At 37.8% G+C, this 120,327-nt stretch overlaps 6 protein-coding genes across 8 annotated transcripts; all 6 read right to left on the bottom strand.

The window, feature by feature from the left end:
- Positions 1-21,121: 21,121 nt before the first annotated feature.
- LOC106903419 (ras-related protein Rap-1A) lies at positions 21,122-42,319 on the bottom strand. Of its 3 annotated transcripts, none has more exons than XM_014967199.2 (8): positions 42,185-42,319; positions 33,430-33,518; positions 32,731-32,799; positions 32,453-32,509; positions 31,464-31,604; positions 27,830-27,973; positions 26,448-26,572; positions 21,122-22,041 (listed from the first exon to the last, which is right to left on the bottom strand). In XM_014967199.2, exons 2-7 carry the CDS (start codon positions 33,484-33,486, stop codon positions 26,483-26,485), a joined length of 558 nt encoding a protein of 185 aa, XP_014822685.1. In that variant the 5' UTR covers positions 33,487-33,518; positions 42,185-42,319; the 3' UTR covers positions 21,122-22,041; positions 26,448-26,482. The 3 variants fall into 3 exon arrangements, with proteins under 3 accessions (XP_014822685.1, XP_014822686.1, XP_087861870.1); XM_014967200.2 differs by lacking the exon at positions 42,185-42,319 and adding an exon at positions 41,970-42,125; XM_088005744.1 differs by lacking the exon at positions 42,185-42,319 and adding an exon at positions 38,577-38,599.
- Positions 42,320-44,116: 1,797 nt separating this feature from the next.
- On the bottom strand, positions 44,117-48,879 carry timm17a (translocase of inner mitochondrial membrane 17 homolog A (yeast)). The gene is made up of 6 exons (XM_014967202.2): positions 48,788-48,879; positions 47,066-47,165; positions 46,731-46,794; positions 46,370-46,498; positions 46,126-46,236; positions 44,117-44,940 (listed from the first exon to the last, which is right to left on the bottom strand). Exons 1-6 carry the CDS (start codon positions 48,811-48,813, stop codon positions 44,864-44,866), a joined length of 507 nt encoding a protein of 168 aa, XP_014822688.1. The 5' UTR covers positions 48,814-48,879; the 3' UTR covers positions 44,117-44,863.
- A 2,945-nt stretch (positions 48,880-51,824) lies between these two features.
- On the bottom strand, positions 51,825-57,773 carry lmod1b (leiomodin 1b (smooth muscle)). The gene is made up of 3 exons (XM_014967194.2): positions 57,279-57,773; positions 53,231-54,901; positions 51,825-53,158 (listed from the first exon to the last, which is right to left on the bottom strand). The coding sequence occupies exons 1-3, from the start codon at positions 57,546-57,548 to the stop codon at positions 53,132-53,134; spliced, it is 1,968 nt and encodes a 655-aa protein (XP_014822680.1). The 5' UTR covers positions 57,549-57,773; the 3' UTR covers positions 51,825-53,131.
- A 591-nt stretch (positions 57,774-58,364) lies between these two features.
- On the bottom strand, positions 58,365-67,113 carry shisa4 (shisa family member 4). The gene is made up of 5 exons (XM_014967198.2): positions 66,551-67,113; positions 64,113-64,290; positions 62,547-62,683; positions 62,263-62,454; positions 58,365-60,911 (listed from the first exon to the last, which is right to left on the bottom strand). Exons 1-5 carry the CDS (start codon positions 66,633-66,635, stop codon positions 60,871-60,873), a joined length of 633 nt encoding a protein of 210 aa, XP_014822684.2. The 5' UTR covers positions 66,636-67,113; the 3' UTR covers positions 58,365-60,870.
- A 195-nt stretch (positions 67,114-67,308) lies between these two features.
- Positions 67,309-81,126, bottom strand: ipo9 (importin 9). The gene is made up of 24 exons (XM_088005742.1): positions 80,848-81,126; positions 77,086-77,147; positions 76,852-76,938; positions 76,522-76,723; positions 76,095-76,183; positions 75,840-75,926; positions 74,990-75,109; positions 74,784-74,884; positions 74,575-74,633; positions 74,319-74,470; positions 74,138-74,236; positions 73,108-73,214; positions 72,831-72,970; positions 72,401-72,563; positions 71,942-72,168; positions 71,647-71,795; positions 71,404-71,532; positions 70,564-70,839; positions 69,989-70,155; positions 69,742-69,875; positions 69,482-69,601; positions 69,256-69,366; positions 69,108-69,184; positions 67,309-68,249 (listed from the first exon to the last, which is right to left on the bottom strand). Exons 1-24 carry the CDS (start codon positions 81,005-81,007, stop codon positions 68,139-68,141), a joined length of 3,129 nt encoding a protein of 1,042 aa, XP_087861868.1. The 5' UTR covers positions 81,008-81,126; the 3' UTR covers positions 67,309-68,138.
- Positions 81,127-83,883: 2,757 nt separating this feature from the next.
- LOC106903417 (guanine nucleotide-binding protein G(s) subunit alpha-like) lies at positions 83,884-117,359 on the bottom strand. The gene is made up of 13 exons (XM_088005743.1): positions 117,157-117,359; positions 115,780-117,080; positions 114,159-114,231; positions 110,823-110,877; positions 110,590-110,709; positions 104,219-104,316; positions 88,836-88,890; positions 87,826-87,899; positions 87,604-87,662; positions 87,284-87,404; positions 86,962-87,092; positions 86,673-86,740; positions 83,884-85,908 (listed from the first exon to the last, which is right to left on the bottom strand). The coding sequence occupies exons 2-13, from the start codon at positions 115,916-115,918 to the stop codon at positions 85,762-85,764; spliced, it is 1,140 nt and encodes a 379-aa protein (XP_087861869.1). The 5' UTR covers positions 115,919-117,080; positions 117,157-117,359; the 3' UTR covers positions 83,884-85,761.
- Positions 117,360-120,327: the final 2,968 nt, after the last annotated feature.

Raw genomic sequence — 120,327 nt, 5'->3', positions numbered from 1 at the left:
TTAAGATTGCATGCTGCTGCTCAACACAAGTCATCTGCAGCAGTCAGTTTATCTGGGTTATGTTAATATAAATGAGTTTTACATGCATATAATAACATATGCATGTAAATCTAATTTAAAGCTTACATACTCAGATGTGCTCTTTTAGCCATTTTGTTTTAATTTCATCTCATCTGTTTGACATTTCAATCAGTCCCAGTGAACTTAGCCAACCAGACTGTCCTTGCTGTCTCTCCACATCCACATCTGTCACCTTCCTCCAGGCAGTTTTTAAAGAAAGTAGTGGGACGAAGAGAAGCCGGATGTCAAACATTGCTCCTCCAGTTAATGTGTTTCCCATCTGAAGGTCTGAGGAAGACGGAAAGTCATTTCCTTTGGTGCATCCAAAATAGGAAACTGCTGCATGGTTTTATTATTGGAGCTTAAACTTTGCAGGAGAAAAAATTGGTTTAAAAAAAATAAATGAATTACCAATTCTACATTCTTCCAAACACTCTACGACCTATAGTGTAAACTTGAAAATAATATAAACACACAGAAAGCTGCTGTGCAGCAGTCGGCTAATGCCTCTACAGCCTGGATAGAACTTTTCATTGTCTTTGTAATAAACTGCAGCAAAAGCTACAGTTTTTTTTGCTCCAGTTAAGGACATCATGGATTTAAGGAAGTCCTTAAATGGGGCCCAAGGGGTTTAAATCCTGACCTTGAGACTCTTACTGCTCCTCTCTTTATTTCCTGTCTAATTACACTAAATAAAGTCCATCAGTCCCACACAATCATAGAAATGCTTAAACTATACGAGTGATTTCTGTATAAAAAAAAAAGAAAAAGCTGTTACTTCAAAGTTTCCTAATTATTTTTTCTTTCATGGCTGCTTATTTCTATCTGTTACTGCTGCCATGTTCAATCCTTTATATGAAGATTATTGCACAAAATTCAGACATTTCCTCTCATAACATAACCCATGCCACAGTATTAATAAAACATAAAGTGTAATGAGCGAAAGTCAAATTGCTGCAGCAGCACATGATATAAATGTTTTAAGACATTAATCTGCATTTCAGCACAAATTGCATTCGGGAAGGTTTAAAATAAACTACCTCAGGTTTTTTATTGCCTTGTTCTCTTTGTGCTTTTAAGGAAGAAACTCACTGAACTCATGTCTGTTTCTGTCAAGTTTCATTTCTGCAAATTTTCAGTCCAGAAGATACTTCCTCCACACTGGAGCTGGAACATTGGGATTTCATGCATGAATTTTCTGCCAGCTTTCTGAAAGGAAAACCAGTATTATTTTTCCTCAAAGCATTTGGAGTTTGAAAATGAAATATGTTTTTGACAGGGACATCAACTAACTGCAGTGTGTAAATCTAGTGTGAGCTACCGTGGTAAGAGTGACTCAGCACTTTCACTCACAGTGACCCAGATTCATGCAGCCTCCTGCATCAGAATCTGCCATCTACTACAGATGTGATTTCAATAAATAATAGAAGGAAAAAACTTTTGACTTATAAATGAGCAAAGGAGGAAAGGATTTCCGTACTTTTACAGGACCATTAAACAAACTTCTCCACTACTAATGTGTCCTTTTCCTCTCTGCTCTGTCACTGACCCGCTGCCTCACAGTCTCTCCATCCATCTTCTTTCCATCTCTACCTGACTCTCTCTTCCTTTGAATGCTCTTTACCTTTCTGTGTCTGTTTTCTCAGATCATTCTGTCCACGCAGTCGCCTCAAGTCGAAACAAAACACTCAGAATATCTCTGCAGAAGCCTGATGGGCTCTGGTAGTTACGGCTGAAATGTCACAGCTAGTCCCGTCAACTAACTCTCAGCACATCTATTCCTTTTGACTTTGAACAGAAAATAAGATAAGACTCAAGGCAAAAACAAAAGTGCAGAGTGAAATGTGACTTAAGTGATGTATCCAAATGTTTTATAGGGAAAAATTTACCAAATCAGGGTAGGATAGAAGAAACATAAAAGCATAAATACATGTTTTTATCTTCTAAACAGGTACAACATAATGCCACTTTTAAATCTCTCTCTCTTTCGCTCTCTCTCCACTCTGCATTGTAATATTAAAATGTAATGCAATACACTCTTTCAGGGAAGTGGCTATAAATAATCCATGATTCTATAAATACACTTGTATGGGAAATGCAACTGAATTTTTTATTTACTTGTTTTAGCTTTTTAAAGTTTGATCTTCCTCTTGCGAGATGGATGAAGATGCAGGTTGAAAGGGGGTCACAGTTTAGCAGATCTGTAGACATCCATTAAGCAGTCACTAAGCAACATTCATCCTCCAAAAAGTAAAGAAAACTTGTGAAGATTCTGTTTTTTTAACCATCATTTCTTCATTTTTTTGCTATTTTATAGTACATGGGAATGTTTGAGGTTTTTATCTTTATCAGAAATGCCACTTTACTAAAAGTCCTACTAAGGGAAACAAAGAGTTGAGGAATCTTGCTTTCAGTTTTGCTTTTATGCCTTAGTTGAGTTATGGCAAAAACAAAAAAGAAAAAGTGACCAATAAAAAGTAAGTTGGATTATAGAACTACTTCAAACATGCCAAGTTGTGGCCTTCAAAGCAAGGAGAGCATTGCTAAGAGAATCAATCGAGAAGCCAATGACTACTGTGGAGGAGCTGCAGAGATCAACAGAGGAAAGGACAGCTGTTACGTTTGCAGTCCAAAATCCTGCAGCAGGGACAGAGTTGTTTGGTAAATGGAGGAAGTTAAGTATAGGATGATCCTGAAGGAAAACCTGTTAGAGGAAGAAAAAGGCTGCAGGCTAACGTATGAGAAAAATAACCTTAAACGTCAGAGCTGTTTTGCAGAGAAGAATGGGTTGTTCTACAAAGCATGTACTTAGTGGGAATACCTTAGTCAGATTATTATTTAAACATAAATTAAAAGAATAGCTCTTTTTATCATTTGCAAGGCCCTGTGTAACACTGCTTTATTTTCCTAAATCATTAAGACAATGTGCTTATTCATTCATTTCCCAGCAGTTTCTATGTACGTGAGACCTGCTGCATTATGTTTGTTTGTCTAAGCTCTCTGTCCTCAGTGATTCAAAATAAAGCCGTCCTTGCAGACAGAAGCAGCAGACAGTCAGGCTGAGGCGATATCGCTAATTCGAGCTTTGTGTTGCATCACTAGAGAACATGCAAAATCGTCTGAAATGTTTTAACTTCCCTAAAAATGAAGGAGTTGACAGAGTGCTGCCTTCAGATTTTGACTCCTTTTGCCCACAGAAGTCTGCTTAGCTTAAGAGGAATTTGCAAGCAGACGGAGGAGGACAGGAAGGGAAGAATCAGGAGCGTATCTGCCCTTTATATTAGCCTGAATGTGAGGAAGAAGAGGAGGGAGCAAAGGGAGAAAGGGGTGATGGAATGAGATGAGACGTTTACTACAATCCCTGGGGAGGAGCAGCAGGACACAGAAGCATGATGAGTATAGTGTGACTGTAACTTTACGCCATTTTAAATATTCTAATGACTTTATTAACTCAAATTCAGACACTACATCTAGAACCAAAGACAGTTTTTTGGGGGGGAAGAATCTGCATGTTTTCACACACAACCGCAACATGTTCATCGTGCATAAAAATGGCCTTTACATGACCTTTTCCAGACTCTGTAATTAGTTCCCCATCGTATAGTTTAAATTAAAGATGCAAGTTTCAACTTCAACCCTTGGGAAGCAGCTCAGCATGGCTCCCTTTGCCCAAAGTCGGAGCAGATTTTGCGGTCTGGCAATTAGAGAGCGCCAAGCGCGGTGAACCGGAAACTAGGATCAGAACCGGCTGCAGCTGGAGAGGACCCTCAAAATACCACTGTGGTCCAGCCGCCCTGCTGACTGGTCTAGCAAATTCAAAATAGGGTTACGGCTGAAGCTCTCCAGGGGTGGATCAGTTCCACTCTATCATGTGGTCAAAATGTGGTGAAAAGGCAGGAAATTCTTTTAGAAAGTGTTTTTGGCTTCTTTTGACAAATCTGGGAGAATTTGTTTGAAGTGGTAAATAAAAGGACAAGTAGCAGCCTTTTAATAAAAAAAAAATGTATGTAAAATGATTACTAACCTGATTCAGGATTTTGTTTCGCATATTTTTGAGTGATTACAGTTAAAAAAAAAAAGTTAAAAATCAGAAAGGAGGAAGATAATTATGAATCTTCAAAATTCTGTTTCGTTCTTGGGAACAATTTCCAAATACCTGAAGATGTCATCTGTTCAAACTGTTGTGTGAACAGCATATATATATATATATATATATATATATATATATATATATATATATATATATATATATATATATATATGTATATATATATATATATATATATATATATATATATATATATATATATATATATATATATATATATATATATATACATACACACACACATGGATTGCTATAAAAAAGATCCAATGACTATTTTGTTCAACAGTAACGATTGTAAAATATTTTGCTCTTATTCTTTCATATAGTTCTCATAATTTCTTCATCAAATCCACATCTATGTCCACATTAAGAGATTGGACTTTATGTAATTCTTCATGTTTTTTGAATAAATTTTTCCTTTGCTCTTCCTGAAACTTTATGTAAATAGCAAAGTAATTTTAATATGATTATTCTTAAACAACAACAAAATGTACCACAGAATTTGTTAAATGCATGCGGATAATTATCAGACATTTACTTAATAACTTTGAGGTACACTTAAAGTACTTTGAGTAGTTTAAATGTGTTTGTATGTATTATTTTTTGCCGCTTCACTTTTGGACAGCAAAGTTCCCTGGTTACATTAAAAAATAAATGTTCAACATTTGTACAGAGTTGCATCTCTGTTTTAAATGTTTGATGTACCTCATGCACAACTAGCTGCCAACACAATCCTCCACAAATCAAGAAAACATGAATAAAGTGGAATGTGAACCTAATGCAGAGGGATTGCAGTTATTGGATTATATATTTACATTGTCTTTAACACAAAACTGCAACTCCTGCATCTGTCATAGGAATAGGAACAAGTACTGTCATGCATAGATTCTCAATCTTCACTAGTGCTGTTCATATCAGAAACTAGAACCAGTGCCAACCAAAACTGAGAGAAAAAAGCTTTCCACCCTCAGCATTCATCACAGAGCTTAGACACAGACTCTCAACTTTGCATAATTATCTTTATACAGCCAATTTACCTAATCACTCTAACTAGAGCATTGCAAATACACAGAGTATTTAAAAACTCCACAGTTATTAAAATACATCCAAAATAGTTCTTTCAGTCTGTTTTTTCACATTATATGAATTATGTACAAATATTTCTAACGCTTTTGTTTGTTTAAAAAATCTTTTCAAGCTTAAAAAAGTCCTCCCATGAATACTTTTCATTGGCAGTTGTGACTTTAAGCTCCATCCTGAAAGTTCACCACAGCTGCACCTATCAAACATTAATCCTTCTACTACTTCTGTTTGCTCGCCACAACAAAATCCTCTTCCCTCAGCACATGAATATGCAGGAAGACCTCAGCCATTCATGAGGAATGTGAAGGCAAACCGGGGCACGTAGCTGTGCTGGCTTAAAGCCGCTGTTGTGTAGACTTACATCACATCAGCTCTGGGTGCAGAAAGGCACACTAACCCTTTAGGCTCCAATCTCTGTAGTATTTTTTTTTTATATAATTATATTTTTTTCTGTGTCACAGCTTACTCTTCTGTGTCATGGCAGTGGTTCCCAGATGGGTCGATGGGTGAGTGTGTGTTTGAGAGCAGAGATGTTACTCTGCCTAACAGCGGAGGAGCTGCTTGATATCTAACACTGCGTAACAGTGACAGGACTTTTCAAAACAACTTCCCAAACATAGTAAATAAGGCTGACCTTCTCATGCGTTTATTCTCATTGAACATTATCAGCTCCCAAAAGAATAAGATCACAATATACATTGTACAATTTAGATCATTTTTATTGTTATTAATATTTTTAAACAAGTAATAAGTGCCTGAGTATGTGTAAGAACAAGTATCTACACTCAGGCTGATGGCTTTGTGAGGCTGAGTTACAGCAGAAAGGCATTTTAGCTGTAAGTAAATGCTGGCATTTTAACATTAAGGCATAAACAGGCTTCAGTAGCCAACTCTGGCGTGTTCATTATTCAATTTTGGGAGTGGAGACAAGTCCAGACTTCTGCTGGTGTACAATCTACCCACGAGAGCATTGTCCAAAAAAAAAAATACAAACAGAAAACTCCTCTTAAAATATGTCACTAAAACAAAACATTCTTCACCATAAAATACTCAAGAGCTACTCAGTGAGAGTTGGCAATAAACTGAAATGAGAGGAAAAATATGTAATCACGCATCAAATAGAAAATTAAGGTCAGTTAGGAGCCCTGCACAAAGGGAGCGTCCCTGTAGCATCACAGGGCTCTAATGCTGCGTGACTGGCTCACAGGAAAAATGTTACTCATTTATTTTCTGCTTTGCTTTTGCCTGTTAGTATTTATATCTCGGTCACAAACGTGCTTTTTTTAATCAGCTGTAGGTCTCTTCTGCCCTTTTGAGCAAGAAAATCGGTCAGGCAGTCTGTGTTGTTGCTCATGGCCAGATTTACAATGTTTCCTGCTTTTGTTGTTGCCACCAGGAACATAAGACAGTTTCTCAGAACCTCAGATTAATAAGTTTAAATTTCAAAGTTTAACATGTACTGGAGAGGCAGTAACGTTGATGATTTAGTTAGTTAATGGCATAATAATATCAAATTCAGGAAACTATAGTCATAATATTAAGTTGTCATGTTTAATTGCAGTTTATTTGTTCATGCAATTCACAGTCCTTTGAAATCTAACTACTTACCAGCTTAGTTTACCTCTACTAGCAAAGTAAATATTGAGCTGTCAAAATTGCATAATTTTGGCATTTGAAAGCTTACAGAAGTTGTGGTGTAAATATGTTTATATTTATTATTTATTCATTCAAAACGCATCTGAAGCTGAACATGAGATCAAATTCTCTATGGGCAAATACAAATTGGTGAAATAGTCCTTTAGCCCACAAAGGTATGTGTTAATTTTTTTTCCTTGAGGTTTAGATTTTGTTTTATTTACACTCTAACAAAAGTAGTATCTTATTACTTTTAAAATAGGTAAGAAATAATAGATAACTTAGTAAATTTTTAAACATTGCACATATAAAGAGAAGCGTCAAGATTTTTGGGAGCACCTGTCATTATGTCTGATTAGCATAAAGCCATGTTTTGACATTTAGAAAACATGACTTCATGTTTAGTTTTCTTGAACATGAAGTATTTGATGTAACAAATGAACAAACTTAAAATGATCTCCTTTTACCATTTTATCGCCATAAATTTAAAGAGATGCAAATAAAGCTCTAGATATACACATCTCCAATCCACCTGTAGCAGCACATTTTAACAAATGTGCAGGAAAGTGTGTGTTTGTGTATAACACGGCTGACCTCAAGCCTTCGCCGGTTCAAATCATTTGTTCAAAAAATTTGTTTGAAATTAATGAAGCGTTTTAAAATTTGGGCTTTTTTCAGATTAATTTCTCTTGAAGTTTATTTTTTGTTACAGTGTGTCATTTTTGTTTTCATGAGAAAAACTGAATAAGCCGTCGGAGCCCTTTAGCTGTCATGCCGGCTCATGGTAGCATATGATTACTAAATTCCACACCTGAGCACAAAAACAGCCCAATCTGACAGTAAATTTGCACCACTGAAGCTGTGTAAACATCTTCTGAGGGGTTGTATGGGGAAAAGCATAAATATTTGTGCTCCTCAAGCCTGAGTGAATTCAGCAGCAGATAAAAAAAAAAAAAAACACGTTAAGAGGAAGTGCTTTTTAAACTCTTTCCTGCGAACCTTTGAATTATTTTCAACTCACTGTGAAAACTGTCGACAGATCTAAACGCATCCAGCACTGATATCATCCTATGTTCATTGCAGACACACTCATCATTATTACTAAACAATATAATTTCTACAGCTTAATATTTTGTACATTTTGTGCACAAGCTGAGAGTTGATGTGTCCTTTGTTTTTCTTCTTGTCTGTTATATTTAGATGTGTTGGCAGATGGAGCGCTCCAGCTCATGTCTGGTCTTCTCTAACCCCAGAGAATAAATCTGAGGAGACTGCAGCACAAGGTGCACAGAGGACATGTGACAGCCTGTAAAAAAAATAGAAAAAGGTGCTATGGATGCTCCCATCCCCCCTCTGCGCTCCTCTAACCCTGACTGTCTGAATTAAATGGGCCTTGTCGCCTCCTCGCAGCTGCAGCTGAGCTGTGACGCTGTTTAATGAATGACAGATGTACATACGATCCCAAACTGAGTGTCCAGAGTGGCACACACTCTTAGAAAAATGTGCCATATTTACCCAGTTTCAGGCCCTAAACAGTTACATGGCAAAAAAATAAAAAATAAAAAAGTGAAAAAATATAATTTGTTACCTGGAACTTGGCAGAAAACTTTACAGTCTCTTCTGAAGAGTTATCTGCAATGCCTCTGTTCAGGATTTCACTAAATATGCTGCAAGAAAACCAACAAACACGACCAGACAGAAAAGAAATAACAGTCCTTTGGACTCAAACATCTTGGCACACAGGTCATCAATTGGATTCAGAAAATGTCCCAAACTCTTTTCACTGCTTGCAAGTTCCTCTTCCATTAAACTCACTGAACATTTTCCCATCTGTGAGGTAAAAGCCGAGCCGGGCCTGTTTGTGTTTATTTACGAAGCAGACACTCAGACCATAAATGCTAAACCCAGAGGCTCAGAGAAAATGATGAGGTCTCTGTGTACCTCTTTGTTTTTCATCCAAACCTCTTTCATGTTCACTCAAGTTATTCTTTAACGAGGCGAGTGCCAAATGACCGTGGTTATTCTGGCAAAGATTCAACATTTTTCAAGAATCGGATGGTGCATCGCTCTATTTCAAGGACTGGGGTTAGGCTCTGTTAGTAATGATGCTCCCAGCAGTGATTCTTTTTTTTTTTTTTTTTTTTTTTTTGTGCTGTGCTGATTTTAAGAGATGACGGAGTTTTAAACACCAGAACATCTTCAACAGACAGATGTGCACTCACGGAAAGGTGAGTTCAAATGCACAAATAGCCCAAGAATAGAAATAAAATAATCTTTTATGGTTATCACAGTTAATTTTTGTCTTCCTAAGCATGAAGAAAATGCTGAGCACAAAATGCTCAGGTTTTCCCTAATTTTGCTTTCACATGATTTGCTTTCCAAAAAGATTCCTAATAACTTACACACCACAATAGTAACCAGCTAAAACTTTGAAAAAAAATATCCTGGAAGGAAAATACCGCTGCCCTAAACCGTTCTCATGAAGACTCAGGCAAATACAGACAGAACTGGAACCAACAAAATATTTAGCTTGATCAAGTCAACGGGAACCCTGACCAACATGTAGAGATTTAGCTGCATAAACTGTTTTGTTTCAATTGTTCAATTTGCTATGCATCTTACTTATCTGGGGTAAAATTTCTGCATCCAGTGCCAAGTCTGAAGGGACAAGCCCTCAAGACATCTAACCAACTCACCAGATCTGAGAGTCTCCCAGTCTGGACACACAGAACCACTGATGAGGCAGAAAAGTCAACTTCCCTCCACCCAAGAAAGACAGAAGTAGCTCTCTTTTCCTGTTCTGCCATGGTGGATGTGGTTAAGCAGACAGATGAAAGGTAGTTCTGAAACTTTTACTTCCTCCTCTTTTTTCTATTTTTTTCTCTTCAGATTTAGAAGATCTGATTATTTAATATTAAGTCACAAGTCCCTTTCTTTAAACACCCGAATAACCTGCAAACATTTGATAAAAATCTCTTTGCTTGCTTAAGTTTTTTGATACAGATCATATCAAACCCTGACCCTGATTCAGAATGCTAAACATTGTTTTCTTATATAAATAATGTTTAGCGTGTCTAATCAGTTGTGTTTATGAAAATAATATTAATGGTCATTATTAATGTAAAAATGATTCGATGTGATTGTGAATGCATTACTTTGAAAATGGCTGTTGGTAAATATTCAAAAATTAGCAAGACCCACTTATTTACCTCTGGCCATTTTTTGGCTGTAAAAATCGCCACAGATTGCTTATTAATCAGTCGCTAAGCACTCTGTGTCCTTCTGTCAAAATTAATTTCCGTTCCAACCATTTACAGCTTTTCAAACATACAAAACATCACAGTTAACCATCGGTGGAGGCCGGTGAAACGAGACCAAAACACACTGACTATGGATGAGTTCAGGTCTCTGGCTGTGTGTGAGTGCAGTCAGATGGAATAAATGAATACATTAGATTAGCCACAACCAGCACAGGTCCAAGAACTCATCATTATAGGATAAAGATGTGATAGGTGCAGACAGATTGACAGCAACCCCTGCAGCTCAAATCAGCCTCTGTCAACTTTCAAGTAACCCAAAATAAGCAGCAAGCTTACCTGAAGCTCCCACACACACACACACACAGACACACACACACACACACACACACACACACACACCCCCACACACATTCGCACACACTCATGCATCACAGCAGGGATCTCTAGAGTTGTTATATGCCCAGTGAGGGGCTCTGATGTCAGTAGGTTGGCTCCGTGAAAGCAGATTTATTGTGCTTCACTGCAGTGTGTCCAAGTGTTCAGATTGCATGCTGGGCTCTAACATCAAAGCTGGACGTTGAACATTAGGTGAGAAATGCAGAGGGACAGTTGCTTCCAGTAACACCATAATCAGTGTTATGCAACCTCTGGCGCTAGCACTGCGTCAGGCTTTTCTGTAAATCTAAGTGATATAAGTTTAACTGTTATGTAAACACTGTAGTCTTGTTCATCTTAAAAACACTCGACTCTCTATTTTGACTTTCTCTACAGTTTTCTAACTGGGCATAATCACTTAACTGAGAGAATTTCATGTTTTAAGATTTTGGCTACATAACTGTTAGTTCAGGAAATGAGGAATAGTGGCTACAGATTCCCTAGTGGTTATTGAACATAGCAGCAATGTATTTTCTAATGAGCTGAGTGCTAAATACAACAAAGCACAAAAAATAACTAAAATATAACCCCATAGCTTATCATCATGAGAACAAAACAGCACATGTTAGGGTTGTAGTACAGCTAATGGCTATAGAATGTTAGAAAAGTATCATTTCGGAGTGAATTTTCATTGTCTTAGATCTAAGACATGTTCAATTTCAACATGAACTCTTGATTCCAACTTCAAAATGTAGAAAACAAAATTTAGACCATGACTTATGAAGAGAATTTTATCAACCTCTTTCTTGTTTTTTGTCTTAGTGGAAAGCAAAAAAGCCACCAATAATTATAAATAATGTGGTCAGTCCTCAGTTTTGGCGTTGTAGAGTATGCACTCATGGGAATATTCATCATGCTGCCCGCTGACAGTGTAGCACAGCCTTGCAGCACGAAGGTCCCATGTTTCAGTCCCAGCTTAGGGTCTTTCTGCGTGGAGTTTGAATTTTTGGGTTTTCTCCTGGAACTTCAGCTTCCTCCTTCAGACCAAAACATGACTGTACCCTCATCACCCTCTAGTCAGAGTTTGTGTGCATACTTGTGTTGCCTGTGTTTTTGTTGGCTGAACTGGCCTTTGGGCCAATGACCAGTTGAAATAGGAACCTCCAATCCCCCTAATTGGGCCTTATAAAGGTAAATGCCGTTGAAAACATATCTGACAGGTGTGCCTGCCAGTCCTGCTAGTTTATTAGCCCTGAGCTAGAAAACTAAAGTCATTTTAATTAGCATTTTCTTCTCACGTAGATGAATATTCCAAAAGTAAAACAGCATGTTTTTCCCCGTGCAGGAAACAACCATATGGGTTTGAATCTTTGTTTCTCCTATACTTTTGATTTTTATAAAAAACACCAGGACACAATGACCTGCTAGTTACTGCTACGAATACGTGCTAAAGAAAAGGCGTAATGCACTTATGATGATCAAGTCTGGAAAAATCTCACCGATTTAAGGTCAGTACAAATTAAAGTGTGTTTGCTGTTGAGGAAATACCCTCAGCTGGCAGTTGCAATATTCTCAGATTTTTGCTCTTATTTCACCAAAAGTGCAGTGTATCTAATAGGAAACTGCAAGTCTGTGTGTGTCAGCAGTTACAGCTCAAAATTATTTCTCACTGAGAGCAGACTGTGAAACCCAGCCAGAACACCATAAGCACATTTTGCAAAAGCAGTGAATTTCGTCACAAAGTACAGGCTAGAAGAAGAAAATGAAAAAAAAAAAAAAAAAAAAAAAACAATCAAATCATCCAGCTCAAATAGACTACCTTATGTAAAGCTGGATCTGAATTTAGAGCAGCCCAGGGAAGCCTCCCTCAATCCAGAGAAGATATTCATTACAGCAACAAACTCCCATGTCAGCAGAACAGCTACAAAGAGAAGGCGGCAATCTCTGGTGGATCTGATTTCATGCTTCAAGTTGCATTTCCCAGCTTGGAAAATCCATTTTATCCCAGCCCCCCACTCTTATTTTTCCCATTGTCCCACACAGCTTTCCCCCATCTCAAATAAACCCAAAACGTGACTGTGTGAAGTTGGTAACTCACAGGTGGATGGACATCTGCTCTATTAGATACTAAGAGAGAGGATATTGAGTTTCATTTTCAGACGAGAGCTGGCTTCTCCAGAGAGAGGATCCCCTTAATGTGTGTTCATTCTCAGGAAAAATACCCAGCCCTGAAAAACGAGGGTTGTACTCCAGTGTCAGAGAGCTGTGCAGCTGTGACTCTAGTTTGAGGTGGATAATAGCAAGTTAATGAGCATGAGGAGCCGCAGACCTGCAGGATGCAGCCTTTATATTCTCTGTCACTTCAATTTCCCCAGTGTTATTTTAAGGCCATTTTGTGTTGGTTGCTTCAGGATCCTTTAAGGGTTATTATTGTTGAATTCCTTGAGCGCACGCTACAGCTGCTTGTAATACTCCATACCTGTAGACTGACTTTTGACATGAATTTAATTATCTTTATTTTAAAGCATATTCCATCCAACCATTTCCACTTTCAATATTATGTGCAGCAATAAAACATGCCATTCAAAACTGCAATGAAAAAAAAATAAATCATCCCTTAGTTTTCCATTGTGTCACAGCAGCTGAGAGCAACAAGACAAAGAAAATCATGGAGTCAGGCCTTTGGAGCAAATTGAAAATAAAATATCACTATCCTCTTTCTAATGAGCGGTCACATAGGCATAAAGCATCAAAGCACCTGCACACATGCACAAATTATACTGCAGACATGTGGGAGACAGTGACCAGAAGGGAGAATGAGGTAATGGTGAAAAAGCTTTGAGTGAGGAACGGCTCCTCTAACGAGAGCTATTGACGTTCTCTGATGATGAGAGACAGGAGACGCAGCTGGGCAAGTAAGAGAATGATGATTGTTATTAAAAGTTAAAATTTAATATTATGGTACAAAATTGGACAGCTTGGACAAGGGGGAAAGTAGAAGTTTATCATACAAAAATAGAAAATGATCACATTTCACAATGAAGACAAAAGCTGGTGGTCAGACTGTGAGAATTCAATTATAGAGCAATCAATAAAATAGAAACAACTACAGAGATGGGAAATCTCTGAGAAAATGAGAGGGACGGGACAGAGCGCATGGATTGCAGCGAATCAATTTTATTTAATTACAAAAGTATTACTGCTTATCAAAACTTAATGTACACACTGGGGCTTATTTTTTCCTAAATCTAATGTTTTTTGAAGCTATCAGTCTCATTGTGGCTTTGTGTTGCTGTGTTCTGTCAGTTCAGACTGAAATTTCACTTCTAATTCCTTTAATTACACATAACATTACTACCAAATGTCAGACTCGTACTGAACTTTATATTACAGAGTCCGCAAGGATTTGGTGAAGCAGTGAAAAGTGCACATGGAAAACCTTTATCCACAGCATGCTTTATTAAGGGTATGTTTTTTACATGCATACTACCAGCCTCACATCTGAGCGCTAGGAGACTGGTTTTAAAGAAATTACTATACATATAGTTACTCTTATGCCAGTTTTCAGAGAATGAAGAATAAACAGAAATTTTGTACTTAAAGATGAATAGAGGAGTTTATTTCCAATAAACCAGGAAGTAAAAACAAGCAAATGAACCCTCGGGGGCACTCGGCATGTTTGATGTTGAAATCTCAGTTTCTTCCTATTTATTTTGCAGGAGAGCATGGCATGGCAATATAAACACGGGACTTTCTGGGGATGTCAAAAAAGACAACAGAGAAAAAAGGCATTCTCAGCATTAAGGCATTTACTTGCCGTAATCTATAATTTGTGGAACTGAAAGGACTTTTCACTGTTGAAGCTCTGTTGGGAGCTGTCACAATTCACAGCTTGATAGACGTACATCTGTTTGCAACCCGAGAGAGACGAAAATCCTCCACTTCTGCATTGCTTACTAAAATATTACACTTAAAAAGGTATACTTTTACCTTTGACAAAAACTTTATCTGATCTTGATCAGGTAATGACACCCTGTCATGAAGGTTGATCCTGCCTGAGTCATTTTTCATGAAGTGTCGCTCCGGAGCCGTGATCCATCAGCTCACTCCGTCTCAGTCCGACACGCAGAGCTGCTGAAACCAAAGAGTAATTGACTGGAACTCAAGCCAACAGATGCAGGACGGTCCCTGAAGATCGGCTGCCAGTCAGGCTTTTAAACACATTACCATTGATTTTTCAGCCTGCTGTTGTCATCACATACTGTACAGGCTAAACGTCAGAGAGCTACACTGAATGGAGCTACTTTACCCTGAACTTAAGCAGTTGTTTCATGTAAGATTAGAAAGAGCATTCATTTGAAAGCAATGCCTGTGTCTTGAAGTCAAATAAATAAATTATGGTGCTTTAAATATCAGTAAATAGTTGATTTCTGTGGTTGGGATTTCTTTATGTGTGAAACAGGAAATCAGATTTTTCCATTCAGTTTCATCTGCTTTGTCCATTTGGACACAACCCCGTTTATTACGACTAAATGCAACCATTTTTTAATTTTGATGGATTATTTCCAGCTAGCTTGCTCACTTCAGAGACATATACTGAATGTTTCCTTTAAAGCCACTGATATAATTTACTCTTGGAAACACAAGTGAAGCAACATGTTAAAGTCCTATATGTCCTGAACTTCATTTTAGATACTCATTACTCACTAGAAAGGCAATAAGCTTCAGCAGCTCCGCATAAATATCCATTAAATAGCCACTCCAGCCCTTTCAAAAGATCTATAAGAGGAACTTACCTCTCTTTTATATCTGGCTTTTTTCTACCTTGAAGTACTGATTTTTCAATGATAAACTGGAAATTTGGATTAAATACACTATGCAGATGAGAATGAAAGGCACTGATATGAAATGTACTTCAGTGGAGAAAGGCTGAAGGGTTGGGCCTTTTCTTCCAATGTTTCAACATTTTTCCAACATAATGCTGAGAATCAGCTGAAAGAAACAGTGTCATATTGTTGCTTAATGCTGTTGCCATGAAAATCAAGAATCTTAAACAAGTAAAAGATGTTTGATCCCCTTGAGCTTTTATTGCACCAAACAGCCCAGATTGCACTGACTCCCATTCGAGCCATTTTTAACAACAATAATTATCTGAAATAATCTTTGTAGATGGTAAATATCAATAATGGAATCATAAGCAGTCCTTCAAACTTTTGAAACAGTTCAATTAAGATATAAAGTGTTACTTTTCTAAATTCCTATAGCAGTTAGCTCTGCTGCAGTGTTAATGCTAGCTTGTACCCCAATAAAACAAAACACATTTGATTATTAGCTCTGCTGTTTTTCCTCTAACTCTGCCACTGAGAGCTTTTGTTTTCTGAAGATATGTAATGCTATTTTGATGATTGTCTGAATTGGTGATGAGCCACATTGCTATTCGCGTTCGATACCCAAAGGGTAAGCTGTAACCATGAAGGGTCCTTATTTCCTGGGGTAATGCTAATAAAAAGATTGAATTATCCATTTCTAGTTTAAGAAGGTTGGTAGCTGTGAAGAAGCTAGAAACAGAATAAGCATCTTGTGGTTTGATACACTAAAACCACAAAAGGGATTATCTTCAGATGTGGCCAAATTCATATTTACAAATAATATGGATATTTGTGGGAAATGAAATATCCTAAATATTGTGTGTTTGTTTCAAATCTATATATTTTTTTGCATTTTCGTGATTAAAACGTTTTCAAAGAAGCTCTGTAAACTCTCCGCAGTTTGTGTGTAATTCATTCCCACTGTCAGTCAGCAGCGTTGGCCCAAACAGAGATGCACCTGCATAAACAAAGCTCCATGCAGACAGTGAGAACACCACAGGGTGTCTTTATACTGCCTCAAATGACGGGCTCTGAACTAAACTTAGAAGCACACTTGTGGCCAAACAAAAGGGACATATAAATAGAAAAACTGCGTGTCCCTGTGTGTAAATAAAGAAAGAGACTGGGCAGCTTGGCTTCCTGTAGAAATCCAGATGGAGTTTGGTTTGAAAAATAGCTTCTTGCTGCTATGCAAATTTAAAGTAAAGCTACAGAGAAAAGTATCCAGTTGATGAGGGAACAAAACAAAGAAGACACGATGTACATAAAGGTAATATTACAACAATGCAACCACACAATACCAAGTCCAGCTCCAGCTTCTGAGTCCAAGTCCAGCTCCAAAGTGTCTGTTTTTTTTAAATGTTGTAAAATAATTAAATAAGTGAAAATCAATACAGCATCAGAGCACGTCATGAAAATAAATAAATTACAGGCAGGAAATGGCACAGGATGATTCCTCAGAGGGAAGCCGTAACTTTGCACTCCAACCTGTCAATATTCCCCCGACAATGGAGATCATGTTCACTCCCTCTCCACAAAATCCATTAGACACAGACCTTATCCCAGTCAATCATTTCCCCACACAGCACCAGTCTGTTAATTGATCTGGCAAAGGGAAAAGTAAAGCGTGTGTGTTCAGGAGTTATGGCGTGCATAACGGAATGACAGTCCTGAAGAAATATTTAATCTCTTATAATGTGTTTGCAAACCGGCAGTGAGTGAGTGCTCGCTGTTGTTTGCAGTCCTGTAAGATGCTGTCTAAAACCACTTAGAGGTTTGACTCATTGACTTATTTATCTTTTTGTGTAGCTTTAAGATGTGTGACATGTTTATTTTGTCACATTAAAACCAGAAAGTTTAACATATTATGTTTAAATTTCATATGATAGACCAACACGAAGGAATGCTAAATTGTAAAACGAAATGAAAATGACATAAATGTGGCAAGCATTAGTTGTCAGCCGTACTTAGCAAGTCTGTCTCTGTGAGCTTCGCACATCTACAGTCTGAAATGTTCACCTGTTCCTCTTGTGTAAAATTATTCAGGCTCTGTCAAGTTTATTGCTGAGCACCGGCAAACATAAATTTTCTAGTCAAACAGGTTTATCCTCCTCTATTTAGCTCCATCCATCTTCCTATCAACTCTTATGAGCTTGCAAATACCCACTAAAGAAAAGTATCCCTGCAGCCACAGTCATTTATCACTGTTCAGTCGGCACGTCCACGGTGGATTCATCAGTTTTTCTCCACTTGCAGCTTCTCTCATGATCTCATCTGAACAAAACACCTTTTCTTCTTTCTCTATGCCAAACATTAAACAGAATTTCTTATTATTTTTCTTTCAGCTGTAGTTTTTAGTTGTTGTTTTTTTGCCAGTCTAGCAGATTTTGCCACCTGAGCTGTGAAGATCAGCAGTTCCTCCAGAGCTACCATGGTTACTGAAGCTGCTACTGAGATTAACACATAGGTGGATTTCTGTTTACATTTTTTACTATTGCAGGTTATTGGCTGCACTGGATTTTAATAAGAGATGTCAAAGTAGAAGGGGAAGAAAACAAAAGTGTGAAGTTTGTGATTGCAAGAAAATGGTAAAGCAATTAACGGTGGTAATTAGTTGTAATTGTAATTTTGCAAGGCACAATGGAGCAATGTCTCACTCCTAATCACCAACAACTACCTTGCTTCCTTTCAGTTTTAATTCAAGTTATTTGACACCAAATTCAGAAAAAAATATTTTATTTTTAACCCAACACTACACTACACAATTGTTCAAGATGCTGTGTGCTCAGAGCATAGTTAGCAAAACCATAGTATCTAAACTCCCAAATATTTTTTATAATCAACCTTTATCACACTTTAAACAATTTTAATACAAGGTTTGCTGCAAAATGTTCTTTTACACTTCCACCATCCAACAGCAATGCTGGACAAAAGTCTGTTATTTTTAGAGGCATAAAAATAATGGAACGAATGATTTTAAAAGAGTCCTTTGATTAATTTATCATATAAACTGTTGTACATTTATAAATTAGTTAATATGTTACATTACTAATGATACATTAAGTCTGTTTTTGTATTAAATGATTTTTTTTTTTTTTTTTTTTGCATAATGTGGACTCCAGTAAGAGTAGCCACTGTCATGGCGATGGTTAATGGGGATCCTAATAAACAAACGATACAGCCTGCGGTCATGTCAAACGCCAGGCTTGGCAAGAAAAGAGAAAACCCTCGATCAAGACCACTTTAAAGCTGTAGCTGCAAAGAAGTGTGGCTCTGCACAGTACATAGAGAAAATGGTCACACTTCACAAATCCCAAAGAAAACACTTTGATCCAAATCCAGCAGGTACAAACAGCCATCCTACGTTTCCAAGGGGACCTGGAGAAGCTGAAGAAACCTCAGGAGGATGACAGCAGGGATTTCTTTTTTTTTTTTTGTCACCAGGAGGTAAATGAAAGCAGAGGTGATTTTTGTATTGCTCTGCTTCTCATCCACTAAAGGGATTACGGGACTGATCAAGGCTGCAGTGTATGTGATAAGAGTCAAAAACAAGAAGAAAAATATGAGTCACACTCTCTAATCTCTTCCCCTCCATCCTCACCCGTGGAGTTTAAGCCTCCTTCTTTGCTTTTACACACATGTCCCCCTCAAAGAAATAAGGAGCTTAAATGATGCAGCACTTTCTTCCCGTTCCTAAGTGCCTGTGCCTCTGGCCTGCAGGCTGCTTTTTTGTACATTTCTTTGTTTATAAGATATTTATGTGGCAGGATCAAAGTAAGGGTCCAAGCCAGGAGCTTGTATCAAATATAAATAAAAAGGACACAATGATTTATGCGCGATATTTCATATCAATTCCTAATTAAGACTGAGAAAAGTTATTGACTCTTCATAAATTGATGCTCCTTTACCTTTGATGCTGACAGATTTGGAGCAGCATTCCCTGAGCCTCTCATTAGCATGAACATTTGAAAAGCAAAAGCATCCCTAAGAAATTTTAAGATGTAAAAAAATGGAAAAAAAACAAAGTTCCAAACACATTGAAGGATTGCAAGAACAAATGCTACAACACCAACATGCTACTATGTAGCAAAACTATTTTAAAGGGGGAAAAAAATCACAGATAATCAAATGTTGAATGGCTAAGATTCTTGAAATAAAATATACCCATGAACCCTTCTGATAATCATGTTTTAACCAATTCCTTTTGGCTGGCTGAATGGGAGTGAAAGTACTGAAGTGGCCAATATGACTAAGAAAGTACGAAATAACTTCAGTCGACAGTGAGTACACTAACTTTATATGTATCCTACATATTTTATATAATACTCTAGCAAAAAGTAATTTAAAATGTTGAAGATGGAAAAGCGATTCATGGTTTTCTTTTTTTTTTTTTTTTTTTTTACAAATATAATTCTGAAGTCTGGCATTCATTTCCATTCAGTCCTCTTTCCTCAGATATCCTTACATAAATTGTAGTGAGATAAACTACGTTTTAAATATCACCCAAAATTCATCATTTGGAAATGGAAAATGTCATGCACAAATGCAAGCCAAGACACTGGCCTCCATGTAGTGTTGAGACTCCAACCAGGCAAGAAAAACAATCAGTCAAGAGGCTCCAAAAGACCATGAGAGAGCTGCAGTGACAACACATATTTTTGTTGCTTATATGGAAAAAAAACTACATGTGAGGTTGAAAACTGACCGTGCACACCAATAAAAGTATGAACCATGGTGATGGCAGAATCATGCTGTGGGGATCATCTTCTATTAGGACAAGTTCAAAGACACAGTCAGAGCTATAGTAAAATGTACATCAAATAATATTCATGAATTAGTCAAAGTCCAAATTAATGTGCATAGATGCTCTCCATCCAATTTGACTGAACTTGAGCTATTTCACAAAAAAGAATGGAAAAAACTTCCCCCCTCCAGATGAGCAAAGCTACTAAACCTATAACCCAAAACTACCTGCAGCTCTAACTGCAGCTAAAGGTTGAACATTTCCTGTTCCAATGCCAGAAAAGAAATCAAAAAGAATCTATATGGTTAGAAATACTTGGAGACTTTATATGCTAACGTTCAAGTAAAAAAATAGACTTAAAGAAACGACAAACTCCAGGTTTGCCATGTTTAAGATGCTTTTCACCTCAGTAATACCTGCAGGTTGAGGTTTGATGAGATTTTCTTCTCTAAAAAGAAGAAAATCCCCTTCATGTCAAACATCTCATTTATACTTATTGAGGCAACCGTCGATTAAACTTGGAGATTTTGCATTATTTTGAATTAGTCCACTGATTCCTGTATTGCAGGCTTAATTTCCTTCCTTTTCTTATAAAGACATTTAAATCCTTTTTAGATGCCTTTTAAAATCTATAAGTTCCTTCCCCGATATAAAAGCACATTTATGTTGAGATACTGACACCTAGTGGCCACTTTAATAAATTAAATACAGGGTTTTTATTCTGCCAATTACTTAATTTCAGTTTCCTGTGTTCAGTCAATACAGTAATTTACTAAAACCTACAAAGAACCCTCATATTCCACCCATCTCTTCTGGCCAACTTCAGACACACCTAATCCCACTTCTCTTAAATAAATCAAATAGTCTTGGCATAAAAGTTTAATTCACAAAAATACATTGACCAGTATAATGAAAATGTACTAAAATGTATTTTAATAATCCATAAAAGCTGGAACATTGTCGACAGAAAAACACAGAAGCATTAGAGTTGGTTTAGTATAATATATTTCAGCTTCAAGAGACATAGAAATCAATTCTTATTTTTCCCCATATTTCTTCTATAAAAGACCCATTTTTCTGGCGCATTATTATGCAAAAAAAATGGCATCAGAATATATTATGGGAGCTATGAAATCCCAGTGACCGAGTATAAAATTAAGTCACATCAGAGAGAGATATTTGCAGAAGAGAAGTCCATGAACAACAGGGCGAACAAAGAAAAAAAATTATAATATTAAAAAATAATAATACATATTATGGACCTTGATCTAGTATCACCAACATGACAGGCATGGAGAATAGGTGTATGGCTATAAAAAAATTCTCACTTTTCCACTTGATTTCACTTGAACATCTACACGTAATAACTGATGCATTTTTTTTCATGCTTGTTTCTGAAGAATATTTATAATCATACAACTAAAGAGATCATCTTCCATGTCTTTCAAATACAATATTGATATTGAAAATAAGATGAAAAATACTGAATCCAAGTACTAACTTTGACTTCCTTCTCAACAACTGTCATTGTCAGAAATGAAAATAAGGGGCTCATGGACACTTTGCTTTTTTTTTTTCTTTTTTTTTCCATTAACTTTCAGAGGTTCTGCTGCGTTTTTTACATCATCAGTTTGTGGCGCTGTTTGATGCAGAAGTGGAGGCTGTCCATTCAGGGTTCACACCGAGACACAAAGGGACGTCCTCACAGTCGAGAGACAAGAGTCTTCTTTCTTCTCTCCCCCTCTCTGTCTTTTTCTTTACTCTCTTGTAGGTCATCCTTGGCTTTGATAGGAGCAGTTCAGTCAACTGATTCACCGTTTATGGCTGATGGAGGGAGGGGGACTGGGGCGGGGCTGTTGGAATGCTGGCACGTTCCAATCAGGGCAACAGTTCTTCATTACAGCATTTCTGCAAGACAGCATCAGTCATGAATGACAACAAAAACTCCAACCTGATGGTGCCCTCTGATGGCTGTTAAATGACATTACATCTACAAGCACAATCATCTATTTAGTAGGAGTGTTGGACATGATGTACATTTTGATACAAGATGAGAATTTTCCCTTCAATTTCAATGTTCAAGTCTGAATTTTAGCACCATTTTTCAGAAAAAATATTTTCTAAACCCAAAATGTTGCTACGATAAAGAAATCAGTTATTTGGACCCAAACATGGTGTCACTGAATATTTGCTCCTTATTTCTGACTGCAGCATCCCATCTAGCCAGAGGTGATCAAATAAACAATGGCGTACACAAGGAAATCCATCAACTGCATTATGTAACTTTTACAAAATATCTTTTTATTGCATATTTTTCAAAACTGTCACTATGTCATGTAATATGAGACGTAATCGAGCACCTCTGTCTCCTTGCTGTGGTCCGACTGCCATCTGCAGAAATATACCCCTCGGTCACAAACAATCAATCAGAGGCAGGAGGAGTGTCTTAACACAGTTAGTCACACTTGTGTATACGCTGCTCATACCCTCTCCTTTCTCTCTGCTACAGCTTGTTCCTCACCAGAGCCTGTTATAAGTGCTCAGGCTAGCTAGCATAGCCACCAGTATCGACAAAAGCAGTTTTCCTGCAACAATAAGTTGCTTCTCTGCCATTAACATATTTAGCAGCACATATACAAGGCTGATTGACTGCACTAAGACCTTCCTCCAGGTTCTGATTGGTTGTTTATGACCAGAAGCGCTGCATTTCTTCAGATGACAAACTCCAGATGCACTACTTTGTAATGCAATAGGAAGCAAGAAGAAACAGTTTTTATTCTGTTTTTAAACTTTTGACCAGCTGCTGAGGTTTAAATCTAAAGGGGAAACCAGTTGATATTTAGATGCTGGACTAGAACTTTTATTGGGAGATACTCCTGTTCTGGCATTCATTTTCTTACAATATAAAAAAATAGTCTCAAAATTACCTACATCCTTTGAAGTGTGTCTCTGGTGGGGTAGTTTATTCAAAACATCTCAGTGTGTAAAAAAAAACAATAACAAAAGACTAGATAGTAAATGCAAGCTTTAACTCAAGCCTTTTCAGCTTTTTTTTTACTCAAAACCACAAAACAGGCACCAGAGTGTTAAAAAAAAAAAATTGGCAAATAACTCTTAGATATTAAAATTAGCCTAAAGAAAAATCGTTTCCTCTCAGAAAGATTAAGGGTATGTCCAGATTTGCAAGATATGCAGTTTTAGCGAAGCAAAAGTCCAACTAGCACCACTGAAAGAAGTAAATCAATTTACCACCGAGTTTCTCAGTGAATGCGACTCGCAGTTCAGAGCAAATAAAGTCAGCAGGGCCACAGAAGTGAAAAGTTTCATTAACTCTGCTTTTTTTTCTGCGGCTGCCACTGTAACCTCTCTATCGATCGCACTGCATTGTGAAGAGTGGAACGGCGAACCTAAAATCCCATTAGTGCTGGTTCACTGGGCTGGCCAGCATGCGAGCCGCGCCGGATGGGGGTGCAGACATCGCCCGGGGGGGAAACCGACTGAGGCCCCATTCTCAAACACTGTGGACTTCCAACTGACCAAAACAGATGGACGCAGACGAGGAACTCAGTGGGTGGTGCAGTGTCCCCGATGTCTGGGGTCCCCGATGTCTGGGGTGACTACAACGATGGCTGTCCTTTTAAAAAAAAACATCCAGTTTTAAACAGAGATGCTAAAGATTTACTCCCACATTCTGAAAGCTAACGGTAGCTGGAGAAAGCAGATGTAAAACCAGTCGGCTGAGGTCTGTTGGTCTGCCAACATTGAGGTTTTCCTCTGACAACACTGAGCTAACTGTGTAAACAGATTATAAAACTCCCCAAGGGGGTTCACATGCAGAACAGTGAAAAAAGTCCTGTGTTCTTGGAAGCACAAAACAAAACCTGTAATATCTAACAAAAAGCCATCACACTGAAACTAAACACTTTTCACAGCTTCTATTTGAATGTTTTCACAATAATCAAATCAAATTCCACAAAAAACATGTCACTCTGTAAATATAGTACATAAGGAGAAAGTTGGAACTGGATATTTCTGCTCTATTAAAACCAGATTTGTCATTTTCTCCTACTCTAATGATATTGTACATCTGTCTGGTGTCATTTTGATAGATATGCAGCTGTAATTTAATAATGTTTAAGTGGTAGTCCACCATAACAGGTAAAGGAGATGGGGTTTGGGGTGGGCAGCACAGGTATGTTTAGCTTAAAAACAGAGAAAACTCTAGACACTCCAGAACTTTCTCTGGCATCTTAGTAAGATGAGTTTAAACCAAAAACGTTCCCATGCCATTTAGACGGGTACAAAAGCTTTTTTTCCGACAAATATCTGTGACAAGTTAAGATGTAGTTTAAAAGCAGTTTTACGCCCTGAACTTGTTGCTCTCATTAAAGTGAACACTTTGGTGCCAAGAGAGCAGAAATCTCAAAGGGTCTCAGTATAAACTACAAACATAAGTTAAGAAGCATCAAAACAAAAAAAAAATGTTACTTTCAACTTCACAACCTAAGCCTAACCAACTCACTCAAATATCACCTAAAAAGGCATGTTCGTTCACGTTAACGCCTCCATTTGTGTTCCTTAAATCTGACACCGTGATGCTATTGGCTAAAGACTACAATTTAAAAAAGAAATGTTTAAGCCATGAACAAAGATTTAAATGAAACAACATTCAACCTAATTTGTTCTAAGAATGTTGAACCCATCATGCTTCACTGCCACCAGTATTTGCAACCACTGAGGCCCCAACTCTGTTACATCCAAATGAGGCTGGTCCACATCAAACCACATAAGATTCCTTCAAAAGATTAAAGCCAACAGCTCTGGCTGAAGAAAACCTTCTACACTGGAGTGGAAACATTCCTACTGCGACTTACAAAATAGCAACTAATGACTTTTATTGAGAACTTGTTGGTTAAATTTAAAAGTAAACATGGAAAACATATTCTTTTTTATGTTTTCCCACACAACCTAGAACTAAAAAAATCTAAACCATTTCTTAAAAATTACAAAGCACGCATTCAAATCATGATAAAAATATCCAAGACAAAATAAGTAGGTTAGATTTTATGATGTGTTGATTCCAATTTAGGTCTAAACTAGTCACCGTTTCTGGATTTTAAAAGGCAAAACAAGCAGATATTTCATTGGCATTATTAGTAATGCAAAGATTGAGCATTTACTGATTGAAGACCTTTATTTGCAAGTTATCAAATACAGAAGAAAATCCTTTTTATGCAAGTATACTTTAATAAAAATGTTTCATATCACTTACAGATGTAGAGGCCTTAAAATATGCAGAACAACTTCTGTTTTTTGTATGTGGAATGAAAGTTTCATTATAAAAACAACAAAAGCGATAAACGAAAGTAAGCAGGCTGATTAATTCATGCTGCTTATTTTTTTACTTCCACATTTAACCACATCCAGCCAGACAGAAAAAGAAAAATCTGCTAGTCAATCTGGTTCATATTTTCTGGGAAATGACATGATGACTGATGAGGATTTCCTTTAACATGACCGGCTGCTGCAGTCTGCTGAGGTTTGCATTATAAAAAAAGCAAACTTACTCTGACTCAATGTTTCAACAGAAAAGCAAATGCTAATGAAAGCGTTTTGTATTTTTTACACATTTCAAAAGGAATGACCCAAGGTTTGAAAATATTTACTGAGAAACTGCAGCGTGAGAAATGCAAACGTTTAAAGGCAAACGCGTCAGAGAATTAATCACTGAGGATTAGCCGTTTTGTCAGAAAAAAACTGTTCTGTTCAGAGGACAACTATTATTAAACCACATTTTATCACAAAACAAGTTCATAACTATGAGAAGGCTGCTCGAAAAACAAATCACCAAGGAGTCAAAGAACAGGTGCTGTTGACAACTCATCTGTTCATTTGCATCTGTTGATTTTGTTTTTTAGAAAATCATATACATTTGCCACATTAAGCCTTTGTTGTACTCTCTGCTACCAACAGGAGGCGATCCCTCTATGATCTCTATTAAATTTGTGGCCAAACATCGAGAAGGAGCGGTTGCCGTTTACACAACTCATCTGTGCAATTCAAATAAATTTAAATTGAGTTAGTTGCAGCACAGAAACCTCAAAAGACAGAATGATAAATGATTAACTAGAACCGATGCAATCAGCTTCATCATGTGATAGCAGAGGATGATCTGAACCATGGAACTATATTTAACCTCACATATTTCACTATGAATCACAACATCGTTGAGATTTTAAGTGAAAAAAGGCATCTTCTGATTGTGTGTACACACACACACACACACGCACACGCGCACACACACAAACACTCACCTGGCTCAGAGCTGCTGCAGGGGCCATGGGGGGCTTTAAAGCAGGACACAGTTGGATTTCTTTTTTGCCTTCTTCTTTTCCACTGGTGTTTTCCTATTTATCTGTCTGACCAGGTCATAGAAGATCTAAACAAAAATATAAAAAATACAAATAAAAATAAGCTTGGTTCCACCGGTAAACATTTCCATCAGTCAGAGCAGCCCTGGGAAACCGCTGTACATTTAAGGCATGACATGAAGCTTCATTATTAAAACATAAAATGAAATAATCATTGAAGCTTTGTTAAGATCAGAAACATTGAGTCAGATTTTAAAATCATGGGTGCTTGTGACGACAAAATAAAACCTTCAGCATCTTTCTGATGTTGGACAGAAAAACCTATACAATGTGCATATTCTACAGATCTCAACACAACTACAGCAATAAAGGAATTGTTGTGCTAATGCTGCCACACTGTTGTCTGAACAGAACAGAAAGTCCACAACTAGCCGTCAGCCCACACAGCAGCTGTCCAAACTGATTCCTTCACAAACAGCTCTTTAACTGCTGAAGTCAAGGTACGCTTTCTTTAGATGACCGTTTATTGTAAAATGAGACAAGCAAAGCAAATATTTGATTGCAAGGTCTTGATCTGTGTTTTAATATTTAGAACAATGACTTATATTATCCCTAAATCCATCAAAGACAACCCTTACAGGTGCATCACTATAAAGTCCATGCTTTGTGAATCAGCTTCAAACCATGCAAGGTTGTCACCACTTTTTTTTGTAGTACACTTTTCCTTCCACTCAACTTTCTACCAGTATTTTTAACCCAACTCCCAGCTGCTTTATTAATGACCTTTTGTAGCTTGCCCTCTTTGTGGGGGGAGCCAATAACTGTCTGCTCAACAACTGACAAGTCAGCAGTCTGACCACATGGGCCATGACATGACCTTGCTTTCTAATCGCTTGAAGTATACAAGCTGTAATATGATGAATGTCACTTTTTTAATTTAATCACTAACAGATTTTGGTATAAATAAAGTAACCTAACTAAAACAAAAAGGTAAATTGTTGATATTCTTGATTTATTGAGGTACAATTGTAATAGTTTCTCATAACAAAAATAGAGAATACAAGCAAAGACTTTTTTTAGCCAAGATTAATTTACATCACAGACGTTTGAGTGCATGTATGAGTAAACATAGAACTTAGTCTGAAGTCAAACAGGGACCTTTCAAATTGAAATTGGTTTATTTCTGGAGAACAGCTACAGCGATAAAATCTGCAAGCATTGACAATATTTTTTGCTAATCCTTAAGCAACAACTACAACATTTTGGAAAATGTGTGCCACTAGGAAATGTTTGCAGTGCTCCGTTCTTTGTTTGTGTGTACTCACATCAAGGACGTTGATCTTTGACTTAGCAGAGGACTCTAAAAAGGCACAGTTGTTCCACTGTCTGGCCAGGTTCTGGCCCTGTTCCTTCCCCACAACGCGTTCGTCTTCCAAGTCGCACTTGTTCCCTACAAGAATCATCGGCACCTAGGAGAGAGACGGCGATGCCCATTAAATTGTGTTAGAGATTTTACGCTACGTTATTCTTAACATCTCATTCTGTCTGGAGAGCTGCTTGTTATTCTCCATTTCAAGTCCGTCCTTCAACAGCCCGGTTTGAGATTTATTGACAATATGTATGCATTTTTAATGACAATCTTTTGATCTGAAAATATGACCCAAGGTTCTTGTTCTGCAAGGACAACTGCACTACATAATGAATGATATAAATTCACTCACATCATAGCTTTATTTATAAATGCAGCTTGGGGGAAGAAAAAGTTCAATACAGGATCCAAAACGGAAAGATGTGCTTTACAAGACTCAAAGCCCGTTAGAACACAACTTGATAAGGTCGATATGAAGGCCGACCACAAATATATCTGCAATGCTTCGCTAGTATTAGTTCTAATTGAGTGGGAAGCCTTTTGTCACTACTGAAAAAAGAGCAAAAGCAGCAGAAAGTCATTATTATTATTTGAAACTGATGGTTTTCTTTATCAGCTGAACTACACAAATTAGTGGCTGTATGAGAGGCCGCTTAGCAACGGGTGGGGGAGGGGAGCAATGCATAAAGCTGGAGAAGACTGCTGTTTTTGGCATGTTCCTTGCTCTTATTAAAATAAACTGTGGAAATTGTATTATGGAAAGTTTTTGGAAGCCTCTAATATGGATGTTGACAAGTATATTTATATATATATAAAAAAAACTATGACAGAAATATAAATTTTACATTTTAACAACTTTTCCTCTGATTTAGAAACAAGTAAAGAGGAAGCCAATAAACCAATAGTGAAAGCAAAAACCCAGCAACTTCATAAAGTTCCCAAACTTTTTTTAGGCTACTGTAATAGCTTTTAGTTTTGTTTCTTTGAGGATTTCTGAACCTAAAAATGCAAACCAAGAAATTCAGCTGAATCTGGAATCTCCCAGATGCGCAGCCTTTCTTCCTTTTTGCATTTAAATGTGCTAGCAAGAACTAAAAAAAAAAAAAGGTTTGAGAGGAAGCGCAAACATTACAGGCAGATATTGGGAACAGTGCGGGAGTCGGGATGCGTCTCATCCTGCCTGATGTTTCCTGACTGGCTATCTAGGGAGCACGCAGGCCCGGAGGAAGCCGAGGCAGCCCCGCCCAGCAGGGATAACATCGCTTTCCTTCCTGAATGTTTTCGAACACTTCAGCTGGATTCCATGCTCCAGCTGCTCTCTGGAATTATGGGACAGTGTAGGAATATTTCGTCTGATGTTTTTCCTACATTAAGCTTTGATTAAAGCACCAATGGTACCATTGTGTGAGCAGAAAAGCGTTAATCCTTTGGGTTAGGAGAAGACATCAGCTTCTGTTACACAGTTCACAGGATATTTCTGTTTGTGCTCCAGCTTCGCAAACAATCAGCAGCACATGAGGTGCCAATAAAATCAGCTGAGGAAATCTATTTCTGGTTGATGAATAGAAAAAATTAATCAGCCTGGGAAATCCTGCCATGACTACCTTCTTCTGGTGTAGAAATAGCACACAGAAATGTTTGGAGGAGATTTATAAAACAACAGGTTAGCATGTTAACATGAAGTTGAGACTTTTTCCTAATTTTTACAGCGAGATGCATCACATGACAACATAAAATTAGGCAATGAATTTATACTCCTCCTTTCTAACTATTCTGAGCAGGCGACAGGAAGCCTAGATGTTTAGATTAACCGTGCAGAGGTTGCTGCTTGATGTTTGATATCCAAACAAGCCCTCACGCCGGACTGCTGAGTGGCATTTCCCCCAGGGGTCCTGAGAGAACCAGAGGTATGCCCTCCCAAGCGGGGTTAAAACGAAACTGCGTGGAAGGGATGGAGGTTTGCAGAAAAGGGGACAGAAAATGTTTAGCATCAGCAGAACAGAAGCCCTCATTAGACTAATTGAAGAATTCACAAAAGCCACAGAAAATCTGTTCAGATGCCGTCAACATGTTACAGACAGGTCCTGTCTAACAGAACGGCATGCTAAACACTGGGCTGCAATGAGTCACAAGCATTGAGTTAGCAGTCACACAAGCAGAGCTGGAGATGACCTGGAGAAGTCATAAGACCTCTCTTACATAACAGCTGTGAAAGGAAGTAGAAAGAAGCCAGCTTTTATCACGCTGGTGACCGCTCACTTCATTTTTCACTTCTGTTGAATTAGCTCTGCTACGGAGGAGGAATGCGACCTCGCTTTGTTCAAGGCACGTTTGCAAAAAGCTCCTACTTGAGCTTGGCAATAAACGTATGTGTACATTTTTGCCATCTTTGAAGTAAATGGTGCGTGGCGGAGCTGAAAATAAGAACAGCTGCTGCAGCAACCACATACTTTGCCTTCACTCTGCAACAGAGTAGAAGCTTTGTCCAAATGAGAAAAATCCTGACTTTATGGGGGTGATTACAAGAAAAATATGCTGAACATTTCCTTTGGTCATGCATTCCTGACTGGTGATAAACAGATGTCACAGCTATCATAGGTAAATGCTTAAATCACCTTTGATATGAGTGGCCAAAACACTTAGATAAGTCTGAAACTGGAGGAGTTTATATTACTAGAAATAAGATGTAGAACTGGTTTCCTGCGAGTTGAGGAGCCACCAATCCTGCGATCCATCTGTTAGCCCGAGGCTAGCCTTCTTTCCAAAACCACAAACTACTAATGAAGCACCACAGCCTCACAATCCTGTGTGATTCTGATGAGATGGGGCTTTCTCTGCACATCATCTCTAACAATTCAATCACCCAGAGTGCCAAACCACAGTATGACCACAGGAAAAAGGGGGAGGGAGAATACCAAGTAATAGGCTAAAGGGAGAATGTAGAAAATTAAAATTAAATGTGAAAACACAAAGAACACTGGCAGAGATGTAGAGGAGAAAGGAGCAACAAAAGGTGCAAAGCTTGGGCTATAGATGGCTCAAGGGAGACGGATAGAGAGAAGGGGGAGAGAGCAAGAAAGAGGGTTATGGTAACATTCGTTCCCTCCAGAGATCGCCAAAAAAGGGCATCTTAGATCCTGCTGACGCATTATCTGTTCCACCAGAAAGGGGACGGAGGGCTTACTCACTGCAACCGCCTCAAAATTTGCCAGAGATACTGAGAGATGGAAATGTTCTGCTGACAAATAAAAAAATTGGAAAATAATGACATGACACGTCTTTGTTTTGTTTTTTTTCTCCTCTCGGTTACACACCCAAGCTATGGGGCAGACTTAAAAGCAAATGAGCACACACTATGTGTCAACGTGAGGAGGAAGAATCGCTATGGGAGACAGAAATAAACTTTTTCAGGACTTTTCCTTTAGTGACCATCAGCATTTTTGCTCTTTGTTAAACACTGTCCAACTCATCCAACTATAAATAGAACAGTCTGTGCAGCCGACCCTGGGGACCTGGTACACTTGAGATGTAACATTAGAGAAAGTGGGAGAGTTCATGTAAGAATCAGTGCAAGTTTGCGATAAACTCACATCCTCTGTGTCCTTTACTCGTAGAATTTGTTCTCTCAGGTCTTGGAGGTCATTGAAGGTAGACTGTGCTGTGATGGAGTATACCAGAGCGAAGCCTTGGCCGTTTTTCATGTACAAGTCCCTCATTGCTGTGAACTGTTCCTGTATAAAAGCAAAGGAAGAAAGGCCATGAGCTCAAAAACACAAAATTTATCAGGAGTCACTCGAAATATAGTTCACATGTGTTAACATTTTCCTGACAAGAACAAAGTCAGATTTGAATGACCTGCTCTGGACCTTTACACAAAATGTAATTCTCTGCCAGTTCCATTTTATGCACATTTAAAAACAGAAAAAAACTAAACTAAACATTTCTTAATTGAACAGATGTGCCTAGTTTAAAAGTTTTGTAATAAATGAAATCTCTGGTTTATGGACTGTTTGTCAGATTAAAGAATATGCTATTTTAAAGTTCTCAGTTTTCAATAGTCAAAAGAATTTGTAGAAACTTTTCTGCTATTCCACATTAACTACTGCCATTTTAATATCTAACCTTTCACATACAATAACATTTCAGTCAAGATTAAGCATCAAGAGCAAAATGTAAGAACTCCCAAACCAGAGGAGATCTAAAAGAGAGAACAATTTCTTGGTTCTTGTTGAGCAAATATAGGCTTCAAAACAGAAACCACGCAGCCAGATGTTCATCTTCAGAACAGTCCGGTATCTGTACACACCATCCATAAGATTTATTGGACTATTAGAAGTTGAGGGTTGTTTGCCTAAAACAGTCCAACAACCATTTGTATTCTAGACCTTCATTAAAATATCTCACATAATGTTCTCTGGTCTAGCATTTTTTTACATATCCACACAGTCTAGTAAAACCTTCCTTTCAAATTAAAGTTCCCTATTAATTTATCTTCCTAATAACTTTCAGTGACATGCTCAATAAATTGATTCAGCACTTAAAGCAGAGATGGTTGTTGATTGGAAGGAAGTCAACTTACTGTGCCGGCTGTGTCGAGAATTTCAAGCATACATTGCTGCCCGTCTACCTCCACTTGCTGTGGTAACAGAAAACATAGCAACAGTGTAAGCTTCATTTGGGGTCACTTAGTGCATTCACTGTTTAAACATGCATACAGTTCATCAACTCAAAGGGGGCTGAAAACATGCATGCACGAAACGCCAGCAAAGAAACAGAGGAAGCATCACATCATGGTGATGTGAACCTGCAGAACAGCTGGAAACAATCAGCCCAACCGAAGCTCCTCAGGAGACTCACCTTTCTGTACGAGTCTTCTATTGTAGGGTCATATTTTTCCACAAAGATTCCCTGTACAAACTGAACTGTCTGTAAGAGATGACACACAAAATCAAAGTCAAATCAGTGCGCAACGTTATCACAACTCCACAGGATGGCTGGAAGGAGCTCCTGAATGTGGGGGTTGTTCGAATCGTGATATTTTCAGAGAAACTATCAAATTAGAGGTGTGTTAGCTATACCAACATGTATATATAAAGACTAAACGTGGTCCCTTGAGGAAGGTTGACATCCTCGGGTTGACCAGGTTCACCTGTTAGCATCCTAATCCAGGCAGTTCAGAGGATTAACCCGACTGACACCTGGTTAAAACTAGCTAAGCAGGGCACACGCTATTTTACAGACATGGATGTTCTCAAAGAAACGCCTTAGTGGAGGGAAAATGTGTTCAGTTAACATTATGTAGATCCAAATAAAGTTAAGGCTAGCCTAGCTGTTTTATTTCAACCAAGAAGACACTTAAATATATGCAAATAAAGTCAGAAAGCAAGAAAGAAAAGCTAAATGTAATTTTCCTTCTAGCTATACAGGATCTCCACTACACTCTTTTAAAAGCGAGTCAAAATATCTTGCTGTTTTATTAGCGAGTCTTTAAGGAAGCACCCTGCAGGGGAGTTAGAGGCTGCATAGACAGGAAGGAGACCAGGAGGACACACTTACCAAAGCGGACTTGCCCACACCTCCAGAGCCTAAAACCACTAGCTTGTATTCACGCATGGCGGGATTGCTTCACTGGTGAGCCCAACAGTCTGCAGTTGAGAAGCAAAAATGGAACACAAAAAAAGAAGAAAATGTTAAATCTGGAGAAAACTAAACAAAGGAAGAAGGTTTATACAGACACAACATAAAAGATCTGTTCTGTGAGTTTTTCTATTCCCGAGAGCAGAGATTCTAGTCATTCCTGGAAGTTATGGACAAAAAGAAACAAAACAATGGAGGGAACACCCAAAAGTGGAGCTGCATCGGGGTGGAGGAGGTGAAGACTATGTGATCCTTCCCTAACACAAACCAGGTGTGGTGAATATGAGTTAAAGTGGGTGGGGGGTAGGGTTCCTTGGACGAGATGACACACACAGATCAGGCAGATATTCCTCTAAATGACACAATCATCTGGCGCTCACATACTGAAACACACCCTGCTATCAGAAATGTTAGTCGTCTACACATTTCTGGGGTGACAGGATAATATGGCGTCTGTCTCCCGCGTGCGTTGAAAGAAACCAGCTGAGGGAAGTGGAATCTAAGATTGGAGGAAATTGTGAAATCACCAAAATACCCCTGTAAGGGACGGACTGGCTTGATGTCACTGGCTCACAGCAGAGTGAGAAACAGCCAACTAGGTCAGCACAAGTCTGGTTACAGAGAGGCTGAGCTCTAGTTCAGTAACTGGGCGAAGCCGGGATTTCTGATTCCTCATCTCTGCTGTGGCTGTAGATTAAAAAAAGAAAAAATATAGTAGTATAAAGTATAGTTCCAACACATAATCTTTTACAAAATTTTAAACTTTTGAATTATTACAAAAATCTAAAATTGTTGGGGATACACTATACTGCATTGTGAAAAAGTATTTGCTCCTTTAAAGATTTTTTCTTATTGCTTTTTTGTCACATTTCAATTAAGACTGTTTTTAATAAATCAGACAAACATGAGTAAAACTAGAAAGTGCAGTTTTCAAAACTGTTTTTACTTATTTTAGTTTATATTGAAACACCTATCCTAAGCAGTCTTTGTGATAAGTGACGATGAGCCTTCACAATGCTGTGGAAGAGTTTTAGAGCACCGTTTGAGAAGATGTTTTGATTTGGCCAAACAGCAGGGTTTTCAAGCAAGAACGGTCTGTTTAATGGTCAGACTTAAGTCTAACCTTTGACTAGACTTATATTCTGGGCATATATTCTGGGTTTTTTGAGCCATTAAGATGCGGATTTGCTGACATGACATTCTCATTCTTCTGTAAGGAAGTGAATGAATGGTTTGAACCATTAAGGCAAGTCGCCCAGGTCCTGGACCAGAAGGGCAGCCCCATCCATCACACTACCATCATGTTTGACTGTTTGACTATAGGTGTAGTACTTTATTTAACCACTGTGTTAACGTTAAGCAGGACTTAACATGACACAAACCTGACTTTGTTTCATCTATTCTTGAATGTATGTAGATCAAAATTAAAGAGATAAGTTCTTGCTTGATGTCACTGGCTCATAGCAGAGTGAGCATGTAATTTTTCATATGCCGTCACTGGTTTGGACAACTTTTTCCTTTTTTCTTTATCAAATTATCAGTTGCAGACTGCACTTGGTGGTTTTTCCTCTTTCACAACACTAGACATTCTCAGTGTTTTATTGTACAAATTTAGACCATCTTTGTTCTAAATGCATAATAATTGGGGACATATTTGAATTGGAATATACAATGGATTATATAATTAACAGTTTATAGTTTTTGTTTACTGCTAAAAAGACATGTTTTTGCTATTTTTTTATACAAATCATTGAGATTAAAAATCCTAGGACCAGTTTAAAACCCTGATCCAATAGGACCTTGAGACCAAAAACAGATTGCTTTTACGAATGTGCATTTATCTCTGGTCAATAAGTCAGACAAGCTTCAATGCTGTCTGACAAAAGTCGTCATCCAAATATAAACCAATATAAACTGCCCTTCATTTCAAACAAATTATTTGAGATCATAAGAAAATAGAGAAAACATATTTCCCATTCTAATATTTACTTTCTGTTGCCTGAACTTTGAAAACAATGAACTCAAATTCCATATCTTCCGAAACTTTAAGACTCCACAAGAATCTAGCCATTTAAAACAATGTATTAGCTGAATACTCAATAAGATAGCAAGGAAAAACTCTCTCGTTACAGATAAGAAGGACAGTACTGAAAATCCAGAACTGTTATCTCATGTGGAGACAAACCTCAGTTCTTAAAGCAAACCCGGTCGGGTCATCTGCATTAAAACCTGCTATGAAAATCAGAAAGTAGCTTGTGTTAAAAATCCAGCTTCAAAAACAGCCACATTTCAACAGTTTATAATCAATGTCTTTTTGCATCAAAAGCTAATCATAACCCATTCTGGAGCAAAGATCATCCCCTCCTACACCGTTCCTACTGCAGCAAACTCCATCTGAATTCCCAGCGGGGGGCAAAAACGACTAAGGACCTCCATCTTCAATCACAAGCAGTGACCATGTGGGACATGAAGCTGGAACTGTGAATAATTCATATTCTCTAATCCTCAACGCATAAAGAGAAGTTCTCCTCGAACGACGAAGGAGGAGCGGCTGGACGGAGAAACAGAGCAGACGCACACACTGCTGCTCTTTGAAGTAAACTCTCCCGCTCAGAGTCAAGTGTGTGCACAGCGTCACATTTACAAATGTCATAAAGGCAATGTCACTCTGAGATTTAGGCTATGATTCACTTGTCAGTTATCTGCATGTCACGGTTCTTGTTTTAAGGCTGCAGACTGACCCTTGTTAAGACAGATGATGTCAGGGGTCTCCTTGGTGACGGATTATAATGCGACAACGTCAGAGGCTGTCAGGGAGGATGCCTGCTCCCCACAGGAGTGCACCTAAACTCCACATGTTATTTTATTTAAATATCCTTGACATTGAAACTAAAGAGAAGTCTAATGTTTGCATGGACTTGGTTTGCAAACTGTGAATGTGCTTAAATGGAAACAACTATTTGGCCTGAGCGATCGGTCGTACGTGGTGCTCGACACCACAGGACTATATTTCTGAGATGTGAGAATCTATTTAAAAGGAGACCATTTTCTACTAATTCAGGCTGCGACAATAGAGAGCGAGCCTTTAACAGGTAGAGGTCATTTCGCTACACCGCCTTTCGTTTCTGGATATGAAAAGCAGCTTCAGCAAATCATTTGGTTGATTTGGTGAAAAAAAACATTTCCCAAGTGCCGACTGAAGTAGATAACAGGATGTCTTAAATTATAGCAAAGCTGTTCTGCTTTCTTTGGAGCTTTTAACCCCTCTCTACTATGCAGTATGCAAGATCTGGAAATGCTTGCATGTTTTAGGAATCTCAGAGTTGAGGTAGGCATCTACGTTCTTTTGGGACGACACAAGAAGACTTAGCAAAGCTAACTATGCTAATTTTAAATGAAACGGTTTAAAATCCATCATCCTTAAAAGGTTGCATCTTAAGTGGGAGGCAGGTTAATAATCTGGCACAGAAGCACACCATGCAAACCCATTCAGTTTGAAATAAAATATTACTACTGAGATCATTTGTGTGGGGGGCGGAAAGGGGAGTTTATTCGGAAAACCCCTTATTTTAACATCTGCTCCATCATACACAGGATGCAACACAGGTAGAGAACCAACAGATGCACCAATCATCATGCCAGAGATCGCAATCATCACATTTTGCCTGATGAGGTCAAATGCAGATAAAATCTTAATTTCCTGTTCTATAAATTTATCAAAATAAGGAGTTCTTTTTCCATTTTTGGTTTATGAATACATTATCCAAGAGCATACATAACCTTTGATGAAACGACTCAAATTCAGCATAATCACACAAATGTTTAGGTGATGATGAAAAAAATATTTTTTCTATTTCCAATCAAAAATCAGCCAAAAATCAGACCTCAGGTAAAACCTCAAATCAGTATTGACCATAAAAAGGTTATAAGCCTGATTGGTACTTTGTCCACTCCCTATATAAATATTTAACAACCTCATGGCAGCGAGGCTAAAAATAAATATTTTGAATGCCGTTAATTATATTAAAAGATAAACAAAATGGGCTAAAAAAATATATTGGTAAGTCAGAGCTTCACAAAAACTGAAAACTGACCACCAACTCCTGATTAATCCATGTTCTTCTAATATAGAGAGGTAATTTGACTCCTGTCTATTCCATTTTATTTCAGTCTTGGGATTACTTTTGATCTTGACTCAAACTGAAATAATTCCCAATGTAAAAATGTCGCTCAATATTTGTTTTAGATAACGGCGAGTAACCTCGGGTCAAGCAGATTAATCTCTATGAACTTAAATCTCACAGTCTGAAGTTGCTCTTTACTCTGGTTTGTAGAGTAAAGAGCTCCCTTTTAAATGTTAAGTCAATATTTTTGAAAGAACTGATTGATGTGACCATTCCTTATACATCATTTTATGCTTACTCCAGCAAAAAATACAACAAAAAAAAGAAAAATTGTAACCCAGGTGTCAGATTCAAAAGCCACTTCTTCTTGTTACTACTCTCTTTGTGTTAAGACAGTTTACAGAGAAACCAAGGATACATCTCGACTTTTGATCTGAACATGATTATGCAGCTTAGGAAGTGAAATTAATCTGAGAGGAAAAGATCATGAAGTAGGAAAAACGTTCAAGTAGCTGAGCTTGAACTGTGATGCGATACCTTAACTCAACTTCATATTCATCTAGCTTTTCTCTAGAGACCACCTAAGTTAAATATGTCCTTCAACACAGAGAAACAAAGCCAGTGGAGAGCTCTTCTTCTGAAGCTTCATCTGCATAAAAACATTCATACCATGAAAACCGTCACACAAAACGTTCAACTCTTTCATCTGCCTGCTCAGACGGTCTCACCACACACAAACACACACGGAGCCATTTAAGGACAACAGCCTTTCAAACCAAATCTCTCTCTTCAGTAACCTCAATGACACACTGTCATCTCCAACAAAACAAACACAGTAGAGCCGTTCCTCCGCTCTAGTAGTAACCCCAGCAAATAAGGAGCGAGGGAAAGCCGCGTGTCATAGAAAATGCTCTCCACCGAGACGTCACTGCATCAACTCACCAGGCTGGAGCTAAAGGTATGTGTCCATCTAGGGTTTGAAACTGGATTAGGTGGCGCTGGTAGCAGGAGTCTCGACAACATTTAGGAGGAGACTCCGCGGCTTAACTCTTAACATTCAGGAACAGCTATTTCCGGGTGCGCTGAGGCCCATCAGACCGTAAGGAAGCTGTCAGTGCGACTGACTCAGCAGGATGGGATGAGTGGCAGCTGTCCTCTGCATCTCCTCCACAGAGCTGATGGTGGAAATGCAGGCATCCGCTGCAGACAACTCCTGTGTGAAAATGCTAACCTGGTAACCCACATGCCACAACAAGGGGCATAGCCGATGAGAAAAAAAGTATTTTCAGGGTTGACTTAGTAGCTGCAGCTGTAGAGAAGAGCGTAGTTACTTGCTACTACCACAAAGACCCCAGTTCACAACGCTGGTTCAAACAGAGCTAAAAACACTAAATTAATTGGATTAAACAGAACAAAAACGATCAATTACTGAATTATGATTAAGCCGTCAGAACACTGACATATAAATTTTCAGCAATCTAAGAATGTAGTGTTGTTTCAAACATCACTTTAAAATATTAGTCTTTTTTTCCTATGGATCTACTCTAACACATTTTTCTGTTTTTTGCACTATAATACTTGGAAGAAATATGGGAATTGGTGAAAATAACAGTGAGAAGAAGAATGAAATCTCTGCATCTCTACAAGTGCTCAAAGTACAACCCACCATCCTTGGTGGATTGTAGATTGAGGAAATATCATTAGTACAATGTGAGTGTGTGCAGTATTTATATCACAAGACAGTGAAGTGAAAAAAACTGTTGGCCAATATTCAAGTGTTGTGAACTTGCATTTTGCATGACAAAGTAATATTTAGTTAGTTGGATGAAGTCCCACAGCAACAGATGCCGACACCGGACACAAACGACATTTCCCAAAATGCTAAAGGTCGCAGAATGATGGAAGAACAGGAGAAAAAGAGGAAGGGTGAAAATAGGAATATCTCACCTCATGTCGTCGCAATATTTACCAATGCAATCACCACAGCAATATTTTCTAATACTATTCAGCTCTATTGAATATAGGGCTATACATTATACTAGTTAGTCCATAACTAACTGAGCCTTTTAATTGGAAATAAAGCAAATTAACTCAACTCCATGTCTAATTTACTCTAATTACTTGCATTGTTCTTTCTTATAAAAATCCCCAGGAAGGAGAGAATTTACAAGCCAATAAAATACACCATTACCACCAGAGGTAAAGCAGCTCTGAAAGAATAAATGCTGTGCTTTCAAAATAGCGGCAAATTCAGATAGATTATCTTTGTACGTAGAACATCCAAATTCAGGAAACGCAGGCATCTGACTAACAATGTGTTTCTGATCTCCCCCTAAAACTAAAGGACTAAATTGCTCATTCTGCACATGCATTTAAAATATTGTGATAAGGCAGCTTGTGTTTTTCCTTCAGATTCACTATGTAAAAATGACTCAGAGCAAAACAGCACCTAGTCACCAGAGAACTTTGCTGTGGCTTGAATATGACAAAGGCTTGTAACCGTCAACTGAATGCATCTCAGTGTCTGGGGCACTGACCTGTAACCACATCCTCTTTCCAAAGCACAAGAAGTTTCATGTTGAAAGGATGGAAAAGGAGTAGCAATCAGCTAAAATAACTCCCAGTCACTGTTCCTGTGCAAGACCAAGACGGCAGGTTCAAGAAGGGAGATGGATGATATATACTTTAGTGTAAAAGATATGAGATACAGAATGTAGCGAAATTAAGATTTTGAATCAGAAAGTTTACACTTTCTCTCACAAAAGTTTTACACCAAAGTCATCTTGGATCTTGTTTCAACTCCAGCCCAACAGGCTGCTTCTCAGAGAGATCTGCTTTACAGGCTATTATGCGATACAGCTGACATGCCTGTGTGCTTACAATTTCACAGTAACGTGCACACCTTTCCTGTTTCACATTACTGTCGCTGCTGCTAAGACAGCCTAGCAACAGGCTGACACAAACCGTGGGGTCGGACAAGAGAAAGCCGCTGCAGCGCTCGAGTTATCTCATTGTGACTCTACCTAATTTGCTTACGGCTGTGCGGCATATGCTTATCACTCCAGGTCATGCTAAATCCCTGCAATCTGTGGCTCTGACAACACCACAGAGCGGCAGCCAACACAACGACAACACATGATTAGTAGAGGTGGACCAACATCACTAGAGCCAACTTACGGTGCTGCTCTCATGCCAGGTTCGTCTTGAAAAAGAGACTGCAGATCCCATCTGGTTCCTTTCTATTAGGTTATTATCATTAGGAAGATTTGTGTCTCTTTTTAAAACAATAATTAGTCACCACCTCACTTGAGCACAGTGAACAAATTAAAAGCCAGGCACATCTGTGGACAGCTAAATGTTGTTTTGCCTACTGGGGGGCTTTGATCTACCAAAAAGGAAGTTAACCCTAATATTATGCAAACCTTTAAAGAAACCTGTGAAACAGTAAGACCATAATTCTTAACTGTAATAACCTTTCATATTAAGAAATGAAGCAGAATATGTTTCTTTTAAAGGAAAAAGTGTAAAAGTCGTATTATTTTGGGTGTCCACAGCATCCAAATTTGCTGATTCTGCAGATCAGACCCGCCTTATGGAATTCAATCAAATAATAATTTCACCACTTACAGATTAGATTCATCTGAAAAGCTGCTTAAGTTTGCTTTTCTACATCAAAGAAAAAACTAGATTTCTATAATTTAATTTTGAGTGTCCAAATTGGTATATTTGCTTTATAACTTCATTATATTTTGGGAAATCTACGTGATACAGGTACCATTGTGAAAGTATTTTTTCTGCCTTTATACCAGTGATGCTAGTCAATTAGATGTTGGCTGACATCAAACAAATATGCTTTGTAAATCCCTCAAGCTCGGCGTCATTGGCCGCCGAAAAAACACCAATCGGTCGATTTTTGTAACCATAAAATTAATCAAATTCTGTTTCACTCGTAAGCCTGCTTACAGCTAAATCCTACCCAACACTAAAATCTTCAATCTAGGTAATTAAGGACAACATCTGTTTACGGGAAATCTAGATTGAGGCAAGCAATCAGCCTAAGTCCCGTTATGAAGCTTGTTAGCGAAATGCCGCTAACTAGCCAGCTTAACTGGCTGCTGCTCACACCGTTAGCTGCGGCTCGTTAGCAGCCGAGCTAACCAGCCGACACATTCCTTTCCTCTGAGTGTTACCAAAACACAGCCAAGCCTGTCAGAAATGTCCGGCGCCCGAGCTCGTTTAATAATTCAAACGCCAACCAAACATAGCAGGTTGTTAATCAAACCGAAATGCTCTACATTTCCCCAGAAAATGACATAAACCGATAGCTAACGTTACCTGTCCTTCCGCTTGGCCTTGACTAAAATGGGGAGTGCTCACTCCGGTTTTTACTTGAAGACAATTCTTCTCTCTTAGCCCTCGACAAAATGAAACACGCGCAGCGCACTTCGCTTTAACGCGTCCGCTCCTGCAAGCGTCCTCGCCGCGCTCTCCGTCGCGACTTATTTGACCGCTTATTTGACCACGTAGTAAAGTTTGGCAGCGCAACTCACCGTCTCTGGCTCGCTGTCTCTCGCCGCTCCGCAAGTGTCAGTTCGTGAGTTCTCCTCCAGCGGCGGCGGCGTCTGAGAGCTCAGGCAGCGGACGTCACCCGGACCGTTTCTCGTTTTTCTTAAAAGGGCATGACACATGACACGAAAACACACAATAACTCAGTCATTTTCAGGAACATGTGAACACGTTAAATGTGCATGACCCCTCTTTTACTTTTGTTTAGTGTGCACAGATCAGCCCTGTTTAGAAAACAGGATAGGATTATTTACTTTATTATTATTATTATTATTATTATTATTATTATTATTACCTACCTAATAATTAACTAGTCAGGTATGTGTAGTGTGGTCTGAATAATATTTGTGAACAACTCTAGTAAGCATGAAAAAAACATGGAACTCCAACTGTCAAACACATGGGTGGCAGTGTCATGCTAAGGGGTATAAAGCAGACAGAGTTATGTAAGACAAACCTTCATGTTTTGTGTAGCTAATCTCTATAGAATTTGCTGAGAACTGAATTTAATGTTTTAAAAAACCGCCAAGCAAATAAAAAATATATATATGCCAATTGCATAGTGGTGGCAGGATCATGATGAAGCTATGTTTCTCTGACAGTGATACTGGTGAATTATCCAAAGCAGATGGAAATTTTAACCCTATTGGGTGTTCCCACTGGACAATGGCCCGAAATATACACCAAACTGGTTTCGGAAGGGATCTGCGTAAAAAATTGTTTAAACTCGCTGAGGTTTCAATCAATGAAAACAAAAAAAAAAAAAAAGAATAAAGTCTAAAAAAAAATCCAATGGTAAAATGTTATTAATTACATTTAATGAAGCCAAATCCTCTGTTGTGGATATATACTTTAAGCTAAGCAGGATTTTTTTTTTTTTTTTTTTGCAGAAGCTATGTCCTTAAAATATATTTACATCACATTATTTGGTTTATTTTTAGTTGTGGGAAATACCAATAAACATTTTCCAGAACTAGTGTGAACCGATGTTAGGTTATCCAGTTGAAATACAGCAAGTATCAGCAGTCTCAGGTCTTCTCTTTTCGGTAAACATTTACTTTTTCTAAGCAGAAAGTGTGTTTTGAAAATATTTATAGCCCTAAAACTGCTTACATTTTCTCAAATTATAACCACAAACCTCAATATAGATTTCTGTGATTTTTTTTCCCTCATAAACCAACACACATAATTATAAAAAGGGCAAATGACACATTTTTTCACAGTTATAAATAATATTCTGGGAAGTGTGTCATGCACACTTTAGTGTATAATTGTGCTTCCACTTCCCTGTAACACAGTTTATGTTGGTCTATCATTGACAATACATCAAAATTAATGGATTTAAAGAGACAAAATATCAAGAAGTTCAAGCTATATTTGTATTTTTGCTTGGCACTGTACTTGTACTCTTCGCTATGCTGTTATTAGGCAAAACTAATGTCCATTTATATTGCAAAAAATAATTTAGAAGATATTTTGATTCAAAATTTCTTGATTCTGGATATGTTTTTAAATGCCATCAAACACATTGTGGTTTTCATTGCTTAATGGACGTGCTCCCTTTAATCATGAGCTAGTTTATCTTATGACAGAACTTTATCTTCTACAAGTAAAAATTTGCACAACAAATTCACAATAAGGTATTTTTGTTTTTGATGATTCAGACACAAACCAAGTTTAATAATGGTTAGTGTCTGAATCATCATAAAAATGTCAGTAAAGTGCTCCCTCATGTGTCACTTGTACAACTTTAACGAGAAAGCTGCCCAGTTGGGGACAAAAAGAGAGATTTTGGTCTTGGAGCTTTCAGGAAGAGTTCCCTCTAGTGGATAAACTGAAACCTGCTTAGGCAGCAGGCCAAACTATTAAAATGTTACAACTGAATCTTGACCCAAAACTGAATGGTACAGCAAACATTTAACAATTAATATCTTTATTGTACCATAGTACAATCTGTTATACAGATTTAATACATCACACATCAATCCCTTGCTTCAGTTGCTCTCTTGAAATGAACTGCCGGTGCCATTCTTTACCCTTAGCAGTATTCTTCACACTGTGTTGAATGGAAAAATTACTATCACAGAAAACAGAACAATTTGATACAACTCTTTACAATCTAAAAATAAATAATTCACCCAAAAACAAACTATTTCAGGAATGGATCTGTTTCTGAAAGAAGTTTCCCTATTTTACTGAATCAAAGAGGAAGGCCAGCACAGATTTGCCGGCCAACTCAAGCATGTGACAAAAAAATAAAAACTGACATAAATGAATACAAGCCAAACTTCTTTTATGTTTCATGCGTGATGTGTTTTTTCTGAGATTCAACACCATCACAGCTCGTCTGTAAGGATATGTACATCACACCAAAGCAGAAAGTGCATCTCATCGTCCCAAATAAACAACTTTCACCCCAACGCTGTTCCGAGCAACACAGATGCACGCGAAAAGGCTGAGAATGGCAAAAGGCAGATCTGTACATCTCATAAAAGAAGAAAAATGATGATGAGTTCCGTCCTTCGCTCCCCCCGTAACAGATCATGAGGTCATGACAGCGGGTGTAGTTTTTAACAGAAAAACAAGATGACAGTCTGCACCTTCATCTCTTCAGCAAGGAATTTAAAAAGATCTAGTGGCTAAAAGAGGGGAGTGTGGCCCTCTCACTGATATTGTCTATAGTCCCCGAAGGGAGAGGTGGGAATGGGAGCGGGGGAAGGTTCCTCGGCAAACTGGGGTCCTGAGGAGGAAAAACAAACATAAATGTGAGAGCAATGTGGGAGCCGGTGGGAAGTTTGAAACAAAAAACATCTAATCAGACGTTTGAGCACATTGCATGTCAAAACCGTTCATCGAGTCACTATCGCATGATTGTTTCACTCTGTACTCTGGATATTGGAAATTAAAAAAAGAAAAAGGAATTGACCTAAACTGAATATCTTTAGGCATTTCTTTTTCAAATTCTAAATAAAGTACATTTAATTTCTCATTTTCAAAATGTCAAAATCGCTGTTATTTAAAATATATGTGTATATCATTACTGCGAAATGATACTCACCGATTTTGGAAACATGCTACAGCTATAATCAATATTTAACTAATGACACAGTTGCTTTATTTATTTTTAAAGTTGGTATAAAAAAAGAGGCTGTAAAATCAAAATGTTAAACTTACAGACCCTTTTACTAACAAAAAAAAAAATCACTTTCTTTAATCCAGAGCTGTAATTCTTCTTTTAGAAAATTTATTCAGAAAGAAAATGTTATTTTTAAACACACGGTGATTGTATCTATCACTATCAACAATAACCCAGACCTTTTTAAAATGTTCTTAGTGAAAATTTGTCAAAGAGGTTAACTCATGTTTTGTCTCCCCTCCACTTTCTAATACTGTCATAACCTTATATTATTGCTAATAATAATTTAACCTTAATTTTCGGAGGGCTTATCAACTCCTACAGTGTTATCAATGTTTTAACCCCCATCAAATAAATCAAATATTTAGTTGGCCGGCATTTTATTTCCCTGGATTAAATTAGAACACTGGACATAATTCTAATAATAAACCTGTTGTTAATAACATCTGTTTCCATTTGCCTGGAGACGAGAGACTGTTTTGTTTGAACAATATCAGCAGGAAGGGAGGTTACTAACTCTGTTACAGTAAAGTAAACATACACGTCAGGTGATGAGTAACCAGCAGTAAAGCTGGTTTACAGCCAACATTTTTTCCATCCTTCATATTTAGCTCAAGCAAGCTGAAGTGATTCTAAAGTTCACATCAAAATAATCTTCCAGAAGGGCATTTTAGTTAGAATACAGATGCTTATACTCAGATATTTTTATATTTAAAACTTGATTTTACACACAATGTTAAACAATGGTGGAGAGTTTAATGAAAAAAGCACTCTGAACGTTTTACTCACCAGTTGGGAACTGTGCAGAAGCAAACCTTGTAAGCAAGATCCCAGCACCTTCTATCAAAGCCAGCAGAATACCGCCCATCGCTGCTGAGCCCACCATGGCTACTGGTCCATCTGTGGACACAAGAAGCAGCTTTAATACGAGAAACTTGTAGTTCAGAATGCATAAAAAATAATTGGATATAAAATAAATAGCAAAATAAAAAAAATCTGACATTTTTTAAAAATGTCCGCTTAATGTACTCACTTCTGGCAGCGAGGATCGCACCTGTCATGGCCCCACTTGTTATTGAATTCCAGGGATCCTCTTTGCCTCGCACTTTTACTAAACCACAGTCAATCATGGAGAAGAGGCCTCCCCACACTGCAAAGCTACCTGAAAAACACAGACGCACAAAAGAATAGAGAGAAAACTGAAGGCCTTGACTGACTGTTTACATGATTGCAACTGATTGCAACAAATAGCAAAACCTTAAAGTAGTTTAGATAACAGGAAAATGACGTCAGTTAAGAAAAGCTGAGCTGTGTATGTGTTAGTGATCAAAAGGAAACTAGATTGCAGACAATGTTTATAAAAGAACAACTTGTTTTTGGGTATTTATTCTTACCTCCTAGCTGTGGAGCTCTGGTCTTGATGGAAGTTAAGCTTCCCCTCATTCTGTGGCTCATCCCCTGCAAACAAGAGCAACAATAACACTGATTAGTGGAAATCAGTACTCAGCTCTTATTGGTAAAAACTAAAAGATGGAAAAAACAAATCTTTACAAGTGGAAATGACCGTGTTTCAACTCAAATAAACACAGACCAAGGCCCCATCCATAAATCACAGTATCCTTGAGCAAGCCTCAGAGCCACAAGGCCAGTGTGCTTGATGCCAGCGCTGGCTTTTTGAAAGTGTGTGATTAAGAAGAAGTCTGAAACACACTGTGGCCTGGTAACTTACCGAAGGTGCATTTCTGAAACCTTTCACTGCCTGAAATATTCCTCCTCCAATGGCTCCCATGGTGAAAGCTCCACCACAGTCGTCCACAATCCTCCAGGGGCTGAAAGACGGAAAGAAAGTAAGCAATATAATAAATATAAAATATCCTGAGTCTGAATTTGTATTTAAAAAATATCTGAGATGCTGTTTGTGTGTCAGTTACATGAGGACACTCTGGTGAATATGATTAAAAAATAACATCCAAGATGACTACAATAACACTGGCTAAATACAGACAACAGCGACTGCTGCACAATAATAGGAAATTACGCTACAGCAATTTTATTGGTAAATACAATTGTTTAACAATAATAACAAAATGGCAATAATGTGCAAAAACCATGAGTCCAATATTTGCTCTTCCACTTTCTAAAACAATCTTAAAAGCAAAAGTCCTTCAAAATTGCTTCAAATTGCTTGATTTAATTTCAATCCACAGAGAATAGAAAGATCAACCTCGGGAAGATGCATTCTGTATTGTATTTTTCTTTATAGCATATATGCATTTTGTTATATTTAAATCATTTTTAAAAACTTGTCATACCTCCCTCAAATTAAAAAACCCACTACACATATTACAGATAAATCTTTCCTAAATGATCATGTCCTTTTTAAGTAAATTCATAAATAACCCTAAGCCACAAAGCCCAGAGGCTACAAGCAGCCATTAGTTCAGTCAAAAGATGACATATAATCAGGAGCCTAACTATTTAGAGCTGTGTAGGTGATGCCCTTAGTGGTTTGGTTTAAAGAACAATAAAAAAGTAAATAAAATTGGGGGGGGGGGGGAATTCTGTGCTATTGTTTGGTTGGAGCATTTTCTTTTACCAGTAGAATATAACATATTTATTGATTCACAATAAATAACACAGGCAGCTGATTATAAATGCCAATATCCCCTCAAGGTGATATAAGTGTCAATCTAACTCGAACATTTAATGTTACATTAAGCTTTTTAAATCTAAACTAGTAGCTATAAACTGTAACCACAGTGGAAGAATAAGCATAAAATTCAAAATGATCGTTTTCATTTTAAACGCTTAAGATGATAAACCTTTATCTCATCAGACATACTAGTTATGACATAGTTTTGTCACAACTATGATTACATTTCTCTACACAAAGGTGATCTAAAACTCTGCGACGCCAAATCCGGATTTAAACCTCCCTTTACACGTACATTCAAGTCAAGTATAAACCGAAAAATAAAACTGTTATATTGTGTAATCATGGATAGTTAGCATGGAGATGGCTAGCTAACTGGTCTAACAGCTAATCAACAATAACTGAAATATTTAAATCAAACAGCAACTTTTATATTAGCAGTAACAGGAAAAAGCAAATGATGTGCAGTTTATTGTTCACATTCCGTCACTCTTTAGTCACTGAATGTTTTACAGTGACATGTGGGCGAAAAAGCCGACAAGGTCACTAACAACGTGATTCTAGGCATGAAACCTGATGTTAGCACACTCATCCTATTCATTTGCTATGGGGCGTTAGCATTACAGCTAATGTTAGCCAGCTTACCGATGCTGATTAGGTGTTTCATATGCCCTACAGACGGTAACATTGTCAACAACGATAAACACAGAATAAGATCCTTATTCAAATTTAAGCAACTACCGTGGTTTTTTTTAGCTGATGTCATTAAAACAGTGTTTTTGTTGTTTTAAAACTCACCATGGTTCTCTAGCATACTCCTCCATTTTGTTCTATCGATGTTCCCCCCTGACGTAAGTTCTCCTTCGTCTTTTTTCTATTTTGATTAGCTAATGGTTAACCAACTTTGAAATTGAATACTGCCCTCTATCGAGTAAATGTGTGTACAGTCAGGTTTACTCTGCAGTTTACAACTCGGAAAAATGGAAAATCGTGCAAGTTAATGTTTTTTGAGCTGATTTCAGAAAGTCTATCTCAGTAATACAGATTCACTAAACACAGTTAATTCAATTCAAAAATTATTTATTTATCCCAACGGGAAATTCGTATCATATACCATACCATACCAACTTTATTTATAAAGCACTTTAAAACAACCACAGCTGATACAAAGTGCTGTACATTAAAACACAACATAATAATAATAATAATAATAATAATAATAATAATAATAATAATAATAATAATAATAATAATAAAAACTATGCCTCATATCATCTCAATATCTTCAAAGAGTTCTAGATTGTGAAGTTTTTCAGCAACATGATACTGTCAGAGTTGACACCTATTAAACACAGCACATAACACAGGAAAGACAAGAGAAAGTTAGATTCTTAATACTCGCGAGGAGAACAGACAGAGATGTGCTTTCAGTTACAAATCTCCAACTGCTCTGAAGCACATTTGCCTGCCCCTCTCTTTTTATTGTCTTTAGGAGCCCTAATCACAGAGAGCGCTGTAACTCTAGAGGGAGGGGGAAAGCACTTCATCACACAGTCACAGTGCCAAGATTATCACTAACTAACAACACAATCAATCTAACACTAGCTTATCCAGTTCCTGACCCAGGATCAAGCAGGACAAGTTGTGAATCTTCACGGCGATGGTTTTATAGCTATCTAAGAGGTCAAAGCAGGCCGTTCTGTGAAGAGCTGCTGTCACTGCTCTTCTTCAGAAAGGCCTCCTCTGAGGAAGGAAACAAAGTGGTTAATAATCATAGAACATATGATTAGACTAGAATAAGTAAGACTACATAATCTAAGAACAATCTAAGAACATAGTAAAGATATAACAAATAGTTGATAATAATACAATTTACCTAACAGATACATAATTTAATGGAAACATCAGATATATGCTATTTTTCACCAAATAGCATATCTTTGAAATTAGTGAATATTTTTGTTCATTTGTAAAAACTGTTGGAGCCTTTTCTATACAAGATTTTTAAAGGAATGCACACATGGTGTGTTTTTATTACTGACTACAAGTCAGAAAGTGACTCAAGAGCTGTTTTAAAATAGGATCTTTGTTATATCTTTACTTTGCATATGAATTATTTACAGATGAGATTTCGATTGAAAGAATGTGAACAAAAATATTCATCACTTTAAAAGATTTTTATTTCAACTGGTTTCCATTGGTCCATAAAATAAGCATAAATAAATTCTGGCATCTGCTTACCTTGGCAATCATATCTATTGTCAGGATTTATACTGCTGAAAGTAATTCAAAACATTTTAAAAAGAAACACTGCAGGGGTGAGAAGGTTCAGATGTATTCTCACAGCATCAGTTTGAAAAGCTACTCTATCCGATCCAGCAAGCAAATCATCAATGCTTTCATGCATCTCCTGTTTGTTTGTTTTTTGTTTTTTTTTTAACTCATTTTAGCAGCGGAGAAGGTCAGTTAGATAAGCACAATGCATGATTTTACACATAATCAGCAATTTGTTTATTGTTCATATAAATTTTCAAGTGTTTCACAAAGCATAAATGTGATTTGCAAAGTCGAACCTCAATTAGTTACATCTATATAGCATTGTGGTTATAGCTAAGATTTTTCCACCCCTTTTAAATGACGACTATATTTTCTGGAACCCCCTCTGCTGGCTCTGAGTCAGTAAGCTCAACATTTTCATTCCTTCCCCTTTTTTTCTCCATCCGATATGAGCGTTGCTGGTCAGAGGAGCAGCCACAGCCCAGACACACAGCTGGCCTGGTGCCCACTATTAGAAAGGGGGAAAGGAATGACTCTAAGGAGCGAGCCCTCATTGAGAAATGACCAAATACGGTCAATTCGTGGATACAGAGGCTGAGGCAGGGTTTGGAGAGATAAACTGAGCTGTTGTTGCTGCTGTTCCCCTCGTCTCCTCCAAGCCCTCCGGATGACGGTCACCATTTCAGACAATTCAGATAGAAAATAATTCATGCTGTTTGCATGACAGGTACAATCAGCAAGATAAGGAGCAAATGTCATGTATTAGTGTTTGGCAATTTACAGATGATCTGAAGTGTTACAGACACGTTGTAAATATTTTTTAAAGACCAGTACTGCAGACTGTGTGTTTGCTTTATTTAAAGAGGGGGGGAAAGAGATTGATTTTGTTCTGCTACCAGCTTTTAAAACAATTCAATAAATTTAAAGAGTTGTGAAGTCATTTTAAGTACACAGCGATAACATTTATGCTATCACCCTCAAGGTCGTAGCTCTGCATTTCACACTTGTGGAAAAAAAACTGGTCTCCAAACAATGAATATGTGGAACAAGGTGGCCATCATACAGTGTTGATGAGAACATGGTTTGAGCTAAATACTGGTCAATCCTGGAAGGAAACATTTCAGAGGATCCATATGACTTCAGAATAACAACAGTAGCTCATAAAGCCAGTTACAATGGAATGGCTGAGATAAACATGTGTTATAATGGTCTATTCAAAGTCCAGGCCCAAATCCAATTGAGAATGTGTGGGAAGACTTAAAATGTGATATTCAACTATTTTTCTAACAAATCCAACTTAGAATGTGTTCAAACTGTAGTCTCCAGTTCCCCAAAGATACAATGGACTCTCAAACATATTCACTTAGATGTTTGAATATAAAGAAATGCCATGCTTTTTTTCCTTTATGAAAAAAAGTAATTTGACTTATCAATCTAGCACTAATTTGAGTTGCTCTGTCTCCTAATTTAATGTAGCATCAAAGTCTGCTCCTGTTGTGACGGTTTTGCAATATGGATTCATGCAGACTAAAAAAAACAGCTCAAATGTATCAAAGACTTAACACAAAATTCATTCATATTTATTTCATACATCAGGCAGACATGATTTGACACTCACAAACATACCAGAATCTTTTTAATAAAGGCATACAGGCTCTGTCAGAGACACATGTGTAAAGAGACGCGTGTGTTTATCTTCAGATAGCTCTGATTTTAGCTCACCACATAGTGTCAAGTTCTGCTTAGGCTGATATTTAGATTAAAGTTTAAACCAGTAAAAGGTTAAGACATGAAGCAGTATTAAAAGAAAGTTAAGTAGGATAACAAAACAGCCAGGCTAGAATGATTCTCTATAAAATATGTCAGACACTATAGGACCATTCACTCTGTCTGATAAATGGCAATACGTAATTATCTCCATTGCAAAAATCCCTCGTTATGTTTCAGGATTTCTCTGGACTGTCTGAGATGTTTAATAAAAAAAGACGACACATAAAGTAAAAAGGTGTTCATGATCTTGTTTTGTTTGGTTTGGTTTGGTTTCGGTACTCATATTTGCTGAAGTTTGGTTCTGTGTTTGTTAATTCCCTGATATTTCCACCCAGTTGAACACACCTACAGCTGTGGGTCCTCCACTAATAAATAAGGGGTCAAATTAATGTTCAGTACATCAGTGATAAACTTTTGTTTAAGTAATACATTTATAGTTATTTGAAACTAAACACATCCCATGCTCCCACCTCACTCAACTTAACTCATATACAGAGGACCAAATAGAGGTTTACACAGCCCTCTTAAAATACGCTGGATTTATTTTTAAGAAAGAGACCATGATGGATCAGTTCAAAATATTTACTACCTTAAATGTGACATGTTACCGTAGGGAGTGCATTTGCTAGACATCTATAAACGTGATCCATATTCTGTCCAAAGTTTGTTTTCATTTTATTTGTAAAGGTTATGTCACAGTAAAAGTGGGAAACAATATGAAATGATTTCTCATTGTTTTCTTATTTTTCCACAAAAAAGATACAATTTTAACAAGGCTGTGTAAACCTGTGATATCCACTGCACACACCAACATGTTATATGATCAGTTTCATATTATATAGTGCAAAAAAAAAAGCATCAATATGAACTGAAGAGGCAACATTTCATGGCACTCTCTGAAGAGACCTGCATCACTTGTTCTCCATAGAGTCCCTTTGGTCCAGTGTTTGGGGGGAGAAATCTCAAAGAGGGCAAAAATGCTCACATTTCCCCCTCCTTCCTGATGCACTGTTCCTCATCAAGGACGTTTATCTCCTCTGGTGAGATGTGTGTTCTCCCTTTCTTTATGTCCGCTGAATTTTCCGTCAGGAAGTGTTACTGCAGCCATTTTGGTACTGGCACCTGTGGGGAGAATAAGATGTGAGTCTATCTGATTGAGCTGATCTATCTATAAATACGTCATACTGCTCCTACCTTCTTTAGCTGCTTGATGTTGCTTCCTCTGATCGAGGCTAGCAGTTGGTCCCTTGAGTTCTTGCCACCAGAGGAGCGGTCTCCATCCATCATGGGAGGTGGAGGAGGAGGCGGTCCACCACCTGGAGGAGGAGGAGGTGGTGGAGGAGCAGAACCTCCAGCTCGTTTTTTCAGAGTCAGCTTAGGGGAAGGCATGGGCGAAGGAATCGGAGAGGGTTTTGGGGAAGACTTTGGCGAACTCTTCAAAGACCCTCCACCTCCTGTTTTGGGTACCTCTAGGGTCCCTTTTTTCTCACCGTTGGCCTGGGCCTGCTTCTGCTCCTGCAGGCGCCTCTGTCTCTGTCTGTCCATGTTGCGACTCAGGATGTTGGTGGTGGTCATCCTCGGCCCCGCCAACTCAAAGTGGTAGCCCAGTTTGAGCAGTGTGGTGTTGTCCTTCAGGATCTTGATCATCTCCATCTCAGTCTTCCCGCCGCATATGTGGCGCTGGTTCTGAAATCGAAGCTCCGTCAGCGTGGCGTTGTACTGCAGCGACTGGATCAGAGATAGGATGCCCTTGCCGGTGAGATGGTTGGAGTCCAGGTTGATGCTGGTGATGGCCTTGTTGCTACGCAGCATGGCGGCGATGGCGTAAGCCACGTGGTCGTCTGCTCGACAGTTGGCCAACGCAAACGTCTTCACGTGGGTGTTGCTGTGCAAGCCCTGTGCAAACTCGATGAGTGTTTTTGCCTTGATGACCTCTGAGTTGTTGACGTTGAGTTCAGTGAGGGAGGGGTCGTTGCTGCAGACTTGCTCCATCAGCTCATCGAACATGCTTGAGTCTTCATCTTCCTCTTCCTCTTGCTTGGTCTTACTGCTTGGGCTGTTTTTGGCCACACAGTTTCCAAGTTTTGGTTTTTCCTCTGCGTTAATAAGACTTTCTTTAGTGTCATCTTTTTCTTTTTTCTCCTCGGCTTTCATATCAGTGCTGATCTTTCTGTATTTTTCTTTCACGTGGTCACTGTGGTTAACCAGCTCTTCCCTGTCTGTTCTGATTTCTGCCTTGTTCTGTTTCACCTGCTCCTCAGATTTGTCGGCTAGCTTGTTGGCTTCAGGCTTGCTTTTGTCTTCTGCTGTTTTAGACTCTTGGGGTTGGCTCTCGGGTGCTTTGGCCTGTTTCTCAACCATTTTGGAGACAAGCCCCTGTGTCCGGATGTTCTCGGATTTTCGTTCCCTTTCCTTTCCCACTTCCTTCTCGCTCTTTTCACGCAGCCTTGAGATGATGTCTTTGGTTTTACTATCATCTCTTTTCCTGCAATCCTCTCTCTTTTCCTTCTCTTTGTTCTCATCTTTTTTTTCTTGTAATTTGGAGATCATCTCCTTGGTCTTGCTTCCTGTGCTTTCTCTGTTTTCCCTCCTGTCTTTTGACCTGTAATCCTCACATTTCTCTTTCTCATTCAGATCCTCCTTTGCATCACTTTCGACCTTCCTGCTGTATCTATTCGAACGCCAGCTTTGCTCTTCCTTCACACTTTCAGATCCTTTGCTGTTTCTGTCCTCCATCTTGGCATCTCTGTCAGTCGTCACACTAGACTGTCTTCGTACTCCTACTTTCGTATCATCGTCGCCCTCCTGGCTGAGGCCCATCTTCCTCAGGTATTCCTGCTTCCGGCTCTCTTTCTTTGGTTCCCCCTGCAGAAGGATGAACAGAGAGTGCAAAGGAAATAATTCCATAAATATGTCACTGATTTAGAGTTTGAGGTTGCATTTGCAGTTCCTAGTAAATTAATTTAAACAAATAAAAGTCTGGAACAAGTAGCATGAATATGCATTGAGCCAATACTTTTTGAAGAACGTATCAGGTTTTCTTATAGAACTGTCTTGTATTTAGCTCCTATCATCTTCCTTGCAGAAGGAAAGAACACTCATAACATAATGCTAACGCCACCTTTTGTCACCATGGTGACGGTGTGTTCAGGTTTCTGTATCTGGTCAGTTTTTCTCCACACACGGTATGGCAGAAAGTTAAATTATGGTCTAATCCAGATGGACCTCTTCTGATTTCTTGCATTTACCCCTGAGATCTGGGTAAATGCAAACAGGATTTCTTAAACCGTCCTTCAAACAGTAACTTTGTCACATAAAGTAGAATTATTATTATTATTAATAGAATAGTGTGTCTCTGCAGTCAGAGTTACTGCCAGCCTCTTGGCTGCTTCTCAGGTCATGGCCTGAGCGTCAGTTTAAGTGGATGTTGATATCTTTGCAACTTTACAGTTTTTGCCCATTTTTCTTTTCCATTTCACAACTTTTCTTGACAGATATGTCCCTTATTCTTAATGATGATGTTTGGTGATGTTTGTTCTTCGAGAAACCTTTGAGACATTCAGAGAACACATGAATTTATACAATTATTTGACACAAATTAGCACCACTTATCAATTAGGTCATGTCTTAAGATTGAAGTGGAATTAGCTTAGGGGTATCAGAGTATGGAGAAACAATAGCTCAAGCATGGGATATTTTATCATGTTATCTAAAAAAATATAAAGAACTTGAGACCTACAGTACAACTAATACAGGATAGTCTACAAGTCAGGTGGGGAACACACAACGTACATTTGGAAGGAAATGCTCTGCTTCACCTGCTCTTCCAATTTCTCGACTCCTCACATAAAGTACCTAGATGCAAAACAATGTATTTAGAGTAAGGATGCACTGATTGCAGTTTTCTGGCCGATCACCAATTACCGATCTATAAAAAGCCTAAACCTGCCGAATCATTCGCTGATACTAATTTTGAAATGTTGCTAAATGTAGCAAGAAAGTCACTGAATTGGTAGCAGTGAGGTGATTATTGTTAACTGCAAATGTGCAGACATGACCTGGTTGGTGGGTTTGTCTGTCAACCCTCTCTCAAGGGAGAGCAAAAGAGGACAATGGTTGATTTTTAGACCTTTGCCAAGGAAGATAAGATCGGTGGATAAGACAGGCTTCACATGTAAGTATCGGCCGATCACCAATCTCCCAAAATGAAGGAAATCAAGTCTGATTTATTGATGCACCACTAATTTGGAGGTAACCTCACCCTGCATATTGAAGCATGGTGGTGGCAGCGTCACTTTTCTCAACTGGGTCAGAGAATCTGATAAGAGTTGTTGGGAAGATGGATGATGATGGTAAATACACAGGAAAAATGGAAGAAACTGAGGATTTGAAACTGGGGATTTTCCTTTCAATGACCCTAAACATAAAACCAGTGGTTTATCACAATTATGCACCACCTTGTGTTGATTCTTCACATACAATCCCAATAAAAACTCTGAAGTATTTGGTTGAAATGCAACAAAATGCAAAAAGGTTCATGGAGTATACATTTGTCAGGCACTGTTTCCCACTCAGTGCACACACTTTGCAAGATGGTCAGTTGTGGATCGCTTTTAAAGCTGCTCTCCATCCACACACTCCTTCAAACCCATGGGGATGTGTTTCAACTCAGCAAAAGAACAGGGAAGCAATTTTTTTACAGTGCAGGAACATGTTTGAAGCGAGTAGCTTGCTAAGTGTTTGATTTGTGAGCCTCCAACTGCTTTGCTGCGTGCGGCCGCGGCCCTGGCAGACGTGTCCTTAAAAGGCAGCGAGCGTAGGAGCAATCAAGCGAGGAATTCCATCAGGCTGGGATTAGGAAGCTCCACAGTGTCACAGACTGGAAAGCTTCTTCTCTAAATACACAGACTGACAGTAATGCTGCTCCTCAACCTTCTGTAGCTGTCAGGAAAAGTACTTTCTCAGGGTCTGCTCTTTTGGTCATGGTTATGATAAAGGAGCACGGTGTGGATGCAAACGAGCCTCAGAGGAGGAAACAGTTTTTCCTGGCACACAGGTCACCTTGGGGAGATCACTATTTTTGAGTTGATGGACTCAGGACACACAAGGCCCAGCTGCCTCAAGATTAGTGACCACTGGAGCACCATCTTACTGTAAACATTGCTTAAATGAAACCAATCTACCTTGAAATTTAAATCTAAATTCACGTTGGAGCATTTGAAAGTTTTCACTTCCCTCCTACCTCAAATGACTGCTCTCTCTGACCGAGCCTCCCTCTGGGGTCGCTTCGTCTCGCCGAGTCCTGGACGTTATTGCTCAGAGCTGGGTGGCTTTCCCCCTGGGTGACGATGATCTTCCCGTCTTCTGGTCTGATGTCTGGAACACTCATCAGGTCCTTGTCCAGCTCCTCCATCTCCTCAGGGGAGAGAGTGGACAGCAGGTTGTCCAGATCTGGGTCCTCACTGACCTGCCGACCTGTCCGGGTCAGTCCCCTCACTTTTCGCCTGGACATCTTTGGGCTGGAGTTCTCCAGAATAAGTTAATGCACCAGAGGGTAAATCCTTTTATCTTCAGTCAGGATGGTGCTCTTCTACTATATCCCAATGTGTCCTGCTGGAATCCTGATTACCAAAAAGCCAGCAAAGGCATCAATCCTGCACTCACAGTGCTGCAGTGAGGGGTACCAGTGATGGACTGCAAGAGGCTCCCATCATCAATGCAGACTGTGAGGCTGGGACATTCTTCGAAATCCAGTTAAAGTGCATGTCCATATTTAGTTCAGGGTACACTCTCCTTTAAAGGTAATGGGAAGGGCTGGAGTTTACAGAGCAGACTCTCAGACTTCCTATTACACACTTTCTGTTTACACAGCAGAACAGTCACTGTATATTTAAGTTGATTTTAACATTAATTTCATAGTTTCATTTGGTCCATTTTTCTAAAACCGATACTGGATGTGTATGTATGTAATGTAATGTATGTTTTTATTCCAGCAACATCAAACTTTAGGATTGGTTCTCAACCTTTTAACTTTATTGACTTTATTTTAACTTTATTCCCAAAAATTAAACTGAGCATACGCTTTTCAGCGACTTCTGTCCATAAACTGGCATTAAAACAATTAAAATTGTATTCAAAATCAAGGGGCTCCAGAGATTTAAAGCAGGTGTGTATTTATAGGAGTTATATGCTCAGAATTGGCCATCTTGTTTGACTGGAGGGCAACATGGACACCTACTGGCCAATCGTGTGTCATTACACAATAATCCTGTTTTCAGGTCTCGTATAAAAGCAAGTTCAGCCAACAAAATGCCACAACACACTGTCATGTTTTACAATCCAAAGTTAAAGTTTTTATTAATAGAAATAATTTCTTTTCATTTCATTTATGTTACAGTGTCATACTGTCCATACCATGGCAAGAGACAAATGCCATAGACATGTCATTTCTCCATCTACATATCAGTTTCATTAAAACACACTCATGGAGTTGGTTTAGAAGCAGAAACAAACATTAACATTATTGAGCAAAACTTTTATTAAACCACTTATGAAAGGAACAGAGAAAATCCCAGTGTTCTCAAGTTTCAACAAATCTGTACAGTTGGACACAGGAGTTGGTAATTCACACTAAAAAGAGTACCGATGGGTTTTTCTCCAGTTCACAGAGAAGATCAACACTGAGATAAGATACAGAATAAATCTCAGACGGTCATCTAATTTGATCAGCAGTGTTTTCTAAATGCATTTACTACAAATCTAACTAAATGTAGCCAGGGAGTCATCTGCAGGGGAAACGGGAAGCTTAACGTTAAAAAGTCTGAACATAACTAATGAACAGCTTGGCATTTTAGTAAATCTCTTGTTAAATCCAGACGTGAGAAGTCAAATCATTTTAGGAGGAAAAACGTATTTATTAACTCAAAGTATTGCATATCCTTTGCTGTTGATTTAATTAACATGTAATTGCAAGAGATGAGTCGACGTCATTGGCCTGTTTTCCTCTCAGCTTTTCATAATTCTGCAAAACAGCTGCAGTAAATGTATCCGTGTCTCAATTATATCTCTGCTTCGTGATAGAAATAAAATTTAAATTGTCATGTGTTACTACTTAGCAGCAGTTAGCCATCATCCTATTTTCAGTTTTGTTGAATTCATCACTACACAATAAAATAGAATATATAGCAAAAAAAAAAGCCAGTTTTTGTGTGTAAAACCCAACTTTGAATTGAATATTTTTTAGATAATTTCCTAAACTTCTTAAATTTTACTTTCCCTCAGATAATTTCGGGGTCTCATTTGTTTCTATTACTAAAGAGTTTTTAAATAAATCTTCGAATTTGAACTTGGGAAGAATTAAAATATTACAAGCACATGAACAGGATTTCCAAAAATACCAAGATATCCCTTTCAAGTATAAATGCACCAATCAGTCGATCAGATTTCCTTTAATGGACTCTGATTGGAGGTAGTGGATCACATATTCACTAGAACAAAGATCTCCTACCATGTTAAAGGCATGGACAGACATAATCTCACCTCCTTCATTTTATGACGAATTCTAAAGTTCTAATTCTATCAAGAAACCTGCAGTACATCTATTTTCAAATTATGTATTGTAGTCCTTACAAAACAAAAGGAACCCAATAAAATTTGAAATCAGCAGGTTAGACCTCAAAGAAAAGCAGAGATCAGTTCTGCGCAGAAAAAGCCTGATCGATGCATCTCTACTTGGAAGAACTTTATTTTGGTTCTGTAGTCGAGTCCAGATGGAACGGAGTCATTCACAGTAAGAGGTAACCTCAGTAATGACAGACACTCAACAAGAGTCCTCTGTTACAACACTACACTGTTTTAAAACAACTTGTTACAATATTAAACCAAGGAACAGTTTTACAAAATATGTAAAGAATATTCTCTCTTTTTCTTCTTCATGTTTTATTAACGTGAAGTGTAGACTGTTTAAATCAAGCAGTAGAACTCCCGTAACTACATAATTTACAGGAAATAAAAATGCAACATTTGCAGTTTTCTTGCCTGGCAGTGTGTCTAATATTAAAGTTTATTTTAAACCATTAAAAAAAAAACAGCTGAGGAGGAAAGCTAATCCTAACCGAGGAAGCACAATGATGCTAAGATGGCATCACTTATAACATGTCCAGAAATATTTGCACGACTCGTATATCAAAACAGATCAGGTTGAGTTTGAACTAACAGGTGAAAGAATTTTTTTTTTTTTTTCAAATAAAATTTATAATCAAAACATGCATCTCATTTGCTTTTTTTTTTTTTTTTGTACCTCAGCCTCAGGTGCAGTGAGACATAAACACAAATGGAAAGATGCTAAACTTCAGGATCTGGATAAAACACTTGTTAAGCAGAATCACAGCAGTTTCTTTAAATTTAACAAACATGAGAAAAGTTACACATTTTTTTCCCTTCAACACTTAAAAGAGTGCATCACAGGTCAGGTTCAACTTTGGTTTTCTGTAAGCCAGGGAGAACTGTCTTCTAGTGACACATAGAGCAAAACTCAAAATTTCTCGACAGATTCTCCACCTGTATGACGTGTGAAAAAAAAAAAAAAATCACCAAAAGGAAATATGAATTCAGGTTGCGGAACCGAATACGACTTACATTACTACTTTGGAAACGTAGGACGACGCTGCAAACAAACAGTAAACAAAGTAAAGATTAAAGTGCCTCCTTTCCTCCTCCGCATTGAAACCACTCCCTGTTGAGCTGTAGGTTTATTTTAATGGGTGTGTTAGGCTGCCTTCTCCTTTCCAAACAGTCATTTCTCTCAGCTGCGTTTTTGTGTGAAGATGAGCCCGTCAGCGACCAGGATACTGAGGTGGAGAGTAAGGTGGCGGGGCTGAAAAGATAAGAAAATCATACGAGTAAACAGCAAAAACAACACAGCACTTAGTCGACAGTTTTAGTTGTTTTTAGTCTTTGAAGAAAAACGGAAAGGGACTTGAGTCGGGAAGAACGACAGATCAGTCTCAGTAAAAAGGTGAAAGGTCGCCATGTAAGGAAGACAAACCTGAACACAGGTTAGAATCTGAGCCATCAAACAGACAATTTTTTAAGACGGAAACAATTTCATTACATTTTCGAACACAGACTTTTTAACTTGTGAACCCGACACTGCTGCTGAACTAACAGTCATTACGACTATATGTTGAGGACTTTGTCAATGAAGCTGAGTTCTGGAAAAAACATGCTTAGGGATGTCACAATATATTTTGCTGGCTGATAAATTGTCTCAGCAATTCTAGCAATAAACAATAATATTGTTCTGAGACCATTTTCAAGTAATATATTGATAATGGCATATTATTTGCCCTCTCAAAAATCAATAAACTTAAATTTTATGAAGACACTTAACACTGGAAATGGAAGATATTTTAAATATTCAAAATAAAACAAGTAAAAATAATAAATAAAATAGAAATAAAAAAAACACACACAAAATTATGATATCTCTATAAACAAAATTGCTATTCAATACATGTTAAACATCAGAATGGAAATTATTGAGCTCTTTTTAATTCATCATTGCTTTTGCAACAGGCTTTAAGACGCTCTGTGAAAATGTCACATATTTAACCCATTTTCAACAAATGTTGAAAATGGACCAGCGCATTGACCAGGGACCCGGCTGTCAAGCACGCAAAAACATTTTCAAAATATTTTTCTCATCAGTGAATGCATCACACCAAATGTTACCAGGCTGCAATGTCAACCACACTTTGTTGCGTGGGTTGTTACTGGCTGAAGAAGACTCAATCTTACTGTTCTTTTGAACAATCAACCCTTCTCTTCACTGGTCAAATTAGATTTGAAAATGTTGGACATCTCAGAGTTACTGATTTACATTCTGAAGAATATTCCCACAGAATCCGATGCTCCTGTTTTGCTAGCCTTGCTTAAGCTAAACAACAGAAAGATTGATCTTTTTTTTTTGCTTGCTAAGCTGAATAAACAAATTGCAAAATGCAGCCTTCAAGAGTTAGAACATTAGATTTCTTTTGCCATTGTCCAAATGCTGGCTCATTGATTTTTGATATAGGATGTTTGGATTGACAAACAATGGTATCTCCACTAAAACAATGAACCAAAAACATTCACATTTTTGAGCACCGTTAATTACACAAAATTTAAAAGCCTTTGATTTAAAAGAACTTAAAAGTTGTGGACAGAAATGTTTGGATGCGTTTTACCTTGGCTGTATGCCGGATCTATTGATTGTGATGGGTAAGGTCCCGGATGCATCATTGGGTAATGAACAGGCATGCCAGGATACTGAGGCGCCATAGGGTAGCCTGCATGTCGATACTCTGAAGGCCCAAGAGGTTTTCCGAACGCGTCGTGCATCGGCTCCACGGGGTAGCTGGCCATGGGGATGTGTTGGACTGGGGGGCAAAAATGAAAAAAAATAAATAAATAAAAATCCCAGTTATTAAATAAAATTTCCTCACATGGAGGCAAATATTGAAGGTCTTACCATCATATGGTGTCCTGCCTCTCTGCTGCCTCCTCTGGTAGAGGTAACAACAGGAGCACATGAAGCAGCAAACCATGGTGGCAATGATGGCCACGAACAGCAGAATGGACGACGCGATGCCGATTAAAGTGCTGGGACTGAGGAGAAAGGAGGAAAAACAGCAGGGAGCTTAAGTTTCAAAGTGCTCCACTTCTCACTTTGATCACCCAGTCCTCATGATGTTCCTGATCTGCTGCCTGTCTGAGGAGATTAAAGGAGAGATGACAGGCGCCTTCATTCACACACACACAGCCGTCACCTACAACTGCCCCCGACTTCACGGATCAGTAAACGACGTAAACCGCCCCGCATTTCATCTCAGCCTCCGACGCTCACTGATCTGATTCCCAGCAGGATGAAAACTGCAGGTTGTGATGGAACGGTTCCAGAAGTGAGCAGGAAAGCTGCTGTGCTGCAGCCGCTCAGGTACACAGCGGATCAATCCGGCGTTACCACAATCCCTCACATGGGACTGTAGTAGTGAACGTACAAAAAGGCCTGTCACAATAGTACATTTTACTGTAAGATAAATTGTCCCATAAGTTATTGCGATAAATGATAATGTCGTTGTTTTGAGATCACTTACAAGTAATGCACTGATAGAGGCGTTATAATGCAAGTTCGCCTTTTCAACGACCAACAAACTAAGTTTGTACAGTAACACTACACTGTTTTAAAACAACTTATTACAATGTTAAGTACTGGGACTGGAAGACAGCTTAAATATCCAAAATAAAACACAACAAACAAAAACAATTCAAAATTATTGTTCATAAAATGGATTATGAAGTCTGTAAAAAATTTACCCATCAAAAGATATTAATCATATTATTTAATTTCTAAATTATTTGCTGTGGGGCCCAAAATACCTTGAAAGCACTTCTGGGCTACTACAATGATAAAAAAAACGATATGTATCAAAAATAAAATTTCTTGAAACCGTTTTTTTATTTTTATCTCCTCAAAAACAAACTAAACATATTTTACTGATCTGGGTTCTGATTTCATAACCCAAACCTGCATGTGAGTAAAAGTTGCTTGATGTTTGTGGTTCGATTTACTGCAAAATTAATATGAATGCATGAGTCTTGTTGTTTGAGTCGTTTTCCGCCTAAATTTGTCTCTTTCAACACAATTTTACTTGTAAAATGTTTCAAGTAAATCTGCAGGCCGCACTTTGTACACCAGTGAACTGAAGAAAAGATACTGCAGCTGTTTAATGTCATTTGTCTAAATACAAATAGGGCTTCAGAGTTAATGGAATAATTTTTTTATTAGTATCACAACTGTCATTGCTTTGCAGATGCTGTTTATTTTCTGCAAACACAAGAAAAAAAAATGGTACATCTTTCAGGGAAGGTCATTTTTGTTAAAACATCAAAACAAAATAAATACCTGCTTCCTTACAGGGAATTACAAAAGTAAAAAAAAAAAAAGTTCCTGCAAACAACAACAAATAGACCATGGTGTTGACTAAATTATTAATACGTAATTAAATTACAACCCTGCTGCAGCAGGCGTCCCCACCTGAACTGGAACAGCATGCAGCGCTTCTGTTCCCTCTCCGTGATCATCTTGAAGGGATCCATGCAGCAGTAGCGCCGGTGGCAGTTGCCACAGCAGGATGAGATGGCAGGACAGTCGAAGCCGTTGTGCCAGGTGCCATTTTTATCCACGTACCACAGACAGTCCTCGTTCCCGCTGACTGCCAAACGACAGCAAACAGCGAGGCAATGAGGCGAAATGACACAACACGCAGTTTGTTCCAATCACAGAGGGGGATCTCCGATGTGCATTTTACAGAATTCATTTTTTATTCAGCCTCCAAAACCAAAAGAAATAAATGTTTTAAACAACAGTCCCTCTTGCTTTTATTAGCAGGAGCTGCAGTGCATTATTCAACACTTTCCCTTTGGCGGGGTCTGAAATCTGACTCAGGCTTAAGTAACTTAAGTTATCTAGAATGCAGCAAACGAAACTGTTTAAAAAATAAATTTCAAAATTGTTCTCCCCTAGAAAGTAGCTGGATTAGGTTTGGTCAGACAAATATCATTTAAAGACCAGAAAGGATATTATTGTAGTACAAAAATATGTCTTTTGCATTCCTTGTTCATACGAGTAATTTTATACTTCTATCAAGTTATGAATAAATAAATAAATAAAGATTGAGATTTTGGCATTTTCCATGGAAAAAAAATATCTAAGTATTGAGTATAAATGAATGTATGATTAAATAAAAAACTTTATGTGGCAGTCAATTAATTTATCATGCATTAATTATCAAATTCCACATAAAGCTACATGATTATCTCTAGACTCAACACATTACTTTATCAATAGCGAATGAAAATTGATCCTATAGACCTTTTAAAGACATCAACCAGACATCTCTTAAACAAAATTTAAGGCACAATTCAATCCCAGCATGTCGCAGCAGTCGTAGATCCTCAGTGCTTTATATAGTTACTTTCATGTTACTCAAGTAACGCTGGGAGAAAACAGGAATGTAACGTAAAGCGTCTAAAATCTTGAAATAATGTCACATTCTAGAAATTAAACCAGGAGTTATTGTTTTTCCATGCAGTTCCAACAGCTGTAAGGTCAGAGGTTGAGACACTCATTAACTTGTTTCTTCAACCTGGTGAGTCTAAATTTGGACGTTGACCTTTAACTGCTCGCCTCAACAACAACAACAAAAAATTATCCCCTTTGACACACAATTTTAATAAACTAAAATACTGTGGCTGAACTGCATCATGTAGCCTATACAAGGATATAAAATGTCTGTTTCATACATTATAGGCATGAAACTTAATTAAGGCATTAAAATCTGCTGCAAGTACTACCAATAGAAAGGGAGAAATATTCTGTTTTGAGGTTGTTTACAAGAGGTGCAGCTGAAAGCTGTAGTTGGAGGCTATAGAAATGCACCAATCAGGCCTTTTACACAGCCAATAATTGCTTACATTTTCTTTGAGCTTTGATTTGAACTTTTAATTTGCTTTCTAAAACTACAAAATGCAAACACATCTATAAAAACTTTATTAATTCATTACAAGGGAAAAAGCACATATGGTTATTTAACATCGTCGTAGCTTTGAATCCCTCCAAAAAATACTCTCCAGTGTTATCCTCAATATAATATAGGTAATATATACCTATATTATATTGTAAAATATTCCCTACAAATGGTCACACAATCAGTTGTATCAAGTCATTTTCCCGGAAACAATGTGTACACCACCTGAGCAAGCATGAGGGGACAGTAGAAAGAAATTACTGTCTTTTAACAAAACAAGATCAATAGGCTATCTAAAATAACTACCAAATAAATTTTTTTTTATCAAAAACAAGTTAGTTGGAAGAATTCCACAATAAAAAGTGGAAGTTTTCTTTTTTGATGCATTTCATGAAACTAAAAGTAAGAAAACAAAAACAGATTTTTACCATCAATAAGTGATTAAATATTTGCTGGATTGGAGCCTCACTACTTAGGAAAGTTTTTTTTTTTAAGTCAACTTATATGCATTTCTTACATTCTCCATATGTATATAAAAACAAATTATTTCCAAGAAAATCACTCCAACATGTGAGCATTTTAGCTTTGCATTTTTCTCCCCAAATTAATTCCCACTAAGTCAATTAAGGTGTTACTATAATTTCAAAATAACGTGAAAACGAGCAGCTAAATATAATTGGCATTTTCAACGGTATTATTGTGCAGTTATATAAGATTATCTCACTAGAAAAGACAATCTGATGTCATACTGAAACTTTTCATTATGATGACTGTCACAAACATTAAAAATATGTCCAATTAAGTCATTGTAGGATAGGCGTTATAAAATAAATCTTGTAAAGACTGGATGAATCCGTGTTAGTGGTTAGCAGGTAAGCTAGATAACGGCCAGGAGGAGTTACCATTAGCTAACGGTGCGGCCTGTACACAAAGCTTATAATCTTACCCGGAGAAGTGCAGGAGACGACGGCGAGCAGCGCCAAAGTCACCGAAATTGGGGACATTTTGCCCGTCGGAAAGACCATTTCCATCGTGAAATTGTGTGGAGCTGGGCGGCTTGGTAAGCAGCTACGGAGTTCTTCGGTAGAACCCCACAAAAACAGCCGCGGCTAGCGGTCGGTCTCAGGCATAATCCAAGATGGTTTGGGAGCTCAGCATGTGAGACGGGACGGAGTTGAACACTGGTGATTTATCCATGTAAACGTCGCATCGCGATGGTGACGCGGTACCCGGAGGAGCAGTCCGACGTCGGACGATGCCTTTGCGGTCTGCATGAAAAAAAAAAAACGCTCAACAAATCACCCTTTATAAGGACATATAATGCGAATAAAGCTATAATGTCTCAGAAAGACTTTATAACATATTTACAGATATAACTTTTGTGCAAAGACCGGACCACCCAGGCAATGTATTTAGTAAATAATGTTAAATGGTTACGTGTAGCTTAGGATTTCGAGCTATCCTGAACGCATCTTTTCTCTTTTCTCACCCCGTCCTCACGGATGATTTAGCAGCCTAATTTGTACCTTCACAACACCCTTTCTTGTGAAACCAAACTGTCAAAAATATGAGATGAAGAGAAATTAAGAATTCAATGAAAAACATGGTGCTAGATGGCACCTTTTTGATTGTGTAACTATTGATCAAAAGGGGTTGAAGGGGCTGTATCATAGATAGATATTGCTGTTTCATGGCAATGCAACATTGACACACCAAGTTCATTTTTAATGATCATTTGAAATGTTCCAAAAAATGTTAAAACAGCTACAAACAGCATGAAATGTAATTGTATTCAGTCATTTGCATACTTTTCCAGATAGAAGTTTACAATTTTCAGGGTCTAACACATAAAAAAAAAACTTGTAAATCTCCTGCTAGGAACTTTTATTTAGAAATATTTTTATTCTAAACTTCAATAGATACAATGAAATGACAAGGCATTAATTCAAAATGGCAACAGTGTGAATTCCCCAATTCCCACCAAACCCCGAGATATGACAGCTGGTCTAAGAGCTTTGCATTTCCTGTCAAACAGTCACTGTTTTTCTGGAATATAAGGCCACCAGAGACTCCTTCACTAAAGTGATAGATTTCCTTCAGCCAGTGTAAAGTCTTTCGGAAAAATTTACCTTGTTGCATTTCCACTGCAGATAGAAACACAAATATGATAGGCTAAATTACAAACAGTCGGCCCAGATGTTGAGATTCATTAGTCCTTCTCAGCAAAGACCTGTCCCTTTTCTTGTCCAGACTGAAGGTCTTCAAGAGTATGTTTGACCTTTTAGGATGAGACTTGTCCAGCCTCTTAGCGTCGGCAAGGTCCTTCATCTCATCATTCACATGAAGTGAAAAAAGGAAGTCAAAGTTAAGTGCACAAGTTCTTTTCCAAGTTGTGCCCCTCCTGCCTCTATCGATCTTTGTCCTTCTGTCCTTTCACTTAGTCTTAAATTTATCATGAGTGACGTCACAGGGCGACAGAGGGACATTTCAGGGTGGTGTTGATGGAAGATGAGTTGGAGTATCAAACAGCACGACTACAGGCCTATAGACTGCAGGGTTTGTCTTTCAGCGTTGTTGAGGTGGTTTGAGAACATGCTGTAGCATGGCTGCTGAGCAAACTGTGTCAGAAAGTCTGTCAGGTAAGCCTGAGGAGAGAAAGAGTGGAGTATTAAGAGAAATCTTTACAAATGGTTAAAAATAACTATTAGTTCATATTTTAAAAAAATAAAATAAAATATGCACAAGAAAAAAAAAATCTGTTAAAAGAACAATTTTCATTTTGAAATTTTGTCTTGGCAGATTTAAATTTCCAGAATTTTCAGTCAATTTAAATGGGCTGTTTGAAAGTGCAAATACTAAAGTCCACTATGACTCATTGGTAGACACTTTTTACGGTGGTCAAAATTAAATATTTTAATCAGAAAATTATCTCTGGATAGCTGGACGACAGGATAGACAAGTAGACAAAAGCATACAAATTATAGCTGCACCGATCCACCTTTTTTCACTCCTGATATCGATACAGATATCTGAGGTTTAGATATACTGATCCAATATAGAAAAACAGCTGAAATGATGTACAACGTTCTTTTTTTCGTTTTTTAAATACAGACATAATGTAGTGAATTACAAAATTGTTTGATGACTCTCCACTAGTACAGCACAATTAAATACATCAATAGTCAATGGAAAAGATACTGACAAAAACAACAGGTGTACTATCTTGGTCAAATGTGTAAAAACAAACAGCAAAAAAACCTTTCAAACGATTCAGAAAGTGCAAAAAGGAATTCTAAAGATAATGTAAAATAAATAATAAAGCATGAATTCGTTCAGAACATAGCATAGAATTGGACTGAATAGATCCGTGTTCATTGATCAGGCACATTGTCACAGAAACCCGATCTAGACTTTTTATTATTTTTCAATATCAGAACTGATGCAAATACTAATACCGGATCGGTGCGTCTCTAATACAAATGAACTAAAAAGTGAGCATGTACCTGAAGATCGATCTGATAAATGGGGTCTTTCAATGCGTCTGGATCGTCCTCCTCATCATCCTCATAATAATCGTCATCTGTCAAAAGAATACCAGTATTAAAAATGTCAATTCAGGTAAAACCAAGACACTCAACAAAAATACTTTACCATATTTGTTAGATGAAATGAGATCGGAGAGCAGTTGCCCTGCTAATCCTTCATCCTCATCATCATCCTCTCCCTCCCCGTCCTCCTGGTCGTCCCACATGCCGCTGGGATCTGAGACAGAAACAGAAAACGGGCGTGCAGGTTTTATTGGGAAAAACTCCAAACATAACATAAAAACATTTTTATTTTCAGTAGAGGATTGACTATTTTCATCGCTACTCCTCACCGTGGCTCCAGTCAGCAGCGTTCGCCCTGCTGGCGTTCGCTTCCACCACCGTCGATAACTCGTTGATGATTAGTTTAAAGATTTTCACAAGTAAAGGAATGTTCGTCCAGCGTTCTGGGTCTATAAAAACCAATCATCAAAAACAAAAGTATAATAAAACAACATAAATTTAATTTACTACATTCCAAAAAAAAAAAAAAATATGTGCCACAAAAATGAGAATTTATTGTCGCTCAACTTTCTCAATAGTTTAGATTTACTTTTGGCAGATTTGGAGCGAGTGCGAATGCCGTCTTCAAGATTGTAGATTTCTTCCCCCTTAACCATGATGTCCTGAAGTCGCTTGTCGTCAGCGTTTATGCCATGCTGCAGAAGTTTGCACAGCGCCACGGTGCTGCACGGATAAGCGCACAAAGATGGAGACAGTTTGAGGGAGGCGAGAGAAGATAAGTGAAGTTCCAGCCCAACTAGAGCAAAAACATATGCAAGAAAATAAAGTCGTCTGACCTGACTTTACCCTCGTACTGTCCGTAGAAAAGATGCTGCCTGCTCATCCACTCCGTCATGACGAACTCCAAGGCAGGTTTTCCCGTCGGCCCTGGCAGACTGCACAGAAACTCCAGCAGAGGCTCCAGCTGGGAGTGGACCAGGTGGGCAAACACCATGATGAGAGACTGCAGGATGAGAAGGGAGACAGATCAGGAAACAAGGCAACTCCAAGAAAACACAGTGAATGTCTACCAATATAGATGCATCTCAGTTAATGAGAAAACTGTCAAAAGTTTTTTTTTTCTTTCAGTAATTCAATACAGGGAGTGAAAGATTTATTGCAAACAGAGGAATGTTTCTGTCCAATACATGGAAATACTTCACAGTAGGATAATTCTGATCCAAAAATATACTTACTTTAACATTTTGTCTGGTTTTACTTTCTGCCAGCCATAACAATCATGATAAAAAAAAAATAGCTTGCAATATAATGCTCTGTGTGTAATCAACCTACATGAGTTTTGGTTTTTGAGCTGAACTGCTGGGATTCTGATTTACTGAGATTGGCCCGTCCTTCCATCTCTCCTGCCTACCTGCATGACGCTCAGAGCCTCGGCTTGCTGCATTTTGCTCAGGATGGCTCTGAGGATGTGGTCCAGCTGGTCCCCGAGCTCCGTCCCAGCCCGAGAGATCAGAGTGGACACCAGCCGTCCCACGAAGACCGCCGTGGACTCAGAGGTCCGGGGGTCCAGCAGCTGGTTGACCACCTGCATGACGTACCACAGGCCGCTGTTGCCCTGTTCGTCCCTCCACTGGGCAATCTGCTCCAGGGCCACAGAGACGTACGCTCGCAGGCACTCGCCTCCGTTCTGGCGAGACGGAAAGAAACATGAGAAAATTCCCTCATTCCCTCATCGTTTCAACTTCTAATGCCAGAATTCAAAAAAGTCAAAATTAAGACCTTTTAACGCCACCTTGAATGAAATCAAAGACCAGAAGAACTAAAAATATCGGGAATGGTTGGAGGATCCAGCTGTATTAAAATCAAGCATAGCAAAAACTGATATTTTCTGGATTTGTTTGTGTTTTTGCCGGCAGCTTTGTGCTTTTCACACCACAGTTGGCCCTTTAACACCCACGGCGCCAAGTGTTTTGCACAAAATGCACGTAGCCTTGAATGGGCTGGCAGTATGAGTGAGAGTGGTGAAAACAAACGTCGTCCAGCCAACTGGTGATAAATTAGCATTTACCCGCAATAGAGCAAAAAAGCTCACTATCTACCTAGCAGGTCTGTTAGCAGATATTTAAAGGCTCAAGTCTCAGAACGTAATGATGACAATCTGTAGGTGCAACTCAAAGTTTTGCTTGACAGAAAAGTTTTGCGGGGGAAAAAAAAAAACTACATATATGTGAATATATGAAGCTTTTATTACCTGCATTATTGTGTGGTCATCAGTTCGTAAGGTGCACTGTGCTACCACAGGAAAGGCCTGACACACCAACAGCTCTGACAGAGGGGGCTTTGTGTTTCGGACCACTGTGGCCAGAATGTCTATCGATGTCTGCAGAGACAGAGAAATAAATGAGTGCAACTCCAAGGAATCGAAACATCGAAAGAACCAATGAATCAAACAACAACAGAAATAAACATAACATAAATGATACGTTCCACTTACAGCACAGAGTCCAGAGGGGATCTTATCCGGTGGCGCCTGCATGATGCTAATTAGTGTGGGAATGAGTCGCATCTGCATGGGGCCCTGACAGCCTTCGATCTGAGCCAGCTCCTTAAAGATGTCCTGAGCCAGGGCAGCCACCACAGGGTCTGACAGGGGAAGACGAGAAAAGGTCACTTCTAAAAGATTAAAGCCTTAAATAAAGATAAAAACTGAATGTACTGGATATAAAGTCGGGTTAATAGGAAGAAGGTGTTCCAGGAAGTGATTCTGGTCAATGGAGCTGCAGAAGTACCGTTGTTATATTTGAGGAAAATGGCGATTGTGAGCGGGCAGATTTTGTTCTCGGCGCTGGTGGTGAAGGCCGGGTCCACGGTGCAAACGATGCAGAGCGTCTCCATGACGAGTGTGAGCACCTCTGAGCTGAATTGGGCAGCAAGCTGGACCAGTCCCTCCAGTATGCTGGGGAGGAAAGGCTGAAGGATGTGCGTGCTCTCCGACAGCTTCAACTGGTCACAGTAACTATAAAAAAAAAAAAAAAAAGCAAAGTATGAATAAAAATGTACGTAGTTCACAGATTTCATTTTTTTTCCACTTCACAACCATGTGTTGGTCCAGCACATAAAAAGCCGTGTGAACTACATTAGAGATTATAATTCTGATATTCTGATATGAACACTTGTACAAGGTCCAGTAAGAGATGGTAAATGGACGTTATCATAAAAAGCTAAACCACAGCAAACGGTGAGCTCACCCCCAGATGGCCCGGACCGCCGAGATGCGGACGGATGGAGGTTGGCTGTCATGGAGACCGCTGACTGTGGCCTGGAGAAACTGCTGGATGAGTTCAGGAGACATGGCTGCAGTGAAGCGGCTGGCCGCCCACAGAGCACGGCCCAGAAGGAACGGGGATGCAGCTGAGGAACAAGAAAACAAAAGACTGTAAAAACAAGACAAAAAAAAAAAAAAAAAACAGAAACCAACTTTATGGAGCACATCACTTGAGCTAAGTTATTTCTTTTCTTTTTGACAGAGAAACAAGTTATTTTCTTAACATTAAACAAAAGGGTAAAAACAATCTGTTTCTAACGGAAAAATAGGAAAATGATCTAAAACAAGAAAATGACAAAATGACAAAAATGTTGTGCGTCTTTTTGTGTTTGTTACACATCTGACTCTCTCACCGGTGAGATTAAGATCGGCCAGGATGACGCTGGCCAGAAAACCGTGCATGTCAAACTGAACCCGACCGTTCTTCACGTTCTCTGTAATGATGGTCTTGACTGAACCGAGGGCCAACATGCAGGCCTCATGAATCTTCCACCTAGTTAGGAAAACAGGAAAAAAAAAAAAAAAGAAAAACAGAACATATGAACAACAAATTCCCTTACTCTACCTGAATGTAATGACTTGAACACATTTCATAACTAAAAGCCATTTGAGTCGCTGTTCTCCCCTCACCAGTGCTCACTGCCACCATTTTTAGCTTGTTCTGCCTCCTGGAGGTGTCTGGTTGCAGCTGCTGCCAGCGCTGCTGCACTTTCATTCTGGAACTCTGCAGCCACAGCCTGTAACAGGAAGTGAGACTTCAGCACCATCACACTCTCACACACACACACACACACACACACACACACACCCCCGCCCCCCCCACACACACACACACACACCCCCACACACACACACACAACTCAAAGTCCTCTCTTGTGGGGTAGCAACTACAATAATTGTATTAATTGATTGTTCTATCAATTCATTGGGGAAAGTAAATCGGCACATTTCGCAGATTTTTCATTTAACCACTTATATGCCAATATTAGAAATATCTTTCAAAAATAAATTTCAAAGGTATTTCTAATAATATTTTTGTTTTTAAAATAAGGAAAACATTTTATTGCTGAAATGTAACAACATTGTATTTCTTTGGTATACACTTTATCATGCGAAAAGCTCAACCCATTCTACTCGACTTAACTTCAATACAATGTAGGATTCATCTGTTGATTATTTTTTGGATTGACCAATTAATAATTGGATCACAAAAGGTGCTCAGGAGATTTTTTTTTATTATTTATTACAGAACCAGGTGAAGATAAAACTATGCTACTTGAGGAGTGTTGGATAAAACATATTTACCGACAAAGAAAGTATTTTAAAATCTGAAATGAATGATGTATACATTTTTGTGCAGTTTTAGCTTAATTACAGCTCAGTCTATGTTGTTCTTTCAGCAAAATTGCCTTTTTAGAGTTTGTATACTACAGTTAATGATTAATTTATTCCTAAATTAATTGATGACTGTGTCAATAATCGATTAATCACAATTAATTGTTTCAGAATAGTCCTTTAACTCATACATGAGAAACAGAAGTCAAGAAAAATGTAACAAACATCTATTTTTTGTCCATAATCTGAGTATAATATATATGGACAGGCTGAACTGCAGCTGACCACTGCTGACCACAAGCTCTTTGTTTTATGTGAAGCTCACCAGCAGTAGGTCCTGAGCAGAGATCCGGACAGAGTAGGAGAAAGTGTCATCGTCCTCATCCTCTACAAACTGCTGAGGGTTTGCCGTCCAAACTTTGACCTAGTCATGGAAAGCGCCGTTCAGTCAAGACAAAATGATTTCTCACAGGATCTGGCAGAATTACACGTCGGCGGTTCCTCACCTGGTCCTCTGTGATCTGCATGTACAGGATGATGTAGTAGATGAGCTCTGGCAGAGCTTTCCGCACCGTGCTCTTGAACTTGTTGTTCTCCAGCAGCGTGTGGACAAACTCAAAGATGCTGAACACCAGATTCTCAAAGCCCAAAACCTCTCCTGGAAAAATGAGTACAGGACAAAAACGCTGATGTAGAATTACTGGTGAAGGGAGGAAATAGGGGAATGTAAAGAATAGACTGGAGGAGGTGGATTTTGCTAACCGTCTGAGTCAATGGGGTCGTCTACTTCCTCAGTGTAGTTGACTTCAGTTCTTACATAAGTGAATTAAAAACTAAGGACTAACAAACTGAAACAAAGTATTTATATTTCAGATGTTTTGATTTTAAAATTAAAAAAAAAAAAAGCGCAGATTTATTAGCAGAAAAACTATAACCAATAATTAACATAGATCTGGTGATGTGAGGGATATAAAGCTGCACTTTCAGTCAGTGTATTCCAGACGATGGGTAATATCTGCTGCATAGACGAAACCATCGGTTTGGGGAAGTTCTTCACTAAAGCTGTTACTGCCTGTGAAAAAACCCCCAAAACAAAACAAAAACACATAAACATGTATTTTTTTTGTAGCCTTTACAAACATCTGTAACAGAGAGGCTTCGATCCTCAACCTCTCACCTTCAGGACTTCCATCTTGAGGCCGCTGTCAGACGAGGGTCCATCAGGCATCTGCAGAGCCTGCACAAACGCTTCTGTAAACTGCTGCACCACCGGGAAGATCAACGCTTTAGCAGCACCCTAAACATAAATGCACAAAGTTATCATCATTCACAAATAAAAATGTATCTGGAAAAAAAAAAAAAAAAAAAGTAAGGCTGCAACAAATGATTATTAGAATAACTGATTATTCAGACAATCACATTACAAAATAACTGATACAGTCTGAAGATTTTCCTTTTTATACAATATTGTAAATATTTTAAAAGATGCAAATAATCTAATAATTTATTTAGTAAATTAATTAATTTGTTAGAAAATAAGCATGTTACTGCCTAAAATGCAACAACATTCCTTAAGTGAATACTTGATCATTTGTAGCAAAGGATGCATCTGCAGCTAAAAAAATACTTTTAACATAAATATGTAAAGAAAAAACTCAGGCCTTTATGCTTGATGTAATGAAATGAAATGTAGGGGTAATTTGTTGATTTTTTTTGATTAATCGATTAATAATTGGATTGAAAAAGATACTTAATAGGAGAGTTTTTTTAAACAGAATTAAAAAAAAACCAAAGTTCTTCTTTTGTTTGTATCTGTATGTATCTTTTTTTAAAGTTTTGGCTTAATTGCTACTGTGACTTTCAGAAAAAACAAAAGCAAAGAAACTGGGTTGATTGAAATATTTGCCGCAAGAACGTTTCAGAAATACTGAAACAGAAAAGTTCTAAAATGTGATGAATAATGGAAATCATATTTTGAAACGGATGTTTCATGAATCAGACAGGTGTTGATGTGAAACTGGCTTCACCTTTTCAAGCTCTTCAATAGCACAGATGAGGTTTGCACATGTGGTGAAGATCTCCACTGCTCTGGAACGGGTACGGATGCTGTAAACCTGAGATTATTAGCAAACATGAGGGAGAAGTACCATACCGCACAGAGAAAAGCATAAGACCCTTTAAGTTAGAGATACACAGAATACAGTTTAGCTGGCTATTGGCAGACTATCATTTTTTTTAGCTTATTAGTTCCATAAATAAAACTGATAATACTGCTGCAGCACCTCCGCCATGGTAAAGATCTTGTACATCTCAGGTAGGATGACTGGAGCCACCAGAGGCATCTGAGTGTCTGTCACCTCGCGGGTGAACTCTGGAAAGGAGGGCATCCAAAATAAAATTCAAACTAAAGAAAAAATTATTAGTTACTAAATGCAACCTCGGTTTTGCAATTTCACTATTATAAATAATGTATACAAGCTTGACTAGCAACACCTATCCAATGATAGGCTCTCCAAATACTTGGTATCATCATTAAAAAACATTTTGTATAGATTGAAGTCTGACAAAAGGGACACCAATATAAAATAAGTGAATACACAAAGTAACATAATGTCCAAACACAATAAAAGAAGAGATTAACAAGCCACTGAACGTTTAGACTAAACCAAGCTGTGACTGTCTAAAGAATTTATTTATTTTTTAAGATACCTGTGAGGACCCTCATGGCTCCATGAACTGCGTTCACATCTCCGCTGACCAGCATCTCCATCAGCAGGGTGAAGAGCTGTGGCCACGCCTCAGGCCAGTCCCAGTGGGCGATGGCCGACACGGCGTAGGCGACACTGGAGCGGACCTTGCTGATGGACTCCCGCAGGCCGCTGGGCAGCAGCTCCCTGATGGCGGCTTTAGCCTGATGGGACAAGATCACTCAGGAGTCAGATTTTACTGTAATACTTTGAGATATCTCTAAGAGCCATCGCCGTGGATGAGTGGGCTGAAACTAGTCTGACGAAGTTGAATCCACCTGTGAACGTTTACCTGATCTGTGGTTTCAGGAGGCCTGAACTTCTCTGAATGGGCGCACCAGTGAGTCTCCACATACTGCTTCAGGATGACAGATGCCAACTGCAAACACAAACCCAATACTTGTTAACCTAGAAAAGTTCCCATAGGGGGAAACAGACAAACAGCGAGTCAGTATCAGCATGACAAACAGAATACAAGACCTGATTTTAATGCATGCACGTGGAAAGAAATCCAAGTTGTACTCACTTGACGGATGGCGAGCGCTCCCTGAGGGTCAACTGTAAGCTCTGCCAGGTGGACGCCAAACTCTGGAATATAAAAACATCAATTAGGCTGCTGGTAAAATTGACTTCTTATAAAGATGCACAATGAGACCAAATTAGTTTCAAACCATGTCAAACAGGAAATGTAGTAAGCGGAAGGTCAAAAACACAATGATATTTAAGAAGTTTCCATTTGCACAAATGCAGAAAATGTAACTTATTGAACACTGCACTGACTCTATAAGACCCCACTGCAGCAACAAAGACCTGCTTTGACACCAAGATTAATTATCATTTCAAAGTGTCAACTAAAATTGAAGCTTAAAGTGGCAGAAATAAATACGTTTTATAGAGATTTAAACATGGTGAGATTTTTTTTATGAGCATTTGTACAAAAATTAAGGATGGGCATCATTTGCCACTACTTGGTTAAGCACTAAAATCAGTACCTAAAAGCAGGGATTTTCTCTCTGAACCTTCCACAATGGCTCTTAACAACTTTTGTTAAAATAATAACTAACAAACTAATGTTTTTAACTACAGGTAATATAACAAACACAAGTTTTTAGCCGTTTTTCTTGTAATATTTGCATTGAATCTCCACAGTGATACCACTCATATGTTTTACTTCTGTTTTTCCTGTCATTATGTTGGAATCTATAAGCTTTTAGGTTTCACATCTTTTTCCATCCAACAGAGAAAAACAAAAACATCCTCTTCATGCAAAATTTTATGTTTAGCTTTATTTTAAATAATAACAATGACATCAAATTTACTATTAGAATCGATATGAATCTAAAATTAAAATGACAACTGCAGCTTTAAATAGTCTTTTTTTTCTAGGCTAACCTGAGAGGAAAAACGGCTCATCAGGTTGTAAAGATTGCGGAGACGACTCGAAAGATTCCAACCTGGCATGGCAAGCATGCAGAACAGGAGAAAAATTCACAGTTCAGGACGAGCATGAACCTCATCAGCTCCACCTCTAGCTGGCTTTCACCAAGTGACATCAGGCGCCAGAAGACAATGTTAGTGCTGACAGTCCTGCAGAGCTGCGGCCTCAGAGAGAGGGGCCTGCGGAAAGGGTCGGCGCTGCTGCAGCGCCCGCTCACTGCGCGCTCAATTAACTTTTCAGCAGCAGCACGATTACTGCTGGACAATAGAAGGTCAGAGGGAGAGCGTTAGCTACCGACCATGACACACTTACTCTACAGATGATGACAAATCTATTGGCATCCCTGAAACAGATGGGTAAAATGCTTAAAAACAGACATCACTTTATAATCTCGCATTGAGAATAGTTTTAGTAACTAACAGCAGATTTTGTCCAAAAAAATGCGTTTTAACAAAAAAATAAATAAATAAAAAATGACTGTGATACCTTACAATATATATTACTGTGCCACTGAGCTGTTTTGCACCAAACACTTGAGGTGGTTTTGATCTCATACAAATACACATGTCAAGACACCTCATGTACATTGCAACAGGCATGGCGGGAGCCCTGTTATGCTGTGGGATTGTTCCTCTTCCAGATGAAGGAAGATTATTTAAGTAGATGGATTCATGCACTCAAAATATTCTAAATAAAACCGGTAAACTGAAAAACAAGTTTTTGTAAAAAATAAACATTCATTATGAGAAAATTAAGGAATTATTTTTCCACCAATTTAAGCAGGAAACGTTCAACAGAAAATCTGGAACATAACTTCACCTCTCCTGTTACAATGACAAATTTAAAACATGTGATCTCACTTGTGAAGCATCTGAACTAGGACTCAGATGTTGCTTTTGCAGGAAGCTGGGAGCTTCAATAACGGGATATTTGGGAAATTCCCTCCTTCCCCCACTGGAAATCTGTCTAAACTGAACTAAGCTTAGACACTGAAAGTTTGAGTTTTAGTTTAAATGGTTAATTTAGACACTGACCACTAACTGAACACGAGTTGCTTTGAGTGTGAAACATTTGTTTTATGGATTATTGAATTGCTTGAACACGTTAGTTAAGTCACCTTATAAGAAATACCAACTAAAACTTTGTTTATTTTAAGCGCTGACCAGTCTTTCAGTGACGTCATTTGATTTAATAATTCAGCCCGAGCTCCAGTGAACCGCAGCCACAGATTGTGTGACGACACAGAAGTTAGCCTCTGAATCGGAACTTCATCCGCTACACTTCTGTAATAAACGATTTCACATTCAACCAATCTGGACCACTTCTCAGGTCAAATTAATGAATTTAAAAAAAAAATTATTATTGAGCAAACCTGAGCAAAACTCCTCCACAATGCCAGATAATTTCAACTACTTTTAAGATTTATGAAATCTTCAACACATCCGTAAAATCCCAAATATGCGATTTCAATTTATTTTTTGGCTTTTAAACTAACTTAGTAGTTAAAAAGCAGTTATTTGACAAGTCAGGCATAAATTAAATTATTCTGCAGAGATTACAGGTTACTTAAAACATAATTTGGTGTGAAGAACCCATTATTTCATGAGTTTTTTTTTTAGTTTTTTTTACTTTTGACATTTAAACCACCTTAGATAAAGTGCAGCTTGGAAGCTAATCTAAACTGAATTATTCTGCATTGGCTGGAGATGATTTAAAATCATGTTAATCTTGCTTGAAAGTCACCAAGGTTAGAATGAGTAAATCTGATTTGAATAACTCTATCCTGATTAGATTATCTTTAAGAACACTTTACATATATTGGAATTTATATACAAATAATAAAATTATACTCATTTTATTTTTTAGCATTTAGTTCACCATTGATGTGGTCAAGCTTTAAAAGTGTTGTTCTTCAACAGTCAACAATGAACTGAAAAATGTTATGTTAAATATGCAGATTATTTAGAAGATGTCTTGGATCTTCTGAAGCTTGAACACATAATGATGGTTTCAATATATTTTGTATTGAAAATACAAAATATATTGTAATTTTCAGTAATGTCTACTGTTATGTTATAATGTTTAATACATTATAAACCATAATAATGTAAATCCCCCATCATATTTGAAACCAAATGTTCTACACTGACCAAAGACTTTTGTCAACAGTTTGGGATTTGCGAAACCTTTACTCTATTTAACACAAAAAGGAAAATTAAATGCCTTTTTTGGTCTTAAGAAGGCTAATTTCCAAAATAAGAGTTAGATAATTACAGTTTGTGGGTTGAAAACTAGAAAGTCCAGTCTCTTAAAATGTGGAATATGATTAATAAACGTTTCACAAAAGCATAAGGTTTCGTTTTCAAGTAATTATAATCAGCTAAGTCCGTTTGGAAAAAGATTACCATTTCATACTATTTCAGATGTTTAAAACGAATAAATGCGGTTCAGATCCCTTAAAAGTGGTGAAATGACTCTTTATTGAAAGCTCCAAACTGGATACCAACTTCAGCCTCGCTCACATGTGCCGTTTCTAACTCAAGCTAGGATCGCGCTAATGATTACATTGCAACACCGCTAGCTGTGGGCTGTTTCAATCTGTTAGGCTAAAAACAACTGCGATCACAAGTCCTAGAAATAACAAGCATATTTACAAGCTCTTATACCATTTTAGTCCTTAATAACTTCTACTAACATGGCCTAACATTAGCTGCCTGGAAGAGTCCGTCCAGTACGGCAGTTAGCTTAGTTCACTTAAGGCATGAATAAACCAGCACCCAGGATAATGAAAGAAGCTAAAACGCTTAAATGTTAAACATTGGTGTGGTGTATAACCCGACCACCTCTCACCTTCTGTCACCTCCAGCACTTTGATCTGCTCCTCAGCGGCGGCGCGCACTTCTTGCACCGGAGACAGGATGGCCGTGAGCGTCTCAATCAGAGCCTCCTTCAATCCCTGCTGGACGGGTCCGACAGCCGGGACGGCCCGACCGTCACCCGCTGCACTCATGCCTGCTGTGTCTAGGCTCGCAGCTCGCTGTGGAGAGTTCAGCTACCCGGGTAGGAGCGGAGCCAGAGAGCCACGGCCACCGAGCGCGCCAATGCATGGAAAAGTAGAGGCGGGGCTATGCTGGAGGAAACATTATTCAGTCGTTCCGTTTTTTTGGTTGTGCTTTTGAGCTACAGCGCCCTCTAGCGGAGCGGTTGACAAAGTGCTTTAGAAAAGCAGCATTTTTTATATAGATTTTTAGTTAAAATATCTGGAAAGTCTAAGTCACACTCAAAATAGTAGTCCACATATAAACCTTTAGTAAAAACTTTAAAACGTGTACCTTTTTAATTGTCGTTTATATATAACTGTTTGTCTTTTGGCCAAGTCTCTCTTGAAAAAGAGATTTTATCTCAAGGAATTCCTAGTGAAATAACGGTTAAATATAAACTGGTAGAGTGTATTTGTCTTTGATATTTAAAGAAAAAAAAACACAAACGTTGACTTTTTTCTACTTATTGAACTAAAATTGAAGTCTCAAAACAAATAAACTGCTAATTTTTCCAACTGTTCACAAATGTGAAAATAGAAATCGATCAAAAGTGCTTTAGTTATAAATCACTGCTTAGAACAGGGGAAAGACGAACGTTGCTCTTTTAATACAGTAGGTGGTGCTATTGTGCAGAATCACCAGATATCTGCTCAATGCATTTCATGCTGCCAGATAAGACCTGATTTGATGGGTTTTTTTTAAAGCAGCTAAACTCTTATTTTCAGACCCTTTGATGGTTTCCTTTTATAAAAGAACAGGAGTAAACTGAGGACTGAATTTTACAGAAATGATCTTCATCAGTTTCCAGACTTATGGATGTGCCAATGAAAGGAGTTACTGAAAGATTAACTACAGCACAAAAGCCTGCTTTATTTTTAAAGAGGCCTTTTGCATCCATGATCTTCAGTAAATGTGCTGCAATCTAATGTAGCATCCATATAATCAGAACTTGCACTAAATGGGTGTAAAATAAGTGAAAGTTAAGTATTAATATCAATGAGAACTTTACAAATCTGTCTCATTTGTGTTAAACATGAAGTAAAACAATAATGGACCTAAAATAAGCATCAACAAGCTTCATGTGAAATGAAATGAGAAATCAGTTTAGGCTTTTTGCTGGTGAGCCAAAATTAAACTAATTTATGACTGCAGCCTGTGGGACATTATGCATGTTGAGCTGCAAACATATTCAGGGTTCCTTCACGTCACAAGCCTTTCTATATTCAGCTTTCTAAAGTTCTCTGTTTTTTTATTAATTTACTGTGAATTTGTGGATGGCATTTCTAAAGGCAGTAGAATTTACAGAAGGAAACTAAACAGAAGAAACAGGAAAGAAGGTTCCAAACAAGGACAGGATGCCACAGGGAAGGAAAAATGAAAGCAGAGTATGGAGGGAGGAAGACAATGAAGGAACAGAAGTAGAAAATATGGACCGAAAGAACAAAGGGAAGACACAAGTGAGAAATACATGACAAAGGAAGGACAAGAAAGTATAAAAGGTAAGGACAGAAAAAAAGAAGGAAGGCTACAAGGAAGAAAGGTAAAAACACGAAGGGAAGACGATACCTTCAGACAAAGGGCCATGGGACTAAAATTTGAAAATACAAATATTTGACCATCCTCTTTTTCTTTTTCCAGACCTGGAAAATATTGAAATCAAATTTCAAACTTTTTCAAACGTAAATGGTGGATTTAGTCTCATAAGTTAGCCAGATGATTTGGCAAGGTGTTGGTTTGAAACAAGTCAAATAATAAGTAATATTACAGCACTTTAATGTTTGGCATCTGAAGTTTGAGCTCTTCTACTGCCGTCTTTACCTGATGAAAGACAACAGGGTTACTGATCCAAACAAAATTCTGATCAAAGTGCAACAAAAGGCAGCATCAGTTCAGTGTTTTCTCCTCTCCACAGTAATTGTTTATGATCCTCATTTCAGCAAAATGTGGTCGATTGAGTTGCAAGTTAAAATCTGACTTCTGGTTTAGTTCCTAGTCATGCAGTTAAAACTACAGCAATATAAAAAATGCATAAAAATCTCAATTTGATTCAGCTTTACAAGATTATTTTTGTAACTAGGCCAATTAATTTACTTTTTACTTAGTATCTAAATAGATTTTTTAAAGGGGTATTCATGATTTTATGTGTGATCTGGCTTAGTGCTTAGAGTAATGATTGTGTTTATTTTTAGACTTGTGCTTCCCTATCCCATCTATGAATTGCATTTTTGCTGCTCCTTGGCAGAGGAGATATTGTCTCTTCCAGAGTTTTCCCTTTATAAACAATTTCTTTAACAGAACCTACAAACTGAGAATATAAATGGATGAAAAGAAAGATTAGATAATAGATCGCTGGATGGGTGATTGATAAAGGGACAAACAGCTAGCTAGCTAGATGAACGAATGATTTTCTTAATTTTAAAACGTAAAAACAGAAAATAGGATCCTTTAAAAATAATCCCTGAACTTCATATTAATCAAAAAATAAGGGGTCTTTTTTTTAAGAGTCTTGTTACATTTGATGATCTAAACAAGTGTCATTTAGCTCTGAGGATCGTGAATTGTGAAATGAATTGTGTCATTTAGCTCTGAGGTTGCAGACCTCTGGACTAAGTGAACTATGCACGAAATTTCTAAACAGACAAACAAGCGGGACCTTAATCATGTTCTTCTTACATATTTACCCATGTGAGGAAGCAAAACCCTAAATCCGACCCAAACAGGTCCAGACTGAGGAGGAACTCTGCAGCTAGAACGCACCATGACCTCCATGAAATTGGGTTTTACTAAAACTGCTTTAGCCTTTGTGTGAATGTAATGTGGACTGAGCCAAACACTAAAATAACTGTTTTTGAGGCAAAGAACAGTTTGTTTTATGTAAAAAAACAAAAAAAAAAAAAGGAAAAAACTTTTCCCACTTGATATGTCCCTCTCCCTCAAAAGAGTTAAAAACTAAGACAAACAAAAAATGAATACCCACCTGGGCACCAGCTCACAAGGTGTACCGCAAATATATATAAAATATAGAATCTGAAATATATTTTATATATATATATTAAATTGTGTTAGGAGTCAGTATTGTCACTACACAGCATTAAGGTGGTGTGTCTGATTTTTCTTTTTTTTTTTCAACTTTTTAAAATTCCTATTATATAAACCAGAGGAGTCAAAGCAGAACAAAAATAATCAATGAACAAACAAAATGTGGAAAAACAATGTAAATAACCAACAGACGAAAGGCCTCCTCCCCGACCGAACGCTCCTCCCCATTCGCGTCTCGCTCAGCGGCGGCAGCGGGACGGCGGGTCGGGTGAGCTGGTCCGGACGCGGCGGCACCGACCCGTCCAGATGTACAGCGCAGTGAAACATAACTTACATGTTTAGCTCATTTTTCACACGTACAGTCGTGATCAAGGCACAGGGATCTTCTACAAGTCATTTTCTTTTCTTCAATAAAGTTGTACAAAATAATACATTTTACAGTCTGTACAAGAATAATAGTCCAGCAGTAAATAAAAAGACAGACGCACTTAAAGCCGGGTGGGGAGGAGGAGGGGGAGGAGATGACAGAACAAGACGAAGGGAGAGGAAGGAGGGAGCTGACGATGAGGATCATCTGTGTGTGTGTGTGGGGTGTGTGTGTGTGTGTGTGTGTGTGTGTGTGCCCAGTTATAAAACGTTGCATCCAGTCTCTGCAAATCTTTAACGTCATGATTTTCTGTTGCCGTTTATCCTCAATAAGTCAAACCTGTTCTTTATTTTCCACGTTAAATAGTTGTCAAATAGCAGCAGGGGAAAATGGGGACAATGATGTAGAGTAACATGTTGGTGTATGAGTGTGTGTGTTTGGGATGGAGGGGTTAAAATGGTGCACAAAGGCAGATCTCACACACTGTGTACACCGACAAACAACATAGGGTAAAAACTAACAAAAACTTAAAACTTGAATTGTGTTATTACAGGAATATATAGTATTTATATTTATATGTATTTATATATATATACATATTTATATACACACATATATAAATATCTATATATATAGCTTGTATTTTTTTTTGTTTTTGCACTGCATTAAGTTCATTGGTATGCATGATTCTTATGCATCATATGATATTTTTTTGTTTGCTTGTGTTTCCTCGACTAGTTTCTTGAAGAGCAGTCCATGAGAGCAGCGTGGCTTCATCTCAGAGTCACGCTCACGTCCGCAGGCAGTCATTAATCAATTAGTGTGTCCATGCCGGGCACAGGAGAAAATAAAACAAAACAAAACAAAACAAAACAAAACAAAACAAAAAAACAGCTGACAGCCACTCCTCTGTTTCAGCTTGCCACCATCTGAGTCCATCTGTTCTCTTCAGCACGCGGTGAATAAACTCCTGCATGTGAGCAGATCCCCCCCCCCCTGCTAACTATTAGAGCAAGAGGCTGGAGTGGGTCATGATTATGCAATATTCAAGGGTCTGAACGTCTCATTCTGTAGTGCATGTGTACCTGTGAGCGGGTGGTCGTGTAAATGAGAGGCTGACAGCCGATGGTAAAAAGTCTTCTCACTTTTCCGTAGTTATGAAGCTGGATTACCAGGAGGATGGGGTGGAGGAGAGGAGAGGTCAGGCTTATCGGTCATTTAGGTGAATTTGGTAACAGTGAAGAGGTGATTGGCTAACTGGTCGTAGTGAGGCGGGTGGTCGTTGGGTAAGTAGGGCGGGCCTGGCGAAGCTGCGCATCACAAGAGCTCGTACTGCCGTAGGTGCATCCTCTGTATGATGTCCCGACAGTCACTGAAGACACGCCGGATGTTTTCCGTGTCAACGGCGCAGGTGAAGTGCGGGTAACAGTAATGCCGTCCGTCCCCACTGGCTGTGCTGATCCTCTGAAGACATACAGGAAAGACGACAGGTTAGTAGTGGTGAATCTTGAGAGCCCACACGCAGAAATGCAACGGGCTTTCCGATAAAACAATCTTCTGTTTGCAAAAGCAACACCTGGCGATGCAGAAGCTGAACATTTCAACTATTTCATTTACAACTTTGTTGTACTTTTCTCATGTTTTACTATGTAAAACATGAGATTTGCAAGCTTAAGAAAATGCACCGCACTAAAATCTAGAATCATTAAAAGTAGGTCACATGTTTTCAGAAAAAGTTTTACATTAATTTTACAGTACTAAGATTTTAATTGCCAAATATCTGTTGGATGCAGTTACGACCATCATAACTGTTTATTTGCTTTGGTACACATTCATCTTTCAATCCTACTTAACTGAAACATTCAAACAGTTATTAAATACATGCTTATTTAGAATAAGATTTGACATTTTACACGGCAAAATAAAATGTTTCAGTTTTATCGTCTTGTTTGCAAGAGATGGTGAGATTGAACGAGAGGTGGACTGATGCATTTGGGCTTCATCCGCTGTAATCAGTGAAAGGTGATAAAATGGGATTCTCTATGGAAAGTAACCTGGAGCACATGCAGTAGCTTTATCTATGAGAACAAAAATACAACAATATAATTACTTTACTTGACAATCATAAGTTTTTGTAAATAAATGAGAAATTGGTTGTTCAAAGCGCTAAAAAAACAAAACAAACAAAAAAAAAAACCCATCACCAAGAAAACGACCTTTGCACGAACCAAAAACTCATCCCGTATGAAGTACTTTGCTCTGGTCACCCTGGGATCCTCTCCTGGTTCTGGTATTGCTGTTGAAAATGTAGAAATACAGTCAACCTTTCACATATTTAGCACACACACCTTCATCTGATTAAAAGCATCCGTTTTGTTTCAAAGAAGATATTTTAGCACAAAAATTTAAAGCAAATCTCAACATTTAGTGGGCATCATCATCTCTGGAACAGAGCGTGACACGTACAGATGAACATAAATGCAGGTCAGATGTCTGACTAAAGGTTGGGTAACTCACCATCATCAGGCGTAGTGTAGCGTGCAAATTCTCCAAAATACTCCTCGATTTTAGATTTTCCCGCCAAAACCTTCTCAGCTAGAAGATCCTGTTTGTTCAGGAAGAGGATTACCGAAATCGTCCGTAGCCACCTGTGCAGAAAAATTATGAAATCGGGTGTTAGATTAGATGAAAAATGCATTCATAAAAAAATAATGAAGTCATAAGTTATAGTGTCTACAATAACTGTGTAGACTAACACATTTAAAGAGAGAATATGCTTGTTTTACATTTACTATTTACTGAATCTAGCAACAACAAAAAAAACAAAAAACCGCTGGACCTGTTGTTCCAAATGTTCTTGAACAGATTGAGCGCTTCCTGCAGTCTGTTGGTATGATTGTCTTCTCTGATCACCATGTTGTAGCTGCTACTTGCTACCACAAAGATGATGGCTGTCACATCTGGACAAGAGTTAAAAAACAGACATGAAGGGAAAAACAAATCATGTTTCTGTTGTCAACCATAATTTCCAAAAACACATTTGTAGCTCAAGTTCAGATATTAGTGTCTGTATGTAATAAAACCATGTCAAACTAAATAGAACATTTTCTATGAATAATAATCTTCATTTTTGTCAAAGCAGTAAAGTTGACATCTAACCATTAAAACACTGGATCCATTTTCGGCGTTCATCCCTCTGACCTCCGACGTCAAACATACTGCGACACACAGGAAGTTAAAATTTCATTTGAATCAGGTGATAATAAAAGCGTGACAGTTGAATAAAGAAGCATTTGTACCATAAATATTACTCAAGTAATTTTTATTGTGACTATAACCTTGATCACCTAATATTTGTGGCAAGCTTAGTTTGAAACTTACTGGAAATTAACTTTGTCGATTTGAAACTTGGTTTCAAAGATCCCAGACGTCAGAACTCTGCATCTCAAGAGGTCCTGAAAGAGGAGGAAAAGCAAGCAGCAAATATAGGACACTTTTATTAAACAGTCTTTGTTTTGCGTGAACTGAACTGGTGGAAAAAAAAAAAAAGTTTCCAACAATATCTTTTCCCCTTTGAACAAAAACAAGACCTAATGTTTTGCAGCTTTATTCAACTGCAGGAAAAAAAAGCATGAATGGACGGTTTCTCCTTTTTTTTAATGTTATTTTTATTGCTATGACTATTACCTGTCCGCAAAAAGTAAAACAATAATAAATAAAAATCAGTAAGTAAAAGCAGACAAAAATAATTTACAGGACAAGTTCTCACTGAAGTCATGGTTAAAAACAAACTGTTTCTGTTTCAGATCTGCTCTTAAATTTGTCTAAGTTGTGGATGTTGCTGCGTTTTGACATATTTTTGCCCACCTCTTGTGGTCAGAAAGGGTTTCTAATTGATTGCTTGATTTCACAGATATGGCAAACAACAGATCTGGACTAAAAACAAATATAAATGTGGTTGATTGATAAATGTATTATTTAATAATGGGAGTGAATACCTTTTCAACACTCGACCAGGTTGTTTCAGGCTTTCCTCCACTTATTAAATGGGAATAGTTTTTTTTTTTTGTTTGTTTTGTTTTGGAGGTTGAAATGGTCTGATAAAGATTTATTCAATAACCTGAAACATTTAAGTGTGACAAAATAAAAAACAAAGAATAAATCCGTTCTTGTTCACCACTAAGTAATAAACAAGTGGCAGTACGGGGAAGTGAAGTTATTAGTAATGAAAATGAATGAACAAAGTAGCACACAACAGTGAGCAAGTGGAGCTAGTGTGCTCAGAACCCGTGCACACAAAATAAAGCAACTAATTAAATAACTCTTTTCCTCGTTGAGTTCTGTAAACAAGTTGCATGATTGATGTTTGTGGAAAATCTGGTAGATGTTACCTGATCCGTGGGGGTGTAGTCGTTCTGCCTCACCACATCAATCCTGTCTAAGAAGCTGCAAACAGAACAAATAAAAACAATCAGAACTGAACTTTTACACAAACCCATTGACACACAAAGGCAGCTGTGCATGTTTCTATGATTACAATTCCCCACATGTCCTGCTAATGCACGACCAACACGTACAAAGTCTGTGTACAGTCAATAGGGAAAGCATGAGAAGGATTGGAGCGGCTGTGACTGAACGGCCACAAGGGGGCGCTGTGTTTGAAGCTGCTGTGAGATCAGAGGCAGCCAGTCTGAGTCACCAGCAGCCGTTGGCTCTGTCAGACCAGAGGAGCCTCGTCAATGGAGCTGCTGTAGTAGTACAGGAGTACAGGAGGAGGAGTGTGGATCTGTGTACGCGCATGTGTGTGTGTGTGTGTGTGTGTGTGTGTGTGTGTGGAATCGGCTATGTGTGGGTGGGTATGCAGGCCCACAGCACATTCAGATTTGCAGACTGCCCACCCAAAGGCATGTTAATTGTCTTGCTGCACTGAGTGATAGCGCTGCCGCTTTTCAAGGTGCGAGTCGCTCTCGCGCTTTCTGGATGGCTGAATCAGAGTCAGCTGCTTTGAGGTGTTTGCTCCATCGAGTCAGGGCCGGGAAGGGAGTGAGGAAACACTGAGGTCAGTTCAGATATACTGAGAGGAAATCTTTAAACTGTTGTGGCAACAAACTCCCCTCCTAAAAAAAAAATCAGTGTGCAAAGAATCAATCAACAGGCTACCAAACTGCCTGTGTGTGTTTTAGAGGAATCATTTACAGGCAAAGTGAGGTAAATACAATAATGCACAGCAGCGAGGAGAATATACTATTATATATAGGAAGGACTACTGCGTCTTTCTCAAATATGATTTTTTGTTAAAATCTATATATATATATATATATATATATATAATATAATGAAAGGAATAAGTCAAATTCAGCAACAATAATTTAAGGCACAAGGCACTCGGACATACAGTCTGCACGTTTACATGTCTGAAGTTGCAAGAAGTTTCAAGTTTACACTGAAGTTTGGCCATCATGCAGAGGTGTGCTTCTCAACTAGCTGTAATGTCACACTTCATGAAGATGAAAAACATCAACATTTCAGGAAAGACGCGCGATAACGGATAACGAAAAGCTGAAGTAGTAACTTGAACCAAAAGAAATAAACATATTAATAATATTTCTACAGCAATAGCATTAAAAATACAGTAGAGTTCTAAGAAAAAATACAAATGTATTAACCCTTGGAAGCTGCTCGGGTCTGTGGGACCAGTTTTTACTTTTATTGTAGCAAGGAAAATACAAGTTCCAGTTTTTTCAAACAGACTCATTGGCGTTGATTCCGATATTTTCTGCGAAAAACATAATTCAGAAAAAAAATGTGATGACCGCCACCACGTTACGGAGTGAAAGCTTCTTCAATCACCACGGAGGCTCAGATGTCTTTTGCTGAACATTTCTGTTTTTTTTTTTTTTAACAAAAAATGGTGACAGCTGATAACGGCAACAGCTGTTCGTAACCTAGCAACCGAAATTAACAGAAGGCAAGACTGTGACAAAAGACAGAACCAGATCCTGTTAAGCATTCTTCAAAATAAAAGACTTCCTCTATCCAAATAAATCATGCCTCACACTTAAATATGTTTCACTTCACCCTTTGTAGTTATATAGAATAATGTTAAATTCAGTTAATAATCATCATCATGTAAATTATACTTAACATATAACTATAAAGAAGTCACAACACCAAACAAACCTCCTACACATTTACATTACACTCAGGATGTCCAGGTAACAAACCCAGACCTGATAAAAATGTGCACCTTCATGCCTGTTTGTGTGTGTTTGTGAGAAGAGGGGAAAGGGTTCGTGTGTGTGTTTATAGTGGATCATTATAACCATTTTCACCAATATGGGGAGGTCATTCATAGAAACAGAGAACATTTTCCTGATCTTAATTTCTTTCAGTTGTACTGAGCTCTACTAGTTAGGTTTGAGGTAAAGTATGAACAAAGTTTTTGGTAAAGGTTAGGGTTAGGAATATACTTGTATGGGGTTAGGAGGTTATGGAGAATGTCTGGGTTTGGCATAAATGCAGTTGCTACAATGAATGTGCAAAGTCCTTGGACTAAGAGGGGTGCAAGGATGTTTGTGTGAATTTTGTGTTACTGCAAAATAACATTAAAACACTGTTGCAACATGCAGCTGCCAGATGCTTCATTACAGACAAATGCCCATTCTTAGTCAACTTGGTGCCTGTATGCATGCAACTTGTGCTCTGCTTGGTTGAAATTTCCAATAAAGATACAGAAAAGATTTTAAAAAAAAGGTAATCAAAAAACCTTACAGATTGATTTAAAGATAAGCATACATGTTCACTTATATTGAATCCAAATGTGGTCCTTTTTAAAATGCACGTTTTTGTCATACAGCAAACATGAGTGATATTTTTCTTAAAATGTTTTCTTTAAAATTTAAAACGCAGAAAACAGTCAAATTTGCTGTTTATATAGATGTAATTGAAGTCGACATGTTTTTGTATTTTAATGTAAAAAGCTTTCTTTGTGTTGAATTTGAACAGTAAAATTCAGCGGGTCCACCAGACCAACAGTGGCTGTGCAACCAAAATATGAAAACCTTACAGGGATTAATGAGTGATGCATCAGTCGATCAACCAGTGATAAAAAACAAAAAGTTCTTTAATCATCTGCAAAATCTTAACCAGTTCATTTAAAAAATAATCAGAAATGAACAAAATCACAATCAGCAAATTAAATAGAAAGACAGAAATCAATATTGGCCATTTAATTTCATGATTGGTGCATCTCTCTAATAATAAATGCTTTAAGTGAGACAATGTGCTAATTAGGTAACAGTTTGCTTACAGTGTTTGTGCTGCTGCCTAATTCATTGAAATATACACTGCTCAAAAAAATAAAGGGAACACTCTAACACATCCTAGATCTGAATGAATGAAATATTCTCATCGAATACAAAGTTGAATGTGCTGACAACAAAATCACACAAAAATCATCAATGCAAATCAAATTTATTAACCAATGGAGGCCTGGATTTGGAGCTACACACAAAATTAAAGTGAAATGTTCCCTTTATTTTTTTGAACAGTATACTTCTGTTTTATTTGTCTTTGGGCTTATATATTTTAAATAAACACATATTTTCCTATGGTAAAATTAAAGCCCTTTTCAAACGTTTCCCTCAGCACACTTCAGAGATAAAAACGGAAAAATATTAACTAAAAACAGCAGCTTCTATTCCCTACTAAATTATTTCATTTATTACAGTTATTAATGTCTTGTATTTTACATTATACAGCAAGAACAAAGTAAACTAAAATATAAATGTTATCCCTCTCACACACAAATGCACCTGAACAAAACACAAATTTAACAAAATAAATCACCCAATTTCAATAGTTTTCTTTAATGTATAAAGTATAAGACCATCTTTATTTCAATTACACAGATTAATAAGCCGTTTGCTATTAGGAATAATAAATATTTATTACAATGAAACAGTCCAAACAAATACTGTGACGGTAAATGCCGTTCCTGCTCAAATTGAGTGCTTAACACAATACACAAAGAATGTTACAAAGAAAATCTCTAAAATAATGTTGTTGCTAAGTTTTCTGGCATTTGGCAATAGAAATAATTTTGATGAATCTAACCTAAATTAAGAGATGTTTGGTATGATTTAACCTCAGAAAGTAAGGGAAATTGTGTCTTTTTATTAGGTGTATGGAAATCTGGTTTAAACTGTAAATAATGTTTCCAAATTTAAGCTTTCATCAAATGTTGGATTGCACTTTATTACAAAACTATGTCGTTTGAATGTCAAGTACTTAGAAGGATTTTATATAGAAATCATGCACTTCCCAAAATTTAAAAACAACAATTGAAATCCAAGCACCTACAAGAATTTCAAGAACCAGTCGTATGAACTCTGAAAATAAAACCAAAAACTCAATTGGAAGATTTACCCAGATGGTATCAATTTGCAGAGATCACATTTCTGGAAACAGTTTTTACAGTAAAAAGTAGCTCAACAGAGAAAAGAAAAACCTGCAAGAATTAATGATAAAGACGTTTGGAAGAAAAATTGCATTTACTAAAAACAGGCAGCTGACACAGGGAGATTTCCCTCCTTGTTTGACTCTAGACTCGCTGGATTTGTTGACGACTAGAAAGGTGGGAAGGTAGTTTGGAGCTGCCTCCTTGAGATCAGGTATGTAAGCTCCCCTCTGAGATAAGCAGGAATGTGGCAGTCAGGGGTGAAATGTGACATTAGGGCAGCAGGTAACCCACCGAGCAGAGCGGGGAGGGGGAGGGAATGCGGAAGCTCAAATACTGAACGGGTTACTGGACCAACCATGAGACGGCGAGTTCAGAAAGAGGACGCAACTGAGAGACAGCGGAAGAATAAAAGAGAACAAATGTGCAGAACACACACTAAAGCTGCTTATCAGGCAGTCAGTCAGGTAGCGCTGGCTCTCTGCTCCCACACAGAAGTGGAGAACCGTGTGGAGCCGGGCCGCCTCACATCCACCGCCTAATCCCCTGCAATCACCCACCTCTGCCTTCCCCGAACAGTCGCCTCCAGAGCTCCCAGCGACATAAATACACTGGATGTGACAGAACCTGAACGCCACAGCCGCTCCAATCATGACGGAGTTAACATGGCCTCCTGAGCCAAACTCGTGTTTATACGCGGCTCTGTTCTGAGGCGTCGGCACGCCCAGCACAAACACACCGCTCAGTTTTTAGCAGTTCTCCCTATTAATAGGACAAGTGCCAATAATAACCGTGTCTAGTAAGTTGAACTGAATAAAAGTGGCTGCCCCCAGTAACAGAGAGGTCTGTGGTGTTATGAATAACCTGCCAGGGTTATTCTGGGGTAGCAGACAGGCCGACTTAAACCGTGGAAATACACACAGGCCACTCGTCTGGACAGCAAAAATAGCACAATATTTACAACAAAAGATAACAGCTAGTATTTTAGTCGTTTTGTTGCTAATTTGAAGGTGAGACAGCTGTAAAGGGAGTATTTCGTAGAAAGCTAAATTTAAATGCTACACACCTATTTTTAAATGTTCCATGTGCTTTTTTTTTGTCTTATACTTTCTGTTTGTGCTACTGTTTTATAAAAAAGTGTATGCAAAAAACTGAAGCTTGAATAATTATAAAAAGAAAACTTACACAGCCATTTTTAAGTTTTTTGTGTTTTTACGTAACTGCTGTCAAAATATTTTCAGAACAGCCGTATCTTCCGAGTGGATCCACTTTGCATTTTTAAGTTCTGTTTGAATTTTTTACTTCCACATTTGACCAAAACCGCAGAGATCTTTACATGCTGAAGAGCAGCAGCAGCAGGGAAGCTGAAAACTCTCCCAAAATGCTTTTTTTTAAACTTATTAAAGGAGGAGAATTAGGACTAAGGATTACTCAGGTTATGACCAGACCATCAGCTCAAGATGGGATTTAACTACTCTGTACTGCTGCTGTTGGCCAACACACTGCTTTCATGGAAAAACAAAACATTTTCTTAATTTACTACAAAAACGTTAAATCTTTTTTTTTTAATAAAAAGAGTTGCTTTTGTAAAACCAAACTGCATAAGAAAAGGTTAACTAATTTTTTTTTTATGTCATCTCAAGGAAACTATTAGTAGAAATTACGGAAAACCATTTTAATTACATTCAAAAATGTACCTTCTTGTAATTTTATTAAACAAAGTTTCTCTCGGAGTGTATGATTCAGCGTGACACAAGCGCGAAACATCTGGAAAACGTTGCCGGATCCGAGCTGCTGCGCGGTCCGCTGTGTGACAAGCAGGCCGACTCACACACAGGCAGGCAGGCAGGAAGGTTCGCGGGCAGGACCGAGTCCGTAAAAAGCTCCTCTTTCCACATCTGCCCCAAACTATTTACATTTTCTGGCTTTTTAAAAGTTCAACAAGGCATCGCTTAAATATTTGCAGCATTTCCCTCCGAAAAACAAAAGAGTTTAATTTGTTTCACAATACTTCTGTCAACTACAATGAGCTGAATTAGCTTGTTGCATGTTTCTTAGTCTAGCTGTTTATTTAACTGGTTGACTTATTCATTGTGTACCGTTTACTTTTTTGAATTACAGACTAAGCTAAGATGGTTTTAAATCCAACAAAACACATAGGATTTCTTGTGGAATATATATCACATGACATTAGAGGTTTAATTATTGTCCAGTCATCATCTATGCTATTTCTTTGAAAAACCAAAAAGTTAAAATGGGAATTAATCTATAGTACAATTTGTTCACTTTATTTCTAATCTGTAATGGATTTAATTTCTTCCTATTTTTAAACATATTTACTATCAATACTTGATAGTAGAGACATGGATAATAATTGACAAAAAATATAAGAAGCTTATGTCCTTAAAAACTAAAAGGCTTTCAAACTTGGTATGCTCCAAAAACACACATTTCTGCACAGATCAAAACTAAAACGCATGTCTCCAGAGCGTCAAGTCCGGTCAGAAAACGGTCTTGGCGCTTCCTTTAGGAGTGGGGAGAAAAGAGTGAGCACGGCCCGACGAGGGGAGCGATTCCAGGGGCTTTACGGTCTCTTTGTTCATTAACGCCTCAACCTGCGAGGCGACGCAAGCAAAGGCTTCACCAGCCGACCCCGATTCTCACACACAAAACGTATCCTGTGAAACGGAGAGCGGGAGAAAGACGGGGAAAGAAAGGAGAGAGAAGGCTGTGTCTGACATTACAGCGCTGCTCCAAAAATAGCTCCCTGGCGCCCTGGCCTCCAGCTTGGTTGTCATGGTGACAGAACCACAGGCGCTAAAAATAGAAACAGCTCCAAATCCTGTGCAGCTGGAGAGAGACAGACAGAGAGAGAGAGACAGAAAGAAAGATAAAAAAGGAGGAGGAGGAAAAGACCAAGCTACAGAGGAGGGAGACGAGAAGAAGAAAGAAAAGAAAGAAGCAGGGACAGGAGAGAGAGAAAGAGACAGAGGAGGAAATACAGCGAGAAACAACGAGGTACAGAGAGAGAACCATGCCTGGAATGGAGTGGGTTAGCGAGAAGAGAAAAAGAGCACAAGATGTATGAGGGGGGAAAAAAACATCAAAAAGATTTAATGCACGTCTGAAAATTAGAAAAAGAAAGCTAAGAGTAACGGAGAGCGATGAGAAACTAAAAATAACTAGAAATAAGATGTGAAACATGAAAAAAATGAAGGACAAACATAAACTCGCAACATTTTAAAAAAAGAGATGAAAAGAAGTAAAGATGGAAAGATTAAAGAAGTACACAAAATAAAATCAAAATGGAAAAAAAACTGAAATTTGGTGGCATACAAAAATAATTCATATATGTTTGAAAATTAACAGCAAGTTAGGAAATAACACTAGAAAAAGCTAAAGTGAATTAACGGAAAGCCAAGAATAACATAAAGCAACTGCGGAAGGAATAGGCCGGGACAGCAGCGCCGCGGCGAAACTATGGCAGAAAAGTTTCCAAAAGTGTTCGCCTCCAACATCTCCACGCTCAACTCTACTTCTGCTCCGCATCTGCTAACACCGTCACGTCTCTCAAACACACCTGAGCTTATTACACAGCTACGCCGCGCCAACTTCAGCTGCGGTCCCATCCCCACGAGTCAGAGACTCAACACGTCCATTTTCTGTCCCACCACATGCAGCTGTGAGGGAGGGAACCAGGGGGGAGGAAGGACAGAGCGGAGAGGAGAAGAGGGACATCGGAGGGGGAAACGCCGACAGCGCGTTGCCGTCGCGACACGACTGCAATGAGCAGATAGCTAACTGAGCCAAGACGCTCCACCAGCGTCCAAACCCAGCTAATAATAACTCCTCCTTTTCTTCAAGCTCCAAAAAACTTTAATAAAACAAAAATGTTGCACTTAAACATTTTTTTTAACTATACTATTATAACAAGATCAAAAACAAAATGAAATAAAACCATTTTCTGTTAAAGTTCATAACTACAAATTATTTTAGTCTTAGAAAGCTTTTTTTTATTTTTATTTAAAAATAATTTATTTCAGCGCACAATAAATTAAATACATAAGCAAGTCAGAATGATTTAATAGTTTATAGTGTTTGTCCCGCGTATTCTGGTGTTTTTATACATCTAGATTAAACTGAATAATCTAAAATGTCATCCTAGTTTTATTTTCATTTTTTAGTTTATTATGTGAAACAAAGAGTTTTCAGAGTTATTTTATATAATTAAGCAAATTTCAGTTTAGTTAGTGTCAACAAATGAATGAAGACACATTTTATCCATATCTATTCTATATTCATATGGTTTTTTTTATTTTGTGGGTTTCTTGTTTTTAATTCTGTATAGCACTTTGAGCTGCTCTTAGTGTGAAGGGTACTTTATAAATAAAATTGACTTATTTCCTACTAAATAACTGCACATGAGCAGTATGCATTTTTAATGCTCGAGTGTCAGAAGTGACTCCTGGCCAAATTGAGCCTCTGAGGCTACACTAATTATTGTAAATTCATCTATTTTTATTTGAGCCCCATATTTAAAGTACAAGCCTATTATGAACCAATGTTTTCAGAAGTATTTAATATATAATCATATTAAAGTGTTTCTACATCAACATGTTCACTAAAGTTCTCTAACAAACCTTCACCATACAGACACTGATACTACAGACAGGTGGACTGCATTTACTAACGAGGATACTTCTGAAGGCTATGGATTATTGTGACAACAGTAAATCAAAACAATAAATGGTAATACAATAAATGCCCAATCCTATTCTGAATTTTATTTAATGGGATCAGAGTAAAGTCCACAAAAATGATAGATGAATGTCACCGTTTTGAAAATTTGCAACAAAAAAATATATATATTTGAAAACATAATCTTATTTTCACCTCTTTGTTATGTGGTACTTTGTGTCAGCCGATCACATAAAATATCAATAAAGCACAGATCAAGAAGGGGTCTGAATACTTTTGCATATACTGTGTTTGTATACTTTAAAAGCCAAATCCAAAGATAAGGGACAAGATGTGTTTAAAGGTTGCCCCTTTTGTCTTATGCTAATGATTCTGAAAACCCATCAGGTAAACACGGTGACACTCTCCCAGAGAATAAAATGGCTCAGTGTTTTGTGCAGCTTTGTCTGCCGCTCCTCCAAATATATCTCCTGTCTGCGGCAGGTCAGCAGCATCCCATGATGCGCTTGCTTTTCAAAAGCTCCTTCAGGCCCCCATGTGCTAGCATTTATTTCCTTTGTTTGCATCTCACTCCAGCCACAAATGTCTTCCCTTTCTCCTCATTTAAAAAAAGAACAGCTCAGAATTTGGCTATGAAGCAGTCAGGGAGAAATGAACGAGAAAGATTGATGACATCGCACAAAAGAGACGTGCAGTTAGGTTTGACTGGAAACAGAGGCGGCACGTCTGGCACCGTCTCAAGTTAACTAAATCTGCCAACCAGCGAATCATGCTCACGAGGTGAAACATCATTATGACTTGCTTTTTTATTCCAACAAGCTAAGAAAAACTAATACGTGGTGGGGATTTTACAAATCTCATGACGAGGAATACTCTCATTTCTAAAGCCATGATTGCCATTTTCTACAGGCAATGCTGATGTAAAAGGTATTCATCTGCCTTATTCATATTTTCTGAAAGCTAAAGAAAATGTAAAAAGCTTTTTTTTTTTACACAAGAAGACATGAACTTTATTGAGTAAAAGCACAGAGACTGTTCTGGTCAGAGATTGACTTCCAATCAGGCCTCGTTTCGGAGTTAAAACAAACCCGTGCCTCAGTCTTGTCACTCTCTTTGGACCTTGGATGTGAACTGCCTACAGTGACAGCAACTGAACTCAACACATCCTCGTGAAATCAAGGGCAACACCATCCTTGCAACAACACCATTCAAGATGATGCCATATAAAATGGCTTGCTACAGAAAAAAAATCATAAAAATCAACAGGATCACACAGGAGGATGACTGAGCAAAAAGGCAGCCAGGGAAGCTTCACTGACTTCTTCTTCATCACACAGATGAAAAAGCATCGCACACATTCAACTTCTTCCTTTTCCCCCGTTTTTTTATTATAGCATAAAGTGGGCGATGTCATTCGCCTTTTATAAACAAAGAAAAGGAGGTTGGGGGGATGACTTTGTCCGGTGCTGATTCAGGGTTGACATTTCCATTTAATGCTAACAACCTTCATCAATAATGCTGAAGTTGTCTCCCTCCTAACACACTCGCTCATTCTTTCTCCTTCTGCAGCCTGCCTGGGTTAAAAATAGCTCTTCCCTCTCTTTTTCTCCGCTTCTCCGTTTACATAAGCATACGGAGGGGGGAGGGGAGCACTTCCGGTCTGGCCACCCAGCCCAGCATCTGATCCATAACGAGGAGAGGAGAGAGGAGAAGAAGAGTACAGAAGAGAAGGAACGAGGAGGAGAGAGGACATGAGAGGAGAGTCTGATTATTACCTGCTTTTCAGTCCTTTGCTCTTGTCAACTGCCCTAAAACCTCTCATCTATCACATCGCTGAAGGCCAGTAAACAGTAAACCAACAGACACCTGTAGCCAAGCATGCAACATGTCAGGGACAAACACACAAACATGCATTTTTTCCCCAAGTCTAATGCTACGTTCACACAGGCTAATGCGACTCAACCCGCTGTTTCACTAGTGATGCACCGATCCACTATTTTCCACTTCTGATACCGATGCAAATATCTGCAGTCAACAGCTGCATTGATTTAAAACATTTCTTTTCTTTTTTGTTAAACAGACATAAATGTAATGAATGACAAATTTCTGTGACAATTCAGCACCAGTACACACTTAAATATACCAACAGCTTCATAAGCTCGAATATCATGTATAAACAACTTTAACTTGTTCAGTCAATTCACTTAGAATTGACTGAACTGAATAAATAATAAAGAAACTTTCAAGGTTTATTAATTCCAAAGGCTCAAACTAGCATTGCATCTTCCAGCTACTTAAGTAAAATTTCCCAAAGAACTGGATATTAGGGCTGGTGAATATGGTGGAAAATATTTAATTTAACTGTAAATTACATTGCTGGTAATTTATCCACATTTTCCACTCAGGGCTCTTTCTTTCGTAATCCTAATGAAGGCAACAAGCTAAAATGCATCGATTTGCTAATAAAGTTTGTTCCCCCAGTATTTTGGGCGTGGCTGAAGTCTTCACCTCACCAGGCTTCTTACTCTGTTCTACACAATGTCAACACGACTCTGAGTTTTGGCATCTCAGCCACTAAAGATGTACATCTGGTGGGTACACTAAGGGAAATTAGAGCCTGAATGCCTTACACTTTAAATATAACATCCTAGCTAATATTAAACCCAAGCAGACCATTGCGTTGGCAATATTGTGATGAGGAGGACTCAACTGCGATTCAACATGCCATGCAACTTAAGTTGCTGCCAAATCAAAGTGATTACTTTGTAATTTATTCAGCATCACTGAATAAATTTAGCATTTTAGCATTGGGGCATTTTTAGGATTTTGCCTCCAACAACAGCAGCAAAGTTGAAAAGCACAAATTTTGACATCTTACCATTTGATGAAACTAAAGTAAAAGGACAATACATGAAATGCTAAATGTTCACTTCTGTAATCAGGAGAGCTTGGACAGCTTTATGAAATAAATAGAGATCCTCTTATTGAGCTACTGGCAAAATCCCTTCATCCATCCCTTCCAATTCTAAAATGAATAATAAAAGCTAAGGGAGAAAGGAGAAACAAGCTATGCAAAAGACAGACATTTACTAAAATAAATATTAGAAGATTAATGTTTCAATAAAAAAAGATATTTAAAATTGGTCATAAAAACCAACTGGTGCATCTCAAGTTTTAGTTCAGGTAATGTCATCTGATCGGTTCAGGTTATCCCTACTGCGTGACAAATTCAGCAATTTCCTTTGCAGCAGACACATACTTCCTTTAAGGACCAACTAAACAAGTCTGTAGTCTAAAATAAAAAAGAAATTGCCAACTAATATCTACAAAAAATGAATGAATTATTGAACTGGAAGTCAAGTGAAGCCAAGTTGCATCACTCAGCAGAAAGACAGATGTTTATATGTTTTCAATATTACTGAAGTAAATGCTAAACCAACTCAAATGAAGAAGTGCAATACATCGCTCACCAAAATAACTGTGTTCTTTAAACGTATGCCATAGTACAGTACAGAATCACACAGACACTAGCAGGAAACAAGAGCATTTTTCAAACTCTTCTCTGCACACACACACTACTACGCTTCATCATTTCAAACTAAAAATGTTCAGGTTATACAACACGCTCGTATGATGCCAGTCTTACTGTCAACAACCTGAAACCATGCAGCATGAACTCGTCCGCTACATGATAGAAAAATGTAACTCGTTTGCCAGCAAATAAGTGCAGCGCAGTGAGGAAGCTGAAAATGCTTTCAATCAAGAAAGACATATTCAAAAACTAAAAAAAAAAAAAAAAAAAAAAATTCATTTCATCAACTTTAACTTATTCATTCAGCTCCATTGTTTATGTTCACACAAGTTGCTCAGTCCAGGTTTGTTCACGCCTGCGCCAATATGTACCCACATATCCTGTTGCCATTTCCCACTCATATACTTATCATTTCATTTTTCTCCATAATTAGGTATTTTGGTAAACTAAATAGATGTGGAGTCAAAAAAGTATCCAATTTCACAGCCAATTAAATTTAATGAAATTAAATTTCCAAAACTTTTTATGGGTGTTTTTATTTATTATGATTCTCATTCCTGTTTGTGGAAATTAACTCTTTCGGAATATGACACTTCTCCTTAAAACAAAAACACTTTGTGACCTTCTGATATAATTTGCTAGACTCGTATAATACAACTCTTTTGTAGCAGTTTATGAGCCAATATTGTCAAGGCAGGAATGAAACATCCGTCTACCAGGTAAAAGTTGCAGAAACATATGACCAAACGTATCACCAATGGAACAAAAAAAAGAGGTACAAGTCGCCTATTCACAGATTTTTGTGAATAGCCAAATTTTGCATAACATTTTTGTCTAAAATGTTCACAAGAAAATTTCATGTAGGAAGCTGAAATGCCAAGACGCAATAATACTTCTTGACTTGCAAAGCAGCCAATCTAGGTGCACCATTCATTTTCTTTGGTGCCGATTGGCTGCAAATCTAATGCATATTAAGTAACCCTTGATGTTAGTCTTTTTTAAACAGGCAGTGATAAACATTTTTAGAAGGATCTGAAGAAGATGTGACCCAGCAAGCCAATTTACAATGCATGGATGAAACACATTAAATTCCAACAGTAAGTACAGATCAAATGGGATCAGCCACCAATCTTTGTTGTTTTACATCAGCCATCCAAGACGAGTGTAGCAAATGGCTAATCTGTTAAGCAACACAACAAAAATCTGAAGAATCAGAGACAGTTCAAAGAAGGGAAAGTATGATTCAGCAACACGCTTCTGTCATGGTAGCCTCAATGCTGCATTCAGTTGCTGCAGAGCAAAGTGCTGCTTTTAATGTCATTAAGAAGCCATTTCCATTTAGTGTTAGAAACGAATGGCTAATTATATGCTCATTTAAGAGTTGTTTTGACCTAATTTTACCTCTGCAAGATTACAAGAAGCGTATATTAACTTTGTAAATTAAAATGACTGTCTGCAGTAAATAAAAAAATATTCAGGTTACACGTCATGGAATTACAGTATTTTATGCCAAAAAATTGCTAAATTGCTTTTTTTATTATTAGAACGTTGGTAAAAAAAAATAAAAATAAAAAAAGAAAGAAATCTGTCTTTCCCATCCATGTTGAAAATAAAAGCAATTTGAGCATAAGCATAACTAAAAGTTGGTTCAATTTGGGCTGAGCAAAACAGTTGAGGATTTCTAAAATCCACAATAGCTTATTGTGCTGTAAGGTAAGGTAAGGTAGTTTTATTTATAAAGCACATTTTTAGCAACAAGGCAACTCAAAGTGCTTTATATGAGCTAAAAGGAAATACAAACCAAAGGAAAGAAAACTAATCTAATGTTGTTCTAAAGTATGTAAACTAAGTGCTCCTGTTCAGGGTTGCTAAGTATCTAATTCCATTTCTAAATAGTGAGCACTCTACAGTTTCTGATCAAATAAGCTAAAGAGTGACAGATCTAATTCCTTTTCCAGGTTAAAGTGAGTACTCCACAATTCTAAGTTTGTTCTAAATCCTTTTCTGGGTTAAAAGTAATATAAACTAAGCAGTGATGTTCCTGTTAAGTATTTCTGGATTCCAAGTTCGTAGTTATTCTAATTCTAATTTTGACTCCATTTCTGGGCTGTATAATATTGATCTAAATAGTGCGTACTCCACAATTTCTGATATTACTAATAAACTAAAATAATCCTTTTCTGGGTAAATAGGGAGTACTCCACCGTTTCTAAAACAAAAAAGAGGAAAGGACACATTAGGGCAAATGGCAACATTCAGACAAAACAAAGACACGAGTGAACAAGTGTTGACTTGTTTCATATCTTTTATTCCAATGGATGACAAAAGGCCAAAAACATGACTTATTTGTTGGAGAATCCTACACAACAAAAGCAGCCTGCCACTTCCACCTCAAGCGGGTCACCAGCTTGGTCACACAGTACTGTCTGACAGAATCCCATTTCTCAACCCGCATTTGTGGCTGTACTGGTCATTTAAGCACGAAGAGCACACCCGAGCTAATCCCATAAATGTTCAGTGGCGGTGAGGTCAGGACTGCGGGCAATGGCATTCCACCCTCTACATTCCCAAAATCTGGTGGTAATCCTTGATAAAGCGTGCTCTGTGGGCGCAAGCATCAACATCTTGGAGGATGATGGTTTGTCATTAACAATGGAGGTATGGAAGCTCAACCTAATATTTCTCTGCACCTAATTTGCCTCCAGTGATGAAAACTCTCAACCCAAAGAGATGAGGCGTCACACCATCACAATGCCTCCACCAAAAGCTGTGTGACATTGGCTTAAAAGATTTTTTTCTGGTTGTGACACACATACCCATGTCTGCTTATCAACCCATAAATCCATTTTCCTTACAAAAAAGCATTGCTGGAACATAGGAACACAGTAAGAAAAAACACAAATTCCTTTAATTACTTTGTTATGTATAGGTAGTAGAGCAACATTTCAATTTACATGGAATCATTCCCTGTAGATTTAGGAAAAGGTCCACAAAACGTATCCTTGAAGATGCAGACGTGTCCATTAACAGCAGCAAAGGTTTGTAGGAGGGAGAAAGAAAAAAAAAGACTGAAAAGAAGGACTTACTACTGGGCGCAGTCGATGAGCTGATATTCGTTGGATCTTTCCCAGCATGCCCGCACACCTTCATCATGCCAGAGAGTCTTTGTGTGGTCATAAAACTCCTAAAAGCACAAATATGGGTCTGAGACAAAAGACTTTTGACTTGTACATGTAAAGTATCTGAGTAAATACAGTTCTCAGCAGCTAAAACAGGAGGTGACAACCTGAGATTACACACCAAACAATAACGGTTGCAACCGTTAAGAAAATGATTGCAAAAAATTTACTGAAATTTTGAAAAGTACCAATAATTACTGGCTTGAAGACACTATTTGTTGTCTGATGTGGGAATAGGACAATTTTGGGTTAAAGTAGGAAAAACTACATTAATCTACGAAGGCAATGGTCAAATGTAACCCAGCTGAGAAAATAAGTGCAAGGTTTACAATAAAACGCATTAGCACAGGGCTGCTTTATGTAGTTTATGAGTCCCATGCTTATAACTGTATTTCTCGTCTGCTCCTTTATAGGTGAAAGCGTTTATGGACAGATGGCAGGAGGCAAGATACACTCCCTAGCTAAGTTTGGAGTTTAAGGTCGGCTCGGAGAGGAGCAGCAGATGAGCGGGCTCTGGCAGCGGCAGGAAACGGAGCGGTTCACCGGGTTCATGAAGAAACGGGGAGCTTTGTACTGACAAAAGGCTTGGCTGTCACTACAGAGGCCTATCTCTACAATCTGCTGTTGGTCACTCGAGCAAAAATAAGCCATTATGAGCCACACAGTTAATCAGCATACTCTGCTAAGCAACAGAGAATGAACAGCATCTCATGATAAAAATGTAAACAAAGTAAATTTTAAAAAATTGACAAGTTTAAAATGATAATCTGTCATTGTATTTGTTCTGAAGGTTATGGATGTGTGATAAAAAAAAGGGGAATAAGCAGTAGAAGAAGTAGTGAAAAAAAACCAATACAGAGATGATTTGTAGTTTGACATGTGACTTTCTGAAGAGCTCAACATACAACTGAAACCAGATATTTACATACATTGCATACAAAGACCTAACCGTTTCTTTATTGCCGTCTGATAAGTTCAGAGAGTGAATGCTGGACCTCCGCAAGTCTAGTTCTTCCCTAGGTTCAATTCCCAGGTGCCTGAAGGCGCCATGTTCATTCACTGAAAACAATTATATGCAACTATAAACATAACTGAAATGTCCAGCCATCATATTACGCAGAAAAGACAAAGGCTGTGTCCTGGACAGACGTCCTACAACAAAACTACAATTCATGATTTATTTTTAATTGTTGTACTGAAAGCAGTGATGGAAACAGATAACTTTTTTCTTTCTTCCAGTGAAGTAAAAGATATTTTAAGGCTTATGAGTATAAAAAAACATTAAAAAGAGAGTTCATTCAGTGGTAGGGAGGTGTTTGAAATACTCTCAAAGTTTGATGATTTATTAAACACAATGAAGAGATAAAGATACTAACTAGAATAAAACTATTTAAAGACCAGTGAGAGCATAAAATGTATTTAATAACCATCACTAACATTTTCGTATTTTAGGGTTTGCTCATTCTTTCGGAAAGTGTGAATATTCAAACATGGTTACTTGAACAAATTTTGCGTAAACCTTCGATTTATTACAGCAAATTACAATTACATTTTCAATAATACTCTGGAAAATATTTATTACAAGTGGCAGAAGATGAAGCTACATTTTGTTTCAACCAGAAATCAAGTGATCAGTAAGTCCAAACCTTTTTATTGTGCATTATCAAAGAATAAAAATTACCACAAAGATTAGTAACTCTGAAATGTATGAACATTTCTAAAAAACAAAAAAGGCCTTATGATGCAAAAACTCTTCATTTTCTAAGACAAGTGTCCAGTCAAAAAATGTAATAATGTCCTCCTGTAGAAATATGAGGCATGTCTCTATATGGATGCCCAGTGGTGTGGTTGTATGGCTGTGTTTTTACCCTAAGAAAACACAATGTAAATATTTATTTTGCAATGCTGCAGTTATTCAGCAAAGCTACACAATTAAGTAAATCTCAAAAAAAAAAAAAAAAAAAGGCAAAGCAGAAATCTGACATAACTGCCATTTATGGATGTCGGGAGGAGGACTTTTTCTCCCTGAGACTCAAAGTTATTACAGAATATACGTAATAACTTTACATATATGTACGTATATGTACAACACCAAAATCGGTGCCGTATATTTTGTGTATGTAATTATTCAAGTTGCATTTCTGAATATTCACTTTATTTTTGAACAATCGCAGTCCTCTTAACTCAATTTAAAATGTTAAAAAAACTCAAACCTGAATATTTTCAGAAGGTAAAATAAATGGATCAGTGAGAAGCACAGCCACCCAGCCTTTAAATACCAGATATAAGTTCTTTATTCAGATTCTTAAGATTATTTTTGTGTGTGTCAACAACCACAGTCTTCCACCAGGCTAGTTGTGCAGAGATGTACAACAGAATGTGATGGAGCTTAAAATTATAGTCTTTAGTTCTGGGAGTTTATTTTGAGTTCATCTTCAGTTGGAAAAGGCCCATCTAACTTATCTTTATTAATGGCAGCCCACATCACTACCCCACCTCCACCCTGTTGGCATCATGGTTGACCGGAGCTCTGTGCTGATTATTTATCCAGCAACGGGCCCATGCATCCTTTCCATCAAGAGTCACTCTTATCTAATCAGTCCAGAAAACCTTTCGAAAAATCGGTCTTAAGATATTTATTAACACATTTTCGACATTCCAGCTAACTTGTCTTATTTTGTGGTTTTTAAGTTTCAGCCTTACTTTTTTGAATACCTTCTGTGTGATCACATCACAAATCTAGGCTATTTTAACAATGCTACATCCCTCAGAAAGATGTTTCAGTGCTTTGAATTTACAGAGTTAGTAAGAATTTACAAAGTTGGCCCAATTTGCTTGAGGAATAAAAGGGACCCAAAATTCTGTTTATACAGCTGAAAGCAATAGTATGGTCAAAATGCTTGTTTGCTCATGTACACGCGAGCCTTAAAACTCAGTTGCTGTGAAGTAGTAGCAAAATAACACACCAAATCTCTACTAGATGACCTACATTAGTGATTGTGTCCCATTCTCTTATAAATGATGTTCTATGCTGCCGTGTCAGTTCCTCTAAACAGCAACAGACATTTTCTTCTGACACGAGTTTCTCCAGGATAGCCATACGTCTCTATAAGTATGTATCTGACCCAGCAGACCCAGCACAGTTTGCTACATTTTTCACCAATTTCATTTTTTGCTTCGGCTGATGATGCTCTCTGTAAAATATGATAATTCTAGTATCTTTAATCTCAGTATTGATTGGACTTGTTGATAATTTACTGTAGTTCTAAAGCTTCATAAAGTTGGCATTTTGCCTTGATCATAACTTTTGATACCGTATGTTTCAGCTGCTCTCTAGACAACTCTCCCTTAAATCAAAAAGGTATGTGGTTGGACAAGTAGGTCACATGTCATGTCACTTTCATTTTGAACATCACTGTAAAATTACATAGTGTGAAGAAAAATCCAGAGTCATAACAATAACAAATAGCACGGCCTGTGCAACAGCTTTTCCAGCCGTGGGCACAAAAACAGTTCACAATCTTAAATCCTTGCAAATTGTCTTCCCACATCTCACTGTGGGTGCAATGAACATAAAAATGAGAATTGAGTTTTGTCAGAAACTCTGATACAATTATTTAAAAGAGACATAATCGGCACCCCAGCAATATAATAGGTAATTGATCGTTGTGACATTTCTACTTTTATGCTCTTTTCAAAAAATTGATGAACACACCTCCAATTATCTTTGTCAAGAATCTGTGTTTTTCAAACGACCCTCTATATTTCTTACAACCAACTGAAAGTTTACCGACTTTGTTGCTGTACAAAATGTACCATGTCAGAGTTTTGACTGTACACACACATGCAAGACCTGTCTGTGCTGTTTCTCTTCCTGATAATTTCCACAAGCATTTAAATCTGTGATTGCATTATTTTGTATGCAGGGAAGGATCAAGAGCCTAGAAGAAAATGAGTAATTATCAGTCCAAAATATAGATCATCTCCTCAAGCTAAATTTATGAACGCATAGCATGATTCTTTGGATTTACCAGAGACACGATATCAAATTCCTGCATGATGAGCACATTAACCATCAAGGTTATTGATTAGACTGAAAGCCTCCAAGGAAATTTAAAGGAGGATTACAAATATGTGAAACAGCTACAGTGCTTCAGGCTTTAATCTCTTCCACCCCTGCTGAAGGCAGAGCCAACCAGTTTAACTGGTTTCCAGTATGCCCTCTGGCCAAGCAAGGGAGAACGGGAACAGGAGTTTACAGATGAGAAGGAGGTGGAGGAGCTGGGCCTATCAGACTTTCTGATTCATTCTCTTCCCTCAACAGCCACAAAGTCACTTTGATCAATAACACCACTGACAGCAATCCAACAGCATTAGTAGAATGATCGTCTTTATACCTGCTATGATCGTCAATGCTAAAATAGTAACGAAAGAAAAATACTTCTAGCTCTAGTCCTCCTTCTAATCATCACTCTGCTGGTCGGCAGCAAAAGTCTGCTGACCGACTGACAAACGGCAGAGGGGAGAGTCAGGGTGAGACAGGCAAACATAATAAATTTGCCATGACGCAACAGAGGCAATATCAGGAAACTTCCTTTTGCTTACGTACAAACACGCTCACTCTTCACTGGAAGCTCAGCTGTAAATGACAAAAATATACGAGAAAGAAGCCTCCCACTTAAAAGTGAAGCAGACATGCTTGGAAAAATAATAAAAAAAAATACATGGAAGACATTAAAATAAACCTCATAAAAAAACAGCGATACAGCTATGTGTCAGTTTTACCATTTCCTATTGTCAGTTGTTCTGCTTTGCCTGTACGAGACATTTGATTCTTTGATACAGTTATCCAGCAGTGAAGACATTTTTTGTGAATGAATGAAAATTTACGTTTACCCAACTAGAAAGTGAACATGTGGCTCCTGAACAGTGGAACCTGAAGGCTGAGGGCTCCTCAGGTGAGTCCCTCAGAGTCCTTGTGTCTCTGTAACCTCCGTCCCTCTGGACATATTTAAGTTTATTAGAGATAATCAGCGGCTCAGATCTCTCAGGTGAGAGGCTCATTCAGCTGAAAGCCTCCCATGTGGAACCAAACCTGCTAATTACTGAAGCACCGCACAAACAAAAGGTGTGAGATGTTTACCTAGCACAACCAGGCAGAACACCTGCAGAATTCAGCAGTGAAGACTCGATACTCTAGACTTTGTTTCTACATGCTAATATCTTCGATATACTAAAACTTTGAGAAAAATAAAGTTTCAGTAACATTAAAATTATAAATTGTCAACGGAAAGCACCTTATTGTAGTAGAAATAGCCCTACTTCAATTTTGACATTTCATGCCCTGGGTAAGGGAGTCGAAAAGCTACTAACCTTTCAGCTGTAAGCATTCAGCCACAGATGTGTTTTTAGAGGTTTTTAAGAGGTACCCGTCCTCATATCATTTATATAGATACCAGACGCCACAATTATGGCTCTGCCCTGCACTTTTTTTCCCCCGTTGTGTTTCTCAAGCTGGCAGAACAATTTTAATCGTCACATGCCAGCGCTTTCAGGTTCTAGCGTCAGTCTCTTCAGCCTCTGATGGCTGCTCCAATATCGTAAAAAGTTGTGAGAGTAGAAAGAGCAGAAACAGGTTGATTTAGGTAATTTACAAATATTTCACTGCATACATTACATAATTCGGTTGGCTACAAAATGAACATGCTAAATGTGCATTTGGTTATATGTGGAACAAGCTGTGCCATCAACATGGCAGAACTGCAGTTTAAAATGCAGGTTGGGGGAGCTGAAATAAAAAGACACAGTGCTACTTGACAGGGTACTGTTTGGCGTTTGCAAAGCAGCCAGTTCATTTTTCTTGTCATTGATTGGCTGTGCCCCAAAGAGCAGAGATAAGAAAAGCCTTTAATATTAGTTTCTTCAGTAGCATCAAAACGCTTTCCACTTTGCTTGTGAATGAATATTAAACATATATTTGGAATATAAACTATTAAGGTAGGCAATTATGCACATTACTAGAAGGTGAACCAAAGTATTTGCAGATTTTAACCATTTTGTTTATTCAGATTATCTGACATCAAAATGTGTTTGTTATTTTGAAACATTGAACGCTGACAAAAACGCAAAAACAGAATAAATCTGTATCTTTACTTTAGTAAATCTGTGTCAAATGTTTTTGCTTAATTTAGCAACAAACCAAAGTCTAACAAATGAGAACACAGTTTGATCAGGTAGCCATCAGATGATATGCTAATTTAGAAAGTGTACCAACTTACTGAAGGAAAATCGAAGTCCTTCTGGTTTACTAGGCTCAGGACGTAATTGACCCGGGACTGGTTTGCAGGACACGCTAACTGGCACGGAGGTGTGAGCGTGTTCATGGCAGCCACGATGGTCTGGGCGGAGAGAGCAGAACAAAAGCAAATCAGAGCTGCTTCACACTGTGATACAACACACACATTACATATGATCCACGTCAATCTCACACAGAAAAAGAGTCGTTTCTTACCTCTATAGCTTCTTTTATGTTGTTTTTGATATCATGAATTTTCTGTTTTTTCTCTCTGTGCCGAACAAAGAACACATTTGAGCTTTTAGTTACGTTTCTCCAAAAAGCATCACACACGAAGAACTCGGCATGCTCATATGTTAGCCAGATAATTACGACAACTGGCCTTTTTATTACATGGTAATAAAACTTCATCACCTTAAAATATGGAAATTTAAGTGCTACACAATATTTTTTTTTCTGCGAAAGCAGCAGCTTGAAAGGAAAAATTGTCCCAAACTGACTGTAAAATGATGTTTGGCTTCTTTTTATATTACTGCCAGCAGGATTCAGTGTGAATGTGCTGCATAATATAAAGTTCTGCTGGATCTCTTCACCAGCCTGGAGGTAAATTATACCTGACATCAGTGTTATGGCTGCCCCAGACGCACAGACACTTATTTTGCTGAGCAAGAGCAACCCCTGAATTTTGTGTTTGCTGACGCGAAATGAGAACAGCAGAACTTGGCCTTAATTTTGACAGCCACATTTATTAAAAAACACAAAAACAAGCAGAGTGAAGGGGGACATTTGAGGAGAATATTACTACATCTTTTAAGGCTGTTTTAAACCGCTTTTTAAATTATAAACACTAAGAGGGCCCAAATAGCCAGTTTCATATATCGCCAAACAAACAGTGAGTTTATGTAATATATGAGGGCAGTGAGTTTTGATTTTGTCCTGAAATGCTACCAAAGACATAAAGGTGGTCTTTTTTGTTGTTGTTGTTGTTTGAGGTTCAACTATTTTAAAGTAAGAAATAAAGAATATTTTCAAATGTGTTATTTATTCTGATCAATAACAGAATATCTGAAAATTCAATTGTTTTTCATCACTAAACACATAAAACAATATGAAAGATAACATCCAGCAATAACTATTGTACATTTTAAAAGTTTAAAAAGGGAATTGTCAACACCAACAACATAAATCTGTTATTACTGGGTTAACATTCAGTGTCTAATTTAGCAACATGCAACCAAAAACAAGGCGCATGATGATGCCACATACTTTTCAAAAAATCACACTTCATGTTCAGTGTAGACACTAAACCATGATGAGGAATGCGTGCAAATTGTATCCAGGGTCAAGTAGATTTTTTTTTATCTATATTTAGTTAAATATCAATAAATCAGACTGTAAACACCATTACAGAACTCGTGCTGGAAATTGATAGTTGAAAAATACTCTAATCATAAAGCACAAGATCTTTGGAATTTGTGCTCTCAAACATCTGATTTAATCCAAAGTAAAAAAAACACACAAAAAAAAGCAAGATGTATGTTAGCAGATTTGAAGAAATGACAGCAACATTATTTTTTTTCACAATAAATTATCTGCATCCTGCATATTGTGGTTATGAATTCAGATCAAACAAGCATTTCCACTTGATCCTTCTCACAAAATCCATCTTCAAGAGCTAAATTAATAATGCACAGGAAAAAAAAGAAAAGAAGAAAAAAAAACATTTTTAGTTCAGTTTTTATCAAGTTATTTCTTTTTTAATTTTCTAATTATAACTGAATGATGAATTATGAACAATATGTTTCCTTAATTTTGAAATGAAATTACTGATTAATTGCTTTTGAAACATGTACATAATTATAGTTCAAAGCCTGGTATATGTCTTTGTTAACAATTTAATTTTATTTGATATGTAAAGGTCTTCAATACGGCAGTCTGCATCTTTTTATGTTGCATATTGCTCATGACTTGAATGCATTTTGTGTAATTTAAGTTGGTGACCGTTACATTTAGAGTTTCACTGTTTTGTTTTTTTGTTTTCTTTGTAAATCCTGCCACATAGTCGGTTTGAAAGGTTTCCTATTCATTCTGTTAATGTTATCATTGCACCATGTTTCCTTTCAAATGTTGAGAAGTGTTTCTTATGTGCTTCCTGATAATTCTTTCCAACTTTAATTTCAAACCACTAAGACAATGTGGATAAGTTTTAACATCTTAGTTTCTATCAAAATTTGCCTTTATTTTTGGCATGTCTGTTTGTTTGTGTTATTCTTTTGATTAGTTTTTTAAATAATAAATAATAAAACTAACCTCTAATGTTGCCTAACCCACAGGCAAAAAAAAAGCATGAAATTGGCACTAAAATCGACCCAACTTAGAGGGTCAGTGTTGCCATTGCACCAGGATATCTGGATTCAATGTGACCTGAAAACAACCACATGATGATGCTTCCGCCCCCCTAAAGAAATTATTTCTTGGAAAAAAAACTGTTTTAGGAAATTCACGAGACAAGGATGGCTGCTCAGCACCCAGGGGGAATATGTATCAATGAAAACATGAAACAGACTAAATAAATGTTTCATCCATGAAGTTAAATACCCTAAAAAATGTAATTAAGCAGTTTTCCTTCCAGCTTTATTTGCAAGAAAATAAATAAATAAAACACACACACACATACAGAAACAAATTGTCCAGAAAATGAAGAACCTGCAGCTTAAAAGAAGGCAACAACTTACTTCAAATTCTGGCCTAAAACAAAATCTAAAATTGGTTCAACATAGAGATGCACTAATTATTGTGGCAACCAGTTTCCAGTCTCTGGTTTCTTTATTTCATTTTTAGATCTATATCATAAATTTATAACACTCCCTGCTGTGTAAATCATGATTATTGTCATTATTAGCGTCATACTGTGTACAAACATTGAGTCTTGTCCTGATGTGTTGCTACTATAACCTAATAGTACTTAGTTATGGCGCGTTCACTGATCAGATAAAGATTGTATTTTTGACTTTCCACCCAGCTGGTCACCAGTCACAATCCTTTAAGTTAAAAAGCTATACATAAGGCCTCACGCTCACCAGTCAGTTTACTGGTGTATTTATAGTTTAAGTTAAAAACAGAAGTTATTAATATCTACACTCAGGCAGCATCATGTGGAAACTGATCTTCAGCTATTCCTGCTGCTAGAAGTTGATTCAATTTCATCAATAGTTGATTTGATCAGAAGTCTAAAACACTTTGAAATGTTTATAATTTATGTGTAAACTAAATGATTACTACATTACAAAAAAAAACATAACACACTTTAAATAATATTTTATACTGAATAATTATTGACTAATATAAATCTAAAATGTACAGAATCTCTTGTCTGCCAAACAGATCTCCAGTAGTTTTGTTGTACTGCTTGTAGTCAGTGCGATGAATGTTTCACTTTTTTTTTATTCCCGACAGAAAATGAATTCACACCAAAAATTATCAAAATCTTTGATTAAATTGAATCCAAAGGTGTGATACAGTTTGGACAGAGAGAAAAGGAACCACACTTACTCTGCATTGAAGCCATTTACGTGCAATATTCGCATCTGCTTGACTATTGTACTTTTCCCAGATTCTCCGGCACCTGGGAGTGAAGGCAGAACAGTGTTAGGAGAAAAGAAAGCACAACTGTACAACAAAACACAACTAACGAATCCACAATGCATGGATAAAACAAGATCTGATGCCCTGAAGGAAAATCTGATTAAAAACTAATGTTTAAGATTTCACATTTAAGTGATATGAACTTCAGGGTTTTGTTTCTCAAAGTTGACCCTAAATCTCTGTCCTCCATCTTAACAGATGTACTGCATTTTAGACACAAGAAAGGCTGACATGACAAAATAAAATTAAAAAACACTTGATAAAAACAAATACAAAAAGCTCAATTATTTTTCAACTCTCTCTCTCTTTCATACTTGTCACCTCCAATAAAGGAAATCCTTTGAGTGTGAGTAATTTACCAATTTAAATATCAGGACAACTAAACTCAGTAAACTAAAGGAGTAAATATAGACTACTTAAAGCATAACAGCCAATACAACAACATTTCATTGTCAGATTTTTTGTTTGTTTTGTTGCAAATTGTTACTTAAGAAAAAATAAATCTATCCCCCAGCCCCACAAAAAAGCTCGTCTCTGGTGACATCACATAAGGCAAAAGGTAATTCATCTGAGTCCTTGCTAATGTGACAACTTGTATTTTCTTATTTTCCCCTCTTTATTAGCATAGTTGTGTTCAGTACTTTCACTGAGAGGTGTTTACTAAAGCCAGCTGATCAGTGTGCATGAGAGACATCTGGAGGAACAGAGAACTTTCAGAGTCAATTTCAGCTGTGCTTATTATAGGAGCCTCCGCATCCAAAACAAGGTCAGAGAAAATCATACATAAACCAATAGTATTTCTGAATCTCAGTCAGGACACTGACCATGAATTTGGCATCAGAAATAGCCCAACGTGTTTCCTAGGAAGCCAACAACATCCCTAAAGTGCTATTTAGAGGTGTAATGTGTGTGTGTGTGTGCACAAATCTGGGATCAGTTTCAGATTAAAACGAGCCCGACAGACGTTTCAGAGAAGCTACTAATCCTAATGGTAATCCTAATTTGCACTCCGAGGTTTAACAGGATACTAGTCTTCAATGTGGAGACACAAATGTTAAAAGCCAAAAATAGCTAAACTGTCAATCAAAGACCCCCCCCCCCTCTATTTTTGAGCACTTCACTTGATAAGAAAGCCAAAGCGAAGGCATCCAGAATGCTAACTGTTAACACAAACACACCAGATCGCAAGTGGTATCTGGGAAGGAGAGAGGAGCGTGTAAGAACGCCTGTGAGCGGCCTCCCGGTCTCTGCGTGGTGCCTGAGCGTGCTGCCTTCACACAGATGGTGGTGTCTGTTCTCCTGTCTCTCACATGTTCAGTAATCAGGCTCCATAATGACCCCCAGAATGCAGGCCAGCCGGATTTTTTTTCCTCCAAGAGCTCTGTGTCAAAACACTAAACTGGTGGCGTGAGATTGTATCAAGCGCATCATTTTGTTTATGCCTTGCAGAAGAGTTCCTAGAGCATTTTTCTTCCTGCTACAAAAGCAACAATTATTGAAACATATTTTAGTTCGAAAAATCACCTACCTAGTAGAAGAAGTCGATGAGTTGCCCGGTATATCTGTTTGTCTTTTTGCAGCTGTCTCTCTATCTTTTTGTTCGCCTCCCTCTGAGCCTTCTCCTCATTTCGCTGGTCTTCAGTCTTACTATTCCCAAGACAGCCCATCTTCCCAATATAAAAAAAAAAAATAAAAAAATCCAGTTATGGGCTCAAAGCGGGTTGTAAGGTGCGTGGATGGCTAGATGCTTTTAAGAATCCTAAATTCTTGATCTGGACCACCAGAGGAACACCTGGCTCAAAATTGGTGACATCTATGTTCCCCCGGCAGAAGCAGATGTCAGGTAGTAGACTTCACCGAGGCGTTTTATTATGGATGTGTTTTTTTTTTGTTTTTTGTTTTTTTACTGGAAAACCATCAGCAGAGAGAGATCAGAAGTGGAGCAAACGATCCCGCCCTCTCAAACACTTGATTCCCGTGTTTTTCACTGTAAATCCGCAATGAAGTCATCAACGCTGATATGAGAGTGGATGTGGAATTTCCAGCTTTCTGGCTGCTCATGAATGAATCTCTGCGCCCCAGATTCCTTCAAGGCGTACGGATCTCAAACACCAGCATTTGCTTTTTTCATATATTTTTTATAGCGATGATACAAATATTTTTATATTTTCTCAGCAAATGTCCCCTCAGGAGCCCATCTTCGGCTGATAACTCCCACTGCCATTCAATCCATTTCAGACAGACTTCTGTTTTCTTCAGTCTCCCTTTCTTAATTATTCTTGTTTAAAAATACACATTTAGGTTTATTAATCAAACTGGTTGCAATTGAGTTTCAAACAAAAAAAAGAACATTAAAGGACGAGAGGGAGAGAAATTTAAAAAATAAATATTTCCTCTTAAAATGACGGCATGTGAATCATCAGGCTACACCGGGGCTTCTTCCAAAATCTCACATTTTATTTTATTCAGGAAGGTTCTCAGCAACCTTATTGGTGATATCCTGTGCCAAAAATTCAGTCCTGTCTTCGATCAATAGATGCGGGTGTCTGTCTTTTTTAAGGAGGGTTTGACCAACAAAAAAAAAAAAAAAAAGGAAAGGAAAAAGGCCCCTAGTCCGTCCTTTTTCTCTCCGTAGCGTTAATTTGTGTTTCTCCTCGCATCGGAAATCTTCTCCGGCCGAGCACAAGTGGCTCTCGGCAGCTGGCTGTCCGTCTCCGCGACCAAATATCCGGACGATATTCGTGGAAATCCTCCGCTGTGTCCCCCGTTTTGGCGCAAGCAGCAGCAGGAGCACAGTCCGCTGTCAAGTCTCTCGCCTTTTTGTATTCCCTTTGAATCCGTACGGCAGATAATGGTTACATGTGCATGATACATGAACATACCGCGGTGGGGGTTTTTCACTCACTTCATCCAAACGGAGACAGGCAGTTGCTTTCGGCGCCGATAGCCCGCGGCCGCTCCGTTGAACCGGTCAGGTAGGTGAGAGTTGCTCCGTTCGCGGTGTTTCTCTGAATAATTTTTGCCCCCGTTTTTTTTCTCAGAGAATTGTACATTGAGATAGATAGCGCTGAAGAGGTGGGGTGGGGCAAACGGCTCTCACGGAACCCTGGGAATGAAGAAGCGGTGTCAAGTTTTCCATGACAACCGGCTTTTTTTCCGGTTGAACCTTTCACAATAAAAGCAAAAAAAGCACCACGTTAGCAAAATGCCTGCAAATGTCTTCAAGTCTAGTGGTATATTTTTATTCCCTTCATTTTGTGTTTCATATTTGTCAGCTGAACAGAAAACACGTTATTTAAAGATTTTCATATTTAGGAGATGTTCTAAAAAATCTAACAGTTTAAATCCTAGTGTCAGAAAAATAAAGTTTAGAGATATTATTTTATTTTGTTTTTTAGAAAACAAATAAAAAGCTACCTCCTACCCCCATTCCAAGTGTAAACTTTGTTGTTGTCTTGCTTTGTTATTTAAGGACTGTTTTATCAAAGTCTGAGAGAACAAAAAAATCAGCAACAGCATTGTCTCTGATTTTTTATTTTTCATCAAAAGTCAATTCTGGCCTAAGCTAACTGGTATGTTTACACTACTTATATTACTTATATATTCACAAAGTTGAAACCAACAGTTTTGAGTCATTTCAATAAAAAATACATCAACTCGTAATGGTAATTCTTAGGGAAAAAAACAATTTGATTTGTATTTAATGTCTACAAAACATGTCAAAGACCCTGTTCAGTTTGAGTCATAATTCTCAAATTTTGGTACAAATAGGCTGGTATAACTTAGGATGTCTTGAGTGATGCTGAAAAGAAATTGTGGTTTTAAATAGGCCATTTTACACATCCCAGTTAATTGTAATATACAACTAATAAAAGCACCAAAAGCCATTAAGAGTTGTTCAAGCACAAGAACCTTTCTGTTTACAAACATTTACAATTATATTGGCTACAACTGTGTAAAAGAAACATTAAAAATGTTTACTTCAACTTATTTATGAAAATAAGTTGTTCCCCAGAAGTATGTTTTTTGTGGAGCACAAAGAGTTGACCTCTTAATTTAATTGCTGTCAATAAATTATTCTATTCTAATATCTCTTCTTTTTTTTCTTTCTTTTTTTTTGAATGAGAGGTTTGATGCTTTTAATTTGAATGGCAAACCAGGGTACTGCTGATTTCCGTTTTATTGCTGCTTGACTCTGGTCTTTAAAGCAGCGTCGGTCTTTGGTTGGATCACATGATCGCCGGGAGCGTCAAGAAGCAGAGGTACAGAAGGGGAGAGGCGCCCTCTTTGAAGCAAAAATGATTATCAGCCTACCCATCCTCCATGAATAACTGAAATATTATTGATTAGGTTATAAAAAAACACTACAAACACATAAATAAAGATTATATGCTATATGTAGAATAACAGCTGTAACTTTTAAGCAATTGCAGCTTTAGAAAGTTGGCCAAAAGCATTGCTTTGGATTTGAAAAATCACACAAGAGCAATTAGTTTCAATAAAACTCTCAAAAGCTATAAACTTGAAACAGTTTTCTTTTAGCCTTAGGTTTGTTGTGCAAAGTGTAAACCAATCACCAGAAAATTAGCAATAGATTAATTACTCAATAGTTTAGTTCATTAATAAAGAATTAAAAGAATAGTTCAGGTTTCTTGAGGTTCTGTAAAGAGGTTATGAGAAGTCACAATGTTAATTGTAATGGACAAAAGACAAAAGAAGACTTACACTTTGTGAAAACATGTTTTATCCCCAAAATATGTTGTTTGTTTTTCAAATTTTTTTTATCTTTACTTTGGTGTAAAAAAAAAAAATCAGCATTAGATGGTTCTGCATTAGACCTGGACAAGTCTGTAACCATCCTACTTGTTACAAAAGAGAACTCGTTAAATTTGTCACATTAGACAATATGGTAATAATATGGTAATAATATATATATATATATATATATATATATATATATATATATATATATATATATATATATATAGTTTTTTTTGTTTAAATGGCCTTACATTTGAGTCGTACAGAACAGTAAGTTTTTGTCATATGAAAACAATGCATTATAAGTCATTTATTTGTATTTATATTCTGTACAAACCCATCTTAAAAATAGGCAGCATCTTTTGAAGCACCTTCTGATTCAACTTTTTAAGCTAAAGCCCAAACCTTTAACTCAGGTTCCATTGGACTTTAACAACCCCCCCCCCCTCCCCCCAATGCTCTGGGAAGCTTTGGGTAGGTCTGAATGCTTTCATTAGAAAAAAGTTTAATAACTTAAAATTGTGTTTTCTAGTTTTTAGATTCAACGCACACGTGGAATGCAAACATTACTTGCAAGAAATTTCAGCAACTCCTTTAGTGCCTCTTTGCATCTCAGACTAGTGTCTTCAAAACAATTCAATCCAATTCAATTAAATTAAATTCAAAAATGCTTTACTGATCCCAAAGGGAAATTAAATAATTCTCATCCATTTTCTAATATCACCGTTCTCTCACGTTGTTCCTGGTGGAAGGTATCAGTAACAATTATTCCCATTATTGATACCTGCCTTGATTCTACAACTGTGTAAATATACCATATAATTTTTGTTGCCCTTCTTCTGACTGGTACCTTTGACTACAGAGATCACATTGATCATCTTGATCTGCTAACTATGGCTTTAGCTAATGGATGTAAATGAACAAATCCCTGGAAAATAAGTTAAACTAATCAAAATCAGAGAACTCTATGTTAAAAAATTTGAACTATTTCTTTGAAATGACTAATGACTGGGCAGCTCTAAAATAATGTGTACCAAAATAAGAAGCCACCATCAATAATACTCTTTTTTTGTACCAGAGCAGATTATTTACAAGATAGAATAACAACAGCATCATTAATTATTATCTATTTCCCACAGTTTAAGGTGAGTTGTATTCTCCAACTTTCCAATGAGTTTCCTTGAAAGAAATGTAGATAACACAACAGTGCAGCATCCTTTCTCACCTGGTAGTGATCGGGGTATTTAAATGAATCATGCCCTTTAAATCTGACATGCACACACATAAACACAGATTCCTTCATGATTCATACACA

The sequence above is a fragment of the Poecilia mexicana genome, unplaced genomic scaffold, assembly GCF_051168715.1.
Source record: "Poecilia mexicana isolate PSO_F unplaced genomic scaffold, ASM5116871v1 scaffold_5, whole genome shotgun sequence".
NCBI lineage: Eukaryota > Metazoa > Chordata > Actinopteri > Cyprinodontiformes > Poeciliidae > Poecilia > Poecilia mexicana.
The sequence above is the reverse complement of the archived record's forward strand: the minus strand, read 5'-3'. Positions and strand labels throughout refer to the sequence as shown.

Bases quoted from the DNA above. Each gene is read 5' to 3' on its own strand.
- ipo9 (XM_088005742.1), bottom strand. From the start codon at position 81,007: ATGAGTGCAGCGGGTGACGGTCGGGCCGTCCCGGCTGTCGGACCCGTC. The intron at 72,564-72,830 runs GTGAGAGAGTCA...CTTGTTCCTCAG, and splicing joins GGCCGATCTTAATCTCACCG to CTGCATCCCCGTTCCTTCTG. The intron at 70,156-70,563 runs GTAGGCAGGAGA...CTCATCCTGCAG, and splicing joins AGGCTCTGAGCGTCATGCAG to TCTCTCATCATGGTGTTTGC.
- timm17a (XM_014967202.2), bottom strand. From the start codon at position 48,813: ATGGAGGAGTATGCTAGAGAACCATG. The intron at 46,795-47,065 runs GTAAGTTACCAG...TCTTGTTTGCAG, and splicing joins GTTTCAGAAATGCACCTTCG to GGGATGAGCCACAGAATGAG. The intron at 46,237-46,369 runs GTGAGTACATTA...TTGTGTCCACAG, and splicing joins TGCGATCCTCGCTGCCAGAA to ATGGACCAGTAGCCATGGTG.
- LOC106903417 (XM_088005743.1), bottom strand. From the start codon at position 115,918: ATGGGCTGTCTTGGGAATAGTAAGACTGAAGACCAGCGAAATGAGGAG. The intron at 87,900-88,835 runs GTAACATCTACC...CTCCTCTTTCAG, and splicing joins ACTACACCCCCACGGATCAG to GACCTCTTGAGATGCAGAGT. The intron at 87,663-87,825 runs GTAAGTTTCAAA...TGTGTGTCGCAG, and splicing joins ATCGACAAAGTTAATTTCCA to TATGTTTGACGTCGGAGGTC.
- LOC106903419 (XM_014967199.2), bottom strand. From the start codon at position 33,486: ATGCGTGAATACAAGCTAGTGGTTTTAGGCTCTGGAGGTGTGGGCAAG. The intron at 32,800-33,429 runs GTAAGTGTGTCC...CATCTCTTACAG, and splicing joins GTGTGGGCAAGTCCGCTTTG to ACAGTTCAGTTTGTACAGGG. The intron at 32,510-32,730 runs GTGAGTCTCCTG...CTGTTACCACAG, and splicing joins TAGAAGACTCGTACAGAAAG to CAAGTGGAGGTAGACGGGCA.
- shisa4 (XM_014967198.2), bottom strand. From the start codon at position 66,635: ATGGAAATGGTCTTTCCGACGGGCAAAATGTCCCCAATTTCGGTGACT. The intron at 62,684-64,112 runs GTGGGGACGCCT...CTTTCTCCTCAG, and splicing joins TGCATGCTGTTCCAGTTCAG to TCCCAGCACTTTAATCGGCA. The intron at 60,912-62,262 runs GTAAAACGCATC...TTATCTTTTCAG, and splicing joins AGATCCGGCATACAGCCAAG to CCCCGCCACCTTACTCTCCA.
- lmod1b (XM_014967194.2), bottom strand. From the start codon at position 57,548: ATGTCCAGGCGAAAAGTGAGGGGACTGACCCGGACAGGTCGGCAGGTC. The intron at 54,902-57,278 runs GTAGGAGGGAAG...ATCCTTCTGCAG, and splicing joins AGAGAGAGCAGTCATTTGAG to GGGGAACCAAAGAAAGAGAG. The intron at 53,159-53,230 runs GTAGGAGCAGTA...TTCTCCCCACAG, and splicing joins ACATCAAGCAGCTAAAGAAG to GTGCCAGTACCAAAATGGCT.